General features: G+C 39.6%; 1 protein-coding gene across 1 annotated transcript; it reads left to right on the top strand.

The window, feature by feature from the left end:
• Positions 1-35,614: 35,614 nt before the first annotated feature.
• FGF10 (fibroblast growth factor 10) lies at positions 35,615-114,966 on the top strand. Its single transcript, XM_074953929.1, has 3 exons — positions 35,615-35,954; positions 110,598-110,701; positions 114,152-114,966. Exons 1-3 carry the CDS (start codon positions 35,615-35,617, stop codon positions 114,347-114,349), a joined length of 642 nt encoding a protein of 213 aa, XP_074810030.1. The 3' UTR covers positions 114,350-114,966.
• The last annotated feature ends 29,213 nt before the right edge of the window (positions 114,967-144,179 follow it).

The following is a 144,179-nucleotide window of genomic DNA, read 5'->3' as shown; positions in this document are numbered from 1 at the left end:
ACTTTTAAATGAAAAGTCAAAACATTTCATTTGCAAAATGTTGAAATAAATCAATTTGGCTTTTGAAAAAAATCCATTTTTGGCTGAATTTTTTTTGGTTGAAATTACCCAAATTTGTGAATAGTTTTGCAGACACTTATACTTACTACTCCGGAAATATGACGATCTGATAGGGAAGATATGTGATTGCCTTTCCCTGTACTTCCAATGGTTATTCTATTTATCTGTGGTGCAGTAAAGATGCTATATGAAACTTTGAGATGACACTTTCTTTCCAAACTCTGATGACAGTCACTCGGAATGCCTACCTCACCTCCAAATTATCCTCTGGGAGCATTACTAACACCTTTCCTTGAGCTCAATCATTTTGTAGGCTCTAAGGATTAAAAAATTGAGACAGGAGATCCCTTATAAATGGAAAGGCATTTCAAATTTATCACTTGTCATTAGGTTTTAGGCAACTTGATTGTGTTTTGCAAACATGCAGCATTCTGTGACTAAAGTGACTGAACTGATAAATGGTGCTATCCTTAAGTACTGTATATTATTGAAAATCCTGCCTTTCTAATGTCAGGCTTAACCAGTTTCCAAGTTTTGAAGCCAGAAAAAGCCAAAGAATTTTTTAGATATTAAAAATTATACTTTCCAAGCCATTTGAGAGCCAGCTAATTAGATGCAAATATAATATGATACTTAGTGAAGAAACATCCTCAGGTTTGGTGACTCTTCTTAAGCAGAATAATGTTTTCTGCAACAGAAAGGTATCAGATTTCCCATGAACACATTTCCTGCAAGGGACCTTTCTTTTTAATAATACCTGAAATGTAACAAAGAAATAGTTCAAAAGCCTGGTTCTTATATTATACCCTGCAGGTATGGTATTTAAAACTCCTCTTAAATTTTCTCTGCCTTGTTCTTTTCACTTGAAAAATAATGAGTACAGGCTAGGTAGCCAAGGCAGAGCTTGATATGGTTCAGATAGCAGGAAGGATTACAGGACAATAAGAGACCACAGCCATGCCTCATCTCAACAGCACTGCAGCCTGCACGACTTTATGCTCCATTTAGGAGGGCAGGTTATGGCTGGGAGGAGGGGCAGCCCCCAAATGATATATTTTAGCACTTGAGTCAATTTGCAGACATCAAACAGTTCCACGGGGTTGTTGTACTAACACTATGCCATTTGTTGTACTCTTATACTCTGGAGAAAACTTCTGAGTAACACTGAGTTTACTTAGCTGAAGAAAGTTTGGTGAACTTCAGTTCAGACTGAGGCCTGTTAACAGCAGGAAGAGTCCAGCCTACAGCTACAGAGGATTCAGTGCTCGATGACATTAATAAGATCCAGATCCAAGAGTTAGACAGCTGTGATCTCCCTTATCCTCTGCCTTGCAGCGTGAGTATGTTAAAGCTTTTCATCCCTTTTATAGTATTCCCCCTCCCCAGTCCAGAACCCAAGGTAAGGGGAAAAGAACAGAAGAAGCAGGCAGAAATTACTGTTCTAATTTTGCATTAGCAAGAATTTGTAAACCACCACTGGAAAGATAAAGCTAAGTGGGACTGTTGCAAAGATACCAAAATAACCAACTTACTGACTGTTTAACAGATATATTGATTGGAAGGGTAGAAGCAAAAGCTTCTTACAAAAAAATAGGAAAGAAATGTATATGTAAGGAATCTGACCGTGGTTTCTTAGATAAAGTAAGGATTCTGAAAGCACAAAGTATAGCAACAAATGCTAGAGCTGCGTAAACATATTTCATGACATATTTCTGTGACATATTTCATGAAAATTATTTTAAGCTTTAAGCATTATAATATGTTGAAATGTGTTTCTTATACATGAGTTTTAATGTTACAGTAAGAAAGTGATAATGAACTGAGACATATTGCTGTGATTTTTAATTGTTAGTTTTTACATATAACATTATAAAGTTGTCTAGAAAAGAAAAGTAGTATTCCTTGGTTATTTTTTTCTTTAAAAGTTTAGTCTTTTCAAAATTTCTCCCAGTCTCAACGTGAATGAAACGGTTTGCTTTTGTAAAGTATCATTTACATATGTGCATGTATCTGAAGGGATTACATGCCACTGCGCTATTCAAGTTAAACTATTCAAATTAAGCGTTCAAAAAACAGTGAGGACTTGACCCTTCAAAGCCTTACTCAGGTGAGTAGTCTCAATAGGGCTACTCCTCTGAGTGGTTGTATAGGATTGGGCCCTAATCTGTGCACCTGACATTATGTGTTAAAGGAAAATTCATACAGACAACAGATGTTTATTCTAAATGTTAAGAGTTAGACATGCTAACCACATCAGACATGTCGGGAGAGCCCTTGTGAACTGTATTTATTATTGTCAGAAAACGTATGCCTTTCATCTCATTTAACTTTTTATATTTTTGCTTTCTAAAATTTGGTTAAACGGGTGAAACAATTCAAGTTGTGTCCTCAAAATATGGCAGCCCCCCCAAAATAGTGACTTCTATCACTAATGATCAAGTTCCATTGCTATAGTTTTATGTTTTTGTTTTAAAGCCGGAATATCAGTAATAGGAGCAGGTGCTAAAGTGAATAAAGAAGTAAAAGGATTTAATCAATAAGCTCTTACTCCTACCTTCTTGTTTTCAAATCAACATTTTCAGCAATGCACTTCTCCAATGTATTACTCAACTCAAAACTATAATCACAGCATTTTTCATCATGCATTTTATTTCCTTCATTTTCTTACAAACCTCATTAACTGCCTAGTTTCAAAGTAACCTCTGTGATTACAAATGAACAGCAGTTAGTCTTTATAGATACATAGATTTCAAGGGGACCAAAAGAGACTACTATATCATTTATGTAATATTTATTTTTCCTTTCCATGATGTCTGCCTTTCTATAGTTCACAGTAACTACATGGAAATAACAGCTGTATAATTCAAAGTTGTTACCCATGTTTTGGGACAGACCATAATTACAGGATTGGGCCCTTTAATAGTTGCTATTCTGTTGAGCCTAACTTTGGTAAAAATTAATGCTTTCAAAACAAACAGTAGATTAGGCTATAATGGTTTGAAATGTGCAGTAGGCATGAAATTCAAAGAGTTACAGATGTTTTTTATCAAATGGATGATACTTGGACATAGCTTTATTGGAAAGCTAAATATTTACAAAAATAATTGGTTTGGGTATTTTAGGGTCATTTAATGAAAGGAAAAAAACCTTGCCACTAAATTAGGAGCAAATGTTTCTAAAATTGTGATTGTTGTAACTTATAATTAGTCAACAGAAAGCTGAATCATGCTTCTCAAATTTGATTTTTAAAGCATTAAAAAGTGTCGTCAAAATAACGTTGGGCCATATCATGCTACTGATGTCAGGGGCAACTTTTTTTTTATTAGCGTTACAAGGCAACACCTGTTGAATATCGCTTTAAAGATTAGTTTTGTACCATGACTAAATTTGTCCAATTTTAATAAAATGATATAAACAAAGTTCTATTCTGAACTCACTGTTTCTTTGATGTATTAATGCAATCCCCCGTTGTCTACACCCATGGCTGTTTAATCATTGGTAAGATTTTATATTTTTCATCCTAATGGTGAATAGTATCACTATATTTCCCATTAATTTTCACCACAATGTAATTGGGACACAACTGAATAAATTCTACTCAGATTTACACACTGTGGAATCCCCAATACGGTCAATGAGACTGCATAACACGGCCCAACATATATCTGTCAAAAGGTGACGTTGCAATGTGTCTGTTTGCCATCAGGGTACTGCTGTGTTAAAAAAAATAATACTACAGTTATCCCCAAACACCTTTTCAAAGCAAATACTTTTACTTTGAACCCTTTACGCAGGGTTACTTCAGAGAAAACGTATTCTGAATGTATAGAGCGTTAATTTGATCCCTGTAATTTAGCACCTTTGTAGTACAGCATTGGAAAGAACAGATAACTCAGTGCTTTCAGATGTGAGACTATAATGAGACAGGATGGGCTCCTTTAGGATGGCCCCAGTTTTATCTAATTTAACAGCTTTGTAGTCCATACTGTTTTTATTTTGTTGGTTTTGACAAGGGTTGTTTCATCTTTATTTAATGCCCTCTTGATTTTGCTACAAAGAAGGATAGGCCTACATTGAAATGCTTGTACATCAGCCAGTGTTAGGCCCTGCTTGATTCATTCTATGTGAAATTGGTTTAATTAATTAATGTATATGTACCAATGACCGTGCGTTCTGCATCAAGCTGAGTCAAGTTCTTATTGATTTACCATGCTAGATGGGTGCTCTAGAGAGTCCAAATAATGAGACCAAAACAAGACTAAACACACCAGTTTCAATTACTGTAGATTACCTCTGCATCAGAACATCTGCTGAGATATACTACTTTAGTGGTATTTTTCAGCTTTCCTTTGTAGTGTAATGTTGGCATCTAATGCATACAACAGAATTTAGTTTCATTTGAAAGTTGGCTTTATTTGTTAGGTGTTAGTCCTTGTTGTTTTGCGTACCACTAATGGCAATTATGTATATCTTTGACTCTGCTTTGTCCACATTGGACCCAATCCTTCGTCCAATGAAGCCAATAGCGAAGTAATACTGTACAGTGTATGTGTAGCTCTACTCATTGATATCTGGAATACTCTTATCTGTGTACTCAGGGACCAATCCTATTTCAGCGATGTTCTCCTTTTGTCACTGCATATATAACGATATCCACTGAGAATACCCAAATGTAAATATTTCCAGCAACTGAGGCACAATTGTTCAGAGACCTCCATACCTCTTTATTCTCTAAATATTATTAATCTATAATAGTGTGAGGGCTCTCTGGTCTCCACTTAGCCCCAAACCTGCCTGACATACCTTTTCTCTGATGCACAAAGACCTCAGTTGTCTACACCATGGATGTTTAATCAGAAATTGCTCATTTGTTTTAATCATTGATAAGGTTTTATAATTACTCAGTAGGACGAAAATTACAGGGTGAAGTGGGAGTTTTGCCATTGACTTTAATAGGACCAGGATTGCACCCACAGTTCCTAACTCTACTGGCAAGATAGAGAAAGATGCATCAATCCCTCAGTGCTATGAATCCCTACAGCTCTGTTACACTGGTGTAAATTTGAACTCCACTGGGGTGAATAGATTTAGTCCAGATTTACACTGGTGTGACACAGCAAATTTTGTTCCACACATTTTGTCCCTTCTGGGTATTTTACAAAGACTGCAACTCTCAGGGATCCCTGCCCTTCCCTTACTGAAGAACATTGTAAAGCTCTTGTTGGGAGCAGGAGCAGATCCTTTAACAGTGGTTAGAGCCTGCAATGTGTCTTTTTGCAGCATAATCACCAGCATCCAAAGAGACCATTTTTGTAATGGGAATTACATGAAAAAGGAGGCCTCTGAGTATTCATAACACTGTACAGTATCCTGAGTAGACAGCTAATATTGTTTTCTTAACCCCTAGCACTTGGCAGTCTTGTTCAGTCCCACCAGGCCAGTTGTGTTTTCTTACTTATGCTTATGGAAAGTCCAACATCCACAACGTTTAGTTTAAAAATGCTCACAGAATGTGTGTAAGTGAAACAGAGTCTCTTGCTTGTTCCTTTATTCATCCTGACATGCACATTTACTCAGCTGTCACTCTGGATAACAGATTAATAACACAGTAAGCCCAGGCAGGTAGCACAGCCCTCATTTCATATCCTCATCAGACTGCTGTGCAAGCTGTCCCTTCACCCCAGTAAAAATGGTTGAACTCTTCACCGAGGCACTTCTTACAAAATGCTAACTCTTGGGATAAAATCATTTCTCACACTTTCATAATTAGTTTGAGCTCTGGCTTTGGGGTGGAGTGGGGGAAGAAAAAGGTTGTGTGTTAAATATTGTAAGACTTCCGCAGTTTTATATGTAACATCAGAAAGAGGGAACTCCTGCATAAAGTTGTTCGCATGGTTTTCATTATCCCATAGAGTTAATCAAAAACACTTCAACCCCTGGCAAGGATCGCACTGCAGTGAGAGTATTTAGAGGGTATAAAAGCATCTTACTCACTCAGACACTAATTAACCTGGTTAAAAATGAAACAGTTAAAAAAAAAGTACTGTATGTGTCAGGCGGGGCTGGGTGTTACCTCGGATTTACTGTGTGCACACGCACAAATGAAAGCCAACCCTCCTCCTATCAAAGGTAATTGCAAGATTCCCGTTGACTTCAGCGGAGTCAGGATCAGGCCCTTAGCCTTTGTTTTAAGTATAAAGAGAAACAGAATTACCTTGTATACAGTTGTGTTTTATATTAAACAAGTTGATATTGTATGTTGATTGTTTCAGAGTAGCAGCCGTGTTAGTCTGTATTCGCAAAAAGAAAAGGAGTACTAGTGGCACCTTAGAGACTAACAAATTTATTTGAGCATAAGTTGCACCCGATGAAGTGAGCTGTAGCTCACGAAAGCTTATGCTCAAATAAATTTGTTAGTCTCTAAGGTGCCACAAGTACTCCTTTTCTTTTTATATTGATTGTGAATTCAAAAATCTTATACAAACTCTGCCCTCAGTTATGCAGGCAAAACCCCAATGAAGTACAGGGGCACAGTGTATTCACTTCAGACTCAGTTGAGATTTATTGTATGTAGGTGCTGCTTAGGGTGACCAGATAGCAAGTGTGAAAAATGGGGACAGGTTTTTTTTTCCAGAGTGGGGAGGGTATAGTTGCATAGATAAGACAAAACCCCTAGTATTGGGATGGTCCTGATAATATTGGGATGTCTCGTCACCTTAGTGCTGCTAAGCTGCACCCCAGAATCTCCCAGAGAGAATAACCTAATACCACGCCTTTTCTGGGGTGCAACATACCCCCTTTTGCATGCTAGTCCCTCTCCATAGGCCATAACAAAGGTGCAGAGAGGCCTTGCCCCTGCCTCTCCCCACCCCTTTTGGGGCAACCTGTATCTGCAGGAGAAGCAGCAGTCCCTCTGCCCTCCTGATTGCAGAGATTTAAACTCAGTGTGGCCTTTATGTTATCTGGACAAGAGGAGAGGGGAACATTCCTTGTGCCTTGTATCTCCACTGTACACCCATGTAAGAATCAGTCTTAACCTGGTCCTTTGTAATTTCAGTCAGCCTCGAGTAAAGGGGCCAAATGCTGCAGTAGGTAGGCTTCACTGTGAGTTTTTCCTGAATAAGGAGGAGGGTGACATAATTTGACCCAAGGAGAGCAGTTTACGGTACGTTCACTGGTTCCTAATTTAGGCCTCAATCTTGTACTGAGAGCAATGTGGCTAGACACCTATGCCCACATGGAGCCCCATGGAAGTCTGAGAAGCTATACACAGGTGCAGTGAGCTGCCCATGTGATCCTCAGTGAAGAATGGTGGCCTTAACTTGAAACCCTCCAGCTCTGACATCAGTTAGAAAACAGTAATGACTGAGTATAGCTCAGTGTGCTTTTATTAGAGTGCCACACTGAACCTTGATTATTTTTAGACATAAGTTCTTGTTGATTTCAGTGGGCACCTCTCCTTAAAAGCTTCAGGTGCCATAGGCCTTTAGTTTAACATTCTGTGTTACTGGTGCCCGTGATATAGTGGAGCAGTTCAAGAGTTATTCTGTTGCACTGATTAAAAATAAATAAAGCACAGTAGAGTGCTCAGCTTTCTCTCACATGAAACTAATCCACACATTCATTATTTATAAATAATGCACACCTCTCTAGTTCCCAGCATCTACATTATGCAGAATAAGGAACAGCTGACAAACTAATTCACAGACGTATGTTTATCCTAGTGGAGATTACTACATTTGTTGTCAGGGTACTTGATGACCCATAATTTAGATTAAAGCATAAATTGGTAGATGCTGCTATCAAAGCAAAGCTAATGCAATTTTGTTAATTAAAAATTAAGAATAAACATCTGTCTCGGCAGAAATCTAACTTTAATAAAATAAACACAAGCCTTAGTATTAAAAACAAATTCTTTGCTTAGACAAAAGGGACATTTTAATGAACTTAAATATATATGAAAAGTGTAGTTTGAAAACATAAATGCAATTTAATTTAGTTTGTAGTCAGCCTTGTTAGAAAGTTGAAAACTTTACATGCATTTCAGAATAGATATTAACTTGTAGAGCTGTGTCACAATATTGCATTATATTGTACTTGACTGTTCTGTCCACAATAAACAATATTGTGCTATCATGCACACACTCCCCCTTTGTTTGTACAAAACTGTGTTTAGTTTAGTGCAGGAATTCCTTAGATATTGTCAAGGACACATGTCTCAGTAATAATGAAATGTTTAGTTCAATATTCACCTGAGAGAATCACTTAGCATGGATAATATTTGGTTACATTTGCATTGGATTTCCGATAGGAAGCAGGAGTTTTCCAATGCAGACAAACAGGCCAAATTCATCCCATCTATTTAATGGAGTTACATCTGGAATGAATTTGGCCCATTCTTCATTGAATTGTAAGGAATTAGGTGTATCCCCAAACTTAATTTAGATGGAAATAATTACCTGCATAAATGCACACAAAAGAATGCCCATTGTTAATGCTATAACATTAACAAGACAGATTTTTTTGTTGTTTTGCGTAGAGTTCATTATACCTTATGCATTCTATCACTCATAGTTAAACGACATAGGTAAGACGTTCTTGTGGTCAGCTGTTGGTTTTTTGATCACTGTACGAGACTCAAAGCCCTAAAAGCAAGCCATTCTTTGGACACTGAAACCCAAATCCCATTTTATTATGATGCCAATGAACTGCTGAGATTCTCCTTTGCTTGTTAACATGATAGCAGACAGATGAGAAGAAATAAAAAGTACTGGCCTGTGAAAGCTAAATCAAAAGGGGAGATTGAAGGGATTTCTCGAGTTACTCAGGTGAGTCTTTAAGCCCCCACCAGTGACCCAGCCAATGGTCGGAATGATGCAGGTTCCGTTTGGTTGCTCCAAACGCCTAGACATGGTATCCAACTGTCTGCACAAAAGGCTGAGAATTTGCAGTTTCTTTGTAAGCTTACTGAACAATAAACAAAAGAAGGGAATCTGATACTAACTAAACAAAGAATGAACAGTCAATAACATTGTATAAAGTTTTTGAAGTCGCAAATCTTCATGTGGCAGGAGGGGCTTTGCATATTCCTAGAGTCCTGTATTGCAAGGTTTTTGTTGTTGTTGTTTTTTGGTTTGGTTTGGTTTGGTGTTTCTTCCCATCTTTTGGGTGTAAGGTTTATTTTTCTAAACCCTAATTCCACACCTAATAATAAAGAATAGGATTATGTCATAAATTACATAAAAGAATTGTATTCTGTGGATTAAATTAAATAAAAAAGGATGAGGAGATGAATTTTGTATAAAAGGTCCCTATGATTAATAAGGGAGAAGAAAATATTTTGCAGGACTCCTTTATTTATATTCTTCAATAATATAGTTCATGTTTTCAAAACTGAAGATTCCCATGAGAAACTGGTACTATTTTTGTACCATTGTCTCAGCTTCCTAAACTGAAACAAAAATGCAGCATTTAAAAATACCGTGATCAAAATGCTCTATCATAGGTCTTGTCATAAGAAATTCATGTGGAATAATGTTTTACAACTGAAGCACAGTTCACTAGCATTTATAGGCCTGAATTTGTAGTGGAAACTCTTATAGTGGAAACATTATTATGAGCTCATCAGAATATATTTTTCTCAGAATGCATTAGCTGTCAAGTTTAAATAATACCTTACATGCCCTTTTGTAACTTGTAGAATTAGCTTTATGAAATCCAGCTGTTTAAAATAAAGTCTTGACTAGCAGTGCCATCTAGCATCTCAAAAAAAAACCCAAGCAAACAAAAAAAATCCACCGCCACCACCATGCAGCTAGAAAATTGGTAGGTTAGTATTTATTAAAACTATTAATCTATGTAACAAATCGATGTAGCAAGTTGTAGTCAAGTGAACAATAGCACATGTTTTGATAATCAGTGCATTACCAAATATACCATCTGTATACGTCACAAACCATCTGGACAATAAAAGTGTCACAGGCAGGACTTTGATGTATCCTTTAAGAGAGCTGAGATTAGGAAAAGGGTTGCATTTAGTAGTTTCATGTTGTGTCATAATAGATTAGTAACAGAATGAAGCTGTGTTAAAAATGGGGAGGAAGGGACAGCAAGAGTTTATCTCCTTAAGGAATTTCTTTACTTTGACTATAAAGGGCGTGAATAAAAATATAATGCACCAGACTAACAGAAAAAATTAGAAGTTTTGCATGTACAGTAATGATAAACGTCTGCTTTATATGCTTGATGACTGAAATTCCCATGCTTTACTGCCCCATTCGGAAATGTAAGGGGTTTATGTTCATTTTACACATATTTTGGCAAAGATCCAAATCCTTTGCATACATATAAACTCTTGTAAAGTGACACCAGATTTATAGGAATATATGAGCAAGTAGAATTTCACCCATAATATTATTGCTTGTTAGGCACCAGCAAATTGCTTTGTGTTACATAAGACAAAGTGTGAACATGAAGACAGTCCCTGCTTTGAAGATCTTAGAGTTGAGAAGACAGGCACAGAAAAGGCAGGATGCACTGGGAAGCCACATGAGATATGTTTACTAATCATCATCATTGTTGGCTCTGTTCTTGTTGCTGTCATGGAAGAAGTGAGTCCTTAGGGGAGACCTGAATGCAGAAAAGGGTGGTTTGGCAAATGGCGTCAGGATGGGGTAGGTATTCCAAGTATAAGGAGTCACATGGAAAAGAGGCAGAGAGATAGAAGTGAGAGAAGATGACATAGCAATTCCCAAAAACATCCCTTTGAGAGTCTCTTGCACATAACTATATAGTCATGCAGCCAAAACCTGTTTTGAGGTGTGGAGATGGGTTGGAAGCTCAAGAAAGTGGTAATGAGATCCTGCATCTTTCACTTCTATGTCACTGTTGGAGATGGACTAATAGTAAAAAAATTATATATATATATATATATAGATTAGGGTGGTGACATCTAAACAGATTTTTATTTCAACAATGTTTGCCCCACTTTTCGTTCACTTTTGCATGCACTCTCATGAAGCAAAATTTGTTAACGTGACTGCCTGTGAAAGATACATTCTGCATAAACAAATGAATCTTTCATTTTCTCAATAAAAGTTATTATCTTGGGGCAGAAGCAGAAATAGTGTATGTTTAGGTCAGAAAATCGAGGAATAAGATTAATCCCAGGTAATTTGGGAGAGCAGTGACCTAGTTCCAATATGGAATACTCCCAGCAAACAGTCTGTAAACAACTGCAGACTGTGGAGAATGCAAAGTGCTCATCCTGATTTGAATCTCGCCCAGGTCAGTTACCTAAAGTTTTCAGATAGCTGGGTAGCGGCCAATATGAAATGAGTTATTGGGATTGGCCTAATTCCCAGTGAGCAGGTGTTGATATGACAAAATTGTCAGCATACTGGCAGCATGAGAGAGAAACAAACAATTATATGGAAACTATCCTGAAAGAAGTTAATCTTTGACAAGTATGAACTTCACTTTATTATTTTATTTTTTGTTATTGTACTATGGTAGTGCCTAGGAGTCCCAGCACTGGACCAGGACCCCATTGTGCTAACAACGTACAAGCACTTTGTTAAAAATTCTGATTGCCCAGTGTGAATGCTTGGGCCATTTGTTGATATAGCAACAGGCAAATGCACTTCTGTTTCTCTCAAACCATCTTTCGCACACTGCAAAATGCTACTCCCCTAGTATCTGTACCAGTTTTTTTCAAAAATACTGTAAATATGCAGTATTTTCATTTTGAGCTGTGTGTTAATATACAAAAAAGTCACTGCTGAAAAGAGAACTTTTATAGTGTTGTATTCTGAGGATCTATTTCTACCTTTAGAGAATTAGGGCTTGTCTACACTTACTGGAGGATCGATGCTGTGGTGATCAATGCATGGGTAGTTGATTTAGCGGGTCTAGTGAAGACTCGCTAAATCGACCACCGATCACTGTCCCATCAACTCCTGTAGTCCACCTGATCAAGAAGAGTAAGAGGAGTCAACGGGAGAGCATCTCCCTTCAATGTCGCATAGTGTGGCCCCTGCGGTAAGTAGATCTAAGCTACATCGATCTGAGTTACGCTATTTATGTAACTCAAATTCCGAATCTTAAATCGACTTTTCCCTTTAGTGTAGACAAGGCCTAATACACACAAATGAAAACTTTTGGTGGCTCTCTGCGCATTTTAAATGTGATGGAGTCCCTGTTTTTGTGCTAGAAATGAAGAGATCTTATTGACATGCTTCTTCGGCAAAATCTTAAAGAAGATCGTGGGAGTGGGTATTTTCTAGATAGTTTCTTTTTTCTTATAATTGCTTATGTCACAGTCCGTGAAAGGGAAACTCCCATGAGATGCGTGGACATGAGTCTTTTCATTTCCAGTACTGTAGGGTGCTTAGGTTTTGTATACCTTATATCCCAAGTTAAATGTGTAGCTTACTTTTTTCTTTTCTTTATGTTCCAGTTGCTCTTCTTTTTTCCTCTTTCATTTTCCTTCTATTGTGACAAGTCAGTGGGGATGGAGGACAATCCCCAGTGAAAGAGACCCAGCCTATAGATGAACATGGGTGCCTCTGCAGCACTAACACAGCTATTACATTTACGTGAGTCCCATCAATTCAATTAAGGAGTTTCATAATACAGCTAAGGCCTTGCCTGCAGTAGTTCTTGTGCCTGATTAGGGAGTTCTCTCATTTGTTGAATATGTCTTCTCTTTTTTTGCTTAAAGAACAGGGATGCTCCAACAGACAGTGAAGGCGGAGGGTAAAATTTCCTACCAAAAGGAAGGATAAAAAATAAAAAATTCAAACTGCACTCCCTTGCACAACAAACCTCCTGGCATGAACCTGATTAGCTTCCTAAGGCCAGCGAAAGCACAAGAACAGGATGTTTTCCTTAAGGGAGGAGGGGACAGGCTGACCTTTTAATTTATAAAGGGAAACCACACACCTAGGTGTGGCAGCTCCGCTGACTAGGAGCAATTAGGACAGAATCTGGGTTGTTTATTCTGCTGGGCTCAGAAGTCCTTGTTGAAAGATCAACAAGGGCTTTCAACCATTCAGAAAGTTTTAGTATATTTCATGCATATGCTGTTTTTTAACTGTTTTGTGTGTTGATACTATGGATTTGTTCGTTCTTTGAGAAAACTGTCTCTAAAAAAGCAAGACTTCTTGGGATAGCCTGCTACCATATAGAAGTCTGGCTGCCTCTTCACTATAGCGGTAGATTCTCAAGGGACAGGCACTTAAATGAATCCTCGTCCATATAACAAGTTGCACTGATTCAACTTAAGAGGTCTTTCTAGAACTGATTTAGTTCAAACTGGTGCAAACTGCTGTGTGGATTCTTAAAATCAATTTAAACCTGTTTTAGGTTAATTTAGTTTGTCAATTCCTTACTGATTTAAGATAAATTGATATAAGCCATGTTTAAATTGATTTAAGGGGGTTGCACTAATTTAACTAAACCAATTTAAAAAACAGTTTTAATTAAACTAGTGCATCTTATATTATAGACAAAAAATAAAAAGCGGATGGTGTTGTGACAAGATATAATACTTTATACCTAAATATGGTCAGATTTGGATACCCTTATTCATGTTGAAAAGCACCCTACTCTATGAATAGCCCTTTTAATTTTAATTACTCATGAAGTAAGGTGCTACTATACATGACTATGAGAATCAGAAGCTTGCTAATGATGGCTTGCATCTTAAAGTGTCTTACTTTTTATTTAGATTTAAAATACAGTACTTTTAAAAACCTATACCTCAGCTCTAGGTGCTCAGACAGTAATTACATTTGCAATCCCTGGGGCAGAATGAAACATGAAAAGTTAACACACAAACTAGGAAGTATAGCAGCAAGATATATCCTTCCACAGAAGCCCTCTCAAATAGATGGCTGTCATGGCAGGTCTGATGGCCTATCACATTCCGTGTTGTTGGAGCCCTGCTGGTTCCAGGATATGAGAGAGACAAGGGCAGTGAAGTAATAGAACCGACTTCTCTTGGTGAGAGAGACATGCTTTAGAGCTTGAAGTTGATCCAGTAAAAGATATTACCTCACCCACTTTATCTTTCAAATTCAAGCTATTTCAGGCCAGAAGAAATATGAGTTCCACAGGCAAGGGGCTTTCATGGAGAACGCTAGCCACTTCCTTCTCTTTTAGTGAGACCAGGCTTGCGTATCTCTTCTGATCCCAACTGTGCGGGTATGTCACAGAGAGAGGGTTGGTATTTCAGGTACACAGGTGTATTTTAGTATCACTGGAAGATGTTTGTCTCTGAGGCAGAGGATGGCAGCCAGTGGGGACACAGAACATCATAGAGGAGATGGAATTTTGGCCGAGGTACCATGGCTAGGGTGTCCTTACACACTGGTGATTTTGCACCTCTGCATTGACTCATAAGAGCCATTGTAACAGGACACACACTAAGGCAGATTTGTCCCTGATGGTGGTGCAGGGATGAATCTGGCCTTAACATTTTAGTTTCAAATACATTCCAAAAGCCATGGGGGTGATTGGAGGAGGAATAGTGTTAGCCTCACCCACCTGTATTGTCATGCTTTTCAGGGTAGAGACTGACATTTAAATGTGTTTGTATGATGTCTAGCACACCAGGGCTTAAAGCTGGATGTAGGCATTTCCCCAATATTAGTATAGAGTAATAAAATATTTATAAACATTCCCATTAAAATGTTTGTCTCTATTGTCTAACTTGTAGGTATTCATGGTAATTGCACTTTGAAATGCAGTCAGTTATTTACAAAACTAAGAGTTATTTTCTTACAAATAAAAATGTAAAATTAGGACTAGATTCTTTCCTCTACTTCTGCAAACAGAGGAGGGTGCTAATCTTGCCCATTTCCCAGCAATCTCCTCTCTGTGGATGCTGTTCTACAGCAGTAGAGGGGAGCCCCAGCCAACAGTAGTCCTGGGGCAGCTTTACTGTTGCACGGGCCTCTGTGGACATCTTGAGATCTGTGCAGAAAGATGTAAATTAGGTTGGCTCATGGAATTACATCATTCCAAGAATACCACATACTGGGATAATGAAGTCTAAGTCACCAGTCCTGCAAAGACTTGTGTGTGTGCTTAAGTTTACATCCTGTGAGCTTGATCCAAAGACCACCGGAGTTAATGGGAGTCTTTCCATTGACTTCAGTGGGCTTTGGATCAAGCCCAGGGAGTAGCCCCCTTGACTTCAATGGGACTATTTGCAGGCTATAAACCTAATCTTGTGTACATGTTGTTGCAGGATTGGAACCTAAGATGGCAGCAGCAACTCAAGATATGTTGGGATCAGACAGTCAACATACCAAAAGGATGTTGAACTACTAACTTTCTTATGTAGCAAGGCTGCCTGTTGCTAAGCCTGGTCTTTGTTTATTTTATGCCATTAAATTCAAACCAAGGTAATCTGGATGTTGGGTTTTGTCTTGGCCCTTTGGAGTGGCATAGGCATTTTTTTTATCTTTCTTTGAAGCAGAAAAAAATAGGGCTTTCCAAAAGTGTTCAAACATCTGAAACTTTTGAACAAGGTTCTAAAAATGTGGTGAAACCTACATGTTTTTTTAGGCATCTCTATGAAAAAAAAATCAAACATTAGAAGTTCACTTTTTTTTTCTAAAGGAAATAGCAGATGAATAAATTTGGCACCACAACACCAGATTTACTTTACAGTTTCCTTCTTCCATTCCAAATGGAGAGAGGAATATGCTGACTAATCCAGACTCCTCTAGAAATTTCAGCCTTTGGTTATACAACTTTGTTTAATAAATTATGGGTTTTTTTCAGATATTAATCAGTTCTGCCAGTTTAGCCAAAGGGAGAAAAACTTTTTAGCATGAAAACATGGAAACTCGTTTCCTTTTCTTCATAGCTAAGAGTTAATTTGCTGTGAGACAAATTGAACAGGAAAGGAAAGATAACTCTTCATTCTGAATGCATCTGTTTTAAGAACAAGTACTAAGCCAATGTATAGGTTTTTTTCTTTAGTTGGAAGAGTTTTAAGTCTCCTCCACCCCAAAAAATCTAATGAGATTAGCAAATAAAACATATTTTTGGATAAAAAATGAAAATAGCTAAGTATATTAACTGTAATCCAACAGCTTCACTTTTAACTTACTGTAACTGAAATATCTTTACATTATTTCAGTTTTGAATTATTACAGCAAGGATGTTGTATGGGTTTGGGACATTTTGAGGTTCATAAATCAATGAATGTCTTCCTCTGATCTTGTTAGCATCCCTGGCATCTCTGCTTGAAGTCTGTTTTGGGGGAATTCTGAAAGCTTTTTCAACCACAAATTATTGGGCTAGATGTAGCAATCACTAAGTGAAATTCTATGGCCTGCGTTACTGAGGAAGTTCAGCCTAGATCAGCAGTTCTTAACTGTGGGTTGTGACCTCAAAGTGAGTCGTGACCCCATTTTAATGGGATCACCAGGGCTGGGCATTAGACTTGCTGGGGCCTGGGGCCAAAGCCCAAGCTCAATTCCCCTTCCCCTCCCCCACCCAGGGCTGAAGCCATGGGGCTTTGGCCCCCTGCCTGGGGCGCCAGGGTTCAGCCACGCTCAGGCTTCAGTCCTCCCTCCTGGGGTCGTGTAGTAATTTTTGTTGTCAGAAGGGGGTTGCAGTGCAATGAAGTTTGAGAACCTCTTGCCTAGATCATCATAATGGTTCCTCTGGTGTTAAATTCTATGAAAGGATTAAGAGGAAACAAGCTATTTTCGTGCACAATTGATATAATTTTGCTTCTGCATTCAAGAAGCTTTGAATATGCATTGAACAGGAAAACCACACCCACTTTCCTCACACTAGCCATCTGACATTTCAAAAGACAAGTACTTCTCAGCACAAGATAACTGAGAAATATATTAAAATTTGGAATTGTTTTTGATCTTTAGTCGCATAATACAGCAAAACAGGTAATATTTTAAAAATTGTTTTATAGTGTGATGTACGCGAACATCACCGTGGGAGGTGCCAGCAATATTCTACAAATGAATATCAGCAAGAAATGGAGAGTTGAACCAGTTTTGTCTTGTGAATAGAGCACTGGACTGGGACTCAGACCTAGTTTATGTTCCTAGCTCTGCCAATGGCTGGCAGGGTTAGCATGGGCAAGTCACTTCACCTCTGTAAAATTGAGAAGATGATACATCTCTGTTGTGAAGTACATTATGATCTACTGATGAAAAGAGCTACGGACCCAGCTGTGACAGAGACAATTTTCTCCAATATCTTGAATTAACTTTACTGAATTGAGTTAAACCTTATTGCCTTCCTTTTGGCTGATTCTTAATCCTACTTTGGCAGTCTCATGATTGATATTGATAATGGTCTAGTCATCACCTTCAGCCCCCAACTAAAACCTCTCCAATCTATCCTGAAGGACAATCCATCACTCTCACAGATCTGGGGAGACAGGCCAGTCCTTGCTTACAGACAGCCCCCCAACCTGAAGCAAATACTGACCAGCAACGACACACCACACAGCTCCGATGAGTGGTAAGATACAACCCTGCTGCACTCCAGTGATGATATCAAACCAGTCTCTCCATTCTGTCCTTACAAAGCATTTTGAGCCTTCTGACAGCAATTTCACCAGTGACACTATCTTTCTAGGAAGCCCAAATTGATGCAAGACCTTCCATAGTAACTATTAATGCAGTTGAATGTGTTGGTGAAACCTATGAAGTTCAAGACTAATCTTTCTGGTAGGTGAGCCCTTTCTCAATCATCTGTCTCAGAATGAAAAGATTTGGCATACACATGATCCTTTTGGTTTGGAGCCTGCTTGCTCATTACACAGTTTTTCCATCTATGACCAGTTTGATTCTGTTCAACAGTTTACTGCAGGGCACTTTTCCAGGTACTGAAAGTAATTTTATTCCTTGCCAGTTATCACACACCAGCTGGTTGCCTCTTTGCTAATTTACAGATCACACCTTTCTTCCAATTCTCTGGGCAGTTCTTTTTCCCAAAACTATGTTATGAAGTTTATAGTTATTACAAAGTTAGTTTTTGAAACAACCCAGATACAAAAGTCTGTCTCAATTAGCCAGCCTAAAGGAAGTCACTGAGTTGACAATAACTGAATTTGAATGGAAAGATGATGGTGGTAGACCAAACTCATGAGGGATCTTATCATCTGAAACAAAATATTCTAACAGCTTGTCATGGAGCATGGCTCTTCTCCCACCTTCTCCCTGCAGAAACTGCACAGACTCGAGTGGTTGTGCCTTTACCGTATCCTTTTATTTTAAGGTCCCTCCACCATTTCCACAACAATTCCCATGCAGCAGTCTATTTACAGCACCAACAACACTTTTTGGCTCTCTCCCCAGGACCCGAGGCTTAAGGCTTCTGCATAACTGGGCTCACCCAGCCCTAGTCCCCTCACTCCCCTTTGGCACTTCCTTCCTGCCTCTTCCTACGTGAGCACTTATAAAATATCATGTATCCAGTAGTGATCTTCCCCACTCTCTGTTTATGGCAATGGTAACAGGAGCACCGGAACCTTAATGGAAGTTGGTGGTGGGGGAGAAGAAGCCTTGCTTTGTGGCCAGGCTGGAAGCCAGAACCAGACAGTGATAAGAGCCACCCAGGGAGCCTGGGCTGCTGTGGGGAGCCCCAGACCCTCCACCTGTCCTGAGCAGGGAGCCAAGGGGCCCCAAGAAGAGCCCCCACCCTGTATCCCCACCCCCTGGGATGCACTATCCAGGGCAGGTGGAGAGTCTGGGGCTCCCCACAGCAGCCCAGGCACCTTGAGTGGCTCTTACCACAGCCCGGCTCCAGCTTCTGGCCTGGCCAGGGTTTAGGGATTTGCAGGGGAGAGGTGTGACCCCCCTCTTGAACTCAGAGCTGGATTTTAAAATCCCTCCTAATTCCTGGGTCAGGCATTGTTTTTACATCAAATACCATCTCTTTTCTTGTTGTCTGTCTTCTTAGCTTTATTCTGAATGTTCTGATGACAAGACAGTGAAGTAAAATTTGCCGCTGGCCTATTTGCCAGTAGCAAGTTAGGCAACCTCCACACTAGCTCAGCTGCAGAAGGTAGGTGAGAGCACATTTCAGTTCCCTGTGTCGGAAGTCACAAAAGTCCCTCAGAGGTTTTTCCACTGTGTGGCTGACTTTCCTGCTCTGTCTTGGGAAGCCACGCAGGAGACATACTGTCACTGGTTTCCCTGGTTGCCAGATCCTCTGGAATCTATTCAGTAGCAGTTCCACAATATGAAGCCATTTATGTTACTGCCTTTCAGGCTTGCAAGGTTTTGCACTGAGTTGCAGGAGAGAATCCACAGCATCCATTTCACCATCTCATATCTCCCATTTTCATCCCATGTCCTGAGAGCCTGCAGTATCAGAACCCATAGCTTCCATGGGCGATGGGCCACAAAGATAGTGCTCTCCCTTCTATGCCTCCCCAGTTAGGGTCTGTGGTTTCAGGCTTTTGCCTGGTCATGGAAGGAGATGGGAACAGTTAGCTCAGTATTTAGAACTTTCATTGATATCAATGGATTGAATGCAGAGTACAGGTATATTTGTACAGTAGATTAGTGAGGAGAAATAGCATGGGCTGTGAGTACTACGAGTGAATGAAATGGCTGCTGTTTGATATTCATAGTTCAAAGTCCTTGTGAAGGAGTGGACTCATCACTGAAGCACCTCCTCATATCTGGATGTGGCATAGCATCTCTCTTCCTATATAGTAGCCCCTGCCAACAGCCACTCTGGTCCTCAGCCCTCCAATCAGGCCACGATTTAAATCCACCCCTTCAAAGGTAGCCAACAAACCAATGTCCAAAACTTTGTATCAGATCTCCAGCCCCAAATCTGGGCCCCTGTGGTCCTTATACTCATCTCTCAGGGTCTCCTTTTCTGGTGGCTAGTAGGGAAAACCTGGACCTTCTCACTACAGCAGGTTTCAGCCAAGGGACCCTATAACCAGCAGCCAAGGTCTGGTCCACACAGCTCCCTGAGTATCTTCCTATTGAGCCTCTCTCAGGCCTTCTTTCCCATTACCTCTCTAGATTAAGCCTTCTTACAGTGCCGGGTCTCTCAGAGCCCACCCCTGGAATTCCCTAACAAAACCCACAACATAAAAAGTATAAACAAAAACTTACTTCCATCTTTCTTTGGTTTAACCTTACACCTCTCTCCGTTAAATGCCTCTCAGGGCTCTCTCCTTGGAAATCTAGGTTCTGCCCTTTTGTCAGGGCTTGTCACCAGAACCTGGTCCATGCCACTCCTGCCAGCTTCCTCTACTTAGGTGAGACTCCCAGGACTTACACTCTGCCCCGGCCTTCTTTCTTGACCCTCCCACTCTGTTCTCTCTAGTCTCTTATTGCAGAGAACAACTGAAGAGTTTCACCATACAGTCCCTTTCTAAGCTGTGCTTCCTCTCTTTAAACTAACCACCCAGCTCCTGCCCAGCTGAGCTTCATCCTCAGTTAAGCCTGCTTGTCACTCCAGATGCAGCAAGGTAGCCTAATTGGCCTCTCGGGGGCCCACATTAACCCTTTCAGAGTCAATGCAGGGAACACACCCTGTCACAGTCCTATTATCTTTGAATATTCAGATGATAAAACATAAAGGGCCCAGTCTTACAAACCCTTATCAGGGTGAGTTGTTGTGTGAGTAGAACAACTCAGGAGAGTTAGGGTTGGTAGGATTAACTCTTTATCATGAAAGTAATAGAGGTAAAATGTAACCATGCTGGGCAGCCTCACAAGAGCAGGCAGGGAAAAGGAAACTGAGATTTCTCTTTTTCTTTTCTCCTGTGGCCTGCCTGTTTGGGTGCAATCTGCTCCTCCAGTTTTCTGGAAAATGGTCAGAATTAGCCTGCATTGTATGCATAGGTCTCAAGTGCTTGTTATGGTCAGAAATACTTTTTGTGTTGGCAGACTCTGCTGGCTTTAAGGGCTATGCATCCCTGAGTTGCATACTGGAGGTTGGAAAAATGCCTCCAGTGGTTTTCTAATATTTAGTGAATACCCAGGGATGACATTTGTGTCCATTTTTAACATGCAAGACGCAACGTAAGTTATTTTTAGTATGCAAATTCCTTCTTTGGCAATTGGATGAAGGCTACATCAAATGTCAAATTTAGGGAATTTTGCATTTAGAGCTAATTACCATCAGTGACTTGCAATGTGGATAAAAACTTCAGTAATGTGGATCTGTGTGGCCAGTTGTTAGCTATATACTATAAAGAAAAATTATGTCTCTAAGGCTAGCAGGATGGATGACTTCACTTCAGAGAGTTTCCTAAATCTTTAACATGTTGTATACATTTTAAACAATCTTAGAAAGAGGATACCATCTCATTATCCTTTGCTTATGTATTTTGATCTTAATAGAAACCTAAACAATTTGCTAATAAACATAAATCATGACTAAATTGAATTTCTGAGATTTTATTTTAACTTACATTTAACAAGACATAACTAACTCACAACTGGAACATACCTTCTGTAAGAACAAAAACGTCTTAAGGAAAGGTCATAGTTAAACTATTGGCTCTCTTTGAAGCAGGGACCATGAGTAGCTCTGTGCCCGTACAGCACATCGCACAACATGGGACTGATCAGAGCCTCTGCACAATATCAAAATATAAGTATTGAATAATGATAAGAAGATTGTATATATTTGAGTGGTTGTATTTCAGTCATGAGTACGGTCCTACTTGAATCGCAGGGTGATTGTCAAATAATTGTGGCTGAGTTGCAGACAAGACATGGAAAATCGCCGAAAAGTAATCATGGACCTTTATTAATTGTGGTAATTTGGAAAAGCCAGAGAATATCTATTTGTTTAAGAAAAATTTGCTGGAACAATATAAACACTGAAGTATTAAGTTATGCCTGCTGGGTTTTTTTTGTTTTTTGTTTTTGATAACCAAACATTAGTTCAATCCCTACATTAGAATTCATAAACAGTGTATATAAAGAGACTGTTAAATCCATTTGTTTACCAAATCCCGACCTTCTCATAAATATCTTTGATGAAGAGGAATTGGACGTGGAAGGTTCAAAGGCAGGGACAAACGAAGGCCACATAACTCCCATTGTTGAAGAGCCCACTACTGAAGAGGCAGTGGGAACAACTGTAAATGGAGCATAAGAAAAAACTTTAATGCAGCTGCCTAATGATGACCCAGTGTGCCCCTTTTGTGGTGATCACGTCGGCAAGCCAAGTGCTCTGAGCGTACACCTTAAGCGAAATCACGGTGGAAGAGATGTGGAGTTCCAGTGTTCCCTATGTAATAAAATTGACCCAAAAGTACATAGTATTCTTTGTCATATTCCTAAATGCAAAGGGAAAATAACTGATGAATCAGTGTGTGACTGGGCTTGCGAAATATGTAACAAGCAATTTAACACCAAAAGTGGGCTCTCGCAACATAAGAGAATAGCCCATCCAGTGGTACGGAATCAAGAGCGTATCGAAGCCAGTCAGCCCAAAGCAAAATCGCAACAGGGCAAACATAAAAGTTGTTGGACCATTGAAGAACAGCAGCTCCTCACTGACTTTAATAGTACATTTGGGGGCAAAAGGAACATAAATGTTCTGATTGCAGAACAAATCAAAACAAAAACTGCTAAACAAATAAGCGGTGACTACTAGGTCTTAATAAGAACGCCAAATTGATAACGGCTGACCCAGAAATTGTAGCAAAGGCATGCCATCTGGAAGTAAAGACTGATAGTCCTGATACCATTATTGGGCTGAAGGACATATACCTACATAAAGTAAATGAAAATCTAGTCAACCAGGGTCAGATATAATTTGATGTGGAAGTCATAAATACATGGATGGCTGGAAATTCTAACATAAGCTCTCTTGTTGAGTCCACCTCTATTGACCTCCTCTCTACCTTCCCGATGGAAGCACCTGAACTGAAGAAGAGGTTGAGTAAAATGGCCATAAATAAAAGCTCAAAGAGTGGAAAGAAAAAAAAGTGGATGGAGAAAAGAGCGGCTCGCCAAGGTATCTATAAGAGATACCAGCATCTATTTAAGATCGACAGATGCAAGCTCGTTTCCATTATCATCAATGGCACCGATTGTTTGCAGTGCCAAGTCCCTCTTGCAGAAATCCTTGAAACATATAAGAACAAATGGGAGACCCAAACTCCCTTCGAAGGATTGGGCCAATTTAAATCTCATACGACTGCCGATAACGCAGCTCTTTGAAAGCTTACTCTTGGCTAAAGAGATCATGAAAAACATAAAGGAGATGAATAAGAACTTGGCTCCAGGACCTGACAAGGTCAGTCTGAGGGACCTACTCCTAGTTGACCCGGAAGGTAATGCTCTTGAGAAATTATTCAACACATGGCTGATCACAGGCATAATTCCCAATGGTATAAAAGAATGCCGTTCCCTTTTAATCCCAAAAATACCGGACCCTGAGGCCCTGAAAGATCTAGGGAATTGGAGGCCTCTAACCATCGGTTCCACTGTGCTACGGCTCTTTTCGAGAATAATAGTGAACCAACTCACTAAAGCATGCCCAATAAATGCTCAACAAAAAGGATTTACTGCTACATCTGGCTGTTTGGAGAACCTTAAAATTCTCCATATAATATTAAATCAAGCCAAAAAGAGCAAAAAGTCGTTAGGAGTCATATTCGTTGATATTGCCAAGGCAGTCGATTCAGTATCCCATGATCACATTATGTGGGTACTAAGGGAAAGGGGCTTGGATCAGCATATTGTGGATATAATTAGTGACTCCTACAAGAATGTCCACACCCATATACAAGTTGGAAAGGAGTTCACTTCTCCCATTGAAATAAAAGTTGGCGTCAAACAAGGAGATCCCATGTCTCCACTGCTATTTAACTTGGCACTTGATCCTCTAATTACAACACTAGAGAAGGCTGGTACGGGATTCTCCTATGGGATAAATAAGATAACATCACTTGCTTTTGCAGATGATTTGGTCATGCTCAGTGATAGCTGGGAGGACGTGAATATAAACATTGAAATATTGGAAACCTTTTGCAGGCTAACTGGCTTGAAAGTACAATCCAAAAAGTGCTATGGATTCTTTCTCAGCCCTACTCACGATTCATATACCATCAATAATTGTGATGCCTGGAAGATAAACAAGGATGATTTGAATATGATCGTACCTGGCGAATCAAAAAAATATCTGGGACGCAAAGTCGACCCATGGATTGGGTTCTCTAAACATTTGTTCTTTGAAAAACTTGACACATGGCTTGAAAGACTCAAAAAAGCTCCACTAAAACCTTCACAGAAGCTAATGATGTTAAATGTATATACAATACCTAGAATCATCTGCCTGGCTGATCACACAGAGACCAGAAAGACCTTGTTATCTTCATTAGACGATAACATCAGAAACACCGTGAAACAGTGGCTTCATCTTCCACCTGATACCTGTAATAGTTTAATTTATGCTAGAACCAGGGATGGGGGGCTCGGAGTGATGAAACTCGCTAGCCTCATCCCTTCAGTTTAAGCATGGCGGTTGCATAGAATTGCAAACTCGGAAGACGAAACTATTAGGAATATTGCATTGGCAAACAACATTGAAGAAGAATTCCAAAACCTATGGGTGACTGCTGGTGGGAAGGAGGATGAAATTCCTAGAATAACAGATCTAGTTTCTATTGATTATAGACTACCCCGGCAGATCTTGGAATTTCTCAGCGAATGGGAGGAATCAGCTCCTAAGCAGATATATCTGATCCCATGTAATTGGAGAGAAACAGAACTAGCCCATTAGAAAAATCTGCCTTGCCAAGGCAGTGGAGTGGAACATTTTGACAGCAATCCAATAAGTAGTGATTGGATGAACTTCCATCGTGGGTTTTCAGAACGTCAATTTCTTTTGGCTCTTAAACTTAGACCAAACATATACCCCACCAGAAAGCATTTAGGACGTTGCCGGACAAATAAGATCGTGAACTGCAGACATTGTCCTGCTTCTTATGAATCTTTATCCCACATTTTAGGGCAATGTCCGGCAGTTCAGGAAGCCTGCATAAGAAGACACAACAAACTATGCGGTATGTTGAAGCGGGAAGCCTGAAAATTGGAATGGGTGATCTACAAAGAATCACACCTGCATACCGCCGAAGAGGAACTAAGAAAACCTGACCTCATCTTCGTTAAAGAAGAGAAAGCCCTGGTGGTGGACATCACAGTCTGGTTAGAATACAAGGAGAAGGTCTTTGAAGACGCTGCAGAAGAGAAGGTGAGACATTATGAAGATCTAACAAGCCAGATTAAAAAAAAACTAACTGGAGCCAAAGAAATAGAATATTATGGTTTCCCCCATACGTGCTAGGGAGAAATGGCCAAAGATTAGTGAGAAAGTCCTATCAGCCCTTGGTATGTCGGACTACCAGCAAAAAAGAACTGCAAAACTTTTTAGTAGAAGGACTTTATTGTACTCCCTAGACATTCTCAACATCTTTGAGAGTATTGGGAAAAACAGTAGAACTGCTATTCCATGTGGTTCTGTCCCTCATGTGTAAAACTTTCTTTCTCCAAATCTATTTTTTATCTAAGCTATATACCCTCCCTATTTTTCTTGGGAATTTCGTAATGATTATAACAACTCATGACTGCTCACTGGACATGGTAAAATGGTTGGACGGGCCACCTGGGTTGTATATACACTCCGAATAACTCGAAAACAAACCTGCAAGGGTTTTAAAAATATATTACAATTTTATTACAATTATTGATGCACAGGGCTGACAGCGGGAGCCCCGTCATGCACAGGGCTGATAGTGGGACCCCACCCATCAGCCACGCAAGGCTGACAGTATATGGCAGGACTCCTGCTGTCAGCCAGCCAGCTGACAAAATTGCAGTGGAAGCCTAATATTGTGGGATTTACAATTTCCGCAATATCACAAATTAAGTAGGGCCTTAGTCATTACTTTTGTAGTTAAATAGCTTCAAGCGTGTGATGTTGTCTTCAGATATACAGATTACCCAAAACCAGAAAACATGTCTGAGTAGACTCCACTAAAACTTGGTGCTGTGCAGGGATGCCAGTATCCTTTAAATTATAGTAGGTGAGAATATACATGTATTCTACACCTGTGAAAAGATTTGATCAGAAGTTTGGGGTGTGGGGGTTCAGCTCAGCACTTACATGCACACCCCATTAGAATCTAGTGTATCAAGAGCATACTATGTTCTATGTCCTTTAAAGAGCATAGAACCTCTTTAGGGGCCAGATCTTGCACCCTCTAATGTTTGGTCAGAATATAGATACACATTAAACTTGGGGCTGTCCAAAATACCTATTATTTTACACATTTCCCAATTAACACAGGACTCGGTTCTGCAACCCTTACTCACACTGAGTAGTGCTTATTCTCAGAAGTAGTCCCATTGACTACTACTCATTGCCTTTTCTGTGGCAATGTGTGAGCTGCCCCTACAGTTGTGAAATAACAAAGAGGGAGCCTGTCTGCTACCCCAGTTGTCTGTGGTGAGGGGAGTGTGTTCAGCTGCTGTTCCCACCTCTCAGCTTCATTTCAGACAGCTCCACAAGCACTGGCTAGAAGGAACTCCTTCCCTGAATTCTGATAGCACTCAGCAGGCATGGAGCCTAGCCAAGATGTTGATCTTTGGCCAAGCTCTGTGCCCTCTGTGTAAGAGGATCTGGACTTGGTTCAAAGGAAATTGTAGATGGTCAGCACCCTTCAGGGACCAGGACTTTATCTGTATAAAAGCTTGTGAAACTACTGGTATTTTTCTTATTCATGTAACCATGTACTTTTATTTTTAATCTTGCTTCAGTTATATCCTGGGAGTTAGCCCAGCTTACTATATGTTGGATTCAAAGTAATTAATATGTTCTAATATACTGAAGGACCAGATTATCCCTATGCAAGGAAAAACTTGCACAGGGACAGGACACTCCAGGGTTTTCATGACACCGAATTTCCATCACAACGTTCCATTTGATAGGTCTGGCTTCTGGGAATGGTTGGGAGTAAGATCCACCAACCCGGTGGGTATCCCAAGATCTGTGAGAAAATTCTATAGATCTTGAGATATCCATGGAGAGAGTGGGAATTCACACAAAAGGCTCAGTATCTGAGATGATCAGCTTTAACTCTCATTAGAAAGTATGTGTGTGTGTGATGCCACAAGGTGCAGCCATCAACCACCCCTAACACGTACGCCCAGACCCTCAGATCCCAAGCGCTGCAGACTTGGAGTGGATGGGCTTAGATGAGATTGGGTGACAGAAGGGAGCATCTTGCAGAGCCACTACTATCCTCTTCTGCCCATCCTGTCCAGGGTCTGTCAATTTTGCTTCCAATTGTTCATTTTAGTGGAAGACTTCAGCGGCCTATATTTGAGAGAGTTTTGTATGCAGAGAGAAAAGAAAATATACTCTCTGAGGGTGGTAGAACTCCCTGCAGATTCTGCCCTTTAAAGTAGATTTTGCAGATTGGAGTATACAGATCTGGCTGTGGCATGCATTTCTAGAGTCAGAAAAATATTACCAAACTTAGTCAGAGTTCAACCCATGTACATGGCTATTTATGGTACTCTAGTTAAGTGTTTTGGGGTCTGTCCTGCAGTCTGTTCCACTGGACCCCAATAGAATGAATTTCCTACTAATTTCTTTTTTTAAAATAGCATTATTTATCAAACAAAAATTACATGGATATTGTCTCTATGTGGCATACATATATTATTTTATAAAGTTTACCATACTTTCTTTACCAGACATAACATAACCATAAACATAGACTGGGAAAATAACCATAATTAGTGTCTTATGAAGAATAAACAATCTTTTAAATCATCTGCTTAACGTGCAGAATCCAAGCATCTTAGCGAATACGTTTGTGACAAAGAAACACACCAGGCACAATACAGAGGTCCAGTCATTATTATATATTATTACATAATGGAGCTTGTAGCATGAGTAAAGCAAGGGGCTAAAAAATGGTGTGAAAGCCCATGCATCATGTTCACTAGCAGACATGCCATGAAATGCTGCCATGCGCACACTTCTCACATGTTGCTTAAGCAATTCTATTGTCACAGACAGGGTGTGGCAGTCATGCCTAGTGGGTGGAACCAGTTAGGCCTAGTGGGTAGGGCCAGAGAGGGAATTGGAAGCCAGGAACCAAAGCCAAGGTGCAGGCATAGAGTCTGTCATAGCAGCCATGTGACGATCCATCTCATTGCACAGATAAGTCTGGAGGGGACACCAAGAAGTTAAGTAGTGCACCTTGACCAATCAGAGACCCTGGAAGCACTACTAATCAGGCCCTCCATGGACTGTCACAAATCCTGTGGCATTTGGCACCACAAGGATCACAGCCTGGCAATTGCTGGTCTGCTGTGGCTGGCAACACAGAGGCTGTTACTCAGGGACCAGCAGATGCAGGTTCCTCCCTTTGGATCCTCACATCTATCCTATTGCATTCTCTAACTCTTGGAGCCTGGGAGGAATAAAGCATATGGAGTTTAACGCTACTTTGTATGCCACATTTGAAAAACTATTTTTATGGATCACAACAATCCATTCATTGATTTTTGCACCAGAAGTTCACAAGGAAATTTTCATAAATCTACAGGATGTGCCAAATCCAGGTAGCTTTAGCTGCATATATACCACTGGCTTCAAGAGTAAGAGAAGTGGCATTTTGCCCAATATCCTTAATAACAATCATCATCATCATCCCTAGCTCTCAGCTTTTCATCAGTCGATCTCAAATCACTTTCAAAGAAGGTCAGTATCATTATCCCCATTTTACAGATGGGAAAATTGAGGAACAGAGAGGTGAAGTTACTTGCCCAAGGTCATCCAGCACACTAGTAGCAGCCAGGAATAGAATTCAGGTATCATGAGTCCCAGTCCATTGCTCTATCCCCTAGTCACACCAGTTTAAGTGGTGCATTTTACATTTGTCTCTTTAAAAACACATATAAAACACTAACATGAGCCAGATAATTATGATATAGGAGGGACCAGGACTTATTCTCCACTCTCCTCCCCAGCTCCCCTCTAGAACAAAAAATCAATTTTTTTCACACTTTTTGAGATCTATTACCTTCTCAGTATGTGCTGCCATCAATGGCAGTTTTGTGTGCATATCGAGAGAATAGATCATTTAAAATTTGGTTCAATCTCAGACAGCAGCAAAGAAATCTCTTAAGCTTTCTGTCCAAACCATGTCCCTTTTGGATATCTATCATTGCAAATTCAGAAGACCTCTGGATTTGGTAACCTGCACTTTTTGGAAGATGGTACAATATTGGTGAATGATGATGTAAAGTCAGAGACTGCTATCAGTTCCTGAAATACTTAAGAATACTATCAGGGACTTTAGCTGAAAATGTAAGTGAACTGGAGGAGTGGAGAGAGCTTTTACAAAATCTAAATGTCCTAGAACTTTTTTAAGGAAACTCTTTTTCATTTCAGTAAAACAGTTTTTATTTGAATTTAAACAACCCCTTTCAGTGTTTGCAACTTCCACATTGCAGCACTGTGCTAGTGCATGAGAACTGAAAAGCAAAATTGCCAGCTGGCCAAATCCTACTCCCACAGAAACTAATGGGAGTTTTACTATTGACTCCAGTAGGATCATTACTGGACCAGAGGACTGAATAGAAAAAGTGAGTCATCTGTTTTCATTGTCCTTGCTGAGCGAATTGCAAACAGAATCTTGGATTTTTTAAATTCTTTCAGTTTTATCCATCGAAGGTGCTCCTAGTAATACAGTTACGATGATTGATATATGATTTTTAAGCTGACCGTCTCCCTTTAACGCTCTATGTTTCCATTACAATACCGCAATATGGATCTAGGGCAGATTCAGGCCTTGATTAACTCAATTTTGTTTATTTCAGACTTGCTGTTTGCATGTGTTTTCATGGTTATGACTGAATTAGAAATTCAAGCTCTTTTTGGAAGATAAATGCAAACACAAGTTGAACTCTGTTAAAACTCTTAATATAGCCCTTGCTCGTACACATGGAATTGTGTTGGTTACTCAGCTGAAGATTTTAAGCGTGTGCAACAACTCAAGGGTTGCTCAAGTGTTACAAAAGGTAATATTACCCAGGCAGTCATCTATATTGCAATAGGCAATGTATACAGCAATGAGCAACTACAGTCTACTGGATTGAGAATGGGTCTAGAAATGAATATATGTAGGTTCTTTTCCCATCTCTGCCACTTACTCACTGTGGATTAAATCCACCCATGTGCAGAGGGCCTGTGTCCAAGGTCTATGTATCACTTAAAACCCAATTAAGTGGGTCTTAAAGGGTGCATTGTGCTGGTCTTATGCATAGGAATGAGTTTCACTCTTTGTGAACTTGAGCAAGTCACTTAATTTCTTTATACAGTTGAACCTCAGAGTTATGAACACCAGCGTTATGGACTGACCAGTCAACCACACACCTCATTTGGAACTGGAAGTAGGCAATCAGGCAGTAACAAACACACACACACACAAGCAAATACAGTACAGTACTGTTTTAAATGTAAACTACTAAAAATAAAGGGAAAGTTTAAAAACAAAGATTTGACAAGGTAAGGAAACTGTTTCTGTGTTTGTTTCGTTTAAATTAAGATGGTTAAAAGCAGCATTTTTCTTCTGCGTAGTAAAGTTTCAAAGCTGTATTAAGTCAATGTTCAGTTATAAACTTTTGAAAGAACAACCATAACGTTTTGTTCAGAGTTATGAACATTTCTGAGTTACAAACAACCTCCATTCCCGAGGTGTTTGTAACTCTGAGCTTCTACTATACCTCACACTCTATGGAAAATGGGAATAATAATGTTTGCTTGCCTTTGTAAAGCACTTTGAGATATGTGGAAAAGCACTAGAGAAGGACAGAGATAATTTTTGTTATATTGCAGATTGCTCACGGGAAGACCATAATGGTGACTTGTCATAAACCTTAATTTGCATAGAATGCCACAGATTGCATCTGCCCTCGTTTATGGGAGTACATCATATGGTGTAAAGGTTTCAGCATGCATTGCTCTGTCTGATTGGCCTGCCTCACATTGAGACAGAGTATTGTATGTTGGGACTTGTGGATTCTACCTGTCATGCCACTTTTGTACAAGTGGGATTGGTCATATACCATGTTGCAGAACTCTGCAGCCTGCATTTGGCCTACAAACTGCATTGTTTGCATCATCACTGTCATGTAGCATTCTTTACATCATTTCTGGCAGCACTCTCTTTACGAATGACATCACTAGCCCAAATCTGCTCTTATTGCAGTGGCTGGCAAAATTCCTATGGACTAGAATGGGAGCAGGATTGGATCCAATAAGGTGAATACACATCTCTAATTACACAGTCAGCAGCAAATGGTCATGATTACTACCCAGCAGTCCAAAGTCTGCACAGGAGGCTAGTGGTATTTCAGAGTGAACTGACTAAAATAACACTTAAACATATAAGAGAGGCAAGGTGGGTGAGGTAATATCTGTTACTGGATCAACTTCTGTTGGTGAAAGAGACAAGCTTTCAAGCTCCACAGAGCTCTTCCTCAGACAAGTTTATTACCTAAAACAACCTTTCAGGGTTACTTGAAGAAGAGAGCTCTGTGGAGCTTGAAAGTTTGTCTCTTTCACCAACAGAAGTTGATCCAATAACAGATATTACCTCACCCACCTTGTCTCATATCCTGGGACCAAGATGGTGACAACACTGCAAATTTAAAGACATAGAAGTTACTTACAACACCAAGTAAAGATGACAGTTTGAGGGAAATCAAAAGTAGGCAGAGCCTAGTATGTCCACCCTTGAGATACTCCTGCAATTCAAAAATGAAATTTTATCTAACTACAGGAACACTTGCAATTCATACTGTAAAAAAAATCTCTACTGATCAAAAGGAAAAAAATGCAATACAACCATAGGAAGCTAGTAGATTGTTATGAATATTTCCAATTAAAATTCCTGTATGTACTTCATTTCCCCCAACATTCTTAGGAAAGTTGATCTGCCGAAACAGCACCCTGAAAAATGTTTTCTACTCGTTGCATAAGTTTTTGAGAAGGGGGGGTGCTTTGTTTCAATGTGGATGAGTCAATGTTACTGAATGTTTGAGAATGCCGCTAAGTAAGCTATGTGAAAATCGTAAAGAGCTTGGAGGCAAGAAAGAAACAGTTTTAGAGGTAGTAGGTACCACTTCTAGTGTAGGACCTGTACTGAAGTTAGTTCCTTTTCAAACTTAGCAGTGGAACAATTAATAAAGGAACCCATTAAGGTCTGATTGTTGCTGCTAAAAAGGAAGGTTGAATTTCAGTCCTTTGAAGTAACTGAGAATGATTCAGGCCTCATTACAGAGATATAATCTACATTCATACATTTATGTTAGTGATTCAAATCTATTGGGACAGATTGAATTCCGTTAAATAGTGCATCTTTCCTGTGGAACTTTTCTCAGGCTTTCTCAGGCTAACCTAAGAGGTGACCTAACAATACAAAGTAGTGGGGTATTTAGGGATTCAACTGTGCTATAAAAGAAAGGCTATACAGAAAGTAGAAAAAGGAATGAGATATAATCTAAAAAGCTATGTCAGCTTTTCATTTGGGCTCTGTTTTGTAAATGCCCTCCCTGTCATCACACAGTATAGAAAAGGACTCTATCTGTTGTAGTGGTTTTAAGTACTGCACTAAGTATTGCACCTGCCAGAACCAGATTTAATATGAAACTTCTAAAGTTGCCATTTTTATTTTTCATTCATGCAACCAAGCAGAAGTTACAAATAAGTCTAAGTAGAATTTCTCACGTGAGCAGAAAATTCAGATGCGAGGCTTTAAATAATATTTTAAGTAAAGCCTTTTTAGCTTCCTGTGATATTTTCTCTTCCCAGTGCAGAGAAACTCTAAAAAAAATTGTTGCATTTTGTGACATTTGTTAGCACAAAGTGCTATAATCTGATGGTTTCATCACACGTACAATTTAAAAGACGTGTATTTTTAATTACTTGCCATTTTAAATTTTTTGAATCAGCTGAACTTTTGGCTGAAACACAAATCCCTCAGAAACCCTATACCATATCTTTCAGACATTGTGGGTAACCCAGGTATAAAACTATAAGCTAGAAAATTGAAATTAACATTGTGGCCACATTAAAGTTGTCAGCCATTCATTATAGAATAGACTTTTTCTTTTTCTTTTCTCTTTAAGATTAGTAACTGCAAAAATAAATCTTAAATCAAATTAAGCCTGAGAATTTTCTGAAGCCTTTACCACAGTGAAAATATGAAGAATAAATATTCTGAAGTAACATAAACAACATCATAAAACATATTGATTCCAGCATTAAATGGTTCCATTTTTAAGGTTGTTTAAATGTCACCCGCAGAATCTAAGCACATAAATTTAAGAGCTGACTCTTTTGCAACTGAGTAAACACCAAAATTGGAGAAAATCATTTCTAATTTTCTACTGTGAAGTTAACAATATACTAAAGAGCCCAGCCTAATGAATCAATCTAATTTTTATAATTATTTGTCTTTTATGTATTTTCTGCTGTTCAACATAACATTGATTCCAAATGCACAATATAATGGCAGAGGCTGTTTTTCCCATTGCATTCTATTGATCCGCATTATTTCCCTTTGACTATGCCTGTTTCAGACAAGTTCCATGCTTATGCACAGGATAACCCATTTTGTTTCCACATAATGTCAGTTTCCTTCTGTAATCGAGTCTCTTACTTAATAATGTTTCGTTATCTTGCATTTTATACGGATTATGTTGCATTGGTGAATGCTGATGTACAGTTTAATATCTTGTGTACCGACTGTCCTTAAGCACGAGCAGGGGCACTCCCTGGCCCCTTATTAAGGTATAACAACTTAGGCAACCCTGTGTGATGTACTGTTAATTGTTGGCTTAAAAAAAAACCACAGAAAACCATTCAGACAGATTTTATGAGGAAAATTTTGCAATCCCCATAAAAGCCCCTTTTTGCTTTGAAGTCCGACGCGTGATTCAGTCAATGACTCATGTTAATAATTAGAAATCATAGGTCATTTAGATCCCCGATTTCATTTGAGACCAGGAGGGTGAGGGGAGATAAATCTTGAGAGGCTTAAAAGGAAGAGCAGGCTAAAGTGTGAACTTCTTATTTCAGGGACGGAAGCGAGAAATCAATGATACATTAAAGGGGGGGCGAGACCTCCATGGAAGCTGGCAGAGGGGAAGGAAAGGGAGCTAATTATGTGTCTTCCCTTTTACTCTCCTTGACCAACATATAATCTTACTTTTCAGGGCTTGTCTTCACTATATTCTTCTAACCAGTCTCGCCCCCGATCCCTTCTCTAGCCCAGGAAGGGGGGTGGGGGAATTCAGCACAGCAACAAGCTCCAGGTGGTTCTCTCAAGCACTTCACTGCCAAAAAAAATCAAATCAAATCCTGCGCTAGAAAACAAGCATTAAAAAAAAAAAAGAAGAAGAAGAAGGAAGGAAAGAAGGGGGGGGGGGGTTCCCTAGAGGGGATTGGTTCAGCCTGGAAGACAGGGGAATTAGTAAAGCATGAGTCTCCAAGCCATGCTGGTGGCCAGCACTCGGAGGAGAAGAACGCTTTAGGAGCAATTAGCAAGGAGCGGGAGGCTGCTTGCCGCTGCTTCTGCCGCAGACGGGGAGGAAGTTCCGTCCGGAGGCTCCCTCCACAGCAGGCATTTGCTCACTCCAGCTGCAAAAGGGTTTCAGATGTCCCACCGCTGCCTGACCCCCTGCAAATAAGGGTTGACCACCAGAGGCACATCCCACCTCTTGCTTGTAATCACTGACATACACTGAGGCTACAGCTTCCAACCTGTTTACAACCAGACGGGGGAGAGAAGTTGGGATTTCTCTCTCTCTCTCTCTCTCTCTGGAATTTTTTTTTTTTTTTTTTTTTTGGTACTTTCTGGAGGATTCAAAGCAAAACAAAGAAACTGCCTCCTCTGGGCTGTCAGTGAGAGGGGACGAGTTGTACAACTGGCTTGCGCTTTGCCAAGGAAAGGGGGTGGGGAAATCAGAAGAAGGTGCAAAAGCCATCAAGTGTGTGGGGGGGGAGGGTGTGTGGGCTTGGGGCAAGAAACCCCCTGCAGTACCCCCCTTGGGTTCGAGTCGTTATTTATTGTTGCTATCGTTGTTCACTCTGCTGTCATCTATTTTTCAGACCTTTCTGCATCTAAGATGGTAAAGAAAGGAGGGAGGAAGAGAACGAAATAACCACGGGGAAGCCTCAGACCAGGTTGGGGAGGGGGGGTGAGAGTAAAAGGAGAGAGGATTAACCACCATCACCACCACCACCACCACACACACACCCCACCAACTTTCTTCCGTGAGGGAGGACTCGGAGGATTAAAAAGGCAGCAACTTCTGAGGCGATTTGTCCCGAGTTATGGATGTTGGTGCACTCACTTCAGGCCAGATCACAGCTCAGGGGGCTCTAACCAGAAGCAGCAGCCACCAGCTCTCCACTTGCCTTTTACCAGCTTTTACCCTTCCAGTATGTTTCTTCTGATGAGACATTTTCCAGCGCCCAGCGTTTCAGTACAATGTGCAAATGGATACTGACAAATGGTGCCTCCGCCTTTTCCCACCTGCCTTGCTGCAGCGGCGGCTGCCTCTTCCTGCTGCTCTTCTTGGTGTCTTCTGGGTCTGTCATCTGCCAGGACATGCGGTCCCCAGAGGCCACCAACGCGTCTTCTTCATCCTCCTCCTCCTCCTCCTCTTCATCCTTCTCCTCGCCTGCCAGTGCGGGGCGGCACGTGCGGAGCTACAATCACCTCCAGGGAGATGTGCGCTGGAGGAAGCTCTACTCTTACAACAAGTACTTTCTCAAGATTGAGAAGAACGGCAAGGTCAGCGGGACCAAGAAGGAGAACTGCCCGTACAGTAAGTACTGCCTCCCCGCACCCCCTAAAACCTGAGCGCCCAGAGGGAGCCCAATCAATGTCACACCCCTCGCTCCCCAGAAAAGCCCTACACAACCAGGACAGTCACCCCACTACCAGTGCGTCTCGTTTGCTCACATGCCACCCCCCCACCCCTCCAGCCATCCAAACTTTTAGTTCTCAAGAGCACTTGCTTGGGAAGGTGACAGAGAGAGAGAGAGGTAGGGTGGTGTCTCTTTGGACTCTGCTCGCTGCATCCTTCTCCTATCTGCACATCTCATCTCTCTCCAGAAATTTGTTTTGCAAATGGTTTGAGTGAACACAATTGGTTTCCTGGGCTGGCAGAAAAGCAAATTAGAAAGATTTGTAAAGGGGGCGGGGGGGGGGGGAGACAGGGTATTTTCTACTGAGTCTGAAAACAATTATCCCCTGTCATTAGAATGGTTTGATGTGAACTCTGGTTTAAAACAATACATTGATTCCCCACCTCCCGTTAAGCCCCACAAGATTTATCTACTTCTCTCTCGTCCCCCGCCCCCAATCCTTCCACTCCCCATCCCGTGAAAAGTGTTTTTCTGGTTTTGATTTCTGTCCCTGCATGTTGCTGCGTTTTGAGTGATTGCAGCCCATGAAGTTAACTTTTAAGGCACCAGCGCTGCTGTTTGTCTTTGCCCTGCCTTCCCTCTGGTAACATGATGCTCCTGTCTGCGTGGTCAATAGCATATGTGCTGCTTTGTGGTGTCCTGTTGTCCTCTTTTCTTCGGAAAGCTCTCAGATTGCAGCACTGCTGTACTACCACTGTATCGTAAACATCTGGGGCTGTGCTCAGACGGACCTCACACACATTTCATTGTCATCGTGTTTTAAAGAAGAAATATTTTCAAAGTAAAAGTCACCAGGCTGTTTCAATGGCTGTACTTTACCCCGCAGAGTGAACGTTTCTCTCATACTAATTAGGCTTCTGGTAATATGGTGTCTCTGGTCATATGTTTTTGGTAGTCAGTCTTGAGAAATGTAATTTTTGTGCAGGCAAGAAAATGAATAATCTCAAGTGTGGGGGCGGGGGGGAACTGTAGGAAATCACAATGCATTTAAAAGTACACTACAATGTAGACATCCCTGTGTTGAAAAGGTAGCCCCTGCTATACCAATGTTTGAGACAGCTACTTTATCTGATCTTATGGGTGAAGAGCAGCTGGTTGGTCTTAGGTTGTTTTTGTAAATCCAGATATACCTAGGGATATATGCCCTGCTAAACTAAAAAATAAATGAGAGCTGCTTGAAACAGTAAGTAAAGTACAGAGTGTGGTTTGGCAGGATGCCATGTTATATATTAAAAAAAGATTACAATTAATTCTCCGGTACTTGCATTCTTTCTTTACACCTCCATAATATGCATTTTTTTTCATTTGAGTTCTTGTGTCATTGCTTCCACTTGCTACAACTAGCAACTTATTTTCATATTTTATATTATCACAAGTGTTAATTCTGCAGTGTTAAGCCTATGTTTGTAATGCTTTAGGTGTCAAAGCAGATTGGCTTTACCATGTAGTCTTTTAATTTTCATAGAAAATAGTTTTATGAGGTACAATCATATGCTGAAGACTTCATTTCAATGGGTTAGCCTGTACTTAGCTGTTACCTTTATTGTACCATGTTTCTTAATAGAGCAGAGTACTGTGCTTCTCATAAATGTGTTTCTAAATGTGTATTCCTCTACTTGTAAAGTAAATAGATTTTGTGTGAGCATATTGCTTCAGGAAGGGAATGGGAAGTACTAAGGGCCTGATTCTGCAGACATTTATGCAGGCAAGTAACTTTACTCTGGTGAGTAGTCCTATTTTAATCAGTACAACTATTCATTTGGATAAAGTTACCTACATGTGTAAGTGCCTACAGGATGGGTCCCTATCTGAGGAAAGAGAATAAAGGGAAACACAAACATACACATGATCAGAGCTCCAATCCTACAGTCCTTAGGTAGGAGCAATTCCCCTTAATCCATCTGGCATTATGCCTAGGTTTTTTTGTTTTTCACCCAACACATAATAAAATTAGAAGGTAGTTAATATTCTTGCTGACATTTCATAGATATTTTCAGATTTGCAGAATGTTTGTCCACAGTGCCAAAAATTAAATAAAACATGGATTTGTTTACCTGTTTTCCCCCCATGCACATAAGAACTTCAGAATGGCCATACTGGGTCAGACCAATGGTCCATGTAGCTCAGTATCCTGTCTTCCAACAGTGGCCAATGCCAGGTGCTTTAGAGGGAATGAACAAAACAGGTAATCATCAAGTGATGTAAGTCAAGCATTAATTCAGAACTACAAAATAATTCTAGCTTGTTGTCAGCAAAGTTTACATAGCACACAGGTTTCTTCAAAATGAAAAATTGAGAGTGCTTAAATGAAGTCAGTTATTTAAAGCAGAGTATTGCAATACCTTTAAAAAGCAAACCCATCTGGATATATAATATTTTAGTAAGTATTTAAGTTTTTGCTATCAGATCAAAAAGAGTCAAACATCTACACTATTCTTTAACTACATATCAATGCAAATTAACATGTCTTCATGAAAGCGCACAACTATGTTAAATGATCCCCACCTATGTTGCCTTGTATTTCAAGAACATCCATATCAAAATGTTGTAAGTGAAAAGCATAGGTTCTGTGAATCATAATTTAACTTGTGGCTATGTAATCAGAACACCACCATAATCTCCAGATGGACTGAGTCAGTGGAAGTATTTCATATCATCATTAAGATATTGTCTAAATGTGTAATTACATGTGAATAAACTCCTGCCATACCTAAGGGGTAAGTCATCTAACGAGCCCATCAAATTGTAGCCTGTTAAATATTAGGGTGTTTAACCTCTGAAATAAGTTCCTCATCCAAAATCACATTTCCCTAAACAAATAATGATTGCTATTGACACACAGGGCTTTATTTTTTAAATATGTTAATCTGGGGAGTAATTTCTTTCACTCAGATGATAATGTTTAAAATCCAGTTATACTACACAGAATGCTATCTACAGGGCTGCAAGCTTCTGATATGCTGTGTAATTAGACAACAGTTTTAATGGCAGCTTGCCAGTGAAATGCTATGAAGTAAAAGAAACAGTCGGAGAAAGTCAAGATAAACCTTCAGAAAGTACAATTCAGTTTCCAGTTCCTAAAATGGCTCAAGAAGCATTCATAGCTTTGCTCTATAAATATTATATAGTATGCACTAAATAAAGGTTTACTTTGGCAGATGTTTTCCAACTTGATTACACCAGAACTGTTACCTCAGCCTTTACATACCTCCAGGATAACGGGAACGGGTGAATTATGACTATTCTGTAAGACGTCTGGGGGAGCTTTCATAATTTATCATAGCTGGAGTATATCCATCACTAGATATAAATAGGAGAGTTTAGGTTTTGTTTTATTATTCTTTACATCTAGAGCTTTGCCCTTGAAACTCTACCACTCAGCACTAGTTCTTACCTCAGTGTTGCAGCTGCAAGGTCCTCTTGCTACAGCTCCTGATAAGTCCATTTCTAGAAGTGAATAAAACAGCTGTAGTGCTCTCCAGTGACTGTGAGCATGTGTGAAACAAAAGCCTTGAGTAATTACAAAAGTATTGCCTATAACTTGACATCTGAGATGGCTAAGAAGAGTTTTGAGCTTTTAGCATATGTAAAGATAGAGGCATTGCTGTGTGTAGACATGTGGCCCAGTTGCACCTTACTGGAATTAGTGGGATTGCGCAGGTGTAATGGAGAGTGAATTTTGGCCCATATAATTTATGATGAGTTGGCTAAGGTAAATATACATTAAATTTTTTTAGTATTACACTGTCAAAAACAATAAAAAATTGACTACAGAGGGAACTGCCTGAAGGCCTTGAAGATATGAATGTTAATAGGGATAGCAGTAACATGGGCAGAGGGTAAAATATGAACTGTGTAGTTATTAAGTTCTGCAACCAGAATAGGGATTGCAGAATTGGACCGATTATTTATTTATGTATGTATTTATTTATTGAATGAAATCTATGGGCCTGATCCAAAGCTCATTGAAATCAATGGAAGATTTCCCATTCACTCCCGTGGGCTTTCACTTGCAGTAAGGCTCTGTGTGCACAGTGCTGTACAAAACATACTGTCGGAGGTGGCACAGCCACTACCACAGAGAGCTTACACTCAAATTAGGCTGACGCCATAGGGCTAGATTCTGAGCTAGTGTGAACTGATGCAGCTATATTTAAATCAATGGAATCACACTGATTTACAGCAGATGAGATTTTATCTTCTAGTATACCTACTTATGGACTTCAGTGGGCCCTTGTTGTCTTTGCAGTGACTTCAGTGAACTTTGGATCAGATATATAATGCACAAAGAAAATCTACATCAATGTCACCTATGTTAACAGTGGCACATTAGATTAAGGATACATGACTATTTAAGAAAAATCTACTAATTTCATTATCTCTTGTAATTGTTTACAGCTGACAGCCAATGTTTAACTGTTCCCAGGTGTAATAAAACCATTTAATTTGATTGTAAATAACAGTGAGATAGCTGCAACTTTAAATAGAAGACTAGAACATTGAGCAAACAGTGCTGTCTTGATACTTGATATTATTAAAACAGACTGTATGAGATCACTTTAACTCTTTCAGAGTTGGTTTAGTATATTAAACAATATTTTTTTTAAATGAAAGATTGCTTTCCAGGCTCATGTATTTCCCTTGTGTCACTTTTTACAAAGAGTTACTACATGTTGTTGACAGTTCAAAATTTTTTAAAAAATATTGACCTCAGGAAATCATATACTGCCTCCTAATAAATATTTTTGTTTCCCGGGAAGGAAATCTATACATTTTTATTACTTAACTGGTAACTCATTTAAGTCTAGGTTGTTCCTGGAGTTCAGTTACATAATTTATAACCATCAGCATACAAGCACAGACACTTGGGATTTATGTATATGGAAGGAATTGTATTATTTAATGTCTACATGACACTCTCCTGTTACCTTGACTGCATTTCCACCATGTGGACCCTCCACACTGATAGTGTAGCGTCATCATAAATTTCTTAAAATTTACAGTTGTAAGAAGTCTTTTTTTTTTCTTTTTGTCTTAATAAATCTGATTTATAGCCACTTGCAAAAGAAGACTAAGACAGCATTAGGTGGGGATCACCCTGAGAACCTACGAAGAATAAGACCAAGGACAAATAAGCTTACATATCCCACACTGCTATTTCAACAAGATGATTCTGTAGTCTTGAGTTGGTAAGGACCGTAGAATGTGGCTCAAGGCAGTATGAAACTTCTCAAGCATGTTCCACTATAGTGTAAGAATCTCTATCTTGAAAGAAGGCATTTTAAATGTTTTCAGATGCGCTTCTTGAGTCTCCAATTTTATGTGCCCAATCCAGCTCCCAATAAAGTCAGTGGGAGTTTTGCCAGTGATTTCACTGGGAGTTGGGTCAGGTCCTGTAGGAATAAAGTTTTCACTCATCTACAGAGCCTTACATTTTGAAAGAGAGCTTATATTTGCAAGCAATGTCTTTCCACCCTTTGTGTCATCTCAAGATAAGCTATAGGTTGTTTCCAATTATTTTTATCACATTGAAGATTCGTGAATGTTAAACACAAACAGGGTAGAACCTCCTTCACGTGAGTGCTAATGGGAAAAAAAAATCCTTTCTGAACCACAATATTGTGTTTTTCCTCAAAAGTTTTCCAGCTGAGGAGGTGGAAATGGTGCCAACAAAGTCAGTAGAGAGATTAAGCAGCCACTATGGGAGTAGTTCTAGAGTCTATCCATTTTATTCCGTAGCTTGACTCAGAGTCTTTAATTACTCAAAAAAATGTACTGAATTAAAATTACAGTTTACACACAAATCCAATGTCATCAATATTCTGCGCAGTTGCAGCAAGAAGTGGAGGGTTAAAGTGTTTTGTTCCAGGGTATTTTTTTAAATCTTATTTCTAAAGACTTTTATGACCTCGTTTGCCTTTAAAATAGTACGAATGTTCCTTATAGTTATACAATTCCAAAATCTGTCAATATTAATAGCAGATATTATCTTGTTGGAATTAAATGAAAAATTGGCATCACTCACCCCAGGATATGAAAAACAACTTCTTTGATGTGTAATGGACGGAGGATTTACAAATGGACTCTGTACCAATATACTTTAATTTCTATGTTGGCATATGCACTATTATTACTAGTCAGACTATGCATGGCTAACAAAGAGATTATCCTTCTCTTACCCCAAAGATATATTTAGTGCAAAAGGCTCTCCAGTATTTTAATGTCTAAGGCTCCTTATTATTCAGATGCTTGAATAAATGGTATTTATTACTTGGTTCTGTGGACTGGGAAAATCATTTTCTCACAGTACTAGTTGCCTTTGTTGCTAGTGCCAACTTACTGTAATGAGCAAAGATGCTTTACAATATAGAATAAAAAAGAAATCAGACAGAAAACATGCCATCCAAAGCTTTAAGAAGAAATCAACCTGTTTCCTGGAAAGCCATCTCTGTCTATAAACACCAAAATCTTAAAGGAAAAAAGTGTGTACACTTTCATCATTGAATGGATTATTAAAACTGAATTAATTCTTTGAGGGGGTACAGTTTTACACAAATGTGAGTTTCAATTAATTTAAATGTGAGCCAGGTCACATGCAAAACAATAGCTTTAAAGGCACTCTTTTTGCTTTTAAATCAGGTCACTTTTGTTCTTTCTTTGAACATTCTGTTCTAATTGGAACCATAAATCAAAGAAAACACTTAAAGTATATTCCCATGTAAGGTGGAGAACTGGACAATGCCTTTTTACTGCTACTAACACGTGCATCCAATTATTGCTTGATAGATTCATAGTGTAAGTAGTAAAGCATTACCTTATTTTATAGTTAGGCTAATAATTCTTTAGCCTATCTCCTTCCATGTTTAGCTCTAAATAATCTGTCAATATTGTATACCTTCTGTGATTAAAGAGGAATTTTCACACACAGGGGCAAGCTTCAAAAATTAAAACATGCTGAAACAAAAAGCTGTTTAATTTCTTCCTCGCTTTCCACATGGTGTTTCTCTTGATGCTTGTACAGTAAATGCTTGTTTGCAGCAACAATTTGGAAGAACAACTGCTGCTTACCAGCAACATTTCCTCTGGGAACATTTTCCCTAACGTGAAGTGTCCACTCAGTAACATAGCCACCACACAAGAGCAACATTTGTGAGATTGTATCATTTTTTTGTGTGGCAAAAACAGACAAAATGCCAAGAAGTCTCTCACTGAAAGAAAAAGTACAGATTATCCAAGACTGTCCAACTCCAGGGGCTACTCAAAAACAAGTTGCAATCAAGTGGGAATTGCACAGGTTGGTTGCATGCAGAATATTGAAGCAGAAGGATAACTTTTGGCTAAATATGAAGACGGACAGTCGAATAGCTGCCATAAGAGTGGGCATGAAGGAAAAGCTCCTAATGTCAACCAGGTTCTCTTTATATGGTTCAAGGAGAAGAGGGCACAGGAAGCACTGCTTACTGGACCCACAACCAACGAAAAAGCCCGTCAGCTTGCTGCTTCACTTGGATTAAAAAATTTTAAGGCAAGTGACGGTTGGTTTGCCAGATGGAAGAAACGCTTCAATGTCACTTTCAAAGAAGAGCACGGCAAAAAACAGTGGGTGGATAAACCAGCGGCTTAGCAGTGACAGTACGAAAAACTTCCTCATATTCTTGAAAAGTTTTCCCCGCTGACATCTACAGTGCTGATGAAACAGGACTTTATCTGAAAGGCTCTGTGACAGAGGACATGTAGAAAAAAAATAAAAAGCAAGAAGGAGGGAAAGCTTCAAAGGACAGGGTAACTGGATGGGAATGACAAACGCCCACTGTTCATGATTGGGAAGGTAAAATTACCTAGATGCTTTCCGAAGGATTTCAGGAAACTTCCCCTCAGTTATGTCAGTTCAGCGACTGGTTGGGATACAGGTGAATTTTCATCAGCTGGATAAAAAAGTGGGATCGTCAGCTTCACTCTCAGAACCCTAAGAGATGCCTCTTCCTGGATAACTGCTTTGCACACCCCAAGGAGTGGTTCTCACAAACATTCAGCTTGAATTCTTACCCCCCTAACACTACATCTTTGATGCAACCTATGGATCAAGATGTGATTAAGAACATGAAGGGACTTTACTGATCAAAAAGAAAAGGAGTACTAGTGACACCTTAGAGACTAACGCAAACCGGATTATTGTTGCTCTTGATGTGGACCCTAACATAGATGTTCAGACAGTCTTGAAAATTGTAAATTTGCTCGAGTCCATTCATCTTGTTGCTGAGGCATGGCAAGATGTAAAGCTGACAACAATTTCCAACTGTTTCAGGAAAGGCAAATATGTTGTGCTCGCGGAAGGTGTGCTAGACAAGGATATTGAAGAGTTTGACGACCCCCTGAACCAGGACCGGCTCTAGGCAAGAGAAAAGCAAGCACATGCTTGGGGCAGCACAGTTCCAGGGGTGGCATTCTGGCCATCCTTTTTTGCTTGGGCAGTTGCGCACTCGGAGCTTGGGGCGGCCAAAAATCTAGAGCCGGCCCTGCCCTGAACGATGTTCCACTTCCGGGTCAACATGGAAAAAGAGGACTAGATGAGGATTTGCTCATGTTTGGAGAGCTAATCAATGAAGAATTACTGAGCGCTGCTGCAAGGCCAGAGAAATAAGCTTGTGTTGAGGAAACATTTCTTAATCTAAGAGATAATCAAGAGAGTGAGATTGTCAGAGGTGGACCTTCATCAGAATCAAATTCCAAGCTGTTGAAGGCTTTGAACACACTTAGGAACTTTTCACAGCTAGAAGGATTTGGTGACAGGGTCTACAGGTCTCTTTGGGACATTGAATCCCATCTTCAAAACAAAAATGTGACTGAGAAGGAGCCGAGCAAATTAACCGAGTTCTGAGCCCCAGAAATGAGTGAGTTTATCCATTCTTAATTTACAATTTGATACTCCCTGTATCAATAGAATACACTTTTTGATGTGGAATAGTACTTTCATTTAGGTTATTACAGTATTACTACTTATTTGCGTAGCAGACACCCTCATCCAGAGTGACTTATAGTGCATACAAAGTATTACAGTTAAGTGCGAGTACAAAAAATGTTTACAAGTAAGAGCAAGAGGTTGTGTGTGTTGTCGTGGTTGATGTTTGACCTTAAAACATAACTTACAGAAGTATCAAGTTTTATTTTTAACTCCATTAATACCACTTCTTGATTCAATATGGTAGTAGGCTACAAATGCAGAATATGTGTAAAAAGGACAGTACATATATTAATGTAATACTGTAGCAATAATAATAAACATAATCACATTGTTGCCATTATAGATTGTTAGCATGTACTGTAGCTGTTTTACCTATCAAAAAAAGCAGACTGCCTTTGGTCAGACGACACTCCCCATAACAGCAACAGCCTCTTCAGAGCAATATAGGAAAAGAGCACAAATATGTTGCTACTTACGAGTATCTACTCTAATGAGTGTTTTTTCTCTTTTGCCTTCATTTAGCAATGTCGAAAATCTACCATTGGGTAAAATCCTACTGAAGGGACTGGAGATGTTCTTAGTTTAAGTGCATAGGTGCTGAGTGTGCTGCCGCATTCCCTGGCTTGAAGTGGTTTCCATTATATACAGTTTGGTTCAATGGCTCTCCGCGCACCCCCATTATACAAACTGTTCCAGCACCCCTGTTGAAACGTATTGTTCCCTACTCATCATCACACTGGGGGCTCAGAGGGATATTGCCATGGAATGATCAAACAGTCTCAAGAAGACAGTGTAGAACCTGGGGAAAGGTAATATTTTTGTAACCCCCCCACCACCTCCCCCCACACACAAACACAAACTTTGCAGCTGCAGACTCTGTATGTGTGGAGGGCGACGGACATATAGCCAGCGCAGGGCATGGAATGTGCATTCACAAGGCAGGTTTGTTGCAGATAAGGCATGTCACTTTTTTAACTGCACAAATACTCAGCTCAGTCTGAGTCTCCTAAGGCTTCTGGAAACATCTAGTGCATAGTGGACATGCTCAAAGGATTAACACAGCTATTGGTATAGTCAGTTTCATACTAACTAAATTGAGCTAAATCATTATAAATCAGGTGTAAATCAATGTAAGTGTGTCCACATTGGGGTTTGGACAGGTTTAATTACATTGATGTAAAAAATGATTTTAGTTAAACTGGTGCAATTTTTGGGTGTAGACAAGGCTAAGGTTTTGAGAAGGAGTCTGGAAACATTTTGATATACACTCAAAATGATCTGAGGCTCAACGCAGGAGATAGTGGAACACCGACAGACCCCGGTCAGCGTTGGCTGGGATCAAACTTGGGACCTCTGGAACTTAATGCATGAGCCTCTACTGCATGAGCTAGAAGATTACTGTTGCTTAGCCAAGGCTGTATCAGATTCATCCATCTCTAGCTGGTTTAGGTGCCACTAGAGGGGGACAGAGTGCCACACCAAGCAGGTATGGATTACATTAGCACAGTCACTCAGATTCTTCTAACATAACTGTCTTTATAAATTAAAAGTATGCGAGCTACTGTGCTAATTAGACACCACCCTCACCCTGAACGTGTGAAGTCACAAACCCACAAAAGACGTGTACAATTTCTTAGAGTAATGTGGCTGAAATTGTTTCACGGCAGCTTCTGTACATGCCACCCAGTGGTAACCAGTATTTATGTAGTCTCTGGTCCTTCCACACACAATGGGGAATTAGATTGTTCCCCTCCCCCAGAATCTGTGACAACAGGCACTATTGCCATATCCTCCTATCTGTAGCTGATGTCACAACTTCAGTATTCTGAGTCCTGGTGAGATGAAATACACTGAAAGAGAACACCTTGGTTTAAACACACTGCCCTAGAAGTTTATCAACTACGTAGAGCATTCACAATAAAAAATCTTTGCTAGAAGAGTTAAGGGGTTGAATTTTTTTCAGTGCAATGTAGCCAGCACTCCAAAGATATTAAACTTTCTTTACAACAATCTACTCATTTTTAGAAAAATGAACAAACTTGGAAATACTGTGTGAAAATGAAGAGTAAAGCCTGTTCCCCACTGCCACGGAACCCGTATCACTTACGATCAACCCATACACACAACTTTAACACTGTCCCATTGTTTTTGTCTGTAATGGAAATATTCTGTATGCTGTTGCGATTGTGTATTGTTTATTAAAGTGTAGTAAAGTTTTCAAAAGAAGCACAGTCCTTCAGTACACTAAGTTATGTCAGACTTCTGCAAAGTTTCTGACAGGTTAATATGATGATGGAGTAGAAGAATCTTTTTTTTTATAAATGATCTGTGTAGTGTTATGAAATATCTTTATTCTGTAAGCCTTACTAGTTTGTATATTCAGCTATTTTAACTACATGTGTATCAACTATGATATATATTTGTAGTGAGTATTGAAGTAGTATGTTAGTCTTCTAATGTATGGAAAATGGACCAGTTTAATAGGAAATGGAAGTTTAAGGCCCTGTGGAGGGGAGACTTTACCTGCAATTCTGGGCTGCTGGAAGTGCCAGGAATGGATTCCAGCACTGAGTGCAAGGAGCTTTTCCTTTCCTATGCTTTCAGTGACACCCCCTTTCCCCCGCTGGGTCCAAGCAGCATGGTGCAGGTAGCTGTCTGATTCAAATGCAGAGAGCAGAAGAGCCAGACCTGGGGAGGAGGGCCAGCATAGATTTGGACAAAGAGCTTGGGGGTGGGAGAGGATGACTGAAGGCCAGTGAAGGAGAGAGTGAAACTGGGAACTAGGAGACAGAGGAGATTAGGACTGATAGAGCAAGGAGACTGGGTCTCGGAGCTGGTGGGGGAGACTTGGACAGGCTGAGCAAAGAGACTGGGAGGGACTGAGAGTGAGTGAGCATGGGAGAAACAGATTGGATGAGAAGCTGGGCAAGGAAATTGGGACTGGGAACTAGTTGGCTGGGAGACCATCCCTTCTCTTCCTGCAATCCCCTGCCTCATTCACTACAACCTTCCAGGATCTGCAACAAATGAAGCAGTGGGCATACAAATACCAGTCTCCTTCACTATATAACCAAGCTTCATCCCCAGAGCAGATCCATCCTCTACACTGATTGAGGCATGATCCTGTGGGGGAAAAAACATATATGATGATATAATTAGAGACTGTGTCATAAAGCACAATGTACAAGGGGGTAGAATTAAGGTTGCTTAGGCAATCTTAATTTGGGCATTTCCTAACTTTTGAGTGCTTGACTTTGCAACCTTAATGGTGTTCTTTTAACATAGTTTTTGTGTGTGTAGTTTAGAGAGAGACCGAGGGGAAGACTTCAATATACTGTTTTATTACATAATGTGCATTTATTATTTCAGTCCTTCGAACAGTTAATCAAGATTCCCATCTAAGTACACAAACTGCCAGGAGGTTTATTTCTTTTCAGATCATTCTAAAGATGAGATGAAGTTAGAGGTCACAGAAGGTGAATAATAGCTTTCAATGCAATTTCATTTAACTCCAGACTTCAATATCATCGACTTCTGAGGAAGTAAACAACAAGGGATTTACTGCCTCATCAAATGACCATTTTTAGGCAATCATGAGCCAAGGTTTTCTTTTTGTATATAACCATACGGTTTGGGGTTTTTTTCATGGTATGATTTATGTTTTCATACAAGTATTTTGGGTATAATAAAATGATGTTGGGGAAAGGGAAACAAAGATCTTTGAAAGTGAGGGAAATTGCCCTAAAGTATCAAATAAAACTTGGTAACCTCTCTAACTGCTTCTGCTTCTAGTCTCAGACCTGGGACGATTGCAAGCAATTCTTCCTAGAAAATACTGAACTGCTCAATAATAATTTCCAACACTCTTAAATGCTTTTCATTTAAAACAGCACAAACGCACAACCCTACAAAGTTTCACAGATTCACTCATTCATTCAATGCACTGTGCAGATCATTCAGTTACATTGCATAGCACAAACTAACAATACATGCACTCCCTTTAGTCAAAATTAGTGCAATACATTGATTTATTGATTTATAGGATCAGCTTCTTGTAGTAGCTGGACACAAATACAAACATTAAAAATATAATGGCCGGTGATCAAACAGCACAGCTAGAGATGCAAATGGGTCCTATCTTTATAGCAAACAGACCCAAATCTGTTTACACAGAACAACAGTGTTACATTCATGACAGACAAGGTGTGCTAAGCATCAGAAATGATTGTATCTTAAAGACCTAAACTTGGGATGTTTCAAGTCTAGATCTTGTGAGTGTATACAATAATAGATCTTAATTCTGTGGGTTGGGCCTCTCTGTAATTATTCTAAAACATTTCTATAAAAACATTCATTATAGACGCTTTAGAAAATATGCCATGAGCCCAGCTTCTTTCTGTTCCCTTTCCCTATACTCCTATATGTTTTAGTCACAGGAATTTGATCATGGCATCAATTTTTGGCAATGTTAGGCTATTCCAAAGCACTCTACACCTCCTTGAAGTACTAAATATATCTTAGAGTTGGGGTATCCCTTTTTTTCATGATTGTCATCATGCCTTTGGCATCCTAGGGCTTTATTCTTTTGTCTGAATTTGTCACAATTGAATTTACTTTTACACACACACCCTCTATTTTCCTTCTCTTGTGGCACTTACAGTATAACTCCTCTTTGAAATGACAGCCTCTAGTTTATAATCTATTCAACTGCAGTGAAAACACTTACAATAAGATTATTCAGTCTGACACTTGGCTAATATGACATTAATCTGGTGTATATCACTCTTGGTCATTTCTTCTACTTCTCTTACTGCAGTCTTCATTAAAATAGACATATCTGTAGCTGGACAACATGGAAGATCAACGTCCATTTCTCTATGTCTTCATGCCTCAGACCACACACCAAACAATCCATCCAGATTTGCTCAAAATATACCATGCTTGCTTAATTTCTATAGTTCTACCAGACAGGCACTTGTGGACTCAGCATGTTGCTCTTTCTGCTTATGCAACAGGAAATGTTTTGCTATGATAAGAGGATTTGGAGACAAAGACCTTTGAAAAATACCTACAATAATCTCTGTGAAACTCTTCTCTTTTGACTTCATTGATTTTGTGAGTGTATACAATAACAGATCATACAGGTAAACAGGGGTGTTAGCTTTTGTATCTGCTATTAGCATAATAAAACTTGCTCTAGTCTTTCAACATATAATTCATCATAGCGATCCAACCTGCATAGGCTCAGAAGGATCTTTAGTGCTGCTTGAAATAAAATATTACAAAATTGCTGCTTCACTGACTAAGGAAGTGTCAACAGCGATCGCTTATCCCGGAATCCCATCCGTATTGCCAGTTTATGTTATCTGTAGGCTTTCTTGAGGAGAAGCTGCCAGTGTGAGGTCCATACACACACAAGGAAAGTCTTGAATGATATTGACAAGCAAGAAGATCAGAACACAGGAACATCCTGTAACTTGCTATTACATTATAGGCAATGTAGTAAGTGACACCTATGGTTAAGGTGACCCAATGTTTCCCAATAGATGCACAAGGGGCCTGAACTGAGGTACAAAGAACTTTAAGTCTGGTATTTCCTAACTTTAGAGTGCTTGACTTTGCAATCTAAATGGTCTTTTAATAGTTTTTTTTTTAATAGATGGAAACACCCTTAGAAACAGCTCTATCGCTTGTTACAATACATTACAGCACCAACAGGACTTTGATCCACATGTTTTCTGCCTTTCCATAGTAAACAGTCAGCCACAGTCAATATACTAAGTACCATGTTACCTCTGCTAACTGATGGAAATTGCTTTTCTAATGAAATTAGGATAAAGCCTCACAACACAACTACAGCATAAGCAAAAGGCATTATCAGCTCCTATCCATACTGTATTCTAATATGTCATTTGTGGACTTGTTCACACAAAAAAATTAGAAAACGTATATGCCATTCCGTATCTGCTTTTTCATTGCAATTTCATTTTTTGCAAAATCTTCCTACCAGCTGTAGTCACATGTGTACGTGAATAGGGATGATTTCTGTTCAAGTTATAGTCTATACTGTTAACCAACACTTAACAACAGGTAACACAAGCTACTGTACTTCAGCCTGGTACTTTACACTTTATGGGCCTAACCCTGCTTGCCTTACACACACAAAATGACCACTGATCTCAGAGGAGGTTTTATTTGACTAAGAAAGGCAACATTTGGTCATCAGAGTGCTTTCCCTGTAATCAGGATGCCTCAGCCATGCAACAAGCATTAATCAAAATGTGTTCAGTTGAACTTGGCAGTATGCAACAATTGACACTAACCACAATCTGCAGCATATTAGCAATGTGGCAGGCTTGTTGAACTGATCATTCTAAAGCAATATGCCTGGGGTTAAAAAAATCAAAATGTCAACATACGGTTTGAGATAACAATTTGTTATATCCTGCTGAGCTACATCTCAGGCTGTATTTGGCTTAGTTCCTTTACCTGCTGCCATTTTATGCTCTTTCCTGGTATCAAATGCTCATAAGAGACTGGAATTTTCCACCACAGAATTTATTTTCATGTAAAAGCCCATTTAATGCCATGCTAACTGCCAAAGTCATTTTTTTCCTTTCACTGAATTTGATGTAAGAACATCAGAATTACCAGAATAGAACAGACCAATGATTCATCTAATCTGACATAGTGTCACTGATAGTGACCAATGCCACGTAAGTGTAGAATGAATAATGGATTGAACTGTGCAAAGCTATAATGCCAGGGACAATGACCCCAACTAACAATAATTTTTATGCCCTGAGGCATGAAAACGGACAAACTTTAAAATTATGTTTCTAGCTTTCTAGTGCAACTTGATCATATAGTAAAGCCCCAATTTTATTAACATCGATCTGATCCACAACCGGTTATATGAACCATTTTCCTGCTGCCGATGTCTTCTTTCTATCATGACTTCAGTCCTTCAACCAATGTTCATGCAGCTGAACAGGTTTGAAAAGAGAGATTTGGAAGGAAAGAAGAGCTGGAGTTATATTTGCTACCATTCGTTACAGACATTATCCTGGAATGATTAACTTATACACTGTATCTATTGTAATTCTGAGATGTTCAATTTTATGAACTTTTTGATTTTATGAAGTATTCAGTCCCCAATTAGTTCATAAAATAGGGGTTATACTGTATACTCAATATTATTTGTAAGGGAATTGGACTCCCTTGAATGGAAAGTCATGGTCTGAGTGAACTTAGTTTTTCTTCTGAAACATACTTCTCATAAAAAAACATTTGAAATATAATAATATTGTAGTAAAGAAGAATTATCTACCTATTAAGTATTACAAACATATAAATTAATTTGTCTACCCTATGAAGTAAAATATATTGGTTTCATTTTTTTAAATTATAGGTTATTTATTAAATAAGGTTTTCTAGCACTGCTATAAAGTTGAATAGTTTTCACAGGAAGCTAATTTTCACCTTACTTTTTTTGATGATTCAGTATATCTGCCCTACTTATATGCAACCAGCAAAAGCCAGAGAGATGGTCTAAGCACTAGCTTTTACATTTCTAGAATTTCCTGGAACTGTAAGTTTTGTATCCTGTGAAGGTTAATTCAACCCTTCACACGTGCATAGATTATAAGGTCAAAAGGGACCACTGTGATCATCAAGCCTGACCTCCTGTGTAACACAAGCCATAGGACTTCCCTGAATTAATTCCCATTTGAACTAGAGCATATCTCTTTAAAAATAATTCTTCATCTTCATATGTAGATACATTGAGTTCCTTGCAGATTTCAGAGAAGAACAAGGTCCAGTCACTTGTATATGAACCATGACACTTTTCATTAAAGTATTGGTATTTGCCCCAGTGTCCTTGGCCAAAATTATATCCTTCTCTTCCTCCCACTGGTTGGCTGCAACTCTCCACCCAAAGGTGACTAAATCTCAGTGGCATTGTATAAATTCCAAGATTGATCCTGCAAGTCTTCTGTACATGGAACTCCTATCACATACTGGCAAATATGCAGTGATAACACATGGCTAATAGAAGGCATTCAGGGATGAGTTTTTCCAAAGGAATCCTTAAGGGCATAGCTATTTAAATATGTTCTTGCATATTTCACAAGTGGTCCTTGCACTCCTGTTATAGGATCGACTTCAAGGCCTTGCAGAATCAGGCTCAGTCTGTAAATCTCAGAATAAAAAGTGCTATATGTTATCATTCCATTATTTGAGCCCATGACTGAATTCCTTTAAAGGACGATTTATTGTACATATTCTCTTGCCATAGGGTACTTCTGCTTTCAGATGGAGCTGTTTGCTGTCAGATAAAGGCTGACAAATGTTTCAGTGATTACAGGATGTCTAATAATATTCCCAGCATTTAGTCAGATAAAGGATTTTCCTCCTTTTTGCATCCCAGTAATGAATTCTAGCTAACATAACCTGGTATCAGTTTTTTGGCATTCCTTATACGAAGGGTAGATTTGTTTTCTGGTTTTGAAGGAGAGCTGATATTCACAAGTCATATGTCACAAGCCACTAAAAGTGTCAGAACTCCATAGCAGGCCCTTGGTGGCTTGTTAATCTCTCCTTTTTAAAGGAAACAGACTAATTCACTTAAATATAATGAGAGCCATGCCTGGTCTACCCTACTTTCTAAACAGTGTCAGCTATACAAGACCTGCCTTATTTCTTCACCTTTTTTGGCTCCAACAATTAAACATTAAGCTAAGAAGCATGGTTTTTTCTTTGTTTGAGCTATTTCAGATGTCACATATGTGAAAAATGGAGGCTGCAGTTTTTGTAATGGAAAAATATACAAATGTTTTGGGAGGTTTTTCCCACCCTAAATTATTGTCAGCATGGTGTAAAAGATAAACCTGGATGTTAAATGGAGAGGCCAGATGTATGTCTAACCTTTTGCCCTCGTTATTCTAATTGGCTTCCATTAGGAGAAAAAGAAGTTAAAATAGCTCTAAACAAAAATAACTGATGGTAAAATAAACTTTTCAACTGGATTAGAGTCCTTCATAAAAAAAGGAAGTATTACAATAGCCTATACGAACGGTCCAAAATTCTACGTTTTGTAATAGTGATACTGCTGTGCTTTGAGCAATTATGTTAGAATGCTCCATGGTTAGTTTTAATAAGATGGAGGGGGCAGCAGGATCTCAAGCAACAGTAAAAAAAAAAAAAAAATTAACACAGATCAAAATGTTCAAATCCTCAAATTCCAATCTGGGTGCCTGCAGTAAATAAATAGATGACAAACTATGGATTTAGGCACCCAGATTGGAAAATGTTATAATTCCTTCACTTTCAAAGTGCTCTGGAAACAATAAGTATTTAAGCCTCGCAACAGCCCTGTATTATTTCTCTTATTTTACAGAGAGGGAAACTGAGGCAGAGTGTTTAACGGGGTAAAGCCTGCCACCCACTTTCCTACGATGTAATACCTTATTTCACAAGAACTCCCAGTGATTAGGTCTTGGAAGTCTCTAGATAAAATGTGCTCCTCCTTTCCCTTTTTCCATTAACAAAATGAACATTGATGACTGGTTACTCGATTATAACTTCCCAACGCTTCATGTAGTACATTTGGTTTGTCTTCCATATTGACATTGTCCTATAACACCTTACAGAGCTGAAATATAGAAACATGTAAATAGAGGGAAAGAGAAATGAGGAGAGACGGAAATGTGTCCAGAAGATTTTGAAAACAGATGAAGAGTCAATAAGAGAGAGAAGTAGTGGAAAGATGTTCCAGATAGAAGAAGCTGAAGAGAGGGTCTTGAACTAATGGTGGCAAGGCTGTATGAAAACTTCTAGTAAGAGCAGACCAGTGCTAGCGAGGGGGAGAAGGAAGGAGGGGAGCAAATATCAGTCCATCAGACTGGGGAAGTCCATGGTAGATCTGAGTTTGTTTTAGCATGAAAGCATAGAATAAGATAAAATATACTCCAATTTATTATTTTTAAGTGCTGACAGTGTGCTTAGCACTGGTCAATAGAGAGATTTCAAGACAGCCTGTGGCCCAGCTAATGCACGCTCCAGAAGACAGGCATAGACTACAAGATGAATTGGGAAATCCAGAAGAAGCAGTTACCTTAACTACATTATTTTTATCCCTCTTTGCAGTTGTAAGTTGAATTCTTTGCAAGAAGAGTGAGTTCTTAGGAGGGATTTAAACAAGGGAGAAGGTGAGGTCACACTGGGGTTGTTGTCTGCATTGAGAGAGGCAGCATGAAAGAAGGTTTGAAAATGAAAGAAATAAAGAGGGTATTGAGGCCAGGAGAGTAAAGGGCTAGAGGGAAACCTCATAGACGATGTTATCCAAGATTTAGATTGGAGAGCATTTGTACAGTGCCTTGAAGGTGACTTTCTTCTGACAGCTTCAGCTAGGACAACTGTAACATGGGTAACATAAGCATTCCCTTGCTAGAATGTGTTTGCCCATAATCCCTTATAGGGCTCTGGTCTGATATCGCTTAGAATAGTGGAAGGAGTTGGCTTTGTCTGTGAAATGTTTCTGTGACCCAGGGCTGGAAAAGAGAACAATGGGTGAGAATCTGCTGCTGAGATGTTAGAGACAACAGGTTTTTATTTTAAACATGTGTTAACCGTGATTCAAAATGAGGACCAGGGAGAAAAATCTTGAGCTGGCATAGAAGGGCCAAGGAAGAAAAATATTTACATTGTAAACATACCATATGAATTAGGCATGGCTCAGAATGGATGGGGAGTGGGTGAATTCAAACTTTACATTTGTAAAATTTATGGCGTAAAAGGTTGAGATGAGTTTTTCTTTTGAAGTGGAATGGTGAAGGGAAGGTTTGTGTGTGTGTTAATGAAAGAAAGATTGGGGTTGTTTAGAATAGAGAGGAGATGAATCAGAGGGTTCATGATGAAAGTACACAAAATAATGAATGGTATAGAGTAGGGAGATCACATCTGATGCAGCCTGAGAAAGGGCACTGAACTGTGGGCTTCTAAGGTAATGACAGCACTTCTGGGTTTTGACCTGTAGGTGGGGGTACTTTGATTGATCAGAAAAATGGAAGGCCTTTTCTGGGATCTGAAACGTCACCTTTGGCAGACCCTTTAGATATAATCTGCGGACCTGTGAGGGTCCGCAGACTACAGGTTGAAAACTGCTGAACCACACCTAAAAAGGGACATAAAAGGTAGTAAGGAGTGTTCTTTAAATGTATTAGGAGTAAGAGAAAGACAAAGGGAAGTGTAGGTCCTCTACTTAGCAGGGAAGGAGAGCTAATAACTGATGACATCTAAGAAGGCTGAGGTGTTTAATGTCTGTTTTGCTTCAGTCTTCACTAGAAAGGGTAATGGTGACCAGCTACTCACCACAATTAATATTAACAATAAGGGAGAAGGAACACAATGCAAAATAGGAAAAGAATAAGTTAAAGAATATGTAATTAAATTAGATGTATTCAAGTTGGGAGAACCTGATCAAATTCATCCTAGGGTGCTTAATGAACAAGCTGAAGCAATCTCAGAACTGCTAACAGTTATCTTCAAGAACTGGAGAAGGGAAAACCTAGTACCTGTCTTTAAAAGGGGGAGCAAAGAGGACCTGGGGAATTATAGAAAAATCAGCCTAACTTTGATACCTGGAAAACAAATTACAAAGCAATCAATATGTAATCACCTAGAGAATAATAGGGTTATATGGACTAGCCAGCATGGATTCGTCAAGATCTAATCAAGCCAAACTAACCTAATTTCCTTCTTTCACAGGGTTATTGGCCTAGTGGATAGGGGAAGCAGTAGACATGATATATCCTGATTTTTGTAAGGGTTTTGACACAGTCCCACACGACCCTCTTATAAACAAACTGCATAAATGTGGTTTAGATGACATTACTGTATGATGGGTGCACAACTTGTTGAAAGACTGTACTCAGAGCAGTTATCAATGGTTCTCTGTCAAACTGGAAGGACATATCTAGTGAGGTCCTGCAAGGGTCAGTCCTGGTTCCAGGACTGTTCAATATTTTTATGAATGACTTGGATAATGGAGTGGAGCATATGCTTATAAAATTTGTGACTGACACCAAGCTGGGAGAGGTTGCAAATACTTTGGAGAACAGGATTAGAATTCAAAGCAACCTCGACAAATTGGAGAATTTGTCTGAAATGAACAGGATGAAATTCAGTAAAGACAACTGCAAAGTACTACACAAGGAAGGAAAAATCAAATGCACAACTACAAAATGGGGAATAATAGGTGAGGTTGTAGTACTGCAGAAAAGGATCTGGGGGTTACAGTGGATCACAAGTTGAATATGAGTCAACAATGTGATGCAGTTGTGAAAAAGGCTAATATTATTCTGGGGGTTTGTTAATAAGGATGTCATATGTAAGACACAGGAAGTAGTTGTCCCATGTACTCACCGCTGGTGAGTCCTCAGCTGGAGTACTGTTTTCATTTCTGGGCACCACAATTTAGCAAAGATGTGGACAAACTGAAGAGCGTCGAGAGGAGGGAAATAAAAATGATAAAGGGTTTACAAAACCTGACCTATGAAAAAAGGTTAAAAAAAATGTGCATGCTTAGTCTTGAGAAAAGAAGACTGAGGGGAGAACCTCAGGTGTTGGATGAGGAGGGATCTGAGTTACTACAGAGAATTCTTTCCTGGGTGTCTGGCTGGTGAATCTTGCTCACATGCTCAGGGTTCAGCTGATCGCCATATTTGGAGTCAGGAAGGAATTTTCCTCCAGGGCAGATTGGAAGAGGCCCTGGGGGTTTTTCACCTTCCTCTGTAGCATGGGGCACAGGTCACTTGCTGGAGGATTCTCTGCACCTTGACGTCTTTAAATCACGATTTGAGGACTTCAATAGCTCAGACATAGGTGAGAGGTTTACTGCAGGAGTGGGTGGGTAAGATTCTGTGGCTTGCGTTGTGCAGGAGGTTGGACTAGATGATCATAATGGTCCCTTCTGACCTTAATATCTATGAATCTATGAAACCTGATAACAGTTCTCAAATAAATTAAGATCTGTTATAAAGAGAATTGTGATCAATTGTTCTCCATGTCTAGTGAAGGTAGGACAAGAAGTAATAGGTGCAGCAAGGGTGATGTAGGTTACATACTAGGAAAACTTTATAACTATAACGATGAGTAAGCTCTGAAATAAGCTTCCAAGGGAGGTTGTGGAATCCCCATCATTCAAAGTTTTTAAGAATAGGTTAGACAAACACCTGTCAGGGATGGTCTAGATTTATTTTGTCTGTCCTCAGCACAGGGGGCTAGACTTGATGGCTTCTTGAGGTCCCTTACGACCCTACATTTCTATGATTTTATAATTCTGTAACTGTCGGCTTCTTGCACTTTCCTCTGAAACAGCTGGTATTGACCACTGTCCGAGGCAGGATGCCAGGCTATACAGATGACTGGTTTGATTTGGTATGACAATTTTTATGTTTCCTAACCATGGCTCAGAACAGGGACCAAGACTACTTCCTTGTGAGGGGAAAATAAGAACTGTATTAAAAGGGACACTAGCAGGTTGAAAATCATAGATTTACTGAGACTTTGAATAGAGAGGCAGTGGCTCTCTCTATAAATATTACATCCCATAATCTCAGTTCTTTATCCCTTGTTTTTCTTTTTTTCTTGAATTTGGGAAACCAAAGTAGCCAAATTGCTGATGCTGTGATTTCAGTTTCTGCCAGATATATCTTTTCACTACCTTATAAAAATACTCTTTGGGCCAAACCAGGGAGAAAATACTCATTGATTTGTGGGCTGTGCAAACCCTGAAAAGATGCCAGCTTTGCAGCAGGCTGAAGTGGCCAGGGGAAAAGATCAGCTTGGGATGGAGAGAAAAAGGACATAAAAAACTAAATCAAATAAATAAATAAAAACTTTGTGCTGGGAGCTGCAGAGCCGCTTGGTGGTAGGGGAAGCACTTCAGGAACTCATGTAAATGAGTTCCCCATCTCCTGTGCTCAGTCCAGCTAGCTATCTTAGCACCATTGCCATCTCCTCCTTCTTTGCACGAGCCTTAATATTGGAATAATACAGCCCACAAGAATTCCTAAAGCCCTAATGTTGGAATTATCCCTATTCCATAGCCTCAGGGATGAGGGGGCTGTCAAAATAAATGATCACTATGTTGTTGTGAAAGCATCTCTACAGTACCTGCCTCCAGAGTGACTTCTGATCACTAAGATGGGGGCTCGCTGAACCTTTCACACCCACCCATCTCCGTCTCGTGTTCTCTCTCTCCTATACACACTCGTACTCACACTCGGTAGGATTTCCATAAGTTGCAGTCAGGCAGGGAATGGTTTCTGACTCTTGTTTTAGGATACAGCAGTCCTCAAGGCCTCGTATTATGCGATCATTAAAAGAGGCATTTTCTATAAACCTATGAAGGCGGCTAAATGCTATGGACCAAATCTCCAGCTGTTTCTTCTCAAGCTTCCTTTTTTATACACTTGGCAAACCAGGTTTGAAGAGGCCAGGTAGCCCATGCTGCCGTTTCAGAAACAATGAGCAACCATTGCTGCTTTGGAGCCTGGGAGGCCCACAAAGCGTTACTGTGCATATAGTCCAACCATGGACACTGATTTCTGCTGCTTAGAACCTCTATTTAATGACTCACCATTACTTAAAAATGAACACTGGATCAGATCATCTCCTGCCATGTTTAAATCCATGTGAAGGGGCTTTCGGGGAGGCAATCATCCCATTGTGGTGTGGGGTTTGGCCCCACACAGAAAAGGTTGTAGGGCTAGCTCCCAAACCTGGCAGTTTCCCAGGTTCTACATAGCTGCCAGGGTCCTTGTCCCCTTCTCCACCGCTAGCTCTCAGGAAGCACAAAATGTCTCCCATATATGTGGAGGTAATAGCCATATGATAAATTTCAGAATCATTTGGTAAATTGCATTCCATACACCGTTTTTACTGCCTCACCTGCACTCTGTCCACTAATCCATCTCCCCCAGGACCACTTGTAACAGTTCCAACTTGGCAGAATTTAGAAAAGAAAAGTAAAAACTTCCTAGGGAAACATTTTCCTTTCCCATTAATACAGAATTTCCATACAATGACCCATGAATCTGAATAGGCAGTGCTGAAATCTGGACCAGTGGCAGGTTTAAGGTTTACTGCCTTATTACCCTTCTGAGATAGAAACAAGAGCTTCAGAGCACTGGAAATAGGAATGCGAATTTGATAATTTATGCTTTGGGTACATACCACTTGCTGCTAGCCCGGGAAGATCCCATCCCGTCAGACCTTACTGTTACAGCATTATGATGCGTGGAAATTTAATTTTAGTAATTTTTCCAATTTTTTTTATTTATTTTTATTTTTTATAGTTGTTATATCCTTTCAAACCTTCAACAATTGGATGCATTGTGACTATTATGGGATTGTCGCAGACACTTATTGGGTGAGGTTCTGTTTTGATAATTGGGCCTACAAATTTACCCCTGTTTTGAGCTCAACGGTAAGAAGTGTGCATAAGTTCCCAAGATGTCACAATAACCTATAACAACAAATGTTGATGGGAAAAGGTACAAAAGGGAGACAGATTGAATGAATCTAAACAAAAAGGCCTACTAATATAACTCAAGTATGATGTTAAATTTGTGCTTGGTAAAAACAGAAGATGTGGAATTGGAAATTAATCAATCAAAATTGTTGTGTCAAATAGCAGGCCTAATTGGTGGACAAAAGAATGAGGGAATGGGCGAGTCCACCCATAACTCCTGTTTTGGGTCCTTCAAGAAAGATTCTTTGGTGGGAAAATAAGAATGGATGGAGGCTACTGAAGCAAGCTTCATCATCATTACTGCCACCCCTCCTATCTCCTGAGACCCCGGGCCTTAGTCATCCTAATCCTAAAACATGTCCTGATGAGACAGGCCAGACAGAGAGATTCAGATAATATTACTACCTCTACTGGCTCCAGCTGAATCCCAAACACCACCTGAGATGAAATGGGTTGAGACATTACAACAGCAGTAACAGTTCATCTCAACTAATTTCTTCTTTTTATACCTAAAAGAGCAGCTAATGCCATCTTTGATACCATCTAAGAGACTGTCAAACAAGGGATTTTTTTCCTTCTAAAATTTTCTTCAGCCTCTCTCCAGCTAAAGGGAAAGGGAACAAGAAATGTTGTTAAAATAAAAGCCTTACTAAATACTTTACATTTCAAATGCTTTAGCTCTTTTTCCATCTTTTCTGTATCTTTAAGAAAAGGTTAAAAAGATTTTTAATGGTGTGTTTGCCATGGTGCTAAGCAGTCTCAGGTCTCTGTATACCAACCCCTGGACCTTGTTTAATACTGTTTTATCCTGGACAGTGGCTGGGGTATGTTAATATCTTTTGTCTATGTATTCCATCTAAATTAATTAACTGTTCTGTGGCCTGTGTTGTGAAGGAGGTCAGACTTAGATGATCATAAAGGTCTCTTCTCGCCTTACAGCTATGGGTATGTCTACACTGCAATCGAAGGCATAGCCGTGCTAACTTAAATTGAGCTAGTGCAGCTAAAAAGTTTCCTACTAACCTCCAACAGTTAAAGGTTGGTTTATACCCCTAAGTTTGAGGGTTTATATCCTTTCCAAAACTGTTGGGTTTGGTTTGATTATTATTTTTATTTGTAAGTTGCTATCGTAACTCTGGGTATTCTTGGTTTCCATATAGATGTCCAATCCTTTTTGAATCTTGCTAAGCTCTTAGGCTCAATGATATTATGTGGAAATGAGTTCCACAGGCTAACTGTGCATTGTGTGAAACACTGTTTCTTGTTCTCAGTTTTGAATGTGTCACCTTTTGATTTCATTGAATGCCCCTGTTGTTGAAGCCACCGGAGAGTTACCATTCTAAATGAGTGCCAAGACATAGAGCTGGTCAAGAACTTTTCAACAAAACATTTATTTGTCAAAAGATGGTGATTCATTGAAACTGAAACTGTGTCGATTTCAACAAATGTCTCATTGCAAAAAAAACATTTTTAAAAAGTTTCAAAATTGATTAAATGGGATGTTTCAATGGGATGTTTTCTAAATGAAAAATAGTGGGTTTTTTTAAAGTTCAAATTTTAATCTAATTCTAGTAAAAAAAATTAAAATGTTGAAATGGAAGTGAAACTTTTTTAAATTATTGAAACAAAATGTTTCAGTTGACCCAAACTATGTCTGTCTTCCCCCCAGCCCTTCCAGATTGTCAATTTGTGAAATTTTTTTAAGAGTTCAACTTTTCATCCTGATTAGGGATGGGAAAATTTTTCAAAATCTCAAAAAATTTCCCAGGATGAGAAAACCATTTCCCACACACCTCTGATAATAAGCTTACTCCACAGAATACCATCATGTATTCTGCATATGCCACATACTTTACACAAAGGCTATTTATAAAGTGTGATAGAGTCTTTACAAATTGTATTGGAGCTATTTTGCAATTCCCTTTTTTAATAAAGCCAAGCTGGCTCACTGTGCAACTGTACACGACTCTGGGAGGAAGAGGAAAATTATAACTAATGAATTTTAAAAATCTCTTAAAATTACATGGAATTATTTTTGCAGATAAAAAAAATGATATGATTGTGAAGTTCAAAAAACTTGGGACTATCTACGGATTGAAGCAAGCACTATGTAGTCTTTTGGGAAGTTGTGAATAGACCCTATCTGAAGATATACTGCTGTCATTCATTACTAGTCCTCATGGTTCATCAAAAAAAAAAATCAGACCTTAACCATACCACTGGTCAAGAACTGAGTATTACCCAACTCAGATTAATGTAATATTGAGGTAGAAGATGCAATATATGGCATTTTGAAAGAAACATTTTTCCAGTAGCTCATGTACAATACTAAATTAATTGCTGAGGGTGTTGCAATGGTTGATAGGGAGAGGTTAATGGCTGAGGGTGTTGCAATGGTAGATGTAGTCCAGGCAGAGATGATTAGGGGGCAGGTGAGTCAGTCAAAGGTGTGTGAAAAACTAATTTATCATGGCTCTGCAATGTATCACATGGATATCATCCACATCAGAAATGTGGCATATAGAATATTTTTGTACGTGCTGTCCCCTAATCTTGAAATCACAGCAGTGGAAGGTTTTTGTTTGTTTTGTTTTGTTTTTTGATTTTATGGCTAGAGTTGGGTGGAAAATGATTTCCCTATCCCACAGAAATTTGAGATATTGACATTTTTCCCATCCCAAATGGGGATGAAAAGCCAAAATCTCAAAAAAAAATTGTAAACCCCAAATTTGGAGAAAAATATTGTTTTGGGTTGGTTGAAAAGTTTTATTTTTAGTAATTTTGAAACATTTTTTTACTATAAGTTTAAATTTTGAATGGAAAGGTGTTTTGAACCAGAAAGGCATAATTTTTTTGTTTAGAAAATGTTGAAACAAAACATTTGACGATCTTAAAAGTGTTTTCCAAACAATTCTGGAGTAAAAAAAATTGGTTGAAATGGATCGTTTTCCCCAAACAGTTTTGTTTTCAATGAAACAGCATTTTCCAATGAAAAAACATTTTGTTGGAAAATTCCTAGCCAGCTTTATTTAAATTCAGAGTATGAAGGAAATTGGAGAGTTAGCAGATGCAACTCTGATCAGTAGTATATGGTATTTGTCCCAAGCATAATCAGGCTCCTCATGGATTACTGTACCCAATGCAGCAGTGAACACCAGAATTGGCACTAACTGGCAGCTTGGTGCCCTTGTTGGCAGCCTTATTGAAGAATTCAAGGAATGCATTGGCACGGTGATTGAAGTACAGTCACTCCTCAAGAGCTGGGATGAGGCACGCTGGAAGGGCATTGTAGGGAAGCTTGTATTACCGCTTCTCAGACTGTATATAGCCTGTGGCCTCAAGACTTCAGTTTCTAGTACTGTCCAATCATCATGTTTCACAAGCACTCATATTGCATTTGTGCTATGGATTTGGTTGCATGTTTAGGCTCAAAAATGTTAAGGTGTGTCCACGCAACAATATCTGCAGAAACTTAAATCCTTGACTCGGGTTTGTACATTTGCACATACAACTCAGGCATGTGCAAAAGTAACCATGCTTATTAAAATGTGGGTCTTTATATCTATTTTGTATATGATTGATATGTTTTCTTTCCTTCATTTATAAAATAATTTAAAAGGGAGAATCCTTACCATAAAATGCCTACTTTTTGCAAAGTAACCAATTTCTTTCTAACCAGTTTAAGGTCAGGTTGTGGCCTGCCCAGTGTGCAACACAAGGGAGTAAAGGGGCATAAGGCAACTGCCCATTCCTCTACTTACAATGCATGGGGCAAACAAGCTCCACAGAGCTGCTACATCTCCATCTCACACGTGTGGGTGGAAGGGGAGTGGCTTGCTCCATACCCCCAACATACCCAGTGGTGCAGTTACCCTGGTGCACTGAGAAGCGTATCTACCACCAGGTATAGACTTGTTACAGTTTATTCCCTCCCAAGAGGAGCAGAGCAACTCCAGGGTTGCTTCAGGGACAGCATAACAACACACTGCCCCTTACTTTGGGCAGATTGCAAACTGATGACTTAGCCTTTAATTTTATAAAACTGCATATTTTTCATGGAGAATAAAGAACATAACACATTTTTATCAAGAACAACAACGTTAATTAAGCTTTGCACAAATGTGTTCTGCATGTTGCACCTATTTGCATTTGATATGAGCTACACAGGTAGATATAATATAAATAATTATTCTATATAATTATTATAAAAGTACATATAATTTCTGTTGGGGGGTGGGAGGAGAGAGAGGAAGACAACACCTGGTTAACAAATGCTTTTTTTCCTGTTGTGACAGATCTTTTCCATATAGAATTTCCTGAGGCCAGAAGGCACAATTTGATTTGTTCATGACTTTTTGAGATAGATATATCAACAGGAGATATTCTCAGTGCTGGCTGACTTTTAAAGATGTCATGGGTAGAGTGAGGACCATTACAACTGATGTGTGGAGATAATGGACAACATATGTTTTCAGGGGGAGGGTTTCTACTGTCGATATGTCTGGCTTTAATCATTAACTTCTTCATGAAATGTTGCAATTGTTGTTTGAGAGAGCTGTTACACTCTTCCACAGTATGGGACTGTGGATTATAGGTGAAACTGCACTAAGAGGCTACAGAGATTAATTATGCCTGAAAGTTTCCAATACTGTCCACATCAGTTGACACTCCTAGTATACTACATAAACAATCTGGGGGAAGCTATCATTAGCAAAGCAGGAAAGCAGCCAGTTGTCTGTACCCTGTACTATCTCTTTGGTTTTTGAAGCTTCTTTCTCACATGGCCCCCTACTACAGATGAGTTAGTGTGTATTCGAACAAGTATTTCAGTCAGCTATGTACTCTCTGTGGCATTGTAACAGCATCTCTTTTGTATGCACATGTAATAAGAATCTCAAACATCCATCAAAACATTTAATACCTATAAAGTTCCACTCTATCAGCCCCCTATTTGAATTAAAGGGACATTGCCAATTTGTAATCTAGTCAATTTTTTAAAAAAATAGTTCAAAGTAATTTTGTGTACTACCTGCACTAGAGTCCTCTTGATAATTTTTGAGGTTAAATAATCACATTTTTCTATTTTACAAAACATATTTTCTCTCCTTTGCTGCTGTGTGAAAGATCCACACAAACAAACAGGGAAACTGACTATATCGGTGGAAACAGTCCAAGTGACTACACAAAAAGTGTTGTTAGTGTGAACAGTAAACAAACTGATAAATCACAAAATGTTTTCACTAATCTTTCAGTTATAATTATGCTAGAAATTAGTTGTAACAACAGAAGGTACAACATTTTCAGACAGAAGAGCAGTTTTTAAAATGATGGTGTCCCTTTAAGGCTATTTAATTTGAGTTCCAAACTGCATTGAAATCCATTATTATCTCTGTTTAACACAGAAAGAAATGTGTATTTATCCCCCTTTCACAGACATTACCCCATCTCTTTTATCACTCATTTTCTTGCAAACTAACACAGTTTTCTTTTTTTTTAATGGAGTGGGGGCAGTTTTACACTTCTGAGAGCAGAAGAACAAGTTGGGGAAGGACTTGGAAGGTCAGCCAGGGAGTTTAAAGTGTGGCAATTCACTTCTGTCTCACCTCATTCCTGCTCCTTCAGAGCAGCAGCACAATAATCTTTTAAATCTGTTTGATTTGGCTCATATGCTTGAACCAACTTGGACATTGTTTGCATGGAAGCCACCTTGAATTAGCCTGCATAAGAGCACAGTGAAAAGAATCACAGAACACTCAACAATTCTCCAGCTTTTGGATAACTGACTAATAGAGTTTCCAAAGAATTCCTTTACACTAAAAATAATGGATCCATTGAGTTAAAAAATGAATTAGAAATAACAATATAATGTAAAATGCTCATTATGCTGAGCTATGATGTGGGACATTTTTAGCTGTCAAAATGTGCTTAGAAATGTATAACAAATGCCAGCGTGATACTGTGAATTATGAAAAGGAAAAGGCACAAGTTCTGCTGTGCACCGCTGCCAGTAAATGTCTACTTCTGTTTATACATTATTACTACAAAAACCAAGATAAGATAGTCATTAGCCAAATGTTGTACTGTGCTGTCCAACTTCGGTTCCTGAATTAAAAACCATGAATGCCAAAAAATGATGTTTACAACATCTAATATGTTGTGTAATAAAGGAGTGTTAGGTAGTGCAGCTAATGAAATTATTAATCTTAATGACTTGGCACATGGTGTTAAATTGAGTTTAGTACTGCTCTCATGGAAAACGTCCTATTTCATATTAATTGAAACAGACTCCAAACACTGATGATATTATAATGCCCAGGATTAACAATTAGTAGTGCTTCTTTTTAATTGCTGAATTTGCTAAGAAGACAACTTGCAAAACATTTGCTTTATAACATAGGTGTCCAAAAGTGCAGCTGCCTGAAATATTACTCTTGATCACCCTCATTTTAGTATAGTGAGGAGGACTCTGGCAAATACTGGTCCCAGCATACAAAGGCAGTTCAAATCCAGATGGGTGCACACTGAGATCAGGGACTTATAGACCACACTACATATTTAAGTTTGAGGGCCAGATGTTCAGTGGCATATGTTGGCATAGCTCTGTTGAAGTCAGTGGAGTGATTCACATCGACCATGGCTTTAGCCCTGAGAGTGGTTGCTATCTGTTCCATTTTGTGCATACCTGGGGCCCTGTTCTGCAAACCCTAATTTAAGTAAGTAATCCCTACTTCCACTAATAATAATGCCATTGCAGTCAATGGGATAGTCCTTGTGAGTACAGACTACACAGAACTTGCATAAGAGTTTGCAGGATCAGATCTGGGCTCTTTGCAAGCTGTGAAGTGACCCCTCAGTTGAACAGTCTGGACAGCCCAACTTTCATGATACGTGTGTTGTCGATTTTCCCATTATCAAGATGGCCAGGCAAGTGTTTCGTAAGTACTTTTTGATTAAGAGTGTGGCAAACAAACTCCATTCCTTCTCTCATTGGTATGACACCTTGTTGGGATGCTAGCACTCAATCACTCATTGTTTGAACTCAGGAAATTGAGTGGCTTGTTATATTTATTTGTTTATTTCATTATCACAGATGGGAATCTCTCTGAACTTTGGACATGAAACCATACTTTGCAGGTCAGAATGATGTCTAGGAAAAAAACTAGGTCAGTGTCTTAAAGGTATGATCTGAACTCCCAGAAGTCAAGGAAAGAGATGCTATTTTTCAAATAGAGCTCTGTAAAATTTGCCAGTTGTAGTCATCAGTGGTTCATGTGAGCATTTTCTGTGCTATCGCTCTGTCAGGATGTATGCCTCTCCTTCCTCCAAATTGTGGGGTTTACCTTGGGTTTTGATTGTATCCAACCCCTCAAAGCCAAACTCAGTCAAGATTTTGTACCAAAACCAGTAATTTGGCATGATTTCCATCTAAAACAAAAATATCAGCCTGGGTTCACCTGAAGGTTTTGTGAACTTTTGACAAACTTGGTTTCAGGTTTGAGTTTGTGACAAAACCCAAAGTCAGGCAAATTTCATACAGTTTCTTGTTTTACTCTTAATATTTCCAACAGCTCTAACTCCAAACAGTGGATTAATTTCTTTTTCTATTATTTACTGTTGTAAGCATTCTGCTGAATCCACAGACAAGAAGGCAGGTGAAGAACAGCATCCGAGCCTTAAATACATTCCCTGGCTTTGATCAGTTCAGACCAGATCCTTACTATAGTACTTGTATGAAATCTTATTTCTATTATTTTTAATAGAAAGGACTTTTAAAATCCTTCATGGAGAAGACCAACCTTTTCAATGTCCCATATTATTTTTACAGTGTTCAAACACGGGTAGGCATCTCCACATTAAAAAAAAAAACAAACAAACCATGATCCCTGCACTGAAGAACCCATAATCTAATTTCAGACCCAACAAAATAGTAGGGAGCAGATGTGATAGGAAGGACCGGGACTATAGCAGTAAAATAAGGCATGTACACAAACCAATGAAACTAGTTATTGTCTAATAACACTAAACAAAATTAAATGTCATGGTTGACTCGGTGCTCATGAGCACCTCTATAGAAGCTGAATTTGAGTTAGGAGAGAGTAGAAGCCTGGCAGACTAGTTGTGGGAGGTTGTTACTGTTAGATACACAGAGAATGGCACAGATAAGGTGCCAGCCATGGTGTTGGGAGATCAGTGGGTGTACTCATTAGAAAAATAATATGTAAACTGATAGGCATTGCTGCTGAATATCTTCTTTTACTTAGCCTACCATCCATTTGACTTGTGTTATCTAGCTGCAAGGTTTGCTCCAGTATTAACAGTTATTTTGCTTATGTACACCCACACGTGCTGCTGTGGTTTTGGAACAAAGACGCATACTAATTTATAGAACTTGGCCACATGAAATAAGAGCAAGGGCATTCCTGTTAGAAACCTGACTTCAGCTAGTGTCTGCCTAACCACTGTTGGGTCTAATGAATAGCGATGGAGACTGTATTCCAAAGTGCAGTGAATCATCAAAGGTAATAACATTGAGATTAGACCAAAGCAGCATCTGGGAGTGTAGTTTTAAGTAGCAGACAGGAATGTGTACTAATTATTGGACTGTTAATATGTTACATGTGTCGGTTGAGAGGAGATTGGTGTGACCAAGGGCAGGCAGTAGCAGAGCCAGTAGCCCTGGATTTTATCCATCACAGATTCTGTATTAAATCTCCAGCTGCTTTATAACTTTTGTAATACAACATAGTCCCATGCAAAACCTGTCTGTGGCACAAAGCACAACACTTCTTTCAGATGTCACCAAATTTATGTAAGTGCCTAGAACCATTTGGCTTCCCGCAGAGGAGGATGGAGAGTTTAAATGAGGCAGCTGAACACAGTTTTCCTGCTAATAAAATATTTGCACAGTGTACATTTTACACTGTGGGGAATTCAAGTTCATCATGTGTTTTTGATGGCCTTGGTCCTACGTACCCAGGAGGGATATTTTGTTGAAGTGATGTTGCTGCATTGCCTTCTTTTGGCCCTGAATAAAACTGTCAGTCCATGCTCAGGCCCGCTGACAGCAATTCTGGGCCCCAGAGCAGAACAGTCAATGGACCCACGAGGACGCTGTCTGCCTGACATTTGGGCATTGCTGCCCCTGTGCTGGCTGGTGCCCGGTGAGCTGCCGGCTGTGCTGCTGGGCACGCTCTTCCGTCACGGCCAAGGCTTCCACATGCCCGCCCGATAGGGTTGCCGACCGTCTAAGTGTGCAAACCCAGAGACCCTGGCCCTGCCCCTTCCCTGAGACCACAGCTCTGTCCCGCCCCTTCTCCGAGCCCCACCGCTGCTCACTCAATCCCCCCTCCCTCCATCGCTCGGTCTCCCCCACACTCACTCACTTTCACCAGGTTGGGGTAGGGGGTTGGGGTGCAGGAGGAGGTGCAGGCTGCAGGCTCTGGGAGGGAGTTTGGGTGCGGGAGGGGGTGCAGGGTGTTGGCTCTAGGCTGGAGCAGGAGGTTGGGGTGCAGGAGAGGGTCAGGGGATCAGCACTTACCTCAGGAGCCTCACAAAAGCGACCGGCACACCCCTAGGCTCCTAGGTGGGGGGGCCAGGAGGTCTCCACGTGCCACTGCCCGCAGGCACTGCCCCTGCAGCTCCCATTGGCCACAGCTCCCAGCCAATGGAAGCTGCAGAGTCGACGCCTGGGGCAGGGGCAGCGCATGGAGACCCCCTCCCCAGGGACCACAGGGACATGCCAGTTGCTTCCGAAAGCGGTGCGGAGTGAGGGCGGGCAGGAAGCCTGCCTTAGCCCCGCTGCGCTGCTGGCGACAGCCAGGGGCCCCCAGGCCCTTTTAAATTGCCTGGGCCTCTGGGTAATTGCCCCCTCCCCGCCCCGATCGGCAGGCCTGCATACGGTCAGGAGCAAGTACATTTCCCTGGAGAAAAAGTACTCTTCACCCTGGACTGTTCTCTCCTCCTTACAAATATATCCTTATTCTAAGCACCCATCTGTAAGACTACATGTCATACTAAGATAGCCTGTTGAACAGAATAATATTTAGCACTTACACTTTATATTTTCAAAAATTGCAGAAACAAACTAAATAATGTTCCAGAAGCACAAAAGCAATAAAATTTTAGTAGGGCTTAGCATGTTGTTGAGCAATATAAGTTTAATCAATTTATATGTATGGGTGACAAATAAGCTCGAAGATTAGTTGCACTAATGGTATACGAAGTGAATTGGTCACTTTTCCTATGGAAAATTCCTTGACTCAAGTTTCTGCAGTCACTTGACTGCCTTGAAAGCACAGAAGAAAATTCACCTAAATAGGGTTATTATAGTTTGCACCATTCTTAGTTCATATTTTGTTCTCTCACCAGGATTGCTTAGGGTAAAATTATTTCATTTACTCCATGGAAGTCCTTGGGATTAACCTGATAATTGGAAGGAGAATGTGCCCTTAATGCATTCGTAATCAGTTTAAGGAAAAATTCCTGTGAAACTATAGCATGTACTCTCAGTGAATGTGGTCACAGGCTTCTAGACTCTCTAATTAAAGCAAAGGAAATACATCACTCAGAATTGGGCTATGCCATTCTACAAGGTTAGCTCCCACCACCACCCCGTACCATAGACCCTGCCACAGTTGGCCAAGCGTGGGTGGTGTAGAGCCAGCTATGCTAGCCAGGCATTCCTTATGAAAGGTGAGCCCTTGTCTTTTTAAGCCAGCCTTTCTTGCCCCTTTCTGCCACTCTGACAGGCTAGGGTCTGGCCCTAATGCCAGCACTGAAGGCTATAACATCTGTGTCTGCAAATGTCAGAGCTGAATTTAGCCTGTATGCTGTAATGTGATATGTGTACTTTGGACTCACGGAGTCTCCACAGAATTCTGGAGGAAAGCCCTGGTCTCTCAAACTGGCAGAGAGTTCAGTCCCCTACGTTCTGGGATGCCTGAGATGTCTCAGAGACCAAGGTGTTCTGCACAAAACCTGCTGTCACAAAACTATGTCTGAAGACAACCATTCCTATATAAATCACTCACCTACACACACAGCTAGGCCCAGCACCCTGAGGGTTGTGCTCAAGAACACAGGCCTGCTGCGAGCTGAAAGAGAGTTCCTGTAGCTTCTGCTAGTAGTAGGTCCCATGCCCTCTCTGTGGGTCAGACAGTAGAATGCACATCATTCACTCACACATATAAGCAAAACCAGTATTTAACAGCATGCTTCCATGCTGCTTTCCAAACCAACTTCTACCCACTCCAACTCCTGAGTACACCCAGTCTTGGGGGAGCCACTTTTGTGACTGTCAGTGTCCTTTTGCTCCACCCCTTTTGAGGGCAAGGGGTGTTCACTGCATCATGGGCAATAGTGCATGAGTTAATGTTGATCAGATTAGCAGTCACATACCCATGGAATCCCCATATAACTGAGTGGGTGATAATGCTTAGAGGGTAACCATCCTTTTAGCCCATAACCACGACAGCAGTTTTCATCAGTGCTGATTTATTTCTTTTTCACTCTGCAAAATTTTCATTCTTAATCACTACTAAAATTAGGCCTGAAATGTACAGGCCAATATTAACTTTTTGAACAAAAATTACCTAGACTGAACCTCATAGCTCATCGGGTGCCGTCTGTTACTAATTGTTCTGTGAGTTTTATCATCCTGACTAGAGCCAGAGTTGATTGAATGAAACTTAAATTACAAACCCCAAGCTTGAGGCAAATTGAGTGCATCTCTGAGGTTTGCAAACCTCGGTCTAGTGGGAGGAGGGGAAGAGCCAGCAAAAGCAGGATTGCTTGGATGACTTTGTAGATCAGAATGTTGCAGTGGTGCATACCAGTAAACATTTGCCAACTTCACTTGCTAAATCCGTCTCTGCTCTCCTGACAAATTCATGGCCCAAAAGAGTGACAGCAGCTGAGTCATAATGGTGCTGATAAATGTAGATTAAAAAGGGTTTCTAAGGCGGTATTTGACATGTTTGGAAAACACTAAGGGCTGGATTATACCCTATCCCAGCATGGAGCTCAGAGTGAGGTGTGTAAGAAACTACATCCCCTTCCATGAAGGGACAGCGCACAATTGCAATTCCCATGACTGGGAGCAATGTTTCCCCTTTGGTGCATGCAATGGAAAATGGGGTGGGACGGGAGCAAGGAGGAACAAGGACAGTGAGGGGAGCCAGCTGCACCATCCAAAAAGATGGTGCTATGTGTATGCTCCCCTTCCAATCCAAAGACCTTGATGAGGGTTGTGTCTTCTGAGACACAATCCCTCCCAGTGCTCAGACATGCCTGGTGTCATTGCAGCTGCTAACACAGGGCTGTGTGTTAATTACACCCTCAACTTAAAAAACAGATGTGTATATGTCTATTCAACAGCCTCAGAATAGCACTGCAGTCTGTCCATATGTTCTGGCTCAGCCTGATACATTTTATAAATGCTCTTAAATGGCTTTTTCTTTTCAATATTTAAAAACATTGCTGCAGATATGGGCATCACCTTTAGGAGGACCTAACTCTGGGGAGGTACAACCATGTACTATGATGTAAGTAGAGTAGTACCAGTGCTTTTGCCATGTGTCACTGTAGTGAAAACCAACAGGAGGAAATATTAAGTGAATCCAAATTGTACTGTAGAAATATGCCACATTACACGGAATTATTCATCTCTCTCTAATATCAACACCACTGGACAAAAAAAAAAAGCTAAAAATAGGGCCAATCACAAAGGAGTAGCAAAATAACTAAATTCACACTTCCTGTTATTTCAGTGCAAGTCTATAAGACTGCCACACAAAGAATTGCAGTGGAATAACAAAAGGTGTGAATTAAGACAAAATTTAGCTATTTTGATGCACGTTTGTATGTAGACAAGCCCATCCTGAGTGAAATTTTCCCTCCACTAGGAAAGCTTCCATTAAAGTCACTTGAGGTAGCACTGGTGAAATTGTAGGGCAGATTTGTCTCCATACATTTTCTTTTGTTTAGTAAGTTAAAGGCTCCCCAGGTATGTCCTCTTTTTTAGTTAACCTGAGGTGGTCACCCTCATAAAAACAACTGATGGGGTTAATATTTACTGTTTATTTACATTTTCTCTGTACTGATGATTTGCATTACGGTAATGCCCAAAAGGCCATTATGCTAGGTGCTGTGCAAACACATTGGAAGGCACTGTCCCAGCTCCAAAGAGTTAATGTTCTAATTTAGAGACAAAACAAGAAAGACTGTAACAAGCAATGGGAGGAAAGAGAAGGGTGGAGGCAACTAACAATAAGATTTGGATTTGCAGAACTCAATGTGAATAGTACACACACCCTAAAATCACAAAGGGTGAAATTCACTCTGCGACAAAGGGCCTACAAAAAGTTCTGTGCACCACATATGCCCTTAGTTTGAATGGGGATGAAGTAGTATATACGCACTGTGAAGTGAATTTCATCCTGAGTGTATTTGCTGAGTAGGAGGATGCAGATCACCTTAGTCTAAACTCACGGAATTAGACCACACTGAGCTGCATTTATGTTGGCTCTAGAAAGAACTATCCATCTGCCCTTCCAGTTACAAGTATAGCTTAATGATAGTGTCTGCTAAAAATAAGGTCATTTAGGAGATAAAACAAGTGCTTCTCCCTATTTTAAAAGGTAAAATCTGTACATCTATTTACCTAACCCTTTAAGAGGAAAATTATGAGATCTGTACTTTAGTAATTAGAGAGACGTTAGAAAAGTTAACCTTAAAGAAGAAAAGGCTTCCTTGACTTTACTTTAGGCAGCCTACATTCTTCTAATGTTTCCTTTTTCATTGGGAAGCAGTAAACTACCCTTGCCTAAAACCAAGGTAAATGGGCTCTTAATGCAGTAAGTCAACATTAACTGCCTGACCTTCATCAAGCACATGGCATCTTGTCACAATCACTTATCAGTGACAGGTGTATGCTAACAAAATGTTACTTTTCATTTTCTTTCCAGCAACTGGGTAGCAGCTAAAGCTAATCTTCCTGAGATAAAATCAGCATCATGTCCTCAAGGGATTTTGTGCATCTGTTTAGCATGTTACACCATAGTAAGAAAATAGGAGCTGGAATTATAAGACCTGATGTTGTCCTTGAAGTCAGTGGTAGTTTTGCCATTGACTTCACTGGGAGTCGGGCCAGGAATATGGGTTGTATTTCACTGGAATATAACCCTCTGCTTCCTAAAATAAAGGGCATTTCTAAAGAAGCCACTGAAGTGTTTTCACAATCCTTAAGAGATATAAATGACACACAGATTTCATTCAAATTGTTTCTCTATTAAAAAAAAAAGCGCTTCACTAGAGTTCACTTATACTGGGATTCTCAAAGATCTTCATAGTGTGGACCACATGTTAATAGAACGAGTGCCCCATGGACCATCTCCCCTCACATTCACAACCATGCAAACCTCCAACTCTTACAGATGCTGCGGCAACCACAGTAGCTACATGGGAAAGTATTACTAAGGGTATGTCTACATTTGGAACTGTGGGTATGGTTCCCAACTCAAGGAGACATTCTTGTGCTAGCTTTCATCCATCTAGAGCACTAAAAACAGACTGTAGCTGCAGCACCGTAAGCAAGGGGATTGGCTAGTTGCCCCAAGTGTGTGCCTCGAGTCTCTGCATGTACTTGGGTGGCTGGCCCATCCCACTGCTTTACATTCTATTTTTAGCAGATGACAGTTAATGCGAATATGTCTCCTCAAGCTGGAAATCACACCCACAGCTCCAAGTGTAGACATACCACTAGAAAGTATTGAGGCCAGACCTCAGCTGGTATAAATTTGAATCTCCAGTGGATCTAGCCTTTATGTATTTTAATAGCCTTTTAATGCAGTTTCACAGCTGGAAATAAGGAGAAGAAGCCAGCAGTATATGACTGGCCAGTTCTCTGCAGACTACCAGCTACCAATGATCTGTGGATCCCAGTTTGATAACCACTGAACTAATAGAATTTCTGAAACAAACAAACTTCATTTCAAACACCAGGTAGGGTTGCTAAGTGACAACAGTGAACTTACCTATCATATCAGTTACAAAACCCACACAGTTAATAACGAGGAAAGGAATGAAAAAATTGTACCCTGTCCAAATAATAAACATAAATATGTTGGGCTGGGTCCTATTGATTGCGGAAGAGCTACTCTGATGTATGCAGCTGAGGATCTGGACCAGTATTCTTATCAAGTGCAAAGAAATGCATAATTCATCACAACACACTTAACTCTGACACCTGGCTTTTGCTTGTCTGTTTTTTGGTTTATGTGTTTTTCTTGGCTCAGTTGTGGTGTCTAAATATTTCCTTTTAAGGGTAACTGCCCACTGAGAAATATCATCTAAATATATTTATCAATTGAGATTCTTTTGGTAAAGTACTTTTAATTACTTTTAGAGAATAATGTTCTCTATTGTATATTAATAGGAAAATTGTATAAAATTGTCAATTCATGGTAAAACATATAGATTTGCTGATCAGTAAGAGTCACTAATGTATAATTTTGGTGTGTTTTACTTCCCAGAAGGTTTTGTGAGTATAATTTGAGAGTATGATGAAACATTATTATTTATTCTGGGTCAGAGTTGGGGTTTTGCAATGATGAAATTGAGTTTACTGGAATAAATACAATTAAAGGTCTAGTCCAAAGTTCATATAATTTAATATTAGTGTTTGCATTGACTTCAATGAGCTTTGAATCAGGCCCCAAAGGAATGGCGAATAAGGCCCCCTACTCTCTTGAATTTACCGATGGAGAGTAGCCTGCACCTTTGAATTATGGCTGTAGGGTAACTCCAATGAATTTCAGCTCAAGAGTTTCAATTGCCATATACAGGTTATTCCTTAATAGGGGATAAATTGGGCCCTAAATTATAATAATGTAGCATTTAAAACAGTGATATAATTTTCATTATTAATACATTGTTAATCCAAAAGATTGTTATAGTGAAATATAACTCTACTGCTAAATGTTTTACAGATACTAATGACCATCTCTACCACCGCAGTGACTGTGAAGTGGTAGAGCTCCCGTCAAGGAAATTTACACATTTATATTTTTTTAAAAAATCACCTGAGAACTAAATGGCACAATGGGTTAATTCACTGGCTTCCCTCCCCCCCCCCCCCAAAGACTTGTGATAAAGTATGGTTTGAAGTAAACCTTGATGGTTTCAGTCTTGGGGCCATTTCTCCTTTTTCCACAGTACAAAGCCCTGCTACATTAATTGGATCCGGGAAAGGTAAATAACAGTGGAGTGCATTAGTCAATGTGTTAGCTTGCTGAAACAGTGCATCTGACACTGCTCCTATTCAAGTCAATGGCCAACTCCTCTTGAACTGAACATGGGGAGGACTGGGCCTTCTCTGGGCCTGGCTATAGACTGTAGTACAAGAAAGGCCTTCAAAGACACAGTTGAAATAGGTATTTAAAGAAAGCATCTCGTAGCCAGAACTTCTATCTCGCTTGCCTTTCAGTGGTGTTTGTGAGCGATATTTAAACACATTACCAGCTAAATCAGTTTCTAACACAGTAGTTCAGACCGGTTAGGACTGTTTGTTAAAAGTGTGAGCTATTGTTTAAAAAAAATTTGTTTTAGCTTAGATAAAGCAGGCTGGATAATAAAAGGTTACATTTCTGTTTCCCAAAGCATACTATGGGATTCCCATCTTAACTTTCCAATTACCCTCCTGAAAAATAATCCTGCATGTGATTTCAGCATGACTTTGAACTTGTCCTTGACAACACTGTGCGCTGAACACAACTCTGTCCCAAAAGCCCATATTGGCGACATGGATGGCATTTAAGATTCAGATCTCACTGACATTTGGAGATGATTTCATCATGATGCCTCTTTTCCTCTCATCTCACAACAGTCCCCACTCACAAAACAACTTCCTACTCATCTCGCACACAGACACCAATAAATTATGGCCAGAATTCATCCATAGGTAACATTTGTTGTCTACTCAGAGAAACACTAGGTGGTGCCTGAACACAGTGCTTCTTAGCACAATGCTATTGCTTATATAACACAAGTCCAAAAACCTGAATTCTGCAAGCACTAGGTCCACAGAGTCCTGCCTGTGCTTTGCCAGCAACGTCAATCTTTATCGCCCATGAGTCCAATTTTCTTGCAAATGCCTTTGCATCTTCTCTTATTCTGCCTCTTATACATGGAAAGAGTTCTGTGTAAAAAATCTGCAAAGCCACCATGTTGTCCTCTTTCAAATCACTACTTAAAACTCACCTGTCATGGTGCCTACAAAACACTGCTGTCTGTGATCGCCACTAATCACGCTAATTGTAATAGCCACACTGTTTACCTTGTGCTTGCTCACCCTGTCTATTTCTTGTTTCCACCTGCTGCATCTCATCATACACGTTGATTGTAAACCCTTGGAAGCAAGGTGTGTGTAAAGAACCTAACATAATGGGACCACTGGGGTGTAGTAGACCATAACTGTAAAACAGAAAAGAACATGCCAGAATTTATGCAAATATATGAAAACATGTGCACATTTACAGAGCTTGTTGGCAAGTATACAAGAGTATGCAGCCCATTTTGCAGTTACGTAAAAATTATTTCCAAACTAATGTCTAATTTGCTCTCCATTATCCCCTATCAGTACCTTTCAACAGTACTTCAGATTGCTCCTTCCACCTAGGGTGACCAGATGTCCCAATTTTATAGGGACGGTCCCGATTTTTAGGTCTTTTTCGTATATGGGCTCCTATTACCTCCCCAACCCCTGTCCCGATTTTTCGCATTTGCTGTCTGGTCACCCTACTTCCACCATGTGAAATTCACTCCTCATTAGACCTATGCATCAGCTAAAGCAAAATTAAGCAATATTTTAAGCCTACTTCCCAGCTTAGAATAAAGTATTTTGTAGTGTTTTCCATAGATGCATTAGTCTCCTATTTATCCATTCCTGCAGCACTTTGGGATGTCTAGTAATTCTTGAAGAGAATAAGGACTGTGATTTTACTTAGCTCCTGTGCCCATGATCCTTGTATATTTCCCCAGCTCGTGTGTGCATGTCTCAATGGATCCCAAAGGATCTCTCTGTGCCACTGATTCATGATGTGGCATTGGCTAAATCCTTTGCGGCCCATTTCTCTCATCTATAAAATGTAGAGGGGCAGTGGTGTGTTATTTCCTTAGTTTTTAAAAATCAAACTGGAAAAATAGAAATGCCATCATTTGGCTTCATTAGTGATAGCCACAGTAGGTCATCATCAGAGTTAGCACCTTTGGATCCACAGCACAGAACTCTGTCACTTGAACTAACAGAGTAACTGATAGCAGTAATGGGTTGTCATCCTCAGAATGGATCAGCATTAGATCAGGATGGGACACTTTGCCAATGTGTTTCACATATATTTGCTGACAGCGCAGGAATGGTGAGACTCAGGAATAGTGTGTTCCATTCCTGGCTCTGGACAGGAATGTGCTGTACAGGGCACAGACTCTTCTGCCCATTCCCCTCAAGCTTGATCCCTTCTGCCCTGTCCGTTCCTACCCGTCCCTGCCACTCGCTCTCTCTCTCCCAAATCTCCGTTCCCAGCCCCAGTCTCCTTGCCTAGTCAGTCAATTTTCCTCCATCCCAGCTCCTCTTCCGATCTGTCTCTCTTCCCCCTCACCACTGACTTCTAGTGGCAGTCTCCCTCCCCGAGATCCTCCTCCAGTCTCCAGTCTCCCTGGTTTTGTCCTAGTCTCTTTGTACCAGCCAGTTTCTGTTCCCCCTCCCGTTTCTTCCTCCCACCCCACCCCGCCCCCCACTTTCCCTCCTATTTTCCTTACAAGCTCCAAGTCCCAATCTCCTCTGAGGTCAGACTAGATGTTCTAATGGTCCTGTCTGGCCTTACAAATCTATACATTTATTAATCCTTTGCCCCGCTCTGCTCCCAATCCCAGTATTCCCCCAGTCCCAGTATCCCCCCCACCCACCTCCCAGTCCCAATTTTCTTCTCCCTACCACCTGGCAGCCTCCAGTAGCAGTCTTGTGTTCCCCCTTCAGGCTCCTTGTCCCAGTCTACACTGCCTGGTCTGACATTTGTCCCCTCTGCATTTGAATGGACCAGCAATGAGGCCACTGACAGTACAGGAAAGAGAGCTTCCCTGACATCAGTTCTGATGCCCAGTCCCGGCATCACCCATACCAGCCCAGAGCTGCAATGGCAAGGAAAGTCTTGCTCAACCCCAGGCAGAAGCATGCTCAGTATGGACAGACTCTTTGGGAAATTAGCGCCAAAGCTCGAGCAAATCTCTACCGCCTACCTTTGAACTGTGATTTTTTTTAAAGGCTTATAACTTGGCCAGATTTGTGTGGATTTTCATGGGGATGGCAAAAGGCACTTTCTGCCACTAAGGCTGCCACCACCACCACCCTTGGCCAAAGGTAAAAGCCCTGCTTCAAAGCATAGGGGTGCTCGAGCTTCTCAAATAAAAGGTCACAGGAATTTTTTAACCTGGGCAAAACAAGATATTTTTCATTAGCTTTGTTCTCAGAAATGGCTAAACCATGTTGGCTGAAAATTCCCCAGAAATCCAACCTGAGGCAGACACTTTGCATGGAAAATTTCAGCCCAAATTGGCAAAGTTATAAGCAACTGAAAATAGGGTCGTGGTAATGGGCTGTGTTGGGCAACCTAATATACAGTGCTACCAGCCCTGCCTAGAATAAAGTGAGCCATAGCATCATCTGCTGATTTATCTTATTTTTATTTATCGATGGTAGCCACAGAATTATTTCACTTTCATTTTCACAGCTTACATGGTTCAAAAGCCAATATGGCCTCTGGTATTTGTATAGACTCTCCACTGAAGTCAGTGGGAGATTTCTTCGTGTATCCAACCACTCTGCCAGGGCCAAATCCTCAGTGGGTGTAAATTGGCATCACTGATGTAAATCCTGTGTGTAAATTGGTGTAATCCATGGGTGGGATTTTTAAAAGAACTCAGCGTTGCTTTAACTTTTCTCCAGTGAAGTGAATGGTAAAGCTGTTCAGAGTTAGGCCATTACTGATTGCTTTTGAAAATGTATGTGGTTTTTGCATGCTTTGCTGACAAGAAAGATATTACTGCAGTTCATACTACAAAACCAATACCATTATGGAAGAGTGTGCTGGAATTGTATACCATCAACATCCGCTGAGCTCTGATCTTTAGTACTGAGGATGGTTAAAGAGAACTGAGCTTGTTTTTCAGATCATAAGTTGTTTGCAGTGCCATCAATTAAGAAAAAAAATCAACTTGTAAACTGAATCCATATGATGTGGAGGTCTAGTAGGGGGCCAAACTGAGGCTGAGCACCAGCTGGCACATTTCCATGGAAGTCAATTAAGTCATCCCTACTTTGGCCAGCACTGAATTTGGCTCTGAGAGAATATAGCTATGAAAGCCCTTTATTTCATCTTCACAGAGTCACTTTTCAAGCACTTAATTTCAGAACTACATTCGAGTAGAGTTGGCCAAACTATTTATAGTGAACAAATTATCTGACAAATTTAGCCCTCTTTCCTGTTTGTGAAGTATCCATGAGCAGACTGCTTTTTGATAATGTATCTATGATGTATCTGCAGTCACTCTATGAACATATTTCAGCCCAAAGGTTATTTGCAATTTGCTTGCTTCAACTATAGTCAACTAGTCTTTTTTGTTGCTGTTATTATTCATTGACTATCTAAATCACATGGTAGTGTTTCTGCTCACTGAATGGATGGTTGAAAATTTATGAACGGGGGGTGTTGTTGCAAAGTCTTCTGGCATCAGTAGTGGACTGAACACCTGTATTCATATGTGGATACACTTATCAACAGGTGAGTATGTGTATGCACATAAAGCAGCCATTAGCCAACATTCTTGCAAACAAAACCTGCCTGCATGGATGTTTGCTTAAAAGTGGAGAAAAAGGGGTGTGAACATGGCTGAATAGAAAAGGCATTCATGATTAGTGAAAACATATGCATACTTTTTCTCACTAGTCACTTACCTCTACTGACAGCATTTATTTGCTTCTCCTGGCCTGCTCGTGCCTCTAGTTTGAAAAAAGCTTAGGCCAGATCTGTCTATTAGACAACACTGACAGCTGTCTTCTGGGCAGAAATAGGAGAGGGGAAGATGAGTAGTGCTCTGTGTCTGTGCTGAATTACATGCAATTTTAGGCAAAGCATATTCACCCTACCTCCCTGAAGCACGTGAAGTATTTAAAAGAGCCTGCCCTTATTCTGCCTACGTAGCATGATTGTATTTACAATTTAAATTTACATTCTATTTACAATCTAAATAGGCAGGACAGCTTAAGAGTAGTGGGATGGAACATACAAGCAGAATGGGCAGCAAATGTCATGTTAGTTCCTCAATTTTTCCTTTTTTGGAACGGGGGTTTTAATTAAGAGGGGATTGGGTAAATGAAAAGACCACTGTCTACACTTACTACACTCACGGTGATGCAGCTGAGCCGCTGTAGCATGCCAGGAGGGGTTTTTCTGTCAGCATAGATAATCCACCTCCCCGAGAGGTGGTAGCTAGGTCAGAAGAATTCGTCCATCAGCCTACCACTGTCTACACGGGGACTTAGGTCGGCTTAACTATGTTGCTCGGAGGTGTGGATTTTTCACACCCTTGAGTGATGAAGATGGGTTGACCTAATTTTCTAGTGTAGACCTGCTCCAAGAAAGGAAGAGGAGACATTGAAGAGAGGAGGGTGGGGCAGGGCAGGAGGGAGGGAAGAAAGGAAGGGAGGGGAAAGGCATGAACTGAGGGTGACTGAGGGTGAGAGGAGGAGCCTGTGAGGGTTGAGTTTCTGAAGGTATTTTGATCTGATTTTCATAGTAGCAGCTAAAACTGAGTGAATAAATTCACAGCTGATGATTTACTCAATGAATTGAGCCTCCTTTTCTGCTTATAAGTTGTCCACAAACAGATTGTGATTTCCTCAAAGGTATTTGCTATTCTAATATAGTTAAGAGCTAGCTTTTCAGGTTTTTTACTCCATGTGCATTGATCATGAATGTTCAAAATCTGAGCTGTGTTGCTTTAGTTGCAATTGGTCAGATAAGTCATGTAAGAAAAGTTTCTCTTCAAATGTACACTGACGAATGTCACTGGCTTCAGTGGGGTTGTTCTTAATTTACAAGTTGGTGTTTTTGCTCCTTTTGTTGGATGAGTTTGTAAGCACTTCTAGCACTAAGACATGCATGTGCAAATTTTGATTGTGTTTCCAAACATCACTAACACGTGCAGTTTTGAAATACGCTTCCTTATTTGTGCCAGTAAAACATGATCTCTTGTATGTTTGTAGAAAATCAACACTAAAGTGGCATGACATGCAAAAGTGAATTGTCTGAGGTGAATATTCATGATTGCTTTTTGGCATTATTCACCCAGCACTAATTGTAGTCCAATTATTTTGCCAGTTGAATGTATAGTGCCATTTCGCTCTATAGTCTCAGGCCATACCTCCCAGTTGAATTCAGTGCGGTGTTTTGACTGAGCACAGATGATGTTAAATTCGGCAAATTAGCCATACAAGCCTTCCATAAAGTAGTCAAAAAAAGTTGTTGAGGGACTCTGTGAAAATGTCCTAGTTTCTTGAATTTTGCAAGTCATGTTGCATATATGACCATCTCTTTGGTTATATTTCTCAGATATTTTGCAAGTGTCTCTCTATTTTAGTCTTTCTCCTCTCCAAGGGATTGATCTGATGACCTTACTCACATTGAGTAGTACCTTCATTCTTGAGTTGGAGTCAATATGACTACTCTAGAATGACTATCAGAATCTTGACCTAAGTAGGCAGAATTGTTTTATTCTTATGACAAAAATTCTTGAAACTGCATCAACAAAAAGGGGGATTTTTATGATTTTTCTCTTCCCCCCACAGCTAAATTGGCTAGTTTCACTTCATTTACAAAGATCCAGCTGAATTTTCCACAGTACTTTATTTATTTATTTTTAAGCAGCTGAGTAGGTAGTCTCAGTATAGATACCTCCCTTGTGCACATCAAACTTCCAAGTTATAGTTTCCACCCTCTTTAAAATAAATAAATAAATAAATAAATCCTCATTTCTTTTGTCTCTGATAGATGAAACAGAATACACTAATCACTAACCACTAACAAATTAATAGGGTACTTTACTTTGACTCAGATGTTTGGGCATTTTTGATAAATAAAGTTGTAGTGAAGCTATATGTTGCAGTTCAAAGCTGCTAGGAAGCTTTTGTTACAATTTAGCCTTTTCATAATATATGCTTCTTTGAACTCACACCGTGGTGGGGGAAAATGAGGAAAGGACCCTAGTGATATTTTGAACATATCAAAGGCTTAAGAAACTAAACATGCAGGACGGATGCTTTCGTCAACCTGAACTGTATCTGGTTTCCCAATCTTTAACAATACTTCTTGCACTGTCCTTTCTAAAAGTTTGTGTATTGTGGGGAACTCTATCAAGTTTCCCTAGATTCTTATGAAATTCCTTTGTTTCCAAGTCCTTCCACCTTTGATCAATAAAAGATTTTAAAAGACAAATACATTTCACAGAATCTCTATAGTCATCTTGTCTGAAAGAAAAATTCACGCAGATTCATATCCCAACTAGATAGTGATTGATTCTTACCATTTCTGACAGTAAATTCCCATCTTGCTCCCTCACTTTTAGGTGTCTCTTTCATCGTTTTCACAACTAAAAGGATGTCTCATCTTTTCTTTCCAAAGTACAATTCCTATTTGAAGCAGACTAGCAATATCATATATCCTGCCTGTTTCTATTAGGTTTTCTTGTGGAACTCCCCTCCCATCACGTAGTCAGAAATCCCAATTGACTAATATGTCCCACCTGGTACCTGAAAGAATGTGGGTTAATTAGAGAGGGAGAATAGGTTTGCAGTAAAGGCACAGAACTGAGTAGGCAGTCAGCAGGGCTCCATGACTCTGTCACAAACTCACTGTGTGACCTTGAGTGAGTCACTTGCCCTCTCTGGTCTCTGTTTTCCTATCTGTCATATGGTGATGAGGATACTTGCATAAGAACAGCCATACTGGATCAGACCAAAGGTCCATATAGCCCAGTATCCTGTCTTCTGACAGTGGCCAATGGCAGGTGCCCCAGAGGGACTGAAGAGAACAGGCAATCACCAAGTGATCCATCCACTGCTGCCCACTCCCAACATCTGGCAGACAGAGGCTAGGGACACCAACCCTGCCCATCCTGGCTAATAGCCATTGCTGGACCTATCCTCCATGAATTTATCTAGTTCTTTTTTGAACCTGTTATAGTCTTGGCCTTCACAACATCCTCTGGCAAAGAGTTCCACAGGTTGACTGTGCTTTGTGTGAAGAAATAATTCCTTTTGTTTGTTTTAAACCTGCTGCCCATTAATTTCATGTGGTGACCCCTAGTTCTTGTGTTATGAGGAGTAAATAGCACTTCCTTATTTACTTTCTCCACACCAGTCATGATTTTATAGACCTCAATCACATCCCCCTTAGTTGCCTCTTTTCCAAGCTCTTACCCTCTTTTGTATAATGGTTTGAGATCCTCTGATGAAAACTATTTCTAGAGAGCTGTGGCTGCATCTGCAGAATATGGTGCTTCCGCTAATATTCTTATTTCCAATTTTCTTGTCATCACACAGTAAGTCACTGCTGAAGAAGATGAAGAAATGTGCAGAGCTTGCCATGTGTGCAGAACTAATCTTTCTCCCTTTTATTGAACCTGTTCGATTGTCATCAATTGGTTGTACAATGCAAAGTTTCCTAACTGGGATACATGAACATTTTCCAATAAATGATCTTCCCAAGAAGCTGACATTGACAGCCAATGACATACTACCTGTGACTTGGTAGCAACACACGTAAAGCCATGCATATGGATGTATGACACTGTCACACATCGAGTCAACAGTCACCAGACTGCTCTGAGGTGATCCAAAAGCGGAATCCCACATGCCCTTAGTTTGCTATTTCTCCAAAAGCCTTCTCCCTTGTTCCTCCTGGGAGTCCTTTTTAAACCCCTGCATTGTCACCTCTGTTCCTGTGTCCTGTTCAAGAAATTTCCCTCTCCACTTCATCAGCCCTCCATAGAGAAACTTGGTCAAACTGGCTTCCGCACTCAGGCAACCCATTGTTCAGTCCAGAGTACAGTTGCTAAGGTTAAAGTTAAGGAGTACTTGTGGCACCTTAGAGACTAACCAATTTATTTGAGCATAAGCTTTCGTGAGCTACAGCTCACTTCATCGGATGCAAGGTTAAAGTTAATGACTTTCCAGGTGTAGTGACATTAAATGTGACTAGGTAATGTAATAGGTAAAGCTAGCAACTTTAGCAGAAGGTTTGTAAATCCTTCTATAGGGGTTGCAGAAAGGGGGAGTGGTACCTCTCTGCCATGCACCCCTTTTCCTCTTGACCTAACAAGTGGCTTAGATTTTGATGATTGGCAAGGAGTGGGTCAGTAGGTTTCCTTTAGATTCCACCACACTCTCACAGGGCAAAGTCTTGCATGTTACTACTTTCCCTTTTATGGTGTGGAAAACCTTCCCAAGTGTTTTTTGGTAGCAATCAACCATTGAGGAAGCCCCTGGCAATATAGTTCATGCAGAAGGTGATGTGTCCGGAAGCCACAGGGGTGAGGAGGGTGAAACACCTGATCTCTTTCATGGCAGAGAAACCTTTCCTGACCACACAGGTTACTCCGCAAAGGAGGGAAGGGAGTCCTACATCAGAAAGGCCATGCATCCCTTCTGAATATGTAAAGGGATTTAGCCACAAAACCTCACTTAGCAGCTTTATATAGTTTAACTTGCAGCTATGTCTTAGTTGAATTATAGCATTCAATAAATTCAATACACTATAGCTATGGTTATAAGACAATTTCAGTCATAACCCTCGAACTCATTCACTCACAGCTTTACCCGAAATGTTCCTTTTCTGCAGAAATGTTCTGTGCTTGAAGTCTGCTGAAGTGGTGTATGTGTGTGAGAGAGAGGGAAGACAGCTTACCTGCTCTGGAATTACATGAGTCTAAAAAAAAATCCAGTTTTCTCATTGTACACAATTATTGCCAGACTTTTTCAGACAGACAGTTCAAACAGTAAAAACTTCATTTTGAAATTTTTCTACAAACCAGGCCCGGATAGCTCTCTATCATTGGTGGGTCGGAGAAAACACTAGGAGGTTTCTAAGGCCCAGTCTACATTAGAAACTTTTGTCAGGATAGTAATGTTGGTTAGGAGCATGATTATTTTTTCAACATTTTTATACTGGCAAAAGCTCTATTGGAGATACAGTTATGCTGGCAAAAAAGTGCTTTTGCTGATATAAGCTGCATCTACATGAGGAGGTTTTGCTAGGATAGCTATAACAGCAAATTCTTTCTAGTGTCCTAAGATGTGTCTTCTAAATGCCAGAGGAGGGATGAGGGAGATTTGGGGTCTCCTATTCATGGTGATAGGACACTCATCTGTACCTTTGTCTAGAAATATGATTATAAATGGGATGCACATCACTAACCGACCTACAGTATTTTCCGTGAAGTGAAACAATAATGATGGTGCTGATGATCTCATGAATTGGCTAATATGTATGTGTACTACTACCCTCTATTGGACCGACTCCAGTGTACATATGGTCTCTAACATGTTTACACCTAAAGAAGATTCTCCTTTCGTTTGAATAATAGGGGGCTATGCTGGTGGAACAGGAGGATCTAGGATCTATCCCCATTTTTGCAGAGTAACCACAAATTTGTTACAGTACTTTACACATACTGCTTTCAATTTATAGATCTCATTGAAAATACTCTTCTCTAAGTACTCCCACCTTTTTCTCTCTCTCTCTCTCTCCCTCCCTTTAGAATTTGATATACTGGGATTTTCTTATCTTGTTTTTGCTAAAAATGTGCATGGACTAAGACTGTCAACTTTGCTTTATTCCATTATAATAAAAGTAGCAGCCTTTAATCATTACCAGCATTATTAGTGGCACACCAGTTTTTACATCTCAAATATGCTTCTAATTTTCCCAGTCAAAGGCAAATTGTTGGTGATATCTTAATTTTCTTTTCTTTTAGGTAGTTAATGCCAAAACGCAAGGTTATGATCTTGAACTGAATATTTCCCAGATGTGTGGCAAGGTGAAAGGTGGAACAGCTAACAGAACCTGACTTCCTATCCATGTTAGTCTAACTTAGGTGAATTTTAAGTCAGACTTAATTAACCAGTCAGACCTCCACAAGCCTTCACCTTCACAGCTGCCCGAGATGAAAGCTTAGAGCTTGTGTAGATGTAACATATTCCATATGTTGGAAGAGAAATCAGAATCAGCTGCCACTGTCTCCTTACACATAGTTTATGGTGCCCTGTTAACTACCTTCTTGTCAAAAGTCAGTGATCTTATAAGAGTTAAATGCTTCTAATGCATTTACAGATTCAGGGCCTGTTCCTACTTCCACTGATGTCAATTGCAAAATTCCCCTGAGCTTAATTTAGAACATGATTGACCCAATATTTGGAAGGTATTGAGCATCCTTAACTTTCATTACCCTCAACACTCACAGAAGTCACTTGGCACCTTGCAGGAGCAGCTTAATGAAAGACAAATGAATACTGGAAAGAATCAAGATCTGGAAGTATGGGTTTTAATAAAACCCCAGCAACACTGGAATTGTTAAGTAGGAAATCAAAGATTAATCTTAGATGGTTTAAAGTATAAATGAGTAAAGACCATTAGTAGAGAGCAGTGTAATCTAGTGGTTAGACTTCTGGCTTGTCTTTCCAGCTTTGCCACTATCCTACTGGGTGACCTTAGGAATGTCTCTTCACCGCTCTGTGCCTCCATTTCCCCCACCTGTAAAATGGGGAAAATAATACTGACTTCATTTGTAAAGTATTTTGAGATCTACTGACAAAAAGCACTATGTACAAGCTAGGTAGCAGTAGTAAGCCACTGTAGAAGTCTCAGTTCCTAAAGCATTGTGATTTACAGGTAGGCAATTTTGGTCACAAAGGCTCTGAGAACTACACTTCCCAGAATGAAATGAGCAGGAGTGTTGTTATATGCACTATACTCAGTTATTTTTTCTTTTAATAGTCTTAGAACAACCTTTTGAGGTGTTAATTGACCAGGTTTGAGTGATTTAGAATGACATTACAAGCTGGTGCTATGACTTACCCTAACCATCATATCCCTGTGGAGATGCTTTGTGGATAGAGATTTTACTCTATCTGTAGCATCTGTGAACCATGTGCAGTAGTGACCTTCACCATTCAGTTAATAAGGTTAGGTGCTATAGCATAGCAATAATCCCATAAAACAGCTTATAACTGTAATAGATTTTGGAACCTAAAGGATTACCAGCTTTGCAAATTACCACTCAGTAACTGGTGAGGAGAATTGAGTTTTAATGAGTTAGGATCTATGGCTGATGGAAGTAGTAACTTCTTCTCTTTCGGAGGTAAGTATGGCAGGTGTTTTCAAGGAGGCATTGGTGAGGGTCTCCACCAAAGATGATGATGATCTTGTCAATTAGAGACAAGTATCACATCTCCCATTTTGTGGAATACATGAACAGGGCAGTAGCCAAACAGTGATATCAATATCTAAAGTCTTCAGATTTTCTTGATTCAGATCAGTTTCGTTTTAAATCTAGGTTTGGGACTGAAATTGCACTAAGGATATTGATTAGTGCTCTTCTAACTCTTGTTGAGGTCAACATGGCCATGCTGAGTTTGTTGGATCTGTCAGCTGACTTTTGTACAGTTCCCTCAAAGGTGTTGTCGATATGTCTAAGGTCCCTGGAAGGAGTGGATGGAACTACTTGGAAGTGTCTTCTCTCCTTTTTATACTGAGGAACCCAGAGGGTGATTTGGGGTGAATGTTTGTCTACCTCTAGGGCAATCTTAGGATCGATTTTGCAAGGTGTCTTGTTCAGTGTATGTAAGAGGCCTTGAGGAGGGCTACACAAAGGAATTTGCTAATGGTTATTGAGGCTAATGGTTATGGCCTGTATTATACAGAGAGAGCTGCCAGTAGTGTATTCTTCACAAGCGTCCCTTCTCTTCCCTCCTTCCTGGTCTAGTCCTTGTTACCTGTTTGCACACAATGTAATGCTCTCATTCTTTCATGGTTACTTGGCAAGGAAACCAGCTGAGTGTGGGGCAGATTGGTGAAGGAGTTTGTTAATTGCAGTATAATGAAGTAAAAGTGAAGTGCAATTGTACATATGCATTTCAGTGGATTTTCACAATGCGTTGTAATTGTTCATTATTGTGTTGTTTTAAACATTGGAAGGGACTCCCAGTACAGGCACGTGTATGTCTTAAAACCTCAAAATAAATAAATAGTCTTTTACTGCTTAAAGGCAACCACTGTAATTTTAGTCACATGTTTTAACTTACTCTTTTTCTGTCCCAGCTATTTTGTTAGTGGTTACTACAAGAAGAAAGGAGACTGCATTGTTGGCTTGAGGGAAAGAGGGGAGTGACTTGTCAGCCATTTAGATGACTAGGTGGCAAGAACATAACGAATCACAAAAATGGGGATTGCGGGGAAATGTGGGCATTGTGGCTCATATTTTCAAAAATGGTGACTGATTTTGGGTGCCTTCCTTTATTGAAGTTCATCTTATGACACCCAAGAGCATGATTTTCAGAGGAAATGGACACTCCATAACTCCAGTAGGAATTACAAGGTCTCTGTCCAGCTGAAAAGCAGGCCCTTTAGAGTATTGCTTAGTTGGGAGAGGCGGGGGTTAAATATCAGCCATTTCAAATATATAAAACCAGCCCGAGCCCTAATGTGATTAATCACATAAGGTGCAATTTATGAGCATAGACTCCTAGCCCAAGTAAAAGAGTTCTTGGGCGGGAACTTCACAGTGGTTGTGGGGACAACAGAATTAAATTCACAACCTAGAGGCTAAAAGCAGGGTAGCTCCACAGGCTATATACCATCTCTGGGCACACCATGCAGGGTTTGTGGCCTCTGAAGTCACATGACTGCAGGCCCAGTGGGCATGCCCCTGCCTTAACCTCAGCTAGTCTCCACCAGGGTTGCCAGCGTGTAAAAATCACTGAGCCTGGCTTTAATGTACAGAGAGAGGTGTTGGGTCCGTCTTTATGGCCACTGTACATCTGCCCATTCCCATGCAGTGATTCTGTGCTGGAGGGTCCTCCTCAGCCCCAACATCACCGCATGAATTTAGCCCACTGTAACTGTTACTTTGTTGCCTTCTTTGCTATCAGATTTCAATGAGCAGAGGCCTCACACTGAATATGGCTGCCAACATTTTTGGTAGCTTAAATGAAAGAGATGGAAAGAATTTATGAAACGACAGTTCAAGTGCTGTCATTTAACTGGGTTGCAGGCACAGGTCTGTGAATGTGTGTGTAGGAGGGTAGATATTCGAAGCCAAGAAAAGTGTCTTCAGCAGCTTAGCTATGGAAACAGAATTTGTTCAAACGGAGAAGACAGGAGGCACAGGCTTGTGCAATTAGATCATGCAGTCCAGTGCACAGAACAGAATACCAGGCTGCTGAGGATGTCAGCAGGCAAGATGAGGAAACAATAAAAAAGTAGACTAGAAGATAATGAGAACAGAAGGGTGTGAAGTGATCGTGCTCTTCAGATCAGCCTTTTAAGTTTCAGTGCAAGATTGACGATTTTGTCATCCCATTTTTTGATGAGGTGTTGAATGAATGTTTAAGAAGACAGCATTTATCACTGTTCATCAGAGTTTAAAAAAAATGTGTTTGTACTAGGGGACTGAAGATACCAGATTCAGCCAGGTTAGGAGGCAGTCAAGTATTAAAGATGAAAACACTGTGAAAGACATATGTCAGGTGCTTGTATTATACCAGGCAATTGTTTACATCTGTGTGCAAGTGTGCAGACCTTGTTATTTGCTTTAACATTGCTGCATACCTTTGATGATGAAGAGAGTATATTGAACATGTGAAGTAAGATACAAATCTCTGTAATTTTTTGATTTTCTAATAAATAGCTATATAATTAAAGCATTCCATACAATTCTAGAATGCCATGTTTTTATTAGTTGTAGTTTAGGCTGAATTAAGTGTGATGTGCCATTCCATATTCTTTATGAAAATATGCTTATGATATGAATATGACATAACTGAGATATACTTTATGCAAGATGGCTCATGTTAGATATCATTGGAAAGGTTATGGTTTACTGAATGTGATTATCCAATTTGTATGCCTGTATCATTTCTGTATCTGAAGTTAGCAATATTAACTATGTATCTGTATTTCAACTATTCTACTTTGGGTGACGCCCACTGCTAACACTTCAGATTAAAATAATGGAAAAGCCAGACAAGGCTCATGGCCCATCAGCAAGGACAATGGACTGTGAAAAGGCTTGGCATTCCTGCGGATGCTCCATACTGCAACTAACATGGATGCTGTGATACTACAGAGTCAGGTGGTCTTGTCACCTGATACTAAAACATTACCTGGGATCTCTTGTAACTTTCCACTGTAAGGGAAGGGAGGTCAAGTTTGGGAAACAAAGGATTCCTGCCTTATGTAAATCCTATTTAAGGGTGGGGAGGAAGGCAAACAGGACTCCTCCTTTCCATGGCCTGTCTGCCCAAGAAGAAAGACTGCAAATGGGAAGGCAAGGATGGAGTCCAGACTGCGACGGGGTCCAGTCTGAAAAGGAATATAATTGGAACTCTGAACCACAGAAACTTTGCAAACTGCCTGCAACAATATCTAGGGTGAGAAATACCAGTTGTAACCAATTTCTTTTGTGAAACTAGCTTAGTTTGCATGTTTGCTTAGTAATCTGCTTTGTTCTGTTTGTTACCCCTTTTACCACTTAAAATCTGCCTTTTATAGTTAATAAATTTTTTTTTAATTATTAAACCCATTTTCTGTAATTTCTAACTGTGAGAGCAGGGAGGGCAAGGAGTGTGCACACCTCTCTCCACATTGAGGGAGGTGGCAAATTTCATAATATATCTTTGGGTCTATGCTTCAAGGGAGGTGGACATCTGAGTGCTGGAGCAAGTCCTTTAAGCTGAGTCTTCCCAGAGCTGATCTGCAGCTGGGTGTGGCCCTGCCTGTGCATGTGTTAGAGGAGGTTTTAAGAGCCTGGCTCAGCAAGACAGGTTAAAGGAGGCCCATGATGGCAGAACAGGTAGACTCAGTGGTATCTCAGCACATCAGGTAGCTTCCCAAGGGGTTCAACCCATCACAATAATAATTTGTATGAGAGAGAGGTAGGAATGGAGAGAGGCAGATTTGAACTGATAACTGGAGATATCCCAGCCAGACAACATAAAGAGCTGGTTGAACAATTTGCAATTAAATAGTGTATTTAGCTAATTTTTCCTCATTCTCTGCTTTCAGTTTATCTAATAACAAGTCACAATATTCATTTGCTATGCATGATTGCTGGACAACTTCCGTGAACAGATTTATCCCATAGATTGTTTGAGAAGTGCCCACTATGAGTATTGGCTGTTCTCACTGCATGATTAGTCTACTGAGTCTTAGTCCCCATGTTGTTTTTTGTTGTTGTTCCCTTGTTGGATAACCCAGCCTTCATAAACAGGAGTGTCTCAGTAAAAACATGTGGCTTTGAATCTGTCAGAGACTGGATGGGTTGAGAAAGGGAGCATTTTAAGGAAAGAGAGCAGCCAGGAGATAAGCAGGAAGAGGGAATTTTAGGGTATATTTAAACAGCCATTTTTGTCGTTTTCCTTGTAGTAGCTCTTGACCAAACAGAACATTCCATTGATTGTCTTACTGCAGCGCTACACTACATCTGGCTCTGGGTTGCAAAATTAATTCTGCCCCTTGTATCCATTATGAAGTTTCCATTACTGGAACATATAGCCCCTAAGTGATCAGGCAGTACCAGGAAAATGCTGAAGAAGGTGTAGCATTATCAGAAAAAAATGCTGAGTGTGCTGTTGGGAACTGCCACCTGAGATAATTACATGAACAAGAATAATTATTGTGGTTGTGCAGTGGTAGAAAGTGTTGTGAACATGTGGCCCCCCAGATTTTAAAATCCAATGGGTTCCTTCTTCCATTGTGAGGCGGCAATAGATAGACTATTGGAAGCAACAACTAATTAATGTAGTGGGTTAGTGCATTTGGCTGGGCCCAGATCCACATGCGAAGCAGTGTCACACCTCTTGGAGAGAAGCACAGCAGTAGCAAGGCAACAGTGGGAGTTGAGAGGCCACGATCCTTTGGGGATAGCCTGTAGTGCATTGGAATTGTCTGTGCTGCCCTGAGCTGCTGAACCACTAAGTGGAAGCTAAGGCCACATATATGACTGATGGCTATCTGGTGAGATAGCACTGTTGTGACTACCAGTACAGACTTTATTTGTAGCTCAAGAGGTAGCGGTAGCTGGGCCTGTTTCATGTAGCTGCACAATATGTAAGCTGTACCCCCTCTAGTCTTTACTGAGTGGCTGTTTAGTATGACAGGTGCTCTATTCACTAAATAACCCACATGCCTGTCTGCAGATAATATGGAGAGGTTGGCCCTCATTAACATGAATAGGCACCCACATGAGAGCAGCTGACTAGTAGCACCAGACACACAGTTAGAAGAGGGAGGTAACATGAAGGAACTCTCTGGCTAATAATAATATCAACTTCTAAATGTGCTCATTGGTGAAAGCCTGCAAGTGACTGTCTTATTTTCAGAGAGAACACATGCTGCTTTTTTCTTGGACACCATTTGACTTCAGTAAGTTAATAAGTTGTGATCCTGAGGGAGACAACTATTAGAGCCGGTCTACATTTTAATTGTTTTTCTCTCTGAAATCTGGTAATTTTTCAAACGTGGAAAAATTTGCAAACAGTTTTTCTATGAAAACTTTTCTGCTTTTTGTTTCTCATTTTCAGTTTTTATTTCTTGGCTTTCAGTTGCCTTTTCAGTTTCTGGTTTTGAGTTTTCAGAAGGTTTTCTTATGCCAGTTGTCATTAGTTTTTCTAATATGAAATTTTATGAACATTTTCAGAATTTCCAGTTTGACAAATGGATAAAAAGATAAAACATCATGCTGAAAGCTTCAAAATATGAAAAATTGGTCAATTTTGAAATGCAGGAGAATCAAGTTATCTTTGAAATTTTTGCAATGAAGCTCTGCTCCCCATACTGCCCAGTAGAAAGACAACACAAAAAATAAATCAGCCATCATTTCAGAACTCTCTACTTTTCACATCTAATTGTAATTGTTTTTTCTTTGTTTGATTTCAGTACATAACAATTGTATTTATCTGAGTCTTTGTATGTATTTGAGAGCTGTAAATGTAAGTGACCCTATTTTCCAATTTTAAAAAAAATTGCTTCAAATTAATTTCTACATCCTTAGGTGCATATTTTTGAAAGTCTTGGCCCAAAACTAAACAAAAATGTTCTCTCATTTTAATGTGGGGCAGAGCAGCCCCACGCAAGTATCAGCATCAGGTGCTGTTATAGAAGCCAGGAGAAGATTGCAGGCCCAACTCGGTAAAGGCTGTTAAAAGCTGATGTAAAGAGCCACACAAAGGAAACCATTTGCAGTGCATGACAAGTGTTATTAGTCCTACAAAACTCAAGCAACATATTCTTGAGTATAATCTACTGGTCAATTAGGTATTACTAGGTGAAATTCAATGGGCTGTAGTATTCAGAAAGTAAGCCTAGATACTCTCAAAGTTCCCTTCTGGCCTTGAAATCTTTGAAAAACAGAGACTGTAAGCCAAATGTTATGAGATTCCCAATAACTTCAGAAGGTCTTCATCACAACTCTAGAAAAAGTTATTAATCTGGGGCCTGATCCAACTCCCACTGAAGTCAATTAAATGACTCTCACCAATTTCAGTGGGAGTTGGATTGGGCCCTGTCTTGTACCCAGTAGAAGCAGTCTTGTCTCAAACTAAATAATCTTTTCTTCTTCCACTATTATGTCTTTAGTCGAGAAAGGTATGCACGTAATAATAACCTCCTTTAACCTCCAAACTTGAGCTTGTTTGAGTTCCCAATATAGCACAGATACATCAAGGGGGCTGTATAAATTATAAAGTGAAGGAAGAATTTTTAGATACTTATCTTGCACATCAGCAGAAAGGTGAAATTCATGCTGAATGGATTTTGGGGGTTCACTGCAATTTGGAGTGTATAAGAGGACAGGCTCCCCTCCTGTCTTGAGATCCCACCCAAACAGCCTTGACACTTTCTGTTTGCTAGCATCTTTATGTTTTAGTTGTATTCCCGCCACCAAACCATCACATTTCCATGCAGCAACTGTTGCTGCAGTTTTCTCTAGTCCTCAGCCCTTCTTCCAGGAAGAGAAAGAGATCTCACCACCCAGAGCTCTTGCTGCCTCTCAAAGCTAATGAGCTAATTAGCTCTTAGCAATCACTCCCCCACCCAGTCTGATTAAGTAATTGGGTACTCCACTCCTCCATCAGGCCTTTTTGGAGAGTGGGGAGGATCGCGAATTAATGCTTCAGTGATCAGAGTGCTGGGTCAGCTACTGGCTCTCAGCACTCAGTCACAGGCTGATGAAGTGTAATTCACCAGTGAGATTTTTACTTTGTGACCAAATTGTCTTCTGATGTTTTATTTGACTTAATTTTAGACCATTCTTTTAGAATTTTGATTTGCTAGCACATATTGGTGCAAACATTTTTAATGTTAATTTGTAAAGAGTTTCCAAAACAGTCAGTTGAATCTAAACTAGCAGCTCTGCGGATTTGGAGGTATTACATGTGGTCATATACAGTAAAAAAGTCCCTCCTTTTTAGTTCCTATGTAATTTTGTTGAGGTGGTATCCTAAGAGGGTGTCTCTATCATGATCCTTTGGGATGCAAGTGCACAAAATCCCTAGTTAGTCTTTGTCTGTGGTTGATGTTCCTGGTGATTTTTTTCCACTGCCATTTGCCCATATATACTTTAGTTCACTACTGAACGTTCAAGAATAAGAATCCTTATGATTGTGACTTGTGTAACACCAGAAGACTGACAACGTTTCTTTCTCTTAGCTAGTTTGCAAATAGTTGTGTTATTCCCTTTGGTGCATATTTCTGACTCCTATTGCCTGGAATGGGACTTGTGCATGTACATTCAAAATCAGGATTTGGTTCACAAATCAAAAAACTGCAAAGTGATGGGAAACTTATAAAATTATCACCAGATCAGTGAAATCTATCGGCCTTAACCAAATCCCTTTGAAGTCATTTGGACTTTGGATCAGCCCCTATGTGAATTTTCATTGAAAAGGTTTAAAAGTTTTTTTTAAACCTTGAAAACATTTTAAATTGAAATATGAATCTGCCCTACAGGCTACAGCTAGATTGTAATGCTGCAGTTTAAAGTAACACACATCTGGGCCTAAGAAAACATGTAGTAACATTTAAAAATGTGCAGTCATTTATTTAGAAACAAGCACACAGCATATTACATCATCTTTTTAGGGACTGTGTAGAACCAGCACCTTGTTCTCTGAGTCAGATTCTGTCACCATTACTCAATACTCTGCGAATTGTCCCATTGTCTTCAATGATTTATATAAGAAAATGGGGCCACTCATGGAGAAAATTGCTAGTACTCAACATGAGTTTGGGGGGGGGAGTAGAATCTGGCCCTAAATTGGATACAGCAACTTTTAAAAAATCCTTGTAAGTATTGTTGCGTGTGGTGTTCATCCACTCTCATGTGTGTCCTATTTTGGCTAAATGTTTAAATATTGAATATTTTCTAACTAATGTATCTGAATTGAATGTACCTGAATTCTAACCCAAATCATTGCAGAAGGGCTTTCAGACAGAGGGCTATGTGGGCTGTAGCATCTAGACAAATTGAAATTTGCTTGTCTGTGACTAATTTTAACTACTGTTTTTGTGTTTCAGTACCGTTGTTTCTTTCAGTAGCATGCTAACTTGCATTGCTGTTATGTTTGGGCTAGCTACAAACTGCCCTGAGTGAGGGGTGGTGTGTAGCTTCGCCATCCCAGGAGCAGAACTGAGGATAAATTGTGACTGACAGTCACCATTCCTCCCCTGGTTCCTCCATTACCACTATCCTTTTGTGGGTAAGCTTACTTTCCCCTGTGTCTGGACTCTGGCCAACTACTCTAGTTGGTAAGTAGGGGGGCAGAGCCAAAGCTCCTCTCACTCCCACTTTCCAAACCACTCCTTGAGAATTAAAGGAGGGAGAAGAGACTTACTTCTGCTTATCCCTCTGCATGTCTGAGTAAGGGCTGTGATAATCTAGCCCTTCTTGAGTTTTCTATGCTCTTACTCTGTTGAACTTTATGTTGACATTGTACTAACGTAAAAGGTTCAGAGGTTCCGTTCCCATAACCTTCCAAAAGTTTGGATGCTAGTCTAAAGTTATCCAAATACATGCAACTGGGAATTGGATTGGAAATCTCACATGATCAGGATTCTGACAAGATTTCCAGCATGTTCTGGCTTGAGTTGGGCTAGGCATGACACATCAATAGCTTTCTTTGTGGTATTTCAGTATTTCCATTGTGATTTAAAGCAGGAAGTGGGGAAGTTCTATGAGAATGTTAAAAATAATTTTAAAAGCTTCTGAATTTTTTCCAACCTCAAAGGTTCGCTATTGGGTCAAGATTTGGGATATGGTTCAGGATGAGACTTTTACCCCTAATTATAAATGGTGCTCTCTGCTCGATTTGTAGGGAAATAATTTTGCTATGATCCTTGTATCATAATTTGCCATCTGACAACTACATTGAAATCATTATGTTTGCAGTCAGTGAAACAGGTTAGTTTTAATGACAACACTTCTGAAAGGCATGTCTTCCTCAACTCACTCTGTTTCCTACACTTATTGCACCTGCTTCTCCATCACTGTACACCTTGTGCATTCATCTGTACTTATGCAAAAGTGAGTGTAAATTACACACATTTTGATATGGTGTCATTTTATACTCACTTTGCACAGGTGTGAACAATTGCAACAAGTTGTAAGGAAGTAGAGAAGCAGGCTCAGTGTCCTCATCTTCCTCTCTCCCTCCCCCTTTTCTTTCCATCAATCCAGGCTTCCTCCACCAAACAGGGCACGTGGATAATTAACTATCCACCAACAAAACACTTAAAACCAATTGCCCTACCTCTCTTGAAACCATCCCTGAGGGACCATCAATAACAACACCTCCATCCCTCAAACATGAATTGGTCCTGCTCTTGAACTGACAAATGCCTCGTGTCATTGCTTAATCTGCTCCCCAACACCACCCCTATAGATCCAGACCCAGGCAACCTGGGCCTATAGGGGGAACCCTTCAGGGCAACAGACACCAGCAGCCAATAATAAACATGGAGCAAAAGTTCCAACAGCGTAGTCTGGTAGAATCCTACTGAAAGGCCCCCATCATCCAGCCAGCAGCAGCTGCCGCCGCCACCATCAAAGCTGTTGTCATCAGGTAGCTGACCAACTGGAAAACTGCCTGTTTCAACATCCATCTGACATCATCACATTCCATCCAGTTGGGCTCATTCTTCTGCAGGAGAGAAGAGAGAACTGTAGAGATATGTTTGTGCAAGATTATAGTTTAGAGAGGCTCCCTCCTAAAGGGCAGTATTATGAATACAGGAATTTTGAGATGTGCTGTGGAAGCAGTGGGTGTGGAGAATTCAGTGTAGCTGTGTACAGAAGTTTACCACAGATGCACTCTATGGCTTTTTGGAATAAAAGTTTTATTCCTTTCTCATTCACTGGTTTACTGTTTAGCGAAGCCCAAGACATTTAGATGGTGTCAGAAATGCTGAATGAAAAAGAGACTTCATTCATTCTGAGGTTAACTCCTGTGTTTGAAACTGAAAGCAGAGGAAAGGGGAGCATGTGGAGCAGCAAACAGAGAAGTACAAAGGCTTATGTATGTATTTTATGAGCACAATTGTAGCTTGGCTACCTTCAGAAGGGAAGAGAGCCAAAAAATGGATGTGCTGAAACCTCCATCCAGTCTGCAACTGCCAGGCAATGTTGCAGAGAACTGGAAAAAAATTCTGACAGAGATTTGAATTGTATTTAGCAGCAATGTTGGCAGAGGATAAAAATTATGAAGTAAAATCATTAGTCTTTTTTTCATGTTGTTGGGGAGGAAGCATTGGATGTTTTAACAACTTTAAGTTGAAGAAGATGAAAGCATGATGTTAAGTAAAATACTAATTAAATTTGAGCAATGTTGCATGCCAAAAAGGAATGAAGCCTTTGAAAGAGACAAATTTTTACATATTTGCAAAAAAAATTCTCAGTGACCGGTCTGTGGGCTGACACTGGTTCCTGAGATCTCCCTGACACAGTTTAGGAAGGCGGCAAACTGCTCCCTGGTATCAAAAAGGTTGAGAAACACTGTGTTAGTGCAATATGCCACAGAATTAAGGAGACTCAGTAAAACCCATGACTTTTGAACTGACAGAGCCTTTGGTCAGAGATAGAATCAGTTGTGGCAGTAAAGACAACATGTTAAGAGAGGGAGACTGCTCTGTGAAGGAGATTTAACTTTAGAAAAGGCATTCCAGATGTGCAGAGCAGCAGAAACTGTGTAAGCACAAGCCAAAGAGCTGAATTCACCAGAAGGGGTTATCCTCATACAAGTACAAAAGCATATAACCACTAGAGGTCAACTCAAAAAGTGGAACCACCCTCTGTGAAAACTACTGTTAGTGAAGAGACGGGGTACAGACGGTCATGTGGAAGGTGTGGATCACAGCACAGCCCAAAACAGTGTTTTGCCTTTGAAAACTCTGTCACAAGTGTGTGTGGGGGGGGAGGGGGAATCATTTTGCAAAATGATGTAGATCCCAAATGCAAATGGATGCAGTTGAAGACTACCTGGTTGAGGAGTTTTACATAGACATGCTGGGGGCTTGTCAACACTGCAGTGGCTGGTCGATTTAAGCTACGCAATTTGAGTTACATTAATAGGGTAACTCAAGTCGATATAGCTTAGATCTACTTACCACAGGGTCCACACTATGGTATGTCGACAGGAGATGCTCTCCCACCGACATTGTTTCTGCCTCTCATTGAGGTGGAGTACAGAAATCAATGGGAGAGCGTTCTCCCATCGATTGAGTGTGACTTCACTAGACCCACTAAATTGATGCCGCTGCATCAATTGCAGCAGTGCTGATTTAGCTCCGTAGTGAAGACCAGCCCTGGGATGAAGTACAACTCATGAGGGACTAGATACGGCCAATGAAAGTGAATGAAACAATTATTACACTCAAACTGGACATGGAGCTCAAGTTAATATTCTGTCTAAACAAAGTTATGAGAGACTGAAAATAAGACCGAAACAGTGACCAACAAAATAAAAGTAACTAGTTATTCTGGAAAAATATACCAGTGAAGGGGAGGTACAGTGCTAGCATCAAATATAAAACCATCACATACGGGCTCTCATTCATTGTAGTACCAAAAGAGGTGACACCAATTTTAGGCCTGGTGTCAATCTCAATCTGTGAAAAGCTCAGTCTGGTAAAATGGGTGCTCTCACTACAAGATCATACCAAACCTGGCTATGAGGCACCTATTCAAGAACATCATGATCTGTTTTAAGGGCTGGGTTGCTTGCAAGGTCCCTCCACTTAGCCATCCATGGAGAAAGATGCCATTTGCACTCCATGATAAATTCAAGGCTGAGCTCTCAAGGATGGAAACAATGCAAGTAACACAAAAATATTGAAGAGTCAATGGAAGGGGTGAGCTCCCTAGACCTTGTGGAGAAAAATAAAAGCTGGCTACACATATGCTTACATCCTAGAGACTGCGACAAGGCTATAAAAAGAGAACACTTCCAACTGCCAACAGAGAAGAGGTTATGGCTCATTTTGTGAATGCACAATCTTTCAGTAAATTGGATGCCTCCTCAGGGTTTTTGCAGCTAAAATTAACTGAAGAAAGCTCAAAACAATACACCTTTAATACCCCAGTTGGAAGATACAGATTCTTATGCCTACCCTTTGGGATAATATCAGCAACAGAAGTGTACCACAAAACCATACATAAGAACTACATATATATTAATGGTGTCGACACCTCAATGGATGACAGTGTCATCTGGGGCTCAACTACAGAGGAACACGATTGTAGCCTTTGGAAAGTGTTGGCTTCCAATAGAGCTGCAAACTTGAAACTAAATAGGGAGACATTTTGTTTTAGGGATTACAGAACTGACTTTTATTGGAGATACTATTTCCAGCAAAGGTGTAAAACCTGATAAGCAGTTTCAGCCATGTCCACAGTCAAAGATGTCCAGCAGTTCCTGAGAATGGTTAATTACTTGGAAAATTCATACCTAATCTATCTACAAAACCAGCAGCTTTGAGGAAACTCCTAGAAAGTAAAAATGAATAGTACTAGGATTCAGAACAGGAGAAATCATGGGAAGTTTTGAGACAACAACTGATACAAGAGCCCATATTGAACTTCTACACACCAAGCAGGCCTATTGGAATTTTAGCAAATGCTTCACAGTCTGGGTTAGGTGCAGTGATTTTACAGAAACACAATGATTGTTGGCAACCAGTGGAGTATGCATCAAAATCACTGACTGATGAGGAAACCTGATATACACATTGAGAAGGAGCTTTTAGGAATATTGTTTGCCTGTGAGAGATTCAATCAATGTATTTATGGCTGGGCTGTAGATGTTGAAATGGACCACAAGCCCCTGTTAGAATTATTTGGAAAACTGCTGAATGACTGTAACTTAAGGATTCAAAGAATGATGATAAAACTGCAAAAGTATGATTTGGTTATAACCTACACCACCTGGTAAATTCATGTTTCCTGCAGATGCACTTTCCAGAGCAATGACTCCACTACAAAACTAGAGAAGACAGTAGAGATAGAGATGCAAGTCTACATAGATCTGATTGTAAGTTAAGTCCTGTAGCTAATGAAAAACTGCAACAAATAAGAGGGGAACCAGAGAAACATGAATCACTGGGGATCCTTAAAGAAGAGATAATTCAAGGGTGACCTGAAGAAATTAACAATTGTTTTCCAAGAATAAGAGACTATTGAAACTGCAGACATGAACTTACTATGATAGATGGGATGATTTTCAGGTTCAGCAAGGTTGTAGTACAAATAAGCCTCTGGAAAGAAATGCTATGGAAGATCCACAAGTAGTCATTTAGGAATTGAGAAATGCAAACAATGGGCATGAGAAGTGATATATTGGCTGCGGATCAATCATGACATTGCTAATGTGATAGGAAACTGCTTTTCATGCTTGAAATACAAGCCATGTAAACAGGCAGAGCCTCTGAGACCTCACCCAGTTCCACAAAAGCCTATGAGAAAGTAGGCACCGATTTATTTATCTGGAAATCAAAGGATTATTGAATAGTCCCAGATGATTAGTCTCTGTATCCAGCAATTTGCTCACTGCACAGTACTAGTACTAAGTCAGTAATAGCTGGCATGAACGGAATATTTTTCAGACATGGAATTCTAGATGCAAACTTTAACAATAATGGGCCACAATTTTCCAGCACAGATTTTAGGCACTTTGCCATTGGTTGGTTATTTTCATCACAAAACATCAAATCCAAATTACCCCCAATCACATGGATTTATGGAAAGGAGTTTACTGGTGGAGAAGGACCTTATGAAAAAGACATTCGACAGCGAAGGTGATTTCTATAAAGCTACATTGGTTCTTCTCCAGATCAGCTGTACATGGAAAGAAGGATCAGATCTAATTTATCAATCCCTATAATTTACTGAAATCTAATGACAACAAAACCATATGGAAGATAAAAGAAAATCAGAAATGGACACAGAAATATTATTTTGACAAAAGGACCTGTGATCTCCCATCTCTTAACCCAGGTGATAGTGTCCCTGAGGAATCATGCCTCTAAAACTTTGGGCCAAAGGGGTACCATTAAAGAACAGCTGAATCCAAGGTCTTACGGAGTTCAGGTGGACCAAGGGGATACATTTTGCTTTAACTGAAGGAATCCAAGTGTAATCCCAGAAAGTTCTAAAACGTAGACAGTGGACTCTGTCATTTACCAACCAACTGATCGTTTATCAATGGACAAAGGAGAAACTGTCAAGGAATAAGACAACAACTCAGACTTTTAATGAAAGGCTGATACTGAGAAGATCAGAGGGGGAGATCAAGTGTCCTGAAAAACTCAGAGACTTTCTAACCTGCCTGGAAAATGGGGTATTTGAAGAAAGGGCATGGATTCACTCCATAGAGATGTGCTGGTAAACCTCTCCTCTCTAGACAGTTGACACATTAGGTATATGAATTGTAGTTTACGGAAATGTACTAGTCAGGTTGAGAATTGAATGTACGTGTTATTAGATAGTTGTTAGTTGTTTATAGTGAGTTAGTTGGCTTTTTAGGATGGAAGATGTAAATATATGTTTGTGCAAGACTGTAATTTATAGAGGCTCCCTCATAACGGTCAGTATTATAAATACAGGAATTTTGAGACGTATCCTGGAAGTGGGGGAATAAAAGTTTTATTCCTTTCTCATTCACTGGTCTGTTGTGTAATGAATCCCAAGATCATTACAGGAACAGGGAGGCAATACCTGTGGGGAGAGAACAGGTAGAAAGCATAAGAGATCACCATCAAAAGGGTAGGCGGAGGGCTCAGAATTGGGGGGCAGGCAATGGAAGGTGGAATTATTCTGCCAGTCTAGGTTTACAGACACACAAACTGCAGTTTTAGAGATTTTATAGGTGCTTATTATACAAATGACAAGGCAACAGAAGAATGATTGGCCATCCTACACCACAAAGAAAGAGGTCCTGGAGCCTTATAATCCTTTTTGACTGATACATACAGAACTCTCATAGCTGCATTCAATTATTAGTGCAGTAGTGTCTTGATAAAGTATCAGATACTTTATTAATCACAAAAAATACTGAACTATTTCCTAAGGTACCATGTGATTAAATTCCACAGTAAATATTTTCAGTTCAGGTGCCCAGCACTTTTATAAGAACACAAGAAGTTTGCAAATAGCAATACAAAACTATATAAGTGCTATTTTTTTACAATTCCTCTGTGTAGTGTGAGATGGCCAGCCATTCTTCTCTAGCCTTGTCATTTGTATAATGACCACTTATATAAACTATAAAAATACAGTTTATTTAAGGTAAATATATGTGGTTCCTATGGTGAATATGTTTCTAGCCTTTGGGAACACATGCATGGCTACAGGGCACATCTCAAGTTGATATTGGGAATGTTTCTAATTACAATGAGTTGGAAATGATTTGGGTATTGAAAACCATGCTGTTACAGTGGATGTGGTGAAATGGGATTAGCTGTAATTGTTGCAGTTTATAGAGTTACGACTGTAAAATAATAGTGTGATATCTGTTTTAAAACCATAATGGAGGCCACAAAGATTTTTTTCTTTTTCTTTCCAAATTCCTACAAGACATGAAACTGAATTGAGCAACTACTACTGAGATTCCCCAAAATTGCTTCATTAGTTTTTCGTAGTGGTTATTATGAAGGCAAATTATACACAAAATAATTTCCACTTTACATATTTTATAGAAATTAAAAGACTAAGTCATGAAAATGCCAGACTCTGTTTATCTGTCATGCTGAAGCTTATTGTATTTGTGGAATATGAAACTTCTGCACCATATAGGGACTAATCCTGCAAGCCCTGGATGTAGTATCATTGTATCGCAGCAGTGCCTACAAGCCCCAGTCATAAACCAGGAATTTATTGTGCTGGACGTTGTATAAATGCATGGAATAATGGTTGACCGAAGTGGGAAGTTGACCTATCATGTATTTTGCCACAAATATTTTCCTTAATCATTAGATGGTGAAAAGAACTTTAATTACAATTTGGGGATGTTCTACTGTAAGAATCTGTTTCTTTCTTACCCGGGCCAGCTTATGACGCAATGACTTAAGTGACTAGTACTTGTATGCAGGTATTTTCATCTTTTTTATCAGCAGCCATTGGTTTGAATCCATTCCAGCTCTGAAAGTCAATATGTGGCTCTTTTGTGACCTATGTCAAATTAACTGGTGGTCTCATCTAAATTTTATTATGCATATGGCTGTATCACAGAATAAACAGGAAGATTCCATTGCCTTAAATGGACTTTCAATTGGGGCCCTGAAACATAACTTCTCTAAAGAAGAGACTATACGTTAAGCCAAATTGCATAGGGAGAGAAGCACTGTGATCTAGTAGGGCCAAATTCTGTACAGACCTAGTGTGCAGCTCTATTGAAGTTTCCAGGGTTGCATTGCCAATGGGGAAGGGGGGCGGAAGTAAGCACAGAATTTGGTTGATGTTACCCACCTGAGAGTAAATTAAGAACATAGGATTAATTTCAAACATGAACCTCCACTGAAATCTCCAGAAAGACTCTGGAGGTGAGAATTTATGAAGTTATAATTTGGGACATAAATCATGTTTTTTATCCACGCTTCCAAGTTTTTAAAACATACTTACTCAGTGAGAATAAATCCTGTACCAATGGTGATGGTAAACTGATAATAGTTCAGAAGAACCTAGCCACATTTTAGGCAAGCATTACTCGGTGCAGTCAAACTAATTCCAGTGCAATAACATTCATCCTGGTGAGTTAGTTTCCACTCTATCAGTGAGGATAACATGGAGTGTGAGATTGTGACCACAGTTTACTAGAAAAATCTATTGTATTTGATCTTCTACTGAGTAAGGTTCATTGCACTGTAGGCATTAAAGTACTGTATCAACGTACAACATATTTGTGCATCATTCAAGTACAAAACAGGACTGGCTAATTCAATTCCAATTTTGTACTTGAGTAATATACTATCCAGTTTCAAACTGCACTTGAAAATTTCACAAATATATTCTATTGAAAAGTGATACTATATTGGTCAATAGAATGACATTTTATTTTAACATGTTGCAATTCTTACAAGTATAATATGACAAAATATAATTCAGTTTAATCAAAATTGACATATCTTTATTAATAAAGTCCCTTGAAATGCTAATGTACATTTTTTATTGTTAGAAATGGATCCAACCTGGTTTTATTTGAACCACACTAGGAATTACAGCCATTTAAAATTTCCTTATAAATAATGGTCTGTGTTTTCCCCATCACTGTCTGGCATGGAAAGAGCAAAAACATATCAATCACACAGGAAAAGGGAGCAGCTGGCAGAGGAGGGAGTGCTTGCACCACATATTCACCCCACCAAGGGGTTGTCCTATACACTCCATTTAGCGATGCTTGTTTCTGAGCTGGAGTACTTTGAGGGAGATGGATGGCCAACAGCTGGGTGAAACTAGAGAGCTGCTGTTCATCATAGAATGCTCTTGTAGGAAAGCCAATATGGGCTGAAGCTATATGGGTGTGACAGGTGAACGTGGCAATAAATTTCAAAAGAGCTGTGTAAACATTAAAGACCATATCCTCAGCTGGTGTAAATTGCCTTAACTCCACTTAAGTCAATGGAGCTACACTGGTTTAGGTCATCTGAGGATCTGGCCCTAATTAATTAATTCTCAAACTCTCCTCTGTGGTTAGTAAAGAAGTATTATTGCCCCATTTTACAGGGGAATCCAGGGTATGGAAGGGTGAAATGACGCAATGTAGCCTCCACTGTAATAGAAGCAGAATTAGAATTAGAACTTGGGAGCTCCTCACTCCTGTCCCGGCCTTATTTCCCTTTGGCTATGCTGCCAAAGGGTACATCTTCACTAAAGAGTTAAACCATGTTTACACTATGGGCACTAGAGTGGCATAGGGCAATCCTGTAGTTAAGACATAGAATAGAGCAATGGAAGGGGTTTCTTCCATTACTGTAGGAACTCCACCTCCCCGAGCGATAGTAGCTAGGTTGATGGAAGCATTCTTCCATTGACTTAGCTGCATATATATGTGAGGTAAGGTTTGCATAGCTATAGCACTTAGGGGTGTGGATTTTTCACACCCGTCAGTGCTACAGCCATCTCAGTCTAAGTTTTAAGTATAGAACAGACCTTGGGTTAATACCTCTCATTAGCCTGGCTCGAGGGAGAGTGGCCACACCAAAAACAACACCCATAGTGATTGGGTTGCCAGCACAGAGTAGCTGTGCTGGCAACCCAATTCCATCCCCATCCCCATTCCATCACTAGCTCAAACATCAGTAGCATCCCTGATAGGCCAGCTAGTTTGAGTTTAAAGTACCATCTAATTCAAGCTAGAGATTTGTTTATGTGGATGGGAATCGGTTGGGGGCAATACTCAAGTTATACTTCAAGCTGACTTTACAGTCAGCCCCTAAAGCATGTGTATGTTAATGTTGACTGAGATATCATACACTTTCACTGATCTGACTGCCCATGTCTTTTCCTGACTGGTGCTAGTCAGGAAGCTCCAGATTCCCAATGGGTCTCTACTGTTACTGTTTTTCCTGCCTTTGGAGGTGAGAGAGTTGAGATCAGGATCTTATTGCAAACCTCTTTCCCTGCTTCTCACTGTCAGTGGACCTGCACCACTATTCATTGCATTTTCACTCAGTGTTTACTCACACTATAAGTGTTTAGGTTCTCAGGGGAGATTAATGTAGACTTCAGTAAATAATCAGGCTCATCTCACCATAATGGAGTTCGTTTAGATTACAGAATTCTGTGCATTATATTATCCCACACTATGATGATTTATCTTATTTCAGATGAAAATATGAACTCACAAGACTTATGGCAGAAGGAAAGAGGGCTGTTTCAAAGTTTCCAATAATATGGACTGCCTCAATTGTTCATGCCTGTCAGGATTTATATTTTATTATAGGTATAGATTTGAGTCACACATATCTGTTATCATCCTAAATTTGTAATAAGAGATTTGATAAATTCAGAGTAAATTAAATAAACAAAAAACAGAGCCCAAAGGATAGTTTGTAACTCTCAACGTGGACAAGACGGAGAAACTGGAAAACTTCTAATTCTGCTTTCTGCTTAAAAATAGCCTTTCATTTTCAAAAAGGAAATTTGGAAGGGCCTGATTCCACCATTGTTTCCTGCTCGTGGCTATTATTAAAGTCAATTAAACTTTTGTGCATGCAGGAACAGCAGGATCAGGCTAGTTGTGGCAGGCTGTTAGTACAAAACCCGACTCCTAACAGGTCAGTGGAAAGCCTTCACTCACTTCTGTGGCTGCGGGATGCACCAGTGAAGCCACATATCCTTCAGTGAGAAAAAACAATCCATAATATTGACTGGGTCCGTCCATTTGATGTTTTTCTTTATTTTTGATAAATGTTAACTACCACACCAGCTTGTTCAAAATTAAAGATTACCTGATAGTTCTCTCATACATAGATTCACAATGCTTTTAATATGCATGGCCCAAACAACAGATTTCCTCCTACAAGCCCTCCATGCTAGAGGCAGAATTCCTTTACTACAGACCAGACAGCATTATTGCAAGCTTCTTAGCATCACCCCACCAATGTTCCCCACTCTCAATGGGCTTTTCTCTGTATGTAGCACAATTATGAAAGAAAGGCCCAGGAAAGGAAGACCTCACATAAGGTCTTCGCCCCAAGCCCCACTTCAAACTGAGGTAAATTAGGTTCTGTAGTTTGAATGTACTCAATATGGTTTTTAAGGACAAAAAATAAACATTGCCAGCTAATGCACTGAATGCCTAGTTATGTTGTTTTCTTCCCTAGTTGTGATTATAATATGGAATTTTTAGGTGACTGGGAAAACAAATGGATTCCCCAGCACCCCATCCCTTAATTCTGAGAGCACTTGCACCTCTTGGACACCAGGTTTATCACAAGCTTGGAGGGAAATTGTTGTGGGTTGCCATTGCTTCAAGTGTTGGCAGCTCATCACTGTAGAAAACTTGCTGAAACCTGGTTCCAAGTAAATTTGTTCCTAAGGTTGCTTGGCCAGTGTAGAAGGCCTAGGATTTGTTGTTCCTAAAATTTCCCACCATTGCGATCACTCATGCAGTTTTTCTGGTTGTATCAACTTGATGAGCACTAGTATAGGCAGGCCACTATTTTAGCACGTCATATAGACCTGTTTATATATCAGGGAGAAAGGTTTGTACTCACCTACACTGGCTGCATAAGCCATGTTAGAAACCAGTTTAACAAGAGCTATATTTAACCTGAATTTAAATATGGCTCCTAAACAAGATATGAATCCCAGTGTGGACATGTTCAGTTTTAGCTCCATCTTCATACCCACTGGCCTGCTACTGACACTGTGGGATGACATTTTTGTGGTGGTTTTGTTGATATTGAGACTTGTCTAATATTAACAGGAACCACTAACGTCACACATGGGGCAGTGACTTGTCACACTCACAACCCAATATGGATTAAAATAACCTAAAGATAAAAGACTCTGTATCCCATTACTGGTCCTTTGAGCCTTTCAGTATCCCAGAAAGCTTTCTTCTTTAACAAAAAAATGCTAATCACATTTATTACAAACAGAGCAGAGTGTTTCTCTGTCATCCCAAGATAATGTGAACATCAAGGTTAGTCTTACTATATCCCAGAATGTCAACACACTTGCCAAAAATGAATTTATCAGCTCAATGCAGCCGAGAGATTTAGTTTATCTAAATGTCCTACGAGGAATAAATAGTTTACCACTGTTTTTGAAGATTGGGGCAAATCTGACATTCTATTGACATATGCTGTAGATTTAATTTAATGCTGTAGTTCAGATGTCTCTTTTGGTAACTTTAAGTGAAATCTATGCTAAGGGTGGAGCTGTTTACGTATTTTATGGGGGTTTTAAATGCAGGGTTAGCAAAGGAAACATGATAATTGAAACAATGTTTGTGTATTCTCTTGTAGTAATTTGAAGAGGAATGTTACTAAAGCTTGTTGGTTGGTTCTGAATATTAACTGGATTTTAGCATGATTTGAAGGGATTCGTTTTAAATTTGATCTCTTTTTTTCTATAACGGGCAGATCTCTTTCTTCAATGAAATGATTAAAAGTCTTTGAGCTGAGCCTCTCATTTATTGATTTATTTTATTTCATTTTTGTATTTTAGGCATATTGGAGATAACATCAGTGGAAATTGGAGTTGTGGCTGTTAAATCGATTAACAGCAACTATTACTTAGCCATGAACAAGAAAGGAAAAGTCTATGGCTCTGTAAGTATGTTGCTTTTGTTTTCAAAATGGACTGCAGGAGTCATAACCGTAGTTTTCCCCCCCTGCAGGAGTCATAAGCATAGACTTGCTCAGTTATCTGTAATTTTCTAGTAATTAGAGCTGCAAGGAGTTGTTCATCAAAATTTCAGGCTCTCATAAACCAGCTCATCGTGGTTAGTTCATTAGGCTAAAGTTTGGCAGTGGCTGCTGGCATTCGTCATGGAAATGGCCTGTTCTGGTGTCTGGTCCGGTCAGGTCTCCCACTAAGTAGCAGCCAACACAGCATGAAAACTGCAGACAATTTGGGAAGAATCTAAAAAGAAATTAAAATTTTAAAGGTATTTTATTCTTTCATCCTGTTTGTCAATAATTTGGTGGGGGGGCATCTGAAACCTCATAAACAGGGGTTTCAGATGATGGAGCAACAGCTTGGAAGACATTTAAAGGCTGTACACTAGGTTCCCAACCCTAGAGTGCACTGGACAGCATACTGGTCAGCTTTACAGATTCACCAGCTTTAAAGGGGCAACGCTGATTATTGCACAAGAATACTGTAGAGAGGGGGATAATCGCATCCTCAGGAACATAATCAAACTTTGGTTAATCAGAGTTTGGTAAACCTGTACTTACCTATAAAAGATAGAATATGTGTTTGTGTAAGATATGAATTATCACCAATCATTTTCACAGATGCACATAATATAACCCCATGAATGGGTGAACTAAACTCTGGTTTACACACATACTACATATATCTATAGTGTATATGTCAGGACCCTGGTCTCAAATTCCAGTCTTGAACCCAGGCCCAGTGGGTCCTCAGGAAGCAGCACTGGCCATCCCACTGCACCAACTCTTTGACTTACTTTAGAATTCAGACTTGGGTAGGCTAGCTTCTAGGATTCCTCAGCCAGCTCCCTGAGTGGCCACATGATCTTGACCCTGATTGGCTGGTGACCATATATAAACTTGAAGGTAGAGCATGACATGCAGGTAGAGCATGACACTGGCATTTGTTTAGAATAGCCTGCATAATTCACTAATGGGTCTGATGCCCAAATTTATGCCAGTAAAACTTTTTTACCACCTGATTCCATCATCTAATCTCTTTATATCATCTGTGAACTAGGCTGAAAGTTTGGATCAGAATTCTGCATCTGGGAAAAAGGAGTCAAATGAGTTATTTTTATTTTTAGCAAAAATATTTGCTAGCCTTTTTGACTGGTATTTTACAGTTAGTATGAGCAGGCAAAGGGGCAGGAGCTCATTAATTTGATTTATTTATCAGATTCAGGACTGACCAGACAGAAGGAGAATTAGTGTGGCTTAGAGCTGTTGCTTAATTTAATGGCCACTTGCCTTTTTTTCTCCATTAAAGCAAATGATGGCATATTAAAGCAAGTCCAAGCAGTCTTTAGGTTTCTAAAGTGGTGAATATAAAGAGCTGTTTGGGAAAGGGAGAGCATATCCCCTGGAGATGTTTTTCCAAGCTTACATAACTCTGCTAATGGACTAATACTGTGACTCAGAGAATTTTGAAAGTCAAAGTGAGTGTGACTGATTCAGTCAACTGTGTGAAGAAAACAAAAGTATGTTTTCTGTAGTTTATAACTGAGGCCTGGTCTGCGCTAAAAAGTTAGGTTGACCCAGCTACATCACTCACGGCTGTGAAGAATCTATATCCTTGAGCAGTATAGTAAAGCCTACCTAACCCCTGTGTAGACAGTGCTAGGTCTACAGAAGAATTCTTCCATCAACCTAGTACCACCTCTCAGAAAGATGGATGACCTACATTGATGGAAGAACCCTTCCTGTTGGTGTAGGTAGTGTGTACATTAAAGTACTGCAGCAATGCAGCTGTAGCCCTTCAAGGGTAGAAAAGCCCTGAGGATAGGTGAAAGATTAAGCAAGGGTTTGAAAGTTCTTAGTTGTATCTAAGTATAATGAACTCTTGATCACTTTTTAAAATGGAAATCTACAGGAATAAGTAGTGAAGATTTATATGAATTGTATGTAAAGTAGTTGTCGTATATTGCCTCTATGTATCTTCAAATGTCTGTGAAACCACGTAATTATTTTAAAGACTCACTTAAACTATCTGCTATATAAATGTTCCTACTATATATCTGTGGATGGTTTTTACATTTTAAATGCTCAAAGTATCTAACAACATTCATCAAAAATAAAATGTCTAAAGCACCTCAAAATAATCTTATTTGTACCATAAATAACAATTTATTATTTCAGCATATTCTTTCTTGTTAATATTTGTCTTGGCATTTGAATAGATGCCTTAGAATTACCATATGTAGGTAGGTAGGCAGGTCAGGTCAATGTTTACATGTTCCATTGTAGGGTTCTTTTGGGCTTCCCTGTAAATAAGAACTTGCTTTCTGAAATGTAGGAATTTCAGAAATATATACTGCTTTGTGTCTTACTGCACATTTCAATGTGCAGGGTTTCAAATGACCTATTTGCAAAAGAGTTCCAATTTGTATTTAAGTGGCTTTATTGAAATGGCTTCCTTTTTTCAATATGGAAGCTATTTGTTTATTAAAGACATTCTTGTCATCACTCCTGAAAAGCAGATCTGTGTATGGTAAATATTACAGAAACAATTAGCCTCTCATGACAACATACTTGCCTTTTATGTTTTACATCCTCTCCTAGCAAACTGATACCAATTTTCTTGAAAAATGGAAACCATTCATCCTTGGAAGTGTGCATGCAGAATTTTGTTAGGTTCACTGTGAACATTCTTACAATATGGATATTGGGCCAGGCACTGAAATCTTTCAGGTCCTGATCCTTATTTCTGGTAAGGCCCTTTATACCATTTTGGCATGTTAAAGGGGCATCACACCCACTTTAAGGTCCATTTACACTGCCAGAGTGATTTGCACCCACTTAAAGTCTCCTTTGCAATGCCACAGCGGTATGAATGGACTTTTAGTTTAAATGAGCCTTTACAGTTTAAAATTTATAGTTTATAGATTCATTTAACATGTGCTACCAATAACCTGGATCAAGACACGTCAAAGATTGCATTTGTTTAGAAGTGCAACATAGTGAATGAGTCCATGACTGCAACGTAGAGAAACCTTATAACTAAGAAACTGATGTTTCATTGCTGCCATGTTCCATCCCAGAGGTGGCTTCATTACACTAGTGGGTGAATGATATACTTTTATGACTATATGCAATTATTTACTGCCCAATCGGTTACATTTTTATTTTGTAGCATAACCGATGTGTTATAATGTGCATGCAATTAAATATTTCAATAAGCAAACCATATAATTTTGTAATAATCATCTAGATTATGTAGAAAAGTTGTAAAGCACTTTGGAATCCTTCAGGTTATTATTGTATAAGATGTTATTTTATCCTCAATATGGTTAAAAAGTCTTTACATTCTGAACTGGCCTGTTCATTTTTCTCTTCTTACAGAAAGAGTTTAACAGCGATTGTAAACTGAAGGAAAGAATAGAAGAAAATGGATACAACACATACGCATCCTTAAATTGGAAGCACAATGGAAGACAAATGTTTGTGGCCTTGAATGGAAGAGGAGCTACAAAGAGAGGACAGAAAACAAGGAGGAAAAACACCTCAGCTCACTTTCTTCCAATGGTAGTAATGTCATAGATGAAGGAACTGTTTTATTGATGCAGTTGAACCAAAGGCTCTTTTGTCAAGTATACTTGGTAATCCTCTTGAAGAGTAAAGGCAAAGAAACAGTGCAGACGTCTGCTTGTTTGAAAAAGGGGGGAAGCCTTTGAAGGTTTTGTGCTCATTGCTGGCACGTGAAGGACTTTTAATTAGTTCTGTGTCATATCTTATAATCAAGATACAAGCTGGATCAAATGGGATGGGAACTATTCCCAGTGTGAATAATGTTTTTTTATCTCTGCGATAGAACTTGCAGGACGTGAGACAATCTGTTGAATGATCTTCGGGGAAAGTTATTTATGGAATACTAACTCATATCAAAGACCTTCATTGCTCATTCAAGCCTAATGATCCAATGAACAGTTAAACATGCAAGCATTTACTGGAAGCACTTGGGTCATATGCACAAATAAAGAAGTTTCTGGAGTAGCCTCATGGAAGAATGGATAGGATTAGGAAATATAAGCATATTAGAGTTAAACTGTTCTAACAAAATGAATAGTATGGTATGCCTGTGTATTCTAACTTCATTCCTTTTTATTTCTCTCTAAGTTATTTATTTAATAGGATGTTAAATATCTTTTTTTGGTTTTAAATGATTTCCTCAGTTGCTTCCTTATTTCTTCCCCTTTTTTCAGCTTTTCTCACAGGGGTTGATAGAGTAAACTTTCAAAACCTCACTGACTGCCTGAGAATAGGAAACTGACAAGTCTTTAAGGTAAAGTCAGCATTGCAGTGAATATGTCCAATCTGTTTTCTTCTAAACCGTTTTGCACTTAAGCAAAAGGACCTGAAGCAGTGCTCAGATTTATCACACACATTGGATGTGTTTATGTTTGTGAATCCTACCTGCCATCAGTCAAGAACAAACTTCAAGAAATACATTGTCAGGAGGGTCTTGTTGCTTGTATGAAGTGGATGGAGAGGCCAAATCTGTACTCAGGTGCGTTCGTGTTTGGGATGTGTATGTGTATGTAATTCAGATCCCATTGATTCTCATAGTATTTGAGACTAATGTATAGTCTTTCTTCGGGGTCTGATCCAAAATTCATTGCAGTTAATGGGAATCTTTTCACTGCCTGTAGTTGCCTTTGGAACAATCTCTAAATGTGACTCATGCCCATTGATTTTAACGAGATTGCAATATTGCATGCATTTAAATGCAAGCAGAATTATCCTGTGCAGTTGGAAGCACCTGAGAGCAGAATTTGGCTCCCGAAAAGTGAGTCCAAAAAGAGCACACTCCTGCAGTCCTTATTCAGTAACCTTCATGTTCGACTAAATTGTCCTCATTAACAGCTTGAAGAGCCACAGACATATATTGGGACCATTTCCTGAAAAAAGACCATAGAATATTCATGATCATGCAGTTATCAGAGACTACTTTCATATGCATATAACATTATGAGAGCCAGCTAAAAAAACAGCAACCGTGTCCCAAGTTAGAATGTCTTTCATATCCATCACAATAAATGAATGCTCAAAAAACACAATATCAGGTACTTTTTATGAAATGTTACTCTTCCCACAGCTTAATTTAAGCAAATGAGTTAAAGCCTATTATGAAGTCTGGTCAACCTAACGGAATATAAGGTTGTTTTTTGCTTCACTTATTTCTGTAAATTTAGAGAGCTCTGGAAAACTCATCAATATAACCGTCTTGAGATTCATTTTGTTAGAGCAGATTAATAGAAAACAGGTTTCAGAGTAGCAGCCGTGTTAGTCTGTATCCGCGAAAAGGAGGACTAGTGGCACCTTAGAGACGAACCAATTTATCTGAGCATAAGCTTTCATGAGCTCAGATAAATTGGTTCGTCTCTAAGGTGCCACAAGTCCTCCTTTTCTTTTTAATAGAAAACAGTACATCAGCCAACATGTACCACTGTCTTCACATTGTATTCCACTAAATAAATGCATAAACTTCTCTGCGGTGTCCGTAGTGAGAAAAAAAAGTAGTATAATAATAATTTTTCTAAATACTTTTAAGTGATAACTATGAGATTATATTGACGTGCAGTTCTATCTTCAGTATTGTTGGGGGAAAGTTGGTTTTATTTTTATTGTTTGGAACCTGTATTTTGATACAAAAGGAGAGTCTTGCTAAATTGTGTCTTTTTTTTTTTTAACTAAAGTTTTACCTAAAGAAAGGCTGGTGTTATTGTGATCTTCTATAACTTATTTGAGTCAATGCTTAGCCAGCACTTCCAATGTTAATTGTTATTTAAGTATTAGCTGTGTATTAAAAAAAAAAGCAGCAGCAGCAGCTTTCCCATAACACGTAAAACATAAAGAACGGTCAGATTGTATTTCCTGTTCCTCAAAACAAAGTTGTCTGTTTTATAACAAAAAAGTGCATTTGAGGCACAGCATTTTGGCTTGCAGCTACCAGTGCATTTCATGGTATTTGGTTTCCAACCTATTTGTTGATGAATGAGATTTTTTAAAAAAATCGACAACAGTAGAATTTCAGAGGTTAAAATTAAATTTGTAATTGAGACTGAATAGCAAAACTTGTCATATGGAGAGGGAGGTTTTCTTGTTTAAATTTTTAAAGTAATAATTGCATATGACAATGTATAATGGACCACCCACAACAAAAATTAAATGTTTGGTTGAGCAAATATAGTATTGGATAACCACTTTAACAACATCTATGGTACAAACTAGGTTCTCATTTCACAGAACCATTTAGATGACTTAGGGGAGTGTATATGTAAACATTCATAATTACAGGATTTCAAAACACTAAAACAGCTTCTAGCAAAACATATCGCTGCTCACAGAGGCCAAGAATAGAAAATATCACTTTTCTAAAGTGAACAGAGATGGGGACAGGAGCTATTCTGTGGAACGAATGGTTGGTTCCTGATGGTTAACAAAAATAAAAAATTCTTGAAGGAAAATGATGGCCTGCACTATAGGCATGCTCTGGTATTTACTGTGGTAGAATTGTGCTGCAGACAGTCTTCCCAGAGTATTATAGTTCCTTTTACCATAAGAGGGGACTCCTGATCAAGTTAAAGAGGGTGGGGGTTTTTGTTTTTGTTTTTTTAAAGGCTGATCAACAATGTACAGTATGTTATATTTAAATAAAAATAATAAAATGCTGGGAATAGAGAATAAAAACATTGTCCTTGATTGTTTTATTAGCCTTAAATGATACTGCATAATTAAAAAAAAAGCGGGGGGGGGGGAGATTCATGTATATTACAGGATGTGGCTTGGTGCTCCATAGCCCTAAAACAAAACAAAAATCACTTGAACATTTGTAAGGTTTCTTTAATGTTTTGCATGTGTGAGTCAGCTATCGTCACTCTAATAACTGAACGCTTTAGATTCTTCCTGTAAGTATCTAGGTCCATCTAGTTTATACAGTGGAAAAATGCAATGAATTTAAAAGAAGCCTATTTGATGAAAGAATGAAGGGCTTTAGGAGGAAGAGCATGAACTCACATTTATAAGCAAAATGTAGGGTATTTTTCTCTAACATTTAAAGTCTTTGTCCAAGACTCTGAAGCTTTTAAAGCTCAAGTAAGTTTAGTAAGATGCAGTAGTGCAAAAACATTTGTACATGGAAGTAGACTGCAACTTCATCTCAGTTATGTAGGCAAAGGTTTATATGACATGAATCTCAGCAAATTTAGGGCCTGTTTCTGAAGTCAATCAGAGGTGAGGGTACCCCATATCTTAAAGTACCAGGTGTCATTATTTAGCTTTCTTAAATTAACTGTCTGGGATTATTCCCCCACTGCTAATTTCTTATTAAATTTTAGAAGGAAAGGAGCAACACAGAGCACACACACATACACATATGCCCAAACATTTTTCTGCTGGAATTATGTTGAGTATGAACACTTGTAATGTGGTCAAGGAGACTGCTTCATGGAAACAGTTTCAAAGCAATTGACAATGACAACATTAAATATATACAAGAAACTACCTGTTTCATATCACGTTATGGCCAAGAGGTTCAACATGAAAAATGCATTGTTTTTTTACTCCAGGAAATTATGGTTTTATATTTGCATATATCCACGCAAGAGATGTTTGATCCTAGTATTTAATTTTATGGAAGCTCTTTGGAACTGTCTTTTGGGGCTCACAGACTGTCATTTGCTACTTGTTAGTACAGCACTGAGTATATTGGTGCCCGGATCCTGCTTGGGGCTTCTACAGGCTACTATAATTAATAAAAAGGAAATGGACTGCAGAAGTTCCTTATCGGTATTTTTATGGAAATTGCACATTGCTTTCACATAAATATATTGCATGTGATGAATAAACTGTTACGCTAGTAAAATAAAAATGCACAGGTTTGGCCATTTGGTTCAGTGTGAAACTACTAGGATATCAATATCCCATTACCTGAAGGCGAGTACATCAAGTACCTAAATTTATAGGGTACGTGGCATGTATTACCATAGACAACATGTTGCAAGGAAACAGAAGAGCTTATGTTCATATTAGATCTTAGAATCTAGTATTCTCTTGGGATAAGCTAGTACATGAAGAATCAAAACGTTCTATGTTCTTCATTACCGTTGTGAACTGAACATAGGAATTTACACAGCATAGCCCGTGACCTCAGCTGCAGACATGCTATTTTATGGTCTGAATCATTCTACTTGGTTTTCATTATCTTAGATAAATTTTAAATGGCTAACTCACCATTTTACTAATTTCTAAATCATTTAGCCATCACTTCAGTAGTCCTTTTGCCTGTTGGCAATCTGACAGAGGGTCTTTCTCTGAAGACAAAATTAATGCCAGCATTATACATTACATGAAGTAGAACCAACATGCTATTCATTTGTATGGAAGAGAAACCTTTTAAAAACTATTCAACTTTTATACAAAATGAATTTTTCAGGGAAGAGGAACATTTCCAGTGCAAGTTGAGCAATCAGTCTGTTAATTTCCACCCAGGCTCAATTTATTGCCGGTATAGATATTCTTCATCAAATATTTTAAACTTTTAAGTTTAGGAGAAGCCAAAGCTAAACACACAGCTAGTGGCTGGAGAGTGTCGACAGGTATCACAAAAATGCTCAAGGATTACCAGGTTACTAACCATGCTCCTCAAACATGGGGGTTGAATGTTTAGTACTTAGATTCATTTTTTGCCCCTCCCAAAGATGGTCTGAAGTAAGGCCAAATGAACAACTGTGTTATCAGCATTCACCATAACTAGTATTACATGAAAGGAGGAAGAGGAATAAACTCTGAATGGACTATATATTCGTCAATGAGATCCATGAGGTGGACGTAAGATAAACTGCTGATAAGACAATTTATCTCAACTGCAGAAATGCAGATTTTCAAGATATTTCCATACCAGAAATAGGGATTTCCCCAGCCTGCACAACGTGCCTACACTAGCTTTGACCTATCTTCAAATGGGGGTATGGTTTGGCCAAAAAGATATATTTTTATCTCACCACACTACTAACACAGATTCTACTGTCTCATAATGGTGAAAAGCAATGTGAGAAGACCTTCAGGTGGATTAACTGGACTTCAGCAGCTTCCAGTGATGTTGAGATACTATGCAGTTAACTGATCATGCTGTGACGGGTTGAACCCACTTCTGGAATGCCACCTGATGTCTTTGGATTTCACTGAGCCTCCCCTGCTCACTCAGCCTGGGTTTCCTCTTCCTGCTTTCCTGAATTAGGCTCTCCGGCCTCTTGCAGCACACACACACATAGGTAGGGCCACACCCCACTGCAACCACAGACTGAAGTCAGCTCTGTGTGAAAGGACTCCCCCAGCCCTCACGTGCACACCGCTTTTGGGGAGATAAACCCAAAATAATACTGTCTTGTGCTGTATAGAAAAATCTGCACAGCACAAGCTCATAAAAATCCACCCTCTTCCTCAATGTTAAGAGAGATGTGCACACTTCTTGCCCACCCCATTAGGAATTGCATAAACTGGGTTATATTATAAACAAGAAATAAGTTTATTAATTACAAAAGGTGAATTTTAAGTGAATATAAGAGATAACAGACAGAACAAAGCAGATTACTGAGCAAATAAAACAAAGTACGCAAGCTAAGCTCAATATACTTAAGAAACACATAACAAAATGTGAGAGTATATAATAGTTTGCAGAAGGAGCATTCCTGCACCTTTACGTCACATACTAAATGAGAAGGAAAAGTAATACGAGTTGCTCACATGAGACCTAAGATGTGTTCTACAACTCACCTCTCAGAATGAAGGCACTTAAAAACAACGATGAAAAGACCTGTCAAAAATCACTGAAATATTCACACCTGCTCTGTGAACTACTAGACTACATTAAAAAGCATTAACCCTAAATTATGGACTAGACCTGAACCCACTTACTGCTGGTGTGACTAACTCTGTGACTAGATATGGGACTGAACCAAAGTCCCAGACCCAAGACTCTTTGAACTTTTAGGGAGTGGGAGGAAGGGGGAATTAGAACTTGATATGAATTTTACAGCTGACACTTTTCTTTATAATAGGACAAATCAAAACCCCAGCACTGAACATCCCCAAATTTGGAGCAAAGGCAAAATTCAGATCCAGATTTGGATCTGAATTCTACAGTATTGAGGCATGTATGTCAGTGAGTGGAAAGAAATATGACAAATCCCAAAACATGGTCTCTTCGATCCATCTAGCCACTACCTTAACAATATCCAGCTAATTTGCACACTGATCTATTACAAACATATATTTGGTGTGTCATATTCTTTCCACTTTGCTGACATGTATGCTACAAACTGCTGCAATCTTGCTGCTTTTTTTAAAACCTTATTTCTTAAATAAGCTTTGACAGAGCTCCGAAAGAAGTTACATAATTGTTGACCTTTGCATAAAATTTGACTTTTTTTTCAAATTGCAACTGGAATAATACATTCCAGATAATCAAATTAAATGCCGTGACCTTGGTCTGCCAGCGCACACATAAATTTGGTATAAATATTATTAGCCTCCTGAGAATACTAGGCTGCATATGCTCAGTTAGAGGAAAGGATGGAGTAAGACCAGTGGAATCTTGAAACAAGAGCACACACATAAATCTAGCCATTATGCCTTGTTGAAAGTGTTTGGAAATTCAACGTTGCTATAAAAAGTTGTCAAAATTTCAAATTTTGATTAAAAAACCCTGGGAAAATTGACAAGTTTTTCTGTGTGGTTTTTAGAGCAGCCAATGTGGAAATTTCAGTAGCACTGTTCCTGAACATTGTGAGGGAAAAAATGTGAAAAAAATTTCTAATTTTTTGACCATTCTACCAACTGCATTATTTTTCAGCATTACTTTGAAAATGTAGGTTTCAATTGACCTTTACACTAATCTTTATATTCATATATTTATTTTGTGTTGGTTGCCTGGTATTTTTATTTTTTTTTCTTTTGTACATGTATATATACAACATGTAATAACTGCAGCCCAAAAAGGCAGATTGATCCAGTGGACAAGGCACCAGAATGAGAGTTGAGAGTCCTGTATACTTTTCTCAGCTCTGCCAATGGCACAGGTCATGTGACCTTGGGCATCACTTAGGCTACTTTTGAAAATTTAGCCCCTGTATTTTTGGTGTTCAAGTATAGACAACTGTGGCCTGATTTTTAAAGTTACTGATCACCCACAGCTCCATCGATTCCAGCATGTCTGAACATCAGTCATCCATAGGCCTCATGCAATGCTCACTGAAGTCAATGGAAACCCTCTTATTGACTTCAATAAGCCTTACTAAAGTCAAGATATATGAGAGACAGAGGTAACCAAAATTAGTGGCCAGTTTTGAAAATTTGGATCTTAACATCCTGGAGCTTCAGTTTCTCCTATTTGTAAAACAGAGGTAGTGTTGTCCACCCTGGTTTAACCAGGAGATCTTCAATGATATGAAATTCAAAAAAGAGTCCTACAAACTAGGTCAAATTACAAAGGATGAATATAAACAAATAACACAAATATGTAGGGACAAAATTTGAAAGGTCAAGGCACAAAACCAGATTAAACTAGCTAGAGACATAAAGGGTAACAAGAAAACATTGTACCAGTACATTACAAGCAAGAGGAAGACCAAGGATGGGGTAGGCCCGTTTATCAATGAGGGGGGAAAACAATAACAGAAAATGTGGAAATGGCAGAATTGCTCAATGACTTTTTTGTTTCAGTTGTCATCAAAAAGTTTAGTAGCACTTGGACATCTAACATAATGAATGTCAGTGAAAATAAGGTAGGATCAGAGGCAAAAATAGGGAAAGAATAAGTTAAAAATTATCTAGACAAGTTAGATATCTTTAAAAGTCACAAGGGCCAGATGAAATATATCTTAGAATTCTCAAGGAGCTGACTGAGGAGATATCTGAGCCACTAGCGATTATCTTTGAAAAGTCATGGAAGACAGATGAGATTCCAGAGGTCTGGAAAAGTGGAAATATAGTGCCCATCTATAAAAAGGGAAATAAGGACAACCTGGGGAATTACAGACCAGTCAGCTTAACTTCAGTACCCAGAAAGGTTTCAGAGTAACAGCCGTGTTAGTCTGTATTCGCAAAAAGAAAAGGAGTACTTGTGGCACCTTAGAGACCAATACACACAAAGCATGAAAAAATACCTATTAGTATTAGGTATATAAAAATCACTATTAGTGATCACTTTAGATAAGCTATTGCCAACAGGAGAGTGGGGTGGGGGGAGGTATTTTTTCATGCTTTGTGTGTATAAAAGATCTTCTACACTTTCCACAGTATGCATCCGATGAAGTGAGCTGTAGCTCACGAAAGCTTATGCTCAAATAAATTGGTTAGTCTCTAAGGTGCCACAAGTACTCCTTTTCTTTTTGCGAGTACCCAGAAAGATAACGAAACAATCAATTTGCAGACACCTAGAAGATAATAAAGTGATAAGTAATAGGTAGCATGGATTAGTCAAAAACAAATCATGTCAAACCAACCTGATAGCTTTCTTTGACAGGGTATCAAGCCTTGTGGATGGGGGGAAGTGGTAGATCTTGACTTTAGTAAGGCTTTTAATATTGTCTCACATGACCTTCTCATAAACAAACTAGCGAAATCCAACCCAGACAGAGCTATTATAAGGTGGGTGCATAACTGGTTGGTAATCAGTGGTTCACAGTCATGCTGGAAGGACATATCAAGAGGGGTCCTGCAGGGATCAGTTTTGGCTCCAGTTCTGTTCAATATCTTCATCAACGATTTAGATAATGGCATAGGGAGTACACTTATGAAGTTTGTGGATGATACCAAGTTAGAAGGGGTTACAAGTGCTTTGGAGGATAGGATTAAAACTCAAAATGATCTGGACAAACTGGAGAAATTGTCTGAAGTAAATAGGATGAAATTCAATACGGACAAATACAAAGTACTCCACTGTGGAAAGGTATCTGGGGGTCATAGTGGATTGCAAACTAAATATGAGTCAATAATGTAACACTGTTGCAAAAAAAAGCAAACATCATTCTGGGATGAATTAGCAGGAGTTTTGTAAGCAAGACACAAGAAGTAATTCTTCCAGTTAGGCCTTAACTGCAATATTGTTTCCAGTTCTGGGTGACACAATTCAGGAAAGATGTGGACAAATTTGAGAAAGTCCAGAGAAGAGCAACAACAGTGAGTAAAGGTCTAGAAAACATGACCTATGAGGGAAAATTGAAAAAACTGGGTTTGTTTAGTCTGGAGAAGAGAATACTGAGAGGCGACATGATAACAGTTTTCAAGTATTTAAAAGGTTGTTACAAGGAGGAGGGAGAAAAATTGTTCTCTTTAACCTCTGAGGATAGGCCAAGAAGCAATGGGCTTAAATTGCAGCAAGGGTGGTTTAGGCTGGTCCTTGGGAAAAACTTCCTAACTGTCAGGGTGGTTAAGCACTGGCATAAATTGCCTAGGGAGGTTGTGGAATCTTCATCATTGGAGATTTTTAATAGCAGGTTAGACAGACACCTGTCAGGGATGGTCTAGACAATATTTAGTCCTGCCTGAGTGCAGGGGACTGGACTAGAAGTCCTCTCGAGATACCTTCCAGTCCTATGATTCTATGCTTACCTAACTTTAGTAGTACTGTGATTGCTATACTTGAAAAGTACTATGTATTACTATTATTGTATGACACTAGTTACTGGTTGAATACTGCTACCTTAACTTGTACTGAGACAATGCAGACCTGAACAAAGCCCACCCACAGTTAGATGCATAATGGTCTCTCCTACCTGCCAGGCAGAAGAGGATTTGGAATCAACTCTGTAGTCTTGCTGTAGTCAAGAGGTTTGCTAACATTTGAGGGAATCGTGTGTTAATTTTCATGATGGAACAATTTAGACCAGAATGAGGAAATAAAAGGGTGTACTGAGATTAATGACAACTCTGAATTTATTTACGACATGCCTCTCCGAGCTTGTGCTTTTTGTTCGGCTGATGGCTGCATTAAGTGTCAGCATGGTGCCATCAACATACAAATATCAGCATTATAGTTCCATATCGGATGTTACTGACAAGCAAAACATGGTTTATATGAACAAATGTCTTTAGAACCCATGGGTTTCAATGGGACTACTCACATGCTTAAAGTTAAATATGTGCAGAAGTGTTTGCAGGATCAAAGCCTAAATTTGGCGTGTAATGACAATTATGCTGTTGTTACAACCACAAGATTTGCTAGGGGTTATTTAGTATCAGACACCCATGTTACACCTCAGCTTCTCCTTTTAGTGGTTCATGTAAGGCAGATGGAGGGAAGGACATGAGGTTATCACTGTTGTGCAAGATCCTGACTGCTTTTCCCAACTGGTAGCCAGTACTGGCATTATGCTGTTCTAAGGAAGTTTTCTTTTGCTAGCGAATGTTTTAGTGACGTTAGAGAAACCTGCCATCACAGCCACAGAGGTGGCAGCCTCTCCCTCAGGATCAGTTGATGTAGCTTCTTAAAATGTACTGAATAGTGTGTTCAGTAAGTATGGACTGGGCCTTCATAAAAGAATCCAGGTGTAGATGCGAAGAGATAGAGAGACGCCTCCTTTTACCCTGGGTACAATATCTTCTATCTGGTAAGAATGTGTGAAACTTAATGAATTCATCGAGTTAACTAATTGTTCATGAAATGCTTTGACATTCTCAGATGAAAGGTGAAGTGTAAAGTACAACGTATAATTATTACTATTTATGATTTATTGCATGAGAGATAGGTTCAGAGTGTGAAGGGAAATGAAGTAAACTCTTTATTCACAGTTGGAAACAAACAGCAATTGGCCTTTGAAAGTAATTATTGACACTTGTCTGTGTGTTTCTATCTATCACTCTTGCTATATTTTTCCCTGAACTTCTTGTGTGGAAGCTCAAACAGCATTATCTAGCAGGGTCCTTTATTATTACATCTGAAATGGAATATACGTTTAGATTACTAACTCCAGGTCCCACTTTTAGTAATGGGGATTAAATTTCACATGTAAAAATAGCATGCAATGAGATTGGATGCTACAAAGCCTGACACCATATGTCTCTGAAAAATCTCATGCTATGGAAGGTGGGCCATGAAAGGATTTGTGCTCTTTTTTGTTGCCACTGAAACAAATTTTTTCCATGCCTATGTTGTGTGACTCATGTTTGCCAGTTTTCTTCAAAACCTGATTCGCAGACATCTGCTGATCAGAGTCATCCATTGGTTCTGAACCATTCCAGTTCTCAGCATTTCTGCTATCTGTAAGCAGAGTCAGGATGAGCTCCACCCTGATATCTGGTGGTGAGGTGTGGCAAGTTGTGGAAAAGAACTTCAGGGGCTGATCTCATTTGCATAGGCACACCCACCCCGCCTAGAATGAGGCCATAGTTGCCCAAATGGTCACTTTGGCTGTTGTGGGATCCCCAGTGTCTCTGTTATTGGGGCGGGAAGAATAAATTGTTATTACCCTGATTATGGGAACTGTGCTTGGAACTGTACTTGGCCTTTTGTTATGATGGAGGGACTCACCATCAACTAAGTAGCACTCGCTAAGCAAGGGACATGGGTTCCAAAACTCTGTGAATTGAGAGAGGCTTGAGACAGGTGTTTGTACCTGGTGGTGTGGGCCCGAAACACCAGTTGCACCTCTGTCTCTCTCCACTGTGGAATGTCAGAGCTAATTTTGGGTCTATTAAGAGTCTTGCTACAGGTACTGTGCTGAATTCATTTTGGCCTTATGGTGCACCAGCACTAAGGCTCCCACTACTATGAGCTGAAATCACTGAGCACTGTGTCAAGTAATGGGGAGCTGGAAGAACCAGAGTGCAGTGGTGCTGTTCGTGGCTAGGCTGGCGGAGTGTTCGTGAGACCGCGAGGTGAGCTGTGCAGAGCGGAGCCGTTCGTGAGACAGCGGAGTGTTCGTGAGACGGCGAGCTGAGCAGAGGTGTTCGTGAAACAGCGGAGTGAAGTGTTCGTGAGACGGCGAGGGTGCAGAGCGGAGCCGGTTGTGGTGGAGCGGAGCAGAGGAGAGCAGAGCCCTGTGGGGCAGTCAGCTTCAGGACACGTAAGGTGCCCCTTACCTCTTTCCCCCACACACAGGCACATTTTAGCCAGACTGGGGAGTAACAATCTGCAGATTAACTTTTGAACTCTGGGGCTGGACTTTTTGAACTTTGGGTGATTTGTGGATTGCTGGACTCAAGAGGTGTTTGGGTTCTGGGACTCAAGAACCCGAGGGAAAGGATGTGGCCCAATTTGCTGGGGTGGGTCCTTGCTCATGGTTTGGTTAATGAACACTAGTTGTGGTGTTTCCCCAATTTAATGCTGATGTCGTTTACCTCATGTTATTAAAGATTCTCTGCTACACCGAGACTCTGTGCTTGCGAGAGGGGAAGTATTGCCTCTTTGAGGCACCCAGGGGGTGTGTAAGATTTTCCCAGGTCACTGGGTGGGGGCTCGAGCCAGTTTTGCATTTGCTTTGATGAGAGGGAACCCCTGTGTACTGAACCCGGCCCTTGCTGCTGTCAACTTGCCCTGGCAGAAGGGTTACATATCTAAGATAAATCTCTCCTGCTTTCCCTGCTGTCCTGACATTTTTCGTGCTCTTGAGGCCCATTCATCTTCCTCCATCTTGAGTTCACTTTGTTTGACAACCTAGCACCCTCTTATAGCCATAACAATTGCACAGTCTGCACGGAATTCTTCAAGTACTTCCATGATCATTGCCTTGTTAACCACTTTGTTCCTTCATTCTCCAGCACTGCAGAAATGTGTCTGTTTCTTTCATTACATTCTGTCTTCCTGCTTTTAAATACTTCCTCATTAGCCCCCACAATCAGTTCAGTATTGGGCAGCCTGCTCTTCTTTCCTATCTCAGGCTGGAATTTTCAAAGAGAATTGGGGAGTTTCTTTGGTAGCTGAGCCCCTAACTCTCATAGGCTTTCATGAAAATTCCAGCTTTGGCTCTCACTAGTTGCCACAAATATAAAAACATTTGTTTCTGGCATAGCATCTCACTTTTTTAAAGAGCAGTCTTCTAGAGAACTGAAGGGACAATATATACGTTTCCCTTAAGAAAGGAAAAGCATTATTACCTATGGACTGACAACCACAGGGTATATCTACTGGCCCTATATGCCATATACAGCAATTTTATTGGACCATATTCTGTAGGTGAAAGAGAAAAGCTTTCAAGATTGTTATTACTACACCCACCTTGTCCTCTAATAGCCCGAGACCAACATGGCTACAAAAACATATTATACAACATGTATGCCCCTTTAATAAACAAAAACAAAATGTCAAGCAAAGTTCAATAAAAGTGACATTTTTTCTCTATGAGCTGTCCAACTCCCAGGAAATAGAACCTGGGTCCATCAGTATCAAAAGCGTAGACCTCTCATTTGAGCTAAAGGAGTAAATGTATTAGCTCAGACTAATATCCTCTTTTTCTTCTTTGCACCAGACTCTACAGTGGGATATGACACACTAATCCAACATGTTATACATCTTTTTGCAAACAATAACATTCTTTTTGAAAGAAAAGGTGTATATTAATTCACCAAGTTGAACTTCAAAGAATCAGGTCCATTTTTTGTAAATCATTAAATTAATTCTTGAAACATGAACCTGGAATGACAATCCTGGAAACTGAAATCTACTCATTAGCCACAGAACATGTAAATTGCAGGTAGCAACTTTTCTCTACTCTTCCTTGCACATGTATCTCAGCTGACCTAGAGGTACAAACATTAGGCATGAGAGGCTAGTTCAGTTTCCAGTCCCATTTAGTCTTGGGCATCTGTTGAGACCGCCAGTCAAGGCTGATGGTGGTGATTTTGATACCTGTCCACTGGGAACTAGATTGAGACCACCAACTTATTCTATATAGAATACTAGACAGTCAGTTGTAGTAATAAGTTTTAATCAGTACCAACTGGGGTCAAATTCAAACCAGGAACCTATAGAGGCAGTGCAGCATATCCTATTACAAATCCCCTAAGCCCTCCAGTCCCCAAGAATTAGGTATACAAATTCGTGCAGGACAGAAAGGAAACGTAAGTGGTTAAAAATTCAGTACCCAAAAGAAGTTGAAGCAGCTTAAAACAGAAGACACTGCCTAAGTGCAGATTTTTCAGCACAATGCATTTCCTTCTGGGAAACTTCAGTGAACTACATAAGAGAGATGAAATCTGTGTCTGATTCAAGCTGCTGTTGCACACTGATTGCAGGAAACAAGAATGACCCAGTCAGTTATGACATGGAAAGGTCAATATCCACCTCCTTGTGACATTTAGTAGCTTGCACGAAAAACAACAGATAATTTCCGTGGATAGTTGTTATCTTCTTCAGGAGACCTTAAATGGATAATGTCACAACAAATAAACTTCACAAGTAACCTACTCCCCCTCAAAAATGTGTTATCCCCTAGTGTCTGATGACTAATGGATACGGTCCAAGAATCTTTATTCATTTCAACTACTATTACTAACAACATTATGTATTATCCAGTAAATCAGTTTACTCCAATTAAAGCTAGTCTTTGATCTGATGGCAGCTTAATAAGCTCTTCTGCTCATGTCTTATTTTGTTTTGTTCATTTTAAAAGCGAGTGTAATGCTTGATACGGGTGATAAAGTGACCTTGGATAGTAAAGTCTTCTATTGATCCATAAAACAGAGACAACACACGTTTCCCCTATGCCACACTGCCAACATGTATCAACCCTGACCTGAAAGACCCACTAACAGAGGAGAAAGGGCAGTTTATTTTTATGCCCATTCAATGACTGCTGAGATTCTCAACAAGCCAAGGGTTCGGGAGAGTTTAAATGGAGACACAATAGCAGGACCCCATGGATATCACATTTTATTCTGCTGATTAATTATTGTCTATCCATACAATGCATTGGTACATTGGCTACACATGTAACTTCGTATATTTTAACAACCCACTTTCTTAAATGAAGTCAGCTTTAACATTTTACATATATATATATATATATATACATAAATTCACATACACAACTCCTACTTGAAGTTTCCTATCCAACTTGTTACGTTATGTCCAGGGTTTTAGCACAGCATGGAAGCATAAATGTCACATCCTGCTGTTTCTTTTCATATGACTTAGATAGGAAAAGCTAGCATTATCTTGCATGAAAGATACTGCCTACTCTAAAGTTAACAGTTCTTATAAATCTATATTACAACTACTTGTGCCTTAAAGTACTTAAGACACATTACATTTCCTTTTACCCTTGTCTTCTATTAGTTAGTAGTAGCAGAAAATAGTGCTTAGTCTCAGATAATGGTACTACCAAGGATAAGGGCTCCATTGTGCTAGGCACCATACAGACCAGTAACAAGTGAGACAAGTCCTTGCCTCAGTGAGATTACAATATATATGTCAAACAGGATGCAACAGGTGGACAAGACAGACAACAGAATGAGGACTGAGGGATAAGGTTATAAATGAAATGAACAGAGTTTAGCATAAAAGTAAATGTCTCTGCTTGCCCAATCAGTATCAGACACTGGTGATCTGTGGCATCATAGCAGAGGAAAGTTTTATGGGAGGATTTAAATCATAGAAGATAGTCATGTCCAGACATGACACAGGCAAGTATTCTTAAAGCAGCCAATATATAATAACCAAGACCCTTTATCATCGAGAGGAAGAAATGAAATCTTTTAATTTCTGATGACTCCTTAATCACTTGGAACCTATCATTCTCCAAGAAACATCATTTAGTTCAATCCAAAGATGACCATTCCATAGCTTGTTAGGAAATAACACCAAACTTATGTATGACCACAGATAACATAGCATTGGTAATATTGCTGAAATATTGTTCAGTCCAGACTCCCTAAAGACTACCTCTAGAAGCCTAAGGGATTTCAGCAATACTTCACAATTGCATCCGATGAAGTGAGCTGTAGCTCACGAAAGCTTATGCTCAAATAAATTTGCTAGTCTCTGAGGTGCCACAAGTACTCCTTTTCTTTTTGCGAATACAGACTAACATGGCTGCTACTCTGAAAATTGTTGTAGTGTTTCTGAAATATGTTTACTATGATTTTAATATTTTCTTCCAAAGTGAACTCACCTGATTTTTGAATAGTCAAAAGATTTATGCATTTATTCTGATTTATTAAAACATTATTATGCAAATCCTAGGTGTCTGTACAAATGTTTAAAAATATAACAAAGCATAACATAAATAATCAATATAATGAATATGCCACTTAACAATAAAGAACAAACTCATCACAATACCCAGTAATTGGTCAGACCAAATCCTCAAGCTACCCCTTCCTCCCAGAAAAGCATAAGATGAACTTTGCAATATGCCAATGAACAATAAATCTATGCTCTCTCAGACCAAAATAGAGGGGGAGAAAGTGAGTTCCAGAGTCAAGGACCTTTCCTGGAAAATGCACTACCACCAGTTCTCTCCCTTTCAAACAAGAAGATGCTATTGACCATGGACTCATAGAAAGGTAGGGCTAGAATGGACTTTAAGTGGTCATCTAGTCCAGGCCCTCACACTGAGGCAGAACCAAGTATACTTAGACCATGCCTGACAAGTATTTGTTTAACCTGTTCTTAAAAACCTCCTGTGACAGGGATTCCACAACCTCTCTTGGTAACCAATTCCAGTACTTAACTAACCTTACAGATAAAAAGTTTTCCCTAATATTTAACCTAAATATTCCTTGCTGCAGATTAAGCCCATTACTTCAGTGCACATGAAGAACAATTGATCTTGATCCTGTTTATAACAGCCGTTAACATATTTGAAGCCTGTTATCAGGTCCACCCTTGGGTTTTTTCCTCAGGTCTAAACATGCCCAGTTTTTTAAATCTTTCCTCACAGACTGGGTTTTCTAAACTTTTTATCATTTCTGTTGCTCTCCTCTGGATTCTTTCCCATTTCTCCACATTTTTCCTAATGTGTGGTGCCCAGAATGGGATACAGTACTCCCATCATGGACTTACCAGAGCGGGACAATGTCTTATATTTAAAGCTGTTGTGTCTTACACAGGACAACCTATTAATAAAACACAAAATGATATTTGTCTTTTTTGCAACTGCATCATACTATTGATCCACTATAACCCCCAGATAGTTTTCAGGAGTACTACTGCCTAGCCAATTATTCCCAATTTTGTACATGTGCATTTGATTTTTCCTCCCTGTGTGTAACTCTTTGCACTTTATTGAATTTCATCTTGTTGATTTCAGACAAATTCTCCAATTTATCAAGGTCATTTTAAATTTTAATCCTGTCTTCCAAAGTGCTTGCAACCCCTCCTAATTTGGTGTCATCTGCAACTTCTATAAGCATACTCTCCACTCCATTATCCAAGTCATTAAGGAAAATACTGAATAGTACCAGATCCAGGACAGACCTCAGTAACACCCCACTAGATACAGGCTCCAAATTTGACAGCAAACCATTGATTGCTGCTCTTTGAGTACAGTTTTTTCAACTAGTTGTGCACTTCCTTATAGTAATTTAATCCTGACCAGTGGTTTTCAACCTTTTTTCAATTGTGGACCCCTAAAAATTTCAAATGGAGGTTTAGACCCCTTTGGAAATTTTAGACATAGTCTGCAGACACCCATGGGTCCATGGACCACAGGTTGAAAACCAAAGATCTAGACCATATTTCCCTAGTTTACTTATGAGAATGCGGTGTCAGACTATGCCAAAAGCCTAACTAAAGTGAAGATATATCCTGTCTATGCTTCCCCCTATCCAGTAGGACAGTAACTCTGCCAAAGAAAGAAATAAGGTTAGTTTGACATGATTTGTTCTTGACAAATCCATGTTGACTATTCCTTATTATCCTATTATCCTTTAGGTGCTTACAAATTGATAGTTTAATGATTTGTTCCAGTATCTATCCAGGTATCAAAGTTAGACTTAATGTTCTATAATTCCCCAGGTCCTCTTTGTTCCCCTTTTTAATGATAAGGACAATGTTGCCCTTCTCCTGTCCTCTGGGACCTCACCCATCTCCATGGATTCTTGAAGTTAATCACTAACAGTTGCAAGATTGCTTCAAATGGTTCCTCAAGTACCCTAGTATGATTTCCATCAGGCACTACTGACTTTAACACATCTAACTTATCTAAATATTCTTTAGCCAGTTGTTTCCCTATTTTTGCTTGTGTTCCTTCACCTTTGTTGTTAATATTAATTGTGTTGAACGTCTTGTCACTATTAACCTTTTTAGTGATGACTGACACAGAACAGACGTGAAACACTCAACCTTCTTGGTATCCTCCTTAGCTCTCCTGCCCAGCTAAGCAGTGGACCTACACTTTCCTTTGTCTTTCTTTTGCTCCTCGTGTATTTGTAGAACGTCTTATTATTACCTTTTATGTCCTTTGCTAGGTGTAACTCATTTTGTCCCTTAGCCTTTCTGAATTTTTCCTTCTATGCTTGCACTATTCCTTTGTTCTCATCCTTAGTTAGTTGTCCATGTTCCCACTTTTTATTATAGGATTCCTTTTTGATTTTCAGGTCATTAAAGTGCTCCTGATGCAGCCATATTGGTCTCTTACCATTCTTCCTATCTTTCCTTCACATTAAGATAGTTTGCAGTTGGGCGTTTGAGAAACTGCCAGCATTCCTAAGCTCCTTTTTCTCTTACCTTTCCTTTTCACGGGACCTTACCTTACCTACTAGTTCTCTGAATTTGTTAAAGTCTGCTTTGGTGAAGTTTATTATTCCTTATTCTGCTGTTCTCACTCCTGTTCCTTAGACTAATGAAATATATCATTTCATGATCACTTTCACCCATGTTACCTTCCATCTTCAGATTCACCACCAATTAGAATCAAGTCTAAAATAGCTTCTCCTCACACTACCCAGTTACCTTTCTCCACTTTCTAAAATAAGAAGTTGTCCCCAACACATTCTAAGAATATATTGGAGATCAGAGACTATGATTGCTACAGTATCACTGGGAGAGAGAGGGAGTTTCTAACATAACCAGGACCTAAATTAGCTTAATAGATCTAAATCAGAACCTAAATTTCACCCAGAACCTACTGAGGAGCCAGTGTATTGATGCACTGTGGTCTCTGCATGAAACTTTGCATAACAATTACATAACTTATATCACAAAAATAGCCTCTCTTGAAGTATAACAGTATTCCTGTCTCAAGCCTGGGCTAGAATGCAGAAGTGCAGAAGCATGTGGAGAAGAAGTTAAATTACCCTAGCTGAACCACCAAAAAAACAAAAAACAAAACAAAAAACACAAGACGATTTATTTCAAATTTTGGGCAAAGCCTTAGGTTGGGAAGGAGTTCTTAATTTACCCAAACCATTTCTCCCATCCCTAGAAGCAAGTGCCTATGTGGTTTCAATTATTTATGTTGTCTTTGTTTCAGACCCTCCCAGATTCTCTACGTTGTTAACATTTCACTGGTTAACATTGTTGCACTCTATGTAAATAAGGAGAATTTTCTTAACTTGAGCCAGATCATGTTTAATACTGCACTGTATAACTAGGGCTGCCCTAATTAAATAGAGCACAGATGGCAGTCCTCTTGCAATACATAGAAATTTTGTGAGGTTTCCTTTTTCTTATTATTGAGCATGAAATACATAACAGATTTCTTGCCACCTAGGTAGAATTGAAATGAGATACAATTCTCACCCTCCTCCTTTCCTTCACATTTGTGTAGATGTGCACAATTTGGAAAATCCACATGGAAAAAACTTTTCCCATTTCTAAACTAACATCATGATAGCTATTTTGGAAGAATGATCACATCAAGATAGAATAAAGGTATTTTGCATGGCACATTAGGGTAAGGGATATCTTATATGTTTTATGTGACATGTTTCAGTAAGGATTCCCTTGTACTATAAATTCTATTTCCTTCATATTCGTTATCATAAAAAGGGAGAGTGAAGGAACAAAGTAGTGAAGGAAGGTGAGACAGACTAGGAGAAATGGAAGAGGTAGGAATTGGTGGAAGGACATTGCAGAGTGGCCAGGCAGATCTATCATGATATAATTTTAGAAGTTCCATACTGTCCAAGAAAACTGTATCACTAGACTTGGTTGAATTCTTCATTGCAAATAACTTCTTTCTCAAGTGCTATCCTCACACCAATCACGATTGATAGGCCTTTGTTTATTCGTAATTATTTGATTAATAGTGCTTGAAAAAATATGGGCTTAAGGTTTTATTATTCACAGCAAGATCATGCAGTACGAAGTCAAACACCTTACACAAGTCTGAATGTATTACATCTGTGCAGTTACCTTATCAACCAAAACTGTTATCTCATCAAAGATTAATTTGACCATTTTCCATAAAATTATGTCAATTGGCATTCATTATAATTCTATACTTTTTTATTAATTAAACCCTGTATCAGCTTTTACATTATTTTGCCTGGGATTGATATCATAAGAACATAAGAACAGCTATACTGAGTCAGAGCAAAGGTCCATCTAGCTCAGTATCCTGTCTTATGACAGTGGCCAATGCCAGGTGCCCCAGAGGGAATGAACAGAACAGGTAATCATCAAGTGGTCCATCCCCTGTCCCCCATTCCCAGCGTCTGGCAAACTGAGGCCAGGCTGCCCATCCTGGCTAATAGCCATTGATGGACCTATCCTTCATGAACTTATCTAGTTCTTTTTTGAACCCTGTTATAGTCTTGGCCTTCACAACATCCTCTGGCAAAGAGTTCCACAGGTTGACTGTGTGTTTTGTGAAAAAATACTTCCTTTTGTTTGTTTTAAATCTGCTGCCTACTAATTTCATTTGGTAACCCCTAGTTCTTGTGTTATGAGAAGGAGTAAATAACACTTCCTTATTTACTTTCTCCACACAAGTCATGCTCTATCATATCCACCTTTAGTAGTCTCTTTTCCAAGCTGAAAAGTCCCAGTCCTATTAATCTCTCCTCATATGGCAGCCATTCCATACCCCTAATCATTTTTGTTGCCCTTTTCTGTTGCCTTTTCAGAAGGCCAAAAAAGAATGTGAAGAACAGCTAGCCAAAGACTCAAAAAGTAATAGCAAAAACATTTTTCAGTATATCAGAAGCAGGAAACCTGCTAAACAACCAGTGGGACCACTAAAGGAGCACTCAAGGATGATAAGGCCATTGCAGAGAAACTAAATGAATTCTTTGCATTGTCTTCACGGCTGAAGATGTGAGGGAGATTCCCAAACCTGAGCCATTCTTTTTAGGTGAAAAATCTGAGGAACTGTCCCAGATTAAGGTGTCATTAGAGGAGGTTTTGGAATAAATTGATAAACTAAACCGTAATAAGAAAAGGAGTACTTGTGGCACCTTAGAGACTAACAAATTTATTTGAGCATAAGCTTTATGCTGTAGCTCACGAAAGCTTATGCTCAAATAAATGTGTTAGTCTCTAAGGTGCCACAAGTACTCCTTTTCTTTTTGCGGATACAGACTAACACGGCTGCTACTCTGTAAACAGTAATAAGTCACCAGGACCAGATGGTATTCACCCAAGAGTTCTGAAGAAACTCAAATGTGAAATTGCAGAACTACTAACTGTAGTTTGTAATCTATCAGTTAAATCAGCTTCTGTACCAAATGACTGGAGAATAGCTAATGTGAAGCCAATTTTTAAAAAAAGGCTCCAGAGGTGATCACAGCAATTACAGGCCAATAAGACTGACTTCAGTACCGGGCAAACTGGTTGAAACTATAGTAAAGAATAAAATTGTCAGCCACATAGATGACCGTAATTTGTTGGGGAAAAGTCAACATGATTTTTGTAAAGGGAAATCATGCCTCACTAATCTACTAAAATTCTTTGGTGGTGTGAACAAGCATGTGGACAAGGGGATCGATTTTCAGAAAGCCTTTGACAAGGTCCCTCATCAAAGGCTCTTAAGCAAAATAAGCAGTCCAGGGATAAGAGAGAAGGTCCTCTCATGGATTGGTGACTGGTTAAAAGATAGGAAACAAAGGATAAGAATAAATGGTCAGTTTTCAGAATGGAGAGAGGTACATAGTGTGTCCCCCGGGATCTACACTGGGACCAGTCCTATTCAACATATTCATAAATGATCTGGAGAAAGGGGTAAACAGTGAGGTGGCAAAATTTGCAGATGATACAAAACTACTCAAGTAGTTAAGTCCCAAGCAGACTGCGAAAAGCTACAAAAGGTTCTCACAAAACTGGGTGACTGGGCAACAAAATGGCAGATGAAATGTTGATAAATGCAAAGTAATGCACATTGGAAAACATAATCCCAACTATACATATAAAATGATGGGGTCTAAATTAGCTGTTACCACTCGAGAAAGAGATCTTGGATAGTTCTCTGAAAACATCCACTCAATGTGCAGCGGCAGTCAAAAAAGCGAACAGAATATTGGGAATCATTAAGGAAGGGACAGAAAATATCATATTGCCTCTATATAAGTCCGTAGTACACCCACATTTTGAATACTGCATGCAGATGTGGTCAATGCATCTCAAAAAAGATATCAGGCTAACCAACCTACTGTTAAATTACCTCAGTCATTCCACTTGCCTCTCTGATACTTGGAATTTCATATTTGATGTGTGTGACTGGTCATCCTAGTCACATAGTAATGTATGGTTCCTGGATGATCTAACTATTAGTTTGCTTGGCCGCTGTATACAGGACCATTAAAAGTTATTAGTCACAACAGTTGTACATATCCCATATTTACTATGAAAAAAAGAACATCCATTCTGTTTTCCCTGTTCATAAATCATTAATAATAAGACTTTATATAAAATTTTGCAGGATGTCCAGAAAATCTGCCAAATGACGCATTTTATGAATTTCAGGAAAAGTGTTCAAACTAATTAACTTTCTATTTTCTACTTTTTTACTATTTGTTATTTTTCTATAACTTTCGAACTATTTATCTTTCTCTAAGAAATGTAAATGTTTTACCAAGTTCCCTTAATCCTTGTTCAGAGCCAGAACACATTTAAACTAAAAATATTTCTCTTTGCCCTCTTCCCACTTCCACTTTGAGCAATGATTTAACAGGATTGTTCCTCATGTACCAATAGGTCAGGGTGAACCAAAATTGGCCAGCTTGACTGGTTTTCAAACATACCCTTTAGAGGATATCAGGCCCTACTATAGCCTCAGAGACATAGTTTCTCCAGTTTTAACTTGTGGTTGCAGAGCCACACCAGACCAAGGCATTCACTTCCAATGCCAGTGGTCTCTTCTGAGTTGGACATGAGTCTAATAGGCAAGATGTTAGGGTAAACTGATATTTTTCATGTATCCCTACCAGCATTAGTTCATGAGAGGCTGACTCTGTAACAAGCAGCTCACTGCAGCTCTAGTAATTTACAACAATCCCACATATCCCAAATATTGTACTTTAAATAGATGGAAATAACTAGTTTAGATGTCTTCAGTCATAGGCCATTTTCTGATAATTACCTTCAAACATTCTACAGTCTAAAAAAGCAGGAACATCTGTTAAAGTTATGAGCAGCTTGTTAACTCAGTTCAGCATTGGGAAAGCTTTTTGCTTCTCCTCAATGCCTTAGGACAAGGGTGGACGCAGAATGCAGTCCACAAGACAACTGCAGTTCTACAGTGATTCCACCATTGCTCTTAACTTTAACACAGAAATGTGGATTACAGAGACTTGAGGCCCCAGAAACTGTCTCCATCTTGATCTCAGCAGAGGCCATTCAAATCCAGATAGAACACTGTGTATTAAAATGTTTATTTCATGTAAGTAATTTCTTCTTATTAAATATGAGGGTGTTTGTAATCTGTGTGCCACTTACTTGTCAAAATGTAAATGCCTTAGGACTTTGCTAAACATACTTAGTAAACTATGAGCCCGCATTCTGAAAGTAAAAGGTAGCCACAATTTGAAAACCAAGCTAGAAAAATGTATATTGTCTTAATAAGGAGAAATGGGTGTAAATGTGATCCTCAACATGCTAATGTTGCACTTAGCTATGCATTCTCTTCTGTGGCCTTATTCCTTGCTGCAAGGCAGAAGTAACTTAGTGGCTGCTCAGCAGCTAATTCATTAATGAAGGATCCAATATCCTTGTAGTCCAGTTAATCACTTTTTAGCTTTATGCTTATAAACACAATCCTGTACATCAGTGCTGTGTAGGATCTATCCCATTGTACAGAGAATCAAAGTTTGGCTATCGTATATACCATTTACAGAAGCAATAAAAGAAATTCTAAAATATGATTACTGACAAGTCTTCGAATTTTTTTTATATTAATGTTCCAAACTGTTTTCATTTTCTATTAGAGAAACAAGGTGGGGGAGGTAATATATTTTCTTGAACCAACTTCTGCTAGTGAGAGAGAAACAGGAGAGGTCTGTGTGGCTTGAAAGCCTATCTCTATATACTCTCTATATCAGTAATGGGCAAGCTGTGGCCCATCAGGGTAATCTGATTGCGAACCGCAAGACGTTTTGCTGACATTGACAGTCCACAGGCTCGGCCACCCGCAGCTCCTAGTGGCCGTGGTTCACCGTTCCCAGCCCAGGAGAGCTGTGGGAAGCAGCGGCGAGCACATCCCTGTGGCCTGCACTGCTTCCTGCAGCTCCCATTGGCCGGGAACAGCGAACCGTAGCCACTGGGAGCTGTGCCTGTGGATTGTCAATGTAAACAAAATGTCTCACAGCCCGCCAGCAGATACCCTGCTGGGCCGCATGTGGCAGGCAGGCCACAGATTGCCCACCACTGCTCTATACTGATGTATCTTAGAAAACACTACTGAAAAGCTAACGTCTGTTGAAAGGACACCATAAATGACATAACTTCTTGGACCATTTTCTTGTCATTGTTCCAACAGAGCAGTGGTTTTCCAACTGGGGTACGCGTACCGGTCTTTAATTTGTGCCAGGGCTGACCCCTGGCACCTCTAGGCCTGGCAATTCATAGCCCTGGCTCCTCTGAGCTTTCCGCATCAGTTATGAACATAAAAAAATTGCTTGAGCACTGCCACCTAATTGCTTGAGTACCGGCACCTCTTTCATTACAAATTAAGCACTGTGCATGCCCCTAGGGGTACACAAGATCTTGTCAGAAGTTATGCACGAAAAATTCTGTAATTCTGTCCTTTTTTTTTTCTTCTGTTTTCATGCGTATATTATGACCCTATTTCAGAGGGGGGTATGCAGTAGACTACACCATTTGGAAAGGGGTACACAGCTAAAAAGTTTGAAAAACCACCTGCTGTAGAGCAAGAACTAGCACACACAAGTTAGATTAGAGATTTCTTTAGATCGCTTTAAAACACTTAAGAAATAGGATAGTGTTTGCATCACAAAGGCGCAACCTGCAGATTAGCTGAACTCTGTGCAGCGAGCTTACACAGGCCAGGAGCCTGCAATTCATTACACGTGGCGCATGGGGCCTCATTGATATATGTGGGATTCTGAAGTCAATGAAGCTTTCTGTGGATGCAGAACTCTGCCCATGCACAATAAATCCAGGTCTTATTCTGGTGAAAATTTTCCAAAGCAATTACTAATTTGGAGTGCCTCCATTTTTTGGTGTCCAACTGAAGAGACCTCAAACGGCACCAACTTTCAAAGGGTGGGTGCTCAGCACTTTCTGAAACCCAGTCTCCTTTAAAATATCTTAGCCTGGGCACCAAAAAATCAAGGCACTCAAAATCACTAGTCACTTTGGAATCTTTAGCTGTAAGTCTTATTCCTTTTTCGACATATGTGACTGATACAAACCCCTCCAAAAGAGTGTGAATTCCTTCCTCTGCTATGATGGTGAGAAGTAGGGAAAGAACCCACCCACAGAGCTATCTCAGGTGTGGAGACTTCTGTTTCAGACCAATGAATGGCAATTGCTGCGTGATAGAGCCTCATGTTCCACCAAAATCAGCAGCAAAGCATCTTTGAGAAGACAGAAAATCTGTTTGCAGTACTAACCACAGACTAAACCTTTCAGAAGATGTCTGATGTCTCAAATACAGACGACGATCCCTCACTTTCACAGACCTTGGGAGACAGGCCAGGCCTTGGTAACAGACAGCCCCGCAATCTGAAGCAAATACTCACCAGCAACTACACACTGCACAACAGAAACACTAACCCAGGAACCAACCCCTGAACAAACCCCGTTGCCAACTCTGTCCGCATGTCTATTCAAGGAACACCATCATAGGACCCAACCACAGCAGCCACACCATCAAGGGCTCGTTCACCTGCACATCTACCAATGTGATATATGCCATCATGTGCCAGCAATGACCCTCTGCCATGTACATTGGCCAAACCAGACAATCTCTATGCAAAAGAATAAATGGACACAAATCAGACATCAAGAATTGTAACATTCAAAAACCAGTAAGAGAGCACTTCAATCTCCCTGGACACTCAATAACAGACTTAAAAGTCACCATTCTTTGACAAAAAAAGGTCAAAAACAGACTTCAACGAAAAACTGCAGAACTGGAATTCATTTGCAAACTTGACACCATCAAATTAGGCCTGAATAAAGATTGGGAGCAGCTGGGTCACTACAAAAAATAATTTTCCCTCTCTTGATACTCACACCTTCTTGTCAACTGCTGGGAATGGGCCACATCCACTTTGATTGAATTGGCCTCGTTAGCACTACAAAAAGTAATTTTCACTCTGTTGATATTTACCCCTTCATGTCAACTGTTGGGAATGGGCCACATCCATCCTAATTGAATTGGCATCATTAGCACTGACCCCCCCACCCACAATTGGTAAGGCAACTCCCATCTTTTCATGTGCTGTTTATTTATACCTGCTTACTATATTTTCCACTCCATGCATCTGATGAAGTGGGTTATATCCCATGAAAGCTTATGCCCAAATAAATTTGTTAGTCTCTAAAGTGCCACAAGGACTCCTCGTTGGTTTTTTCTTGTGGGAAAGGCACTGAACTGAAATTCAGGAAATCTGAGCTCAGTGCCCAGCAGCCATAGACTCTCTGTCTCACCTTGGGCAAGTCATGTAACCTCTCTCTGCTTTAATTCCCCATCTGTAAAAATAATACTTCTTTCCTCCCCCCCCCCACCTTTTTTTTTTGGTCTATTTAGACTTTAAGCTCTTTGGGGCAAGGATTTTCTTTTACTGTATACAGCATTTGTCATTAAGGATCCCTGACCTTGGTTGGGGCCTGTAGATGTAGTGCACATTAAATGTAATAATAATTTTTGACAATAAAAAGTGAAGACATTTCTACCTTTATTGGTTATTGTAAGCAATGAGATTTTATGGTTAACAGCTGATAATGAGTATCCCCAGTCCCAGCCTATGGACTATGTATGCAGATCAGATAAGATGATAACCCTGGTCCTTTCTCACCTTAGAATCTGAGACTCTATGAAGTTATGATCACACACTCCTCACGGAGCAATTGATCAATCATATCCTCTGGCTCTTTATTTCTGGGGTGTAGGTGGGTGGTATGAATTTATTGCTCATCAGAGGAACAGGCTAGTATGGCTAAACAGAGCCAGTCATAATGCAATCTGGAAGTGCCCAAATTTAGCTCTGCTAATATGCCTCAGTTCTGCCCTCCAACCCCCCTTATTATATAGAGATCCCCTCTTTAATACTTTCTTTGATAGAGACCATCAAAACATAGCTAAGTTCATTAGTTTCCATCTAAAATACCATTACATTAATGGAACATCACTTCTTTAGAATGCTCATCATCTCTGGCTCCCAGGAGGGAAATTATCACACTATTGCAGTTATTGTCTCTATAGTTGACATATACTATATCATCTACAATAATATTTGTGTTATAATCTCTGTTGCTGCAGCTTCAGTTTCATTTGTCTGTGAAAACTTAGCTTCAGTTTTCAACTTTAAATCAACTCTGATCTTTCTCAAAATAAGAAATAAAATATTGAAAGTTTATAAATTACAAGCGTTGACCAAAATGGCAAGCGGTGGGAGACCATGGATAAACTTTGAACTCATAGTCAGAAACATAAGTTCCTGTTAACAAAACATCTTTCTTCTCCTTTATTCTTTCCCTGACCTTGTGTATCAGAAAGAAAATCAATTTCACTGAAACAATTGAAAGGGAAAACAGAACTACAGACTATTTTCAACAATGTCTGGTATATTGTTGTGAGTTGCCAGTTGTATTTGAGAAAAAAGACTTAAAAATGTAGGTGGAAGACAGATCTGAATTCCGTATTTAACACATATTCTTTTAAAGTTGAATAGTTTGTGGTTTAGAAGATTGTAAAATATTTTAACTAAATATTTTTCTGGTTGAATGTTGGGCCAGATGAGGTAACTTCATGTCTTAATCAGGTCTCATAAAACTGTTTTGATGTGTGGCAATATTAAATGTCAATTACTCTTGCTAGCATTTACCCATATGTAGGAATGCATTATTAGAATTACTGTGTTTAGAGAATTTCGTTTGATAAAAATGTCAGCAGATTTTTGCAAACTTCTATCTTGTAATCTTGGTCTTTTGTTGCAATTATTCCCAGACCTTATTGCGGTTTCCTGCACAAAATTACATCCTGAAGCATACCAGTCCAGCATTTACTACAGACACAGGACAATAAAAAGTCAACAGCAGGAGACAATATGTTTTATATGTCCAGTTAACTTTACACAGAGCTGGAAAATGTTGGCAAGTGGCACTTAATTATGGCACCCCTGTTTTTTTAAAACATATCTCAAAGAACACAAAGACACAAAGCATTTATTTTCTGTAGTTATTTTAAAGACTGATTTTCAGGGTTTGTTTCTTAGGTTACAATTTCAGGATGTTGTTCACATTTCACTAATACAATTATTCTTCCTTGTTCATACTCATTGTTTACTTTAAATCATTTCCAATTATTAATTGGATAGAAAGTGCTTTCATTTGAGACATAAAAAAATTATAATTCCAGACAGATGTAATTCCAGTTTATTTACCATGTTGGTTTGGGGTTTGAAAGTTTTAAACAACACCAAAGTTGAAGAGTTTCCTGCTAGACTGCAGAATATCTAGTTCTGGAATGTAAAAACAGTGATGGAAAGGAGCCTTATAAACATGAAAGACAGGCTACAGGGATGTTAACAGTAGGACATTTCAGCTAATGGCACACTGGCACAAACTCCTGTTGTGAAACATTTCTGGAAATAATGCACTAAAAGCATCATAAATAGTCATGATTCAAAATGGAACTCAGATGCAATTGACCTTGGTGATATCCCAGGACTGCCACCTGCCTCTTTGTTGGTCAAATCCTTCTATTTTCTACTTAGTGACATATCTTTTTCTCTCCTGATTTATCCCCCCAACCCAGTATTTTTCTGGCAGAAACCGAAACCCATTTCTTCATGCGCCAGAAAAATG

This window comes from Natator depressus, chromosome 5 (genome assembly GCF_965152275.1).
Source record: "Natator depressus isolate rNatDep1 chromosome 5, rNatDep2.hap1, whole genome shotgun sequence".
Taxonomy (NCBI): domain Eukaryota; kingdom Metazoa; phylum Chordata; order Testudines; family Cheloniidae; genus Natator; species Natator depressus.
The sequence above is the reverse complement of the archived record's forward strand: the minus strand, read 5'-3'. Positions and strand labels throughout refer to the sequence as shown.

Excerpts from the sequence above, each read along its gene's own strand:
- FGF10 (XM_074953929.1), top strand. The coding sequence starts at position 35,615 with ATGTGCAAATGGATACTGACAAATGGTGCCTCCGCCTTTTCCCACCTG. Across the intron at positions 35,955-110,597 it reads GAAGGAGAACTGCCCGTACA|GCATATTGGAGATAACATCA; the intron begins GTAAGTACTGCC and ends TTTGTATTTTAG. Across the intron at positions 110,702-114,151 it reads AAGGAAAAGTCTATGGCTCT|AAAGAGTTTAACAGCGATTG; the intron begins GTAAGTATGTTG and ends CTCTTCTTACAG.